Below are 144,179 nucleotides of genomic sequence, written 5' to 3'. Positions count from 1 at the left end.
GTGATCGTAACTCCCATACCTTAACACAGACTTACCACAGTCGTAACGCTAAGGTTGATTTGTACAACGGCACCCTGCACAATTTTGGTCCGGGTTAATATACTCTTTAAAAAAAGAAACGCAAAGCCAGATTTGTGTGAGGTAGGAAAACGCATTTATATGAGGAACCGTACAAGGTATTGAGCCTAAATGTGGTGGAGAGAACATTTAGTGATTGTAGTCATCTCAGTTATCGGTATGCAAGGAAAGTCCAACGTGAAGGTCGGTTACCATCAATAATGCGTATGTCCCCCCTTGGAATCGATAGCGGCCTGACATCTCCTGCCCATGGTAGAGACTAGTATGTGAATCACATCCTCAGGAATGGGAGCCCACTCGGCATGCAACGCAAGAGCCAACTGCTGCAACGTCTGGGGTTGTAGTTAAGCCGGCATAGCCGTCTATCCAATTCATCCCACAGGTGCTCTATCGGGTTAAAATCCGGGGATCTGGAATGCCAGGGGGAGAACATCAGTGTTGTTGTTGTGTAGACAGCCTCTTGTGATCCGTGCTGTATGCGGTCGAGCGTTGTCCTGCTGGAATACACCGTTGCCGTTGGCTGCGAGGACGTGTGGAAAGAGAATTTCGTTGATGTATCGTTGAGCCTTACGATTGCTCTGGATATGGACCAAACATGTCCTGCCATGATGGGAGATATCCGCCCACATCATAACGCTACCCTCACCAAACCTGTCCATTTCCTGTACGCAGATTCCGGCGTAACGTTCTCGACGGAGGAGAAATCTTGATTCGTCGCTGAACCAGACATCTCTCCATCGCACTTGAGGCCATACCCTGTGTTGACGACACCAATGCATTCGCTGTTGACGATGTTGTCGACTCAATATGACGCGTCGAACAGGACGTCTTGCTCGTAGACCTGCTGCTCTTAAACGGTTTCGCACGGTCTAGCCGGAGTTTCCGCGCAGTCTGGGTATTTGGGATGCGGTTGAGGTGGCTGTGGTCGTCCTTTCACGTAGATGGCGCAGTCGGATGTAGCGATCTTGGGCGTGGGTTGTTACTCTTGGTCGTCCCGACCTTGGCCGATCACGTGTTGACCCATGCTGTTGAAACCGATCCCATAGCCTTGTGATGTTGTTGGGTGCTACATGAAAACTCTGGCTAAAGCTGATCGAGATTCCCTTGCCTGCAAGCGGCCTATGACCTTGTTTCTTTGCACTTCTGTTAATCTTGGCATGTTGTTGAACTGTCACTGTTCGATTGACGCAGATGCCAGGCAAACTGCACTTAAATACCGTTCACAGTGCTGCTGCACATGCAGTTCGTGCAGCTCAATGGCCCTTTTGTTAATGCACTGGGTGTGTTTTTACGAATCGTACATTTATACCGACTAATGGTTTGCATGTCCTTGTGATCATTTTGATCCGGAAAATTTGTCATTGACACTACAACACATTAAACCTCTTCATTTTGCACCCCTTGGTCCGCTAATTTTGCCTTTATGGTCAAAACTATCCGTATTGCGTTTCTTTTTTAAGAGTATATAAGCTCTCTCTCTCTCTCTCTCTCTCTCTCTCTCTCTCTCTCTCTCTCTCTCTCTCTCTCTCTCTCCAAATTTTTCACTATCAAAATCCGTATGGGGTAAAATTGCGATAATTTTGAAAGCGACGTTAAACCCTTTTTTATTTGACCTCAACTCACCTCAGATCATTAGAATAACGCGGTGTTCATCCCCTTTACAGAACGCGATGTTCACCCCCTTTAATAACAGAACCTATCGTCTCACAAGACATCAGTTTATGGCCAATGACAACATGGCGACATCGTCCGCAACAGTGTTCTTAACTACAGAACATGGCGGTCCTCACAGTCTGCCTTGCACGGACTTCCTCCCTTGGAGTGAGTGAGTGAGTGAGTATGGTTTTACGCCGCTTTTAGCAATATTCCAGCAATATCACGGCGGGGGACACCAGAAATGGGCTTCACACATTGTACCAATGTCGGGAATCGAACCCGGGTCTTCGGCGTGACGAGCGAACGCTCTAACCACTAGGCTACCCGACCGCCCCCTTGGAGATAACATGTTCCAACAATAACACATGGTCGTGAAGTAGTAAGACAAGTTCTATGGATGAACAACTTCCTTACTACAATTAGTGCGACGTTTCGGTGTAGATCCTAACACCTTTATCATCACTTGTTTGATAAAAGGTGTTAGGATCTACACCGAAACGTCGAACTAATTGTAATAAATAAGTTCTTCATCCATAGAACTTGTCTTACTTCATCACACCAACTTCTAAATGCCACTTAAAGTAGAGTGAGTGAGTGAGTACGGTTTTACGCCGCTTTTAGCAATATTCCAGCAATATCACGGCGGGGGTCACCAGAAATGGGCTTCACATATTGTACCCATGTCGGGAATCGAACCCGGGTCTTCGGCGTGACGATCGAACGCTTTAACCACTAGGCTACCCGACCGCCACTTAAAGAAGAAACACATGGTCGTGTTCAGTACGTCACCAAGTGAGTGAGAGGTGATTAAAACTGAACGTCACATCAGAATTTTTCAGCCATATCGTGACACGTAATATATTAATAATACAGATGATATTTTAGACTTCATAAAACCTGCAACTAGAGGTAGATCACCATGGGGACAGTATTTTTGCTACCTACGCGGACCCCATCAGGATTTACATCATCCCTTCGGGTGTTGGCGATTATTGACAAATTTAGCTAAAATGTAATAGGGAACGTCAACAAGTACTCGAACATCATTCAGAATCAAAAGTGTTGTGTTTCTACTTAATAATCATAATTACCACATTTTCACGACACGGGCGTTAAATATAGCATGGTCGTGTATCAAGGACTACACCTAACACGAAAATCTATTAACGAGCTCCACGTGACGCAACAAATGAAACCAAGTCTAATGATAATTTGCCCACTAATAATATTCATTATAACGCAACTACGCCTTTAACACAGCCATGGGCATAGCTGCGGAACAGGCTGTGGGGTAGAATGAAATACTGGGAAAATATCTGAAGGACCTAGAATATACGGAAGCCTTTTAAGGCCACCTATTATTGTTCTTTTTTTCTTGAAATTTCAAGATAGTAAGTTGAGATTTCAAGAAACATACGTTGAAATTTCAAGCTAAGAATCAACTTATTATCTTGATATTTCAAATTCATTACCTTGACATTTCAACTTAGTATGTATCTTGAAGTTTCAACTAAGTATCTTAAAATTTCGACTTGGTATCTTGAAATTTCAACAAAGCATCTTGAAATTTCAACTTAGTATTTATTTCAACTTAGCATCTTGACATTTGAAGATAATAAGTTGAAATTTCAAGTTATAATCTCAAATTTTCAACTTAGTATATATCTTGAAATTTTAACTAAGTATTTTGCAATTTCTAGATCATTATCTTGTAATTTCAACTTAGTATGTCCCTAAAACGATTCCATAGATATATGTTCCTTCTGTGACACTGCGGTAAACAGGAAGACAGGAACCCAATCAAACATAGGGTTGAAGCTGGGGAAAATTAAAATGTAAGCAAACTGGTTGCTGCAAACGTTGATTGATCAAAGTTACAACATTCAAGACCCCAGCAAAGCTTTCAAATAGTTTAATGGTGGAGGACATTCCCAAATTTGAAGTATCAGTGACAAAAATTATGTCTGGTGCAATTTCTTTTTTAACTTGTACCATATTTTACCGTGTTTTTAGGTGAATAATTGACATGCCTTTGCATGTGTTTGCAGTGGTGCAGGATACGCTCACCTTTTGGCGAGCACCTGGTATCATCACTATTTGATAGTGATTCATAAACATATGCTCATGATATAGTCGGAATGGCACAGTTAACCTACCTGTCCATAGATATTTCTTATGATTATGGAAAGAGCTTTCATGGCTTTTTGTGTCTTAAAGGGGAAGCGTACACGCACCTGCCGAGCAAAACCATCCCCATTTGAAAGTGAAACAATAGATCATTTCATTGATGTGTTTAAGTGTTTGAACCAGTTACTACAGTAGGCCTATATCTGTTAATAGATAATTGGTTTTGGTTTGTTCTGATGACCATTCACAGAAAATACATTGCAACTTTGCAGGCAAACTATTTATGATCCATTATGAGGCAAGATGTTTCTAAAAAATGTTTACAAACTAAAACAAATATTAAAGGTTTAATATATAATTAATTATTTAAAACAGTGGGTTGTTTAATTGAGTGGACCAGATATGTGTATAATGTTTACAAAAAGCTCATTTACTGTCACTATCAATATATATAAATTATTTAAGAAACTATAATTAAAACTTGTTCAAAAATAATAAAAAATATTTGAAATTGTAAATTTTTGTTTGGGAATTTAGACATCCTGACCTGACGTTTGGGGCAAATCATTTGTAACAACCACCCCCTCAAACTTTGTCCTAACTGACTGGAAATAATCGCAAGCAGATCAACCCCATAACCTTTGTTCAGTGTATTATAAATGTTAACATACTTTATATCATGTGGTAAAAATCCAATTTCATAACAAAATACAGTATGTAGGCCTAATGCAATGAGTTGTTTACGTATGAAAATATGCCCTGAAACCTTTGATAATATTCTTTGCTTTATGAATGTAATTCTGTGACTCTAAAGAAAGGTTGAAACAAATGTATGTGTACCAAAGGAATGACCTTAGAACCCCACAATCAAGGAATGGGTAAATCATAATAATAATTATTCAGTGTTGTTCCCTTCAGCAATCATCTGGAACAGAACAGTTCGTTATAACGTGAAATATCTTATGTGATTAATGGTTATTTATTTTTAAAATAACAAAAACAATACGGTTTATTTCTCTATTTCATCAGTATTTTTACATGAATTAGTTAACTGTTTCCTTTGCTGTTTTATTAGTCGTGAAAACGCCCTGTAAAGAATGTACCGGAGTAGCTCACCTGGTCCCGTTATATCGATGCGGTTTCTCGCTTCGGTTACCGTTTTCCTGCAACTGAATCTCGTACTTTGGGAAGCCGAAATTCTCAGATATATCTCCACATATCACACACCTTCCTCCCCCACAAATTTAGTCTCGGTCACCAACTTTCGGAGATGGAAACATCATCACTACGGTAATGTTTTGACAGATGGGTATTTCCTGTACTAGACGACCACAGGAATCCCCGATCCGAAAATAGTGCCGTCAATTATTTTTAGCCAGACAATCAAAACGCGATGACACAGCTCTCCACTCTCAGACAGCCAATCAGTTTGGGTGAATAAAATTAAACCACTGCGAATAAACCACTGCTGGCGAATGAAGATCAAGCCCTGTTATGAGAGTAAAGAACAATAACACAGGACTAGGTATCCATGTAGACCAGGCTAAACCAATAACCCCTAATTATCATGATAAAAATAATACTAATACTAATACTGCTGAACTATTAGCCATACTTACAGCCCTCCATCTAGTAAAAAACCCTAAACAAAGCAACTTTCTAATTATTTCAGACTCTCTTGGCTCATTAAAACAAATTCAAAACAAATATTCCAAAACCCGACCCGACTTAGTAAACAACATCATCCATTTCATTTTAGAATTAAAATCAGAAAATATATCAGTAAGTCTACTAAGGGTACCTGGCCAATCCAAACACACCTGGTAACAACATTGCAGACATAGCAGCTAAAATAGCCATAACTCATCCATCCCCATCCATTGATTATCACAATTCCAAAGCCCAGCTGACATCTAAAATAAAACAAACCATCAAAATTCAAAATTTCTGCTGGATTAACCTGGATTAAAATTATATTTCATAAACCTATCTATTAATGCCACAATTATAACAAATCGACCTATATTCATTCTATACCCTCTCTTGTAATATACACAACAACAAAAGTTCCTGTGACACCAATATTTTAGTGTATTTTTCAAACAAGTAAAGTTTGGTTTTCAATATTGTAGTACATGTATGGAATCAAGTCACAAAAACGCAACTGCTACAGAAAAGCATGCATTCCATGCAAAAGTTGACTTTTATGGAAGCCCCATGCATTTCATTACCCAAGAATGGTAATGTGCGTTAACGGAATTCCATATGCATTGTGTAGCATCGTGCTGACAACAACCACCCAGAAAAACAACAAAATTACGCAATTATTCAACATTACGAAATGCCACGCCTGTCCGAAAATGAGCGTCTGCGAGCCATTGGTATGCTTGAAGCAGGATCGAGTCAACGTGATATTGCAAGACAATATATCGTCCACAGAAACACCATTTGGTGTTTATGGCAACGTTGGCAACAGACGAATGCAGTCAGAGACCATCCTCGGAGTGGCAGGCCACGAGTTTCGTTTTCACCTCAGCCACAGCGATGGACGGATTCGAGTGTACCGACGTCGAGGTGAACGTTACGTCAATCAATGTGTCATGGAAGAAGATCGGTTATGGTATGGGGTGGGATTACAGCAAGACAGAGGACCCGTTTGAAAGTGGTAGAGGGAAATCTCAATGGACAGCGCTACCGCGACGAGATCATCGGCCCTGTTGTTCTACCGTTTTTGCGTCGTCATGGCCCAGGCATTACCTTTCAACATGACAAGGTATATTGCTCGACTTGTTCAGGAATCTCTTCAACAAAACAACGTGAAAGTCATCTCCTGGCCGGCTCGCTCCCCTGATCTCTCACCAATCGAGCACATGTGGGATGAGATGGATCGGCGCCTTCGACGTCAACCACGCGTTCCAAAGACACTCCAGGAACTTCGAAACATGCTCCAGCAGATATGGACAGATATCCCACAGGACTTTGTGCGACGCCTGGTCCATTCCATGAGACGAAGATGTGTTGCTTGCATCGCAACCAGAGGTAGACACACACGCTATTGATTTGTAAATTGACATTTTGGCATGTTCATGATTTTTGTTTTTTAATGAAATCAGGCATTTTCTGAAGTCAGTATGGCAAATTAAACCATTTGAACACTTACAGGAGTCTTTTATCTGTTGCAAACCGAAATTGTTTCAGATTTGGTAAAAAACAAAACTTTGCATTAAATCTTATTCAATGTCACAGGAAATACATTAACTGTGAAGTAGACGCTAAACCCCCAAAAGTTGGTCTCCAATGTTTCAGCTCCGGTTGTGACGCACCACTTCATATATTGAGTTGGTCTGCAATGTTTCAGCTCCGGTTGTGACGCACCACGTCATATTATGAGTTGGTCTCCAATGTTTCAGCTGCAGTTGTGACGCACCACTTCATATATTGAGTTGGTCTGCAATGTTTCAGCTCCGGTTGTGACGCACCACGTCATATTATGAGTTGGTCTCCAATGTTTCAGCTGCAGTTGTGACGCACCACTTCATATAATGAGTTGGTCTCCAATGTTTCAGCTCCGGTTGTGACGCACCACGTCATATTATGAGTTGGTCTCCAATGTTTCAGCTGCAGTTGTGACGCGCCACTTCATAAAATGAGTTGGTCTCCAATGTTTCAGCTCCGGTTGTGACGCACCACTTCATATAATGAGTTGGTCTCCAATGTTTCAGCTCCGGTTGTGACGCACCACGTCATATTATGAGTTGGTCTCCAATGTTTCAGCTGCAGTTGTGACGCACCACTTCATATAATGAGTTGGTCTCCAATGTTTCAGCTCCGGTTGTGACGCACCACTTCATATGAAAAAATTGAGTTGGTCTCTACTGATGCAGCTGCAGTTGTGACGAACTACTTCATATTATGAGTTGGTCTCCACCTTTTTCAGCTCAAGTTGTCACGCGCCACTTCCTACCAGTATGAGCTGATTTTTTATTATTCATATCCAGTTGAGACGCATCACATTGACGAAACAGATAAGCTTTCAAGACAGAATAATTTTTTCAATATGATGGTTTAAACTCGTCGCTATTTTAACTCCAAATGGTTTCTATAGTCACAGTGAATTTTACTGAATTTAAACATGTCCTTCTACAATTGAAGGTTATACCTAGACGACCAAGGTGCCTGGACATGGGTTGCACATTGCAACTGTCCGTGGTCATGTGGGCTCCATTCTGAGAAAGCCATGCTATGCTGGACTTTCTCTGTGAAGAATGTGGTCAGTAGATATAGGGGTGTATTTTGCTGGTCCGAATGTTCCGAGTAGTGGAGAAAGTATAACCTTCCGCATTCATGGTGAAAAGTAAGAATGAGTTGCGGGTGCTGTCCACACCCAATGATACCCCAGTTACCGTAGAAAGGCAGTTGTAGTGTCAGCTGAGGTCGTCTAGAAGTCTGATCTCTAGAGTACATATACTGATAGATATTAAAAACTGTCAGCTTCAGGTTCTAATGAACAGATACATTGACTCCTTTTGGCCATTAATTTAGCACAATAGTCAGTGCAAAGATTTGTAGTTATGGACCTCTGTGGTGTGTACCCGTTCTGGCAAGTAACTTTTCTAGAGGATTATAACGATTTGCGTATCACTACCAAAGGATCATTGTGAAAACAAAATCAAGATTCTATAGTCTATATTGAAATGTACACCTCAAGTAACGATGATTTCAGCTCCAGGTGTGATGCTCCACTTCATATGAGTTGGTCTCTTATGTTTCAGCTCCAGGTGTGATGCTCCACTTCATATGAGTTGGTCTCTTATGTTTCAGCTCCAGGTGTGATGCTCCACTTCATATGAGTTGGTCTCTTATGTTTCAGCTCCAGGTGTGATGCTCCACTTCAAATGAGTTGGTCTCTTATGTTTCAGCTCCAGGTGTGATGCTCCACTTCAAATGAGTTGGTCTCTTATGTTTCAGCTCCAGGTGTGATGCTCCACTTCATATGAGTTGGTCTCTTATGTTTCAGCTCCAGGTGTGATGCGCCGCTTCATGTAATGAGATGGTTTCTTATGTTTCAGCTCCGTTTGTTACCCGCCACTTCATATGATGAGTCTGTCTCTAGTGTTGTAGCTCCAACTGTGATCTGCCACTTCATGTATTGAGTTGTTCTCATATGTTTCATCTCCAGTTGCGATGCACCAATTCATATAATGAGTTAGTGTCTGTGTTTCAGCTGCAGTAGTGATGTACCATTTCATTTAATGAGTTGGTCTCTAATGTTTCAGCTCCGTTTGCGATGCACCACTTCATATAATGATTTGGTCTCGTTTGTTTCATCTCCAGATGTGACGCACCACTTTATAACACCCGCGAAGATCCGGGGTAGAAAACGTCTTCAGCAACCCATGCTTGCCGTAAAAGGTGACTAACGGGATCGGGTGGTCAGACTCACTGACTTGGTTGATGCATGTCATCGTATCCCTATAGCATGGATCGATGCTCATAATGTCAATCATTGGATTGTCTGGTCCAGACTCGATTATTTTACAGACCGCCGTTATATAAGGACGATAGTTGGAATATTGCTAAGTGTGGCGTTAAACAACAAACAAACAAAACAAAACAAAAAATAACCACCCAAAGGTCAAGCTTATGATCATATGAATCATATCATAGTAGCGTCAAGCGAAATGATTTCTTCCTCAGTTGGGTCATAAGATTATTTGATCAGAAACAATTGCATTACAATACCATAGCACACCGATATATATCTATACTATCTGTATATCATATACGTTTATATAATGATATTTGATGATTGATGACAAGCAATAATTGAATACACTTAAGAAATTCAATTCCGATAATGAGTTGAAATCGTTTGAAATTGATGCATGTATTAGCCAATTAGACTTAGAGCGTTTTTAATGACAGATTATTGACAGTAGCGGGTGACCACGCCTAGGTGAACACTACCAAGCTGACTGTCGTTCATTTCCCGATCAATGTCAGTATGTCACGTGATTACTCAGGGATGTCACTCCAAATGAAATGGTTGGAGGGATGACGTCACGACGTCACGAATCTCCGCGTTGATATAGTTCGCTTTAAATAATTAAAGTTTGATGTTTAATGGATTGTTTTGTTTTGATTTATGTATCTGTCAATATAAGGAATAAAGTTGTATTTATTACCACACACCTGTACCTACACCACCTGAAACGTGTCTAATAAAGTCTTATGACGTCATTCCTTTATCAATTGGCACCAGTGACGTCATACTGCAAAGGGCATAAGCCATGGTCTGTTTTTTTTACGGAAATAGAACTCTCGGTAAATGTGAAAAATATGAACCGATTTAATGAATAAAATAAATGAGATAGTAGTACTTCTGAGATTTTTATTGTTTTTCCTCTGAAACTACTAAGTAAATACTTGTACTCATGATTAAAAAGTACAAGAAAAATAGGTTTATTTTCGTTCGCCCTTTAAACATTTATCACAAACAAAACTTTATCAAGATGTTTGTTTGTTTGTTTGTTTTTAACGCCGCACTCACCAATATTCCTGCTATTTGACGGCGGTCTGTAAATAATCGAGTCTGGACCAGACAATCCAGTGATTGACATCATGAGCATCGATCCATGCCATAAGGATACGATAACATGCATCAAACAAGTCAGCGAGCCTGACCACCCGATCCCGTTAGTCGCCTCGTACGGCAAGTTGGGTAGAACAGTCCAGCTATCCTCAGACTATAACTCGGAGTGCATGGGTGCGCACCTATCTTTTGAGGCATACTGATCATGTTGACGTATAAAAACAAAACTTAGCGACAAAGATTACTTTTAATTGACTTATTTGTGGCTGACAAACGCAACCTTTTTACCAAGTTATTGCCATTCATGTTTGTATGTTAGGAGTACCCCTCGTTATAGAATTTTTTTTTTTTTTTTTTTTTTTTTTTTTTATTTATTATTATTATTTATTTTTTGGGGGGTTTTTTTGGGGGTTTTTTGGGTGGGGGTGTTTTTTTGTTGTTGTTGTTTTGTTTTGTTGTTTGTTTGTTGTTGTTGTTGTTTTTTTTGGGGGGGGGGTCTTTCCAAAAAGAGGCTTCCGCTCTTGAAATAAATCTTCCTCTCTGTGAGTCATCAATAAGGAGTTTGTTTGACCTTAAGAGTACCCCAAAGTGTAGGTGTCAGGCATGACATGATAAACACCTAATACTAATCTGCGCGCTAAATGCACGACAGCTGCGCCATTCCTGGGAACAGGGCCATCTGCATGTGTCATCGGGGAACGTGCCCAGTCATTGAATGTGTAACTCCCAGATAGCAGGACAACAGTTGTAAACAATTAGGTAACGATCATGCAGATACAATCATTGTTTCTTTAAAGATCTGTGTAAAACACGTGTTCTTGTACACCAATGATCAATACAGCTACCTATGATGTAGGAATTGTCGGTGTGTGTGTGTGTGGGGGGGGTGGGGGGGGGGGGGGGGGTGGGGGTGCGAAGATATTGAAATTGAATTAATTGAGACTTAATCTTTAACAGCTCAAAATTAGGTAGATTGATATGAATAAATAACTGCTTTCCCGAAAAGTGATCATATCAAGGTCGCGTCAAGGTGCGTGCGTGCTTGTACTAGTCCGGACTGATGCAGATTTATAGTGCTAGCCCACTGAGATACCATGCCGCAGTTTAACATGAATACCCAACTCAGACACAGTATACTGGCTCCGAGCCGACCAGTCCTTGCTTTAGCCCCTTAATGTCTTTTGGTATGACGAGGTCGGGGATCGAAGCCCGGATCTTCGGAGATCGTATCAAAAGATCATGTGCAAAGTTACCATGTATCATTCAGAAAGTGGCATGTCACAGTGATAGATCCGTGTGGTGCGACTGGTCCCAGTGCCAGTTGTAAACCGGATATCGTGAGTAAATCCGATAAAGAGTTTCGTTAACGTTTCCTTTTCTTCATCATGCATCGAGTACATATGTGTAGTTGGTAGAATAGGCCTTTTCAACCCATGCTTGCCGTAAAAGTCTTGTATATTAGAGGCGACTAACTGCCCGCTGACTTGACTGATGCATCCCAATTTTGTAGATCGATGCTCATGATGTCAACCACAGGATTTTCTAGACTCGATTATTTACAGATCGCCGCCATATAGCTGAAATATTGCTGATTCCGTTTTAAACAACAAACAAACAAACAATCTTGATAATCTTGACAAACATCTTGATAAGGTCAACTAGAATCGTACTAGTAGCCTGCTTCCTATGGCACTTCCTCTACTGTGAGATACGTAATTTCCTCTGTCCTCAACAATATCTATGGAGACATATTTCACGCCTAATTGGTTAAGTTGCCAAAAACACATAGTTTATCTGTCTCATGTAAATACATGTCTTCCCGCGAACGGAAACACTGGAGACGATGTAATTATTAATTACGAGGGCTGATGTCAAACGGACTGACCAAGGACTAGGCGTGTCCAACCTCTCATTTCTGGTGGCAGAACTCACATATCACATACCGGAGACGGAAGTCAATACTACATATCATTTGTATCATCCATATAATTCTTCAGAACATTATTAGCATTAATCTTCAACATTAGACATCGCATTTCTCACATCGTCAATCTGGGGCGGATATGTCAATACTTAACGGGTTTGAAGCCAATCGAGTTCCAGCAAATATAAGACGAATGAGCGCTCAGGTTACGTAGGTAAGGTGAGGTGAGGTGAAATGGGGTTTAACATCGCGTTCAAGGCTATTGCTCTTATACGGCGGTGTGCATGCATGTGCGTGCATGCGTGTGTCTGTGTGTGTGCGTGTGTGTGTGCCTGCGTGCGTGCGTGTGTCTGTGTGTGTGTGTGTGTGTGCGTGCGTGCGTGTTTGCGTGCGTGCGTGTGGTTGCTTGTCCTAGTCCGGAAATTAACATCGCGTTCAAGACTATTGCTCGTATACAGCAGTGTGCATGCATGTGCGTGCGTTCGTGTGTCTGTGTGTGTGCGTGCGTGTGTGTGTGCGTGCGTGCGTGCGTGCGTGTGTCTGTGCATGCATGTGCGTGCGTGCGTGCGTGTGTGTGTGCGTGCGTCTGTGTGCGTGCGTGTGTGTCTGTCTGTCTGTGTGTGCGTGCGTGCGTGCGTGTGGTTGCTTGTCCTAGTCCGGACCTATGGCGGTTTTGTAGTGCTGGCCCACTGAGAACCATGCCTACCAGTTCTTGCTTTAGTCCCTCAATGCCGAGCGCCAGGCAGGATGATAACAAGTACCATCTCTTAACGTATTTTGGAATGGTTGGTTCGTTGGTTGTTTTACGCCGCACTTAGCAATATTCCAGCTATATGACGGCGGTCTGTCAATAATCGAGTCTGGACCAGACAATCCAGTGGTTGATATCATGAGCATCGATCCACACAATTGGAAATCAACCAAGTCAGCGAGCCTGACCGCCCAATCCCGTAAGTCGCCTCTTACGACAAGCATAGGCGCCTTTTACGGCAAGCATGGGTTGCTGAAGACCTACTCTATCCCGGATCTTCACGGGTCAGCGTGACCTACAGAACAACGTCCGGGACACGGGTGGCCCAGTCGTTAAAGGAGTCGTTAGAGTTGCGTCCCTAAGGCGTGTCAGAAACCTATGATCGAGGGTTCTAATCCCGATTCGGCAGAATTATGTTTCTAGGTTTGTCAATAACACTTCTTCAACGGGTGCACGGGGGAGGGGGCAGTCGTCTAAGGCGCCGCAATTCGCCGTGAAGAGTTGCGTCCTTAGGCGTGCCAGAAACCTATGATTATAGGTTCGAATCCCGGTTCCCCCCGATTATGTTTCTAGGTTTGTCAGCACTATACCTGTGCTCGTGGGTTTCACCGAAGTAGTAAACGTCTGAGACCTGCATCACTTCAGGTTTTCCTCCCACATTACTGGGCGGTCGGGTAGCCTAGTGGTCAAAGCGTTCGCTCGTCACGCCGAAGATCCAGGTTCGATTCACGACATGGGTACAATGTGTGAAGCCCATTTCTGGTGTCCCCCGCCGTGAAATTGCTGGAATATTGCTAAAAGCGGCGTAAAACCAAACTCACTCACTCACTCACTCCCACATTAAGCTGACACGCCGTGATATAACTGGAACACTGCTCAAAGCGTCGTTGAAGCAAACTCACTCAAACACGTTGTCCATGCACTGAAATATATCTTAAATACTGATTAATACGACGTTAACACCAACTCTGTAAATCACAATTAATTGTACCCGTACATTCATTTATACTCATCCCTAGTGATGTAAATATACTCTTCTAAACAAGAAACGCAAAACGGATATTTTTGTCCATAAAAGCGAAATTAGAAAACCAAGAGATGAAAAATGAAGATATTTAATGTGTTGTAGTGTCAGTGACAAATTTCCCGGATTAAAATGATCACAAGGACATGCAAATCATTAGTCGGAAAACACGGATGATTCGTAAAAATGCACCCAGTGCATAAACAAAAGGGGCTTGGAGCTGCACGCACTGATGTGAAACAGCACTATAAACGGTATTAAAGTGCAGGATTTTGATTGCCTGGCATCTGCGTGACAGTTCAGCAACATGCCAAGATTAACAGAAGTGCAAAGAAACAACGCCATAGGCCGCTTGCAGGCAGGGGAATCCCGATCAGCTGTATCCAGGGTTTTCAATGTAACCCACAGCACCATCACAGGGCTATGGGATCGGTTTCAATAGCATGGATCAACACGTGATCGGCCAAGGTCGGGACGACCAAAAGTAACCACCCCCGCCCAAGATCGCTACATCAGACTGAGCCACCTGTGTGAAAAGACGACCACAGCCACCTCAACCACATTCCTAAATACCCGGACTGCGCAGAATCTCCGACCAGGCCGTGCGAAACCGTTTAAGAGCAGCAGGTCTACGAGCAAGACGTCCTGTTCGACGCGTCATAATGAGTCGACAACATCGTCAACAGCGAATGCATTGGTGTCGTCAACACAGGGTATGGCCTCAACTGCGATGGAGAGATGTCTGGTTCAGCGACGAATCAAGATTTCTCCTCCGTCGAAGGGATGGAAGAGCACGGGTCTACAGACGTCGGGGAGAACGTTACACCGGAAACCGCGAACAGGAAGTGGACAGGTTTGGTGTGGGTAGCGTTATGATGTGGGCGCATATCTCCCATCATGGCAGGACAGTTTTGGTCCATATCCAGGGCAATCTTAAGGCTCAACGATACATCAACGAAATTCTCTTTCCACTCGTCCTCGCAGCCAACGGCAACGGTGTATTCCAGCAGGACAACGCTCGACCGCATACAACACGGATCACAAGAGCCTGTCTCTTGCGTTGCGGCTATCACTCATCATGGCAGGACAGGTTTGGTCCATATCCAGGGCAATCTAAGGCTCAACGATACATCAAGGAAATTCTCCTACAACACGTCCTTCTAATTCCAATCCCCAGGCCGCTATCGATTCCAACGGGGGACATGCGCGTTATTGATGGTAACTGACCTTCATCTTGGACTTTTCCTATGTACCGATAACTGAGATGACTACAATCACCAAGTGTTCTCTCCACAACATTTTAGCTCAATACCGGTTCCTCGTATAAATGTACTCTCTTCAAAAAAAGAAACGCATATTAAAATATAAGGATATTTATTAAGCGAATGTAAAAGTATCTACACAGAATATGCGTGAACACAATCAAATGAAATTAGACACAGTGATCGACAAAAGCCTTGTCGTCATAGTCAGCATTAATTCAGTTCAGTCATTGCACATGTGTAGCCACAAGGTGGCGTCATGGTCAGTACCTGGTCACACCACTTCTTTCAGCCGTCACTGCTCGACACCCCCTTGGCACAGATTGCACAAGTTTTCGGATTTTTTCGTGGGGAATTCTTCGCCATTCCTCCTGTAAGGCGTTGGCGAGTTGTGCCAGTGTGTTGGGACGCTGGTGACGTTGACGGACGCGTTGATCAAGTTCGTCCCACAAATGTTCAATCGGGTTGAGATCAGGCGATTTGGACGGCCATGGAAGGACATTGATGTTCTCATTAACAAGGAAATTAACTGTTGCACGTGCTGTGTGGGGCCGAGCGTTGTCATGTTGGAACAGCTCCCTCTGGCGGTCCAAAGTTGGGAGGAGGTGAGGACGCAGAATTTGGCCTATGTGTCGGTTTGCTGTAAAATTGCCCTGGACAACCACTAACTGTGAACTACCCGTGTAGGATATGGATCTCCACACCATGACACTCCCTCCACCAAATCGGCCCACCTGTCGAACGCAGTTCGGCGCAAAACGTTCATGTCGACGTCGGTGTACCATTGCGTCGTTGAAGAAGAAAACGTGACTCATCGGTGAACCAAACGCGTCGCCAGTTACTGAGATCCCATGCCTGTACTCTGTTGCACCACCGGACATGTCGTAGACGGTGTAGACGTCGGAAGACAGGTCCAACTTTTGGTCGTCTCGCTCGAATTCCCACTTCCCTCAGAAATTCTTCGCATACCAGGCACTTGTCCTGCGGTGTCCGTTGCTGTAGCAAATCGATTCCGAAGGTGATGCAACCGGATGTACCGATCCTGAGCAGGGATGGTCACTCTTGGTCTTCCACTTCTGGGATGATCTTGAGTCGAATTAGTGCGGCTATATCGATCCCATAGTCGAGATATGGTGCTTTGTGAACGTTGAAGTGTCTTGCAACGGCAGACTGGGACTCCCCTGCTTCCAAACGTTCAATGGCGATATTTCGGTCAGCTGCAGTTAATCTTGGCATTTTTCGATCTTCGTTCACGTCAGAAAATTCGAAATAAACTGATGAATTTTGTATGGTCTTTAATATTCAGTGTCTTTACTCTTGTTTCAACATTATGCCCGTGCATTGTGCTGAAAACTTTTTCTGAAAGCAATTTCCGTGCATCCTTTGCATTTTTGTTAATAAACGTTGACAAAAAAACATTTGAGATGTGTTTGCGCGCAATGCACAACAAACATGACATGATTAACGGGAATCAAACATAAGAATTGTTTTTATGACGATTGCTGGGGGAAAAAATCTAATTGGAATTCTCAAAACACCTATGCCTTTCCTTTTTAGAAGAGTATAGATACTGAATTATCACTAGAAAGGATGCTTTTGACAGAGACCACGCTGCAAGAGCGCAAATTCGAATCTCTAGAAATGACATCATGATAGAACAATATTTTATCGTGAAATAAACCACGCTTCGTTCTCCATTGTGCTTTGCGATTTATTGCGTAGCTATCTTATATAATATCAAAAGTGTCTGATTGTATTCCTTTTTTGCTATCAATAACCCGTCTCTGTTGATATATAGTCTGGGGTGCAATAGTACACTCATACACTTTCATGGATTGAATCAGATATATGTTGTAATTTCCAATTTATTATTTTCAGTGAGTGAGTATGGTTTTACGCCGCTTTTGACAATATTCCATCAATATCACGGTGGGGGGACACTATAAATGGGCTTCATACATTGTACCCATGTGGGGAATCGAACCCTGGTCTTCGGCGTGACGAGCGAACACTTTAACCACAAGGCTATCCCCCCGCCCTGATTATTTTCAGACCGTCGTGACAAAACTGTAATATTGCAGACAGCGATTTAAAACAAAACTTAAACATCATCATTTCATTTTTTTTCCTCTTGCCGGCCATATTTACAAGAAATCCTTGTAAGCAAAATATATTTTTCGGATATTGCCTACGAGCCTACCGTCATTTCACTGAACACCCTAGCAGTGTCATGCTGTTTGTCTTGTCTTGATACCGTACCGTGTGTTTTCCCGCCCCATGGCTAATGATAAGGATGCAGTCAATAAGACACCGTCATTGATCATAAGTACATCGATAAGTGGGGTCACGTTGTACGTTATTCAAACGGAAGAGTGAAGATCCGGGGCAGAATAGATCTTCAGCAACCCATGCTTGCCGTAAAAGGCGACTATGCTAGTCGTAGGAGGCGACTAACGGGATCGGGTGGTCAGCCTCGCAGACGTGGTTTGATGCAGGCCGGCTTGTCAGAATGAACAATGGCTAAGTACAATGTAGCCATGACGTGTATGTATCTCCATCACGTAATTGCCATACATTGTTTATCCTTATTGCATTGCTATGCTTGTCGTAAGAGACGACTAACGGGATCAAGTGGTCAGGCTCGCTGACTTGGTTGATACATGTCACCGTATCCCAATAGCGTGGATCGATGCTCATGACAGGATTGTCTGGTCCAGACTCGATTATTTAAAGGCCGCCGTCATATAGCTGGAATATTGCTGAGTGTGGCGTTAAACATCAAACCAACAAGCTTTTCAATTCCAGTCAGGAAGATCTTTTCTGAAGCCACCCTGAAAAAACCCATTCACGGCAGCTTTGAGGTCATCGTTGTTGTCATAGCGTTTTCCACGAAGGTGTTCTTTAAGTTTAGGTAACAGGTGTAAATCCTTGGTGCCAGATCTGGCGAGTAAGGGGTGTGTGGAAGCTCTTCGAACCGACATGGTCGCACAGCAGCCTTTGCCATTCCAGAGGTGTGGGAAGAGGCATTGTCATGAAATAGTAGAACTCCAGCATTCAGCAGTCATCGCCGCTTTTCTTTGATATGATCTCTCAGGTGATGAAGCAAATCAGCATATTAGGCACCCGTAATCGTTTGACTTTGAAAGTAATCAACAACGATCACACCCTTTGCATCACAGAAAACAGTGGCCTTAACCGTCTTCGCTGATCTTGAATTTCTTTGGTGCCGGAGAAGTGAAATGGTGCCATTCCATGAATTGACGTTTTGACTCGGAATCATAGTGGTAGACCTATGTTTCATCACCCTTACTTATATCTTTTTGACATTGACGAAATCATCCTCAGTAAGCTCTAAGTGTTCTCTGTCACTGTCAGTTCTTCTTTCCTTTAGATCAGAATTTAGAAACTTTGGTACCCAACGAGCAGATATCTTATTCATCTGTAACTGGCTCAGACCTGTGTCTTCCTCAAGTATAGGTTTTTCTATTCTTTATATACTTTAACACCTATACTGTTAGTCAGCTTGGTATTCAGAGTGCTGGTGTAGGGACGTCCTCGAGAAGGATGTGTGAGACGATGTCACCTCATGCATGTCTCAGTTGGAGCTCCGCTCACCTCATGTATGTCTTAGCTGAAGCTCCGCTCACCTCATGTATGTCTCAGCTCCGCTCAAATCATTGATGTCTCAGCTCCGCTCACCTCATGTATGTCTCAGCTCCACTCACCTCATGTATGTCTCAGCTCCGCTCACCTCATGTATGTCTCAGCTCCGCTCACCTCATGTATGTCTTAGCTGAAGCTACACTCACCTCATGTATGTCTCAGCTCCACTCACCTCATGTATGTCTCAGCTCCGCTCACCTCATGTATGTCTCAGCTGAAGCTCCGCTCAAATCATGTATGTCTCAGCTCCGCTCACCTCATTTATGTCTCAGCTCCGCTCACCTCATGTATGTCTCAGCTCCGCTCACCTCATGTATGTCTCAGCTGAAGTTCCGCTCACCTCATGTATGTCTCAGCTCCGCTCACCTCATGTATGTCTCAGCTCCACTCACCTCATGTATGTCTCAGCTCCGCTCACCTCATTTATGTCTCAGCTCCACTCACCTCATGTATGTCTCAGCTCCGCTCACCTCATGTATGTCTCAGCTCCGCTCACCTCATGTATGTCTCAGCTGAAGCTCCGCTCAAATCATGTATGTCTCAGCTCCACTCACCTCATGTATGTCTCAGCTCCGCTCACCTCATGTATGTCTCAGCTCCGCTCACCTCATGTATGTCTCAGCTTCACTCACCTCATGTATGTCTCAGCTCCACTCACCTCATGTATGTCTCAGCTCCGCTCACCTCATGTATGTCTCAGCTGAAGCTCCGCTCAAATCATGTATGTCTCAGCTCCGCTCCCCTCATGTATGTCTCAGCTCCACTCACCTCCTGTATGTCTCAGCTGAAGCTCCGCTCAAATCATGTATGTCTCAGCTCCACTCACCTCATGTATGTCTCAGCTCCGCTCACCTCATGTATGTCTCAGCTCCGCTCACCTCATGTATGTCTCAGCTCCGCTCACCTCATGTATGTCTCAGCTCCACTAACCTCATGCATGTCTCAGCTCCGCTCACCTCATGTATGTCTCAGCTCCGCTCACCTCATGTATGTCTCAGCTCCGCTCACCTCATGTATGTCTCAGCTGAAGCTCCGCTCAAATCATGTATGTCTCAGCTCCGCTCACCTCATGTATGTCTCAGCTAGAGCTCCGCTCAAATCATGTATGTCTCAGCTCCACTCACCTCATGTATGTCTCAGCTCCGCTCACCTCATGTATGTCTCAGCTCCGCTCACCTCATGTATGTCTCAGCTCCGCTCACCTCATGTATGTCTCAGCTCCACTCACCTCATGTATGTCTCAGCTCCGCTCACCTCATGTATGTCTCAGCTGAAGCTCCACTCACCTCATGTATGTCTCAGCTCCGCTCACCTCATGTATGTCTCAGCTCCGCTCACCTCATGTATGTCTCAGCTTCACTCACCTCATGTATGTCTCAGCTCCACTCACCTCATGTATGTCTCAGCTCCGCTCACCTCATGTATGTCTCAGCTGAAGCTCCGCTCAAATCATGTATGTCTCAGCTCCGCTCCCCTCATGTATGTCTCAGCTCCGCTCACCTCATGTATGTCTCAGCTCCGCTCACCTCATGTATGTCTCAGCTCCGCTCACCTCATATGTGTCTCAGCTCCGCTCACCTCATGCATGTCTCAGCTCCACTCACCTCATGCATGTCTCAGCTCCACTCACCTCATGTATGTCTTAGCTGAAGCTACACTCACCTCATGTATGTCTCAGCTCCGCTCACCTCATGTATGTATCAGCTCCACTCACCTCATGCATGTCTCAGCTGAAGTTCCGCTCACCTCATGTATGTCTCAGTTCCGCTCACCTCATGTATGTCTCAGCTCCGCTCACCTCATGTATGTCTCAGCTGAAGTTCCGCTCACCTCATGTATGTCTCAGCTCCGCTCACCTCATGTATGTCTCAGCTCCACTCACCTCATGTATGTCTCAGCTCCGCTCACCTCATGTATGTCTCAGCTCCGCTCACCTCATGTATGTCTCAGCTCCGCTCACCTCATGTATGTCTCAGCTCCGCTCACCTCATGTATGTCTCAGCTCCGCTCACCTCATGTATGTCTCAGCTTCACTCACCTCATGTATGTCTCAGCTCCGCTCACCTCATGTATGTCTCAGCTCCGCTCACCTCATGTATGTCTCAGCTCCGCTCACCTCATGTATGTCTCAGCTCCGCTCACCTCATGTATGTCTCAGCTCCGCTCACCTCATGTATGTCTCAGCTCCGCTCACCTCATGTATGTCTCAGCTCCGCTCACCTCATGTATGTCTCAGCTCCGTTCGCCTCATGTATGTCTCAGCTCCGCTCACCTCATGTATGTCTCAGCTCCACTCACCTCATGTATGTCTCAGCTCCACTCACCTCATGTATGTCTCAGCTGGAGCTCCACTCATCTCATGCATGTTTCAGCTCCACTCACCTCATGTATGTCTCAGCTCCGCTCACCTCATGTATGTCTCAGCTGGAGCTCCACTCATCTCATGCATGTCTCAGCTCCGCTCACCTCATGCATGTCTTAGCTCCACTCACCTCATGTATGTCTCAGCTCCGCTCACCTCATGTATGTCTCAGCTGAAGTTCCGGTTACCTCATGTATGTCTCAGCTCCGCTCACCTCATGTATGTCTCAGCTCCGCTCACCTCATGTATGTACTCAGCTCCGCTTACCTCATGTATGTCTCAGCTCCGCTCACCTCATGTATGTCTCAGCTCCACTCACCTCATGTATGTACTCAGCTCCGCTCACCTCATGTATGTCTCAGCTCCGTTCGCCTCATGTATGTCTCAGCTCCGCTCACCTCATGTATGTCTCAGCTCCACTCACCTCATGTATGTCTCAGCTCCAGTCACCTCATGTATGTCTCAGCTGGAGCTCCACTCATCTCATGCATGTTTCAGCTCCACTCACCTCATGTATGTCTCAGCTCCGCTCACCTCATGTATGTCTCAGCTGGAGCTCCACTCATCTCATGCATGTCTCAGCTCCGCTCACCTAATGCATGTCTTAGCTCCACTCACCTCATGTATGTCTCAGCTCCGCTCACCTCATGTATGTCTCAGCTGAAGTTCCGGTTACCTCATGTATGTCTCAGCTCCGCTCACCTCATGTATGTCTCAGCTCCGCTCACCTCATGTATGTACTCAGCTCCGCTCACCTCATGTATGTCTCAGCTCCGCTCACCTCATGTATGTCTCAGCTCCACTCACCTCATGTATGTACTCAGCTCCGCTCACCTCATGTATGTCTCAGCTCCACTCACCTCATGTATGTCTCAGCTCCGCTCACCTCATGTATGTACTCAGCTCCGCTCACCTCATGTATGTCTCAGCTCCGCTCACCTCATGTATGTCTCAGCTCCGCTCACCTCATGTATGATTCAGCTCCACTCACCTCATGCATGTCTCAGCTCCGCTCACCTCATGTATGTCTCAGCTCCGCTCACCTCATGTATGTCTCAGCTGGAGCTCCACTCATCTCATGCATGTCTCAGCTCCGCTCACCTCATGCATGTCTCAGCTCCACTCACCTCATGCATGTCTCAGCTCCACTCACCTCATGTATGTCAGTAAAATAAACAAGATGGTGTTCATACAATGTATCTGCTTCTGATTTTTGTCAGGATTCTATCCAGTGACCACATGTTTTAAAAAGTGATGGCTTGAGTAGATCAATATTGATTTGTTTCGTTGTGGACATGACATGATGTTATGGAGGTATATCTACAAGCAAAACCTTAGTCACTTTGGCAAATCGTCTCAAGTCATTATAAAAAGCAGGGGCTGGCCTTTGAAAACTGGACAAGCTGGAGGAAGGTACTGTGATGAAGTTCTTGAAGGTCTTAACACCAAAAGCCAGTGGAAGCATTTGACATTACCGCCACCAAAGAAGGCAAAGACTGTGCCATCAGATGGAAAGGTTTTGACCTCCGTGTTCTGGGATGCCGAGGGTGTCATCATAGTGGACTATTGTCGTACGGTTGAAAGGTACGCCAAAAACGCATTCGTCGTGATGACAGTCATCGCTTGTTTTCATCTCCGTGAAGATCCGGAAGTGGGTGAATGGACGGATGGCTGAACGAAGGTGACGAGTGAGTCCACCAGAAGCATAGGACATGTTAATTTATAAACTATTTTTTCTCCTCCTCCTCCTCCTCCTCCTCCTTCTTCTTCTTCTTCTTCTTCTTCTTCTTCTTCTTCTTCGTCTTCTTCTTCTTCTTTTCTTCCCCTTCTCCTTCATTTTATTCCCCTCTTCCTCTTCTTCTACTCAGCCTTCTTCTTCTCCTCCTCATTCTCCTTCTTCTCCTCCCCCTTCTTCTATTCCCCTTCTTCTTCTCCTCTTTCTTCTCTTCCTCCTTCTCCTTCTTGTTCTTCTTCTCCTTCTTATTCTCTCCTTTTTTCCTTCTTCTTTTATTCCTCCTCCATCTCCTCTTCTTTTTCCTCCTTCTCCCCTCCTCCTACTCCTCCTCCTTCTTCCTTCTTTTTCTTCTCCTTCATCTTCCCCTACTTCTCCCCTTTTTTTCCCTCCTTCTTTCTTTTCTTCCCATTTTTCTTTCTCTCACACCTTGTACCCATGTGGAGAATCGAACACGGGTCTTCGGCGTGACGAGCGGACGCTTTAACCACTAGGCTACCCCGCCGCCTCTTTCCCATAAATATCTGCTGAAACCTGACGAGGATGAGCCTTTGAGGTGAAAGATTCACTGCTGCACTGCGTGATTTGATATGGCAAGAGATTAGTACACTGAACCGCAAAAGAAACGTCATCCCAAGTAACATTGCATGAAAATATTTGGGTAATTTTTGTCCAAGTTTCTCAAATTTTATATTACCTTTTCCGGAAAAATGATATTTGATGATAAAAACACAAAGCAGATGACAATAAAACCGATCGCCCAAACACATCACGGCAACGGCCATGTTAACCCGATGCACGTGAGTTCCGTGCAAATTGAAATGCACATTCGTTCCCCCATTTCTTGCCCTATAAAATCCACCCAGATCGGATCACATTCATTCGTTATTGAATTGCTACCACATGCGAAGATTGACAAGAAATCAGCTACCCTAAGCCCTTGGACGATTGCAAGCTGGACAAACCGCCCGGCAATTAGCCAATACATTTCAAGTCCACGTAAGGACCATATACAGGCTCCAGCAACGGTACCAGTCAACCAACACTGCAGTTGGCCGACCACGTAGTGGAAAACCAAGGGTCAACACCCGACGTCAGGATCGTCAGATTGTGCGACAGCATCTTCAAGATCGCTTTGTTACTGCTGCGGAAACTGCTCGACAGACCATGGGGACACACCAGCGACACATTAGTGCGGACACCGTGCGTCGACGATTGACGAGCAGACACCTCCACTGTCACAGGCCACACCGAGGACCCATTCTGACACCACGTCATCGCCGGGACCGTCTTCAGTGGGCAATACAGCACCAGCATTGGCGCCACCAGCCTCTACCTCAGACGAGAGCCGTTGCTGTATCTCAGCAGCAGATGACAGAGAGAGATAGTCTGGCGACGCCGTAGGTAACATTATTCGGATGCTTATGTTGTTGAGAGAGACTCGTGGGGTGGTCCGAGCATCATGGTGTGGGGTGGATTTGGTTTTGCACCAAGGGTCGGCCCTGTGGTCTTCCAGGACATCGGTCCAGGGAGTTTCAGCATGATAACTCCCGTGCCCACACTGCGAGAGACTTCCTCCAGCAGAATGGCATCAGAACCGTGCAGTGGCCTGCCCTCAGTCCCGATTTAAATCCCATTGAGCACCTGTGGGACGCGATTCAAAGACGGCTGAATGACGTCCGACCAAGGCCGACAACTGCAGCTGAACTGCTTCAGGCGTTCCTCAGAATGTGGGCTCAAGTGCCTATGGCCTTCATCAACCGCCTCATCCATTCGATGTATTGACGTTGCACGGCAGTATTCAATGTACACGAGATACTGACTTGTGATGCCATTTTCTCAGAGACTAGTGTTGTGTTTCACTTTAAGAACATTTGACACTTTAATTTCAACCTTGATGATCAGTTTTGCCAAGTTTCATCTTTTTAATATGTCTCAAAGTATGTTGACAGTGTTGGGACAAATAAGGTTTCTCATACATGTATATCTATACATGGTGACGTTTCTTTTGCGGTTCAGTATATTATTCAGCATGTTTATCCGTGTTAACGGGCACGCCAGAAACCTATGATTGTAGGTTCGAATCCCGGTTCGCCCCAATTATGTTTCTAGGTTTGTCAGCACCATACCCGTGTTCGTGGGTTTCACCGAAGTGGTGAACGTCTGAGACCTGCATCACTTGGGCTTACCTCCCACATCAAGCTGACAGGCCGTGATATAACTGGAATATTGTTAAAAAGCGGCGTTAAACCCAACTCACTCACTCACTCACTGTAATGAATGTATAGTCTGCACTCACTGAAACCACTGAAACTGATTTGCCAAAACCGCTGCCAGTTTTTGTTTTGAGTGAGTGAGTGAATATTCCAGCAAAATCACGGCGGGGGACACTAGAAATGGGCTTCACACATTGTACCCATGTGGCGAATCGAACCCGGGTCTTCGGCGTGATGAGCGAACGCTTTAACCACTAGGCTACCCGACCGTCCCCGATTATCAATGACCATCACTATTTACGATTCTAGTGTCAGCTATGAGTGAGTGAGTATAGTTTGACGCCGCTTTTAGCAATATTCCAGCCATATCACGGCGGTGGACACCAGAAATGGGCTTCACACATTGTACCCATGTGGGGAATCGAACCCGGGTCTTTGGCGTGACGAGAGAACGCTTTGACCACTAGGCCACCCACGGCCCTATTTTGAAAGAAAACAACGAAAGTCCATAAATAATGCAGACATGTTTTAATATTCAAGGTATCTGCATTTTGTACACAGGTCTATGAAACACAACATACAGCTCATAAACAGTTTGATTTAGTGAGCTATAGCATTACATGACATATGGCACTGTGGACACACCGAGTAGATCATCCTCGATTATGCAGGGTATTACTTCCCCTTTTTATTATCATAAATACCCTGGGCCCATATATATATATATTTTCGAAATACGCTACGCTAAAACCAGCTGTCCAATCAAATTACACCATTGACATCATGACGTCACTTCCTGAACGAAGATTTGTTATAGGGAAAGGGTCCAGGATATTATAACAGAATGGGGATATAATACCCTAGATAAAGGGGGATACGAGTAGATACCAACACACAATACAGTGGTATACTGTTTGTTAGTTGAAGACAATGTTACAGTTAAAGATACACGCCAGAAAGGCGAGCTTAAAAGCTGGGATTGGATGAATACAATGTCTGCTGAGTGATACAGATAGCAAAACGTCGCGTCTGTCCAGGCAAACCAGTGATTGAAAGCATGAACAACGATCCTCGCCATCGGGGCATTATGGCACTCAAATAGCTACGCCACAGAGCCTGACCATCCCGGTCCCTTTAAGTGGACTCCTCCAAGCATGAAGTACTCGGGGGGTTACTGTCTAGCCCTGTCTCCACACGGAGGTGATGGAGAGTATTTAGAGGGTTCGTGGGTTCGAATCTATAAATAGATCCGATTACGAGCCTTGAGGTTTCAGCACCACACCTTTCTCGCAGTTTCGCCAAGTTGGTGCCCGTGAAGATCCGGGGTAGAGTAGAATATGTCTTCAGGAACCCATGCTTGTCGCAAGAGGCGACTAACGGGATCGGTCAAGCTCGCAGGCTTGGTTCATGTCTCCTAATAGCGTGGGTCGATGCTCGTGATGCCAATCACTGGGTTGTCGGGTCCAGACTCAATTATTTACAGACCGCTCATATAGCTGGAATATTGCTGAGCGCGGCGTTAAACAACAAACAAACAAACAAACAAACAAAACATGTTATCCTGCTTATAGCAGTGTTCGAAATACCTGCTTGCCCGACGGTCCGAGACGGGTTGATTTCAACTTGGGCTGCCAGATTTTCAAATCCCCCTCCCCGACGGTCAGGTTATATTTCATATGTGAAAATATTCTAAATATTTCCCAATGATAAGCATTAATTCACATGTAAAAAAGGTGAATGATAAAATGTAACCAAAAAGAAACCCCGTTAGCTTATCCTGAGAAACATATGATTATAGTGGGCAGGCAGGTTTTGGTCAGGGCTGGCAAGTATTTCAGCTAGCCAGTCCTGTGGTCTGGCTGAAATTTTGGGGAGTTTCATACCCTGAACTTATACTGCCAGAGATATCTGAGTCTGTCACAAACATGGCAGGTTTGCAGAAAGTTGTCTTTGTTACATCGGTACGCCCCGGGTACGCGTTCAACATCCCCTCTACAGCAAAAGGATTGTGTGATTCTACCCAAAGTGGCAGTATTGACACGTGCTATCATCACAAATTTGAGTTAAATAATTCAACAAACAAACAAACAAACAAAAAGCATGTATATAACAAGGGTCAGTTTCAGCTGTTATAAAAGAAAACGATCCAAATCAAATTACTGGTATGGCATCGGTTTAACCAAGAAAATATTTTTAAAGATAAAAGACGCCTTCATATCCTTCCTTGAAACTTGGAAAATGAATAATTATCAATTGTTGCAGCCCAATTGTGGTTTAAGGGAAAACTGATGGCAGGTTTATGATATTCGACTATAGACAAATCATCGTGTCTTCATCCTTTGATACAACTACTAACAGTTGTGATTTCAATTGGGAGAATATATTTAGTTCACATAACGTGTTTGTCAGTGCAAACATATCGTAATATTATACGTATCTGAGTAAATATATGCAAGTGATAAACACTATATTGATAAGGCTTTTATCTCTGATATCTTTGTTGTCCTTCAGCGATTTTCTAATCAGAAACATACGTGATTTATTTACACAATAAACTGCCTTGAAGAATTTGGCTTGCAATTCTCGGTGGGAAATACCAGCTCCGTCATAGCCAAATACAAAGGAAAGTAAAACTACAATCTGAAGCAGATCCTTCAAATTCTATCAGTTGATGAGATATTAACATCTGTCAAGAGAAAAAATTCAATCCTCCCGTAATCGAAAACACATATTGTTTTCAAGAAATAAAAACAAGCCATAGACTATTGTGGTAGTTTTGGTGCTATTATAAAAGCTGTTCATAAAAAAATGCCCTTGGATCTATTACGCCCACAAACATACGTCGCGCGATCAATATTCCCAAGGTAGATACAAGTACCGTTATATGTAGTCAACACTGAAAGAGAACATTGAAAAATGCAGAATACGTAATGACCCGGGTTGTAACGGAGTAATGACGTATGACGTCAGCTTCATCCGGGCGGTGACAAAGCAAAAGAAGGGGAGCGGGAATGAAAAAATAACATTTCATTTTTAATTCAAATATGATTATCGGCAGAGATGTTACATAAAATGTGTGTGTGTGTGTGGGATGTTACATGAAATAGGGGCATAGGGATGTTACAGGAAATGGGGGATACGGATGTTACAGGAAATGAGGGGATAGGGATGTTACAGGAAATGGGGGATAGGGATGTTACAGGAAATGGGGGATAGGGATGTTACGGGAAATGGGGGGATACGGATGTTACATGAAATGGGGGGATACGGATGTTACATGAAATGGGGGGATACGGATGTTACAGGAAATGGGGGATAGGGATGTTACAGGAAATGGGGGATAGGGATGTTACAGGAAATGGGGGGATAGGGATGTTATAGGAAATGGGGGGATAGGGATGTTACGGGAAATGGGGGGATAGGGATGTTACAGGAAAAGGGGGATAGGGATGTTACAGGAAATGGGGGCATAGGGATGTTACAGGAAATGGGGGATACGGATGTTACAGGAAATGGGGGGATATGGATGTTACTGGAAATGGGGGGATAGGGATGTTATATGAAATGGGGGATAGGGATGTTACAGGAAATGGGAGATAGGGATGTTACAGGAAATGGGGGATAGGGATGTTACAGGAAATGGGGGGATAGGGATGTTACAGGAAATGGGGGATAGGGATGTTACAGGAAATGGGGGATAGGGATGTTACAGGAAATGGGGGATAGGGATGTTACAGGAAATGGGGGGATAGGGATGTTATAGGAAATGGGGGGATAGGGATGTTACATGAAATGGGGGATAGGGATGTTACATGAAATGGGGGGATAGGGATGTTACATGAAATGGGGGATAGGGATGTTACATGAAATGGGGGGATAGGGATGTTACATGAAATGGTGGATAGGGATGTTACAGGAAATGGGGGATAGGGATGTTACAGGAAATGGGGGGATAGGGATGTTATAGGAAATGGGGGGATAGGGATGTTACAGGAAATGGGGGATAGGGATGTTACATGAAATGGGGGGATAGGGATGTTACAGGAAATGGGGGATAGGGATGTTACAGGAAATGGGGGGATAGGGATGTTACATGAAATGGGGGGATAGGGATGTTACATGAAATGGGGGATAGGGATGTTACATGAAATGGGGGGATAGGGATGTTACATGAAATGGTGGATAGGGATGTTACAGGAAATGGGGGATAGGGATGTTACAGGAAATGGTGGATAGGGATGTTACATGAAATGGGGGATAGGGATGTTACATGAAATGGGGGGATAGGGATGTTACAGGAAATGGGGGGATATGGATGTTACAGGAAATGGGGGGATAGGGATATTACAGGAAATGGGGGGATAGGGATGTTACATGAAATGGGGGGATAGGGATGTTACATGAAATGGGGGATAGTGATGTTACAGGAAATGGGGGAATAGGGATATTACAGGAAATGGGGGGATATGGATGTTACATGAAATGGGTCTTCCCTACCGCCAAGATTTTATGAAATGGTCACGTGATCCACACTAATTCTATTAAGGCTCCCTCCCAGTGTTAGTTGGGATAATCTACAGGGCTGAGACGAGCCGAATGATCAACTGATTTGTACTCCCGTCATTTTTACACGCTGATTTCTACCAAGTCAACCAAGTGATCTTTACAAGGTTAGGTACAAAAACATATGTTGGCGTAGCGCTACGCCAACCGATTGTATATACATGGGTTGATATCACATGTCACTTATGGAATCACTCAAAATACTGCTTTATGAACCTATTTCACATGAGGAAACATTTATTTTCAACTCAACGAATACATTCAACGTTACAAACACACCATCAAAATCTGTTCGTCAAAAGGTTCGGAGGCAAGGGAAGTAACTCCGGTGAAATATTTACAAAACGGGTGAGCCCGGATTGAAGGGAGTTTCCGAGAACAATATACACCTGTGTTCCAAACATTCCTGAGAACTTCTCCTTTCGGTAATTATCTAGGCACCGTGGCTGTGAGCTGCTTTGATGTGTTTTGGAAAATTATGATTTTTTTAACATATAGTTTTTAGAAGACTATGATTGTCAGTATTCAGTTTGGACAGCTGCAAAACATGAAATGAAAATACAATTATTAATCACAGCCACAAATATAAATTAATCACTGTCTATTGATCTGCTATCTGTGACACACGTACATTCATATTTTTTTCTTTCAAATGGAATACAAGAGGTAACACGAAACATGATTTTATTCAAATAAAAAGATCAAAATTATTTTTTTTGTTTATTTTTTTTCAAATAAAAAGATAATTATTCTGACAGTGAAGTTTCCACTTTTTCCAAATGCAAATGTTAATACAAATATATACAAATAATCCCCTAGCTCTATTTTGTCCTGTACTGTTTATGATGACGTGATGTCATGGCCCCCAGCGAATCCATATCGATACTCATGTCTAATATCAACACGCCGCTTGTCTCGAACTTCGGAAAACTCGACACATATACTGAACAAAACAAGCTAGGGATCATGAATATTTTGGAGACATTACACATGAAATTTTGTGCTCAGTTTTCACGACAAAAATATCCCCCAAAATGATCATGATCCAAAAGCTTTTTGTTCAGTTTTTTTATCCAAAAGACTTCGAGTTAAAGAGGTCTGAGACTGACCATTTGATATTCGTCATGTGGAGCATAGGATAAAAACAAAGTAAATACTGTCAAAATATAACTTGGCTTAACTCTAACAAACTGTTGGATGTGCTAAAGAAGGTGATGTTTAAAAACAAATGTGACTGTCTTGAAGCAATTGCCATAGTAATTGTCTTGAAGCAATTCTCCATATAATGCCAGCAGTCAGGTCCATTAATGACATAGCTTATTTACACATTACAGCGATGAGCTCTGGTGGTTATCCCTACATTACAACGCTGACCAACTACAGTTAAGTTGAGATTTGGTTGTGATGAAGGTCGTGTTTCGGACGTTGGAGTTCCAAAGGCGTTGACATAGCAACAGATTAGATAGCACTTTGGCTAGCATCGAACCTCAGGTGTGTGGTTGTCACTCGTCTGGCCATGTTCACACATCAATATAAAATGAACCATCCTACACGTGATGGCAATAGGTCATGAGGAACGATAATGTACCGCCCGCCGCTCAAATGCGTCTGTTTTGGAGCTTGTCATTCACAGGTGAAAAGCCCGATGTTTTCCGAGCGCTCCGCAATAATACAACCTCGGTACTATCATCTGGGGTTTCAAATAGCGATAATGCCCGCTATATATACGCGTTAGTGAGTATTACGTATCAGGTCTTGTCAGAAACTCGGCTCACGGCGCTGGTAAGGAAATCAATGTAATGATAACCTAGAAAATGTGTTTCTCTTGTAAATCACAATATTTGTCAATCACAACTTCGTCCTGACGTTTGATGTTAGGTCTCGACTCAGTGCTGCGACGTCGACAATGACAGCGGCGTTCCTGGTGACGTCAGGGAGGGGGGCGACGCAGGGCCCCCTGGGGACGTGATGAGACGTTCCCGTCACCCAGAATGTCTCCATTTCTCCTTTACCCTGAAAACAAGGAACTGGATTATTACGGGCCGGCCAGTTCATTTAATGGGATTTTTGTAGACTTTCTCGATCACTACCTCCAGGGATGCAATTTCGATCTCCAACAAATGTTGATATTCTAAATTGAACTTAAATAAGTGAGTGAGTATGGTTTTACGCCGCTTTTAGCAATATTCTAGCAATATCACGGCGGGGGACACCAGAAATTGGCTTCACACATTGTACCCATGTCGGGAATCGAACCCGGGTCTTTGTCATGACGAACGAACGCTTGAACCACTGGGCACCGACCGCCCCTAACTTAAATAAAATTGAATTGAATTGGATTTTAAATTGAAGCGTAGTTACAAAAAAAATCAAACTGACCTTGACCTCGATGGATCCACGTGGCTCAATAAAGAAACCACCGATGCCAGTTAGGAGATCCTTCGTGGTCTTACTGATGTGGATCCTCTGGGCTGTAACACAAACACGTGGCATTATACACAACTGAGTGAGTGAGTGAGTGAGTTTTACTGTCATATCAAGTCATATCCGGCTTGACGGAGAAAGCCGACCTTGAAGCAAATCGCAGATATTAACCACTTGGCATGGGTCTGGTCCTGATAAACCGAGGTTAATAAGTTGGACGAACCTGGGCCTGATTCGACCCCAAGATGTTTGGATCCTGTCACTTATTAAGGGGCGCAACTCAAGTTGTGTGGCCTAAGACGACTGTTATAACATGTTATTTCATAGAATCAGGGGACCCGAGTGAGTGAGTGAGTGAGTTTGGTTTAACGCCGCTTTTAACAGTATTCCAGTTATATCGCGGCGTGTCAGCTTAATGTGGGAGGAAAGCCCGAAGTGATGCAGGTCTCAGACGTTTACCACTTCGGTGAAACCCACGAGCACGGGTATGGTGCTGACAAACCTAGAAACATAATCGGGGCGAACCGGGATTCGAACCCACAATCATAGGTTTCTGGCGTGGCAAAAGGACGCAACTCTGCACAGCGAATTGCGGCGCCTTAGACGACTGGGCCACCCGTGCCCCCAGGGGACCCGAGAAGATCCGGGGTAGATTAGGTCTTTAACAAACCATGCTTGCCGTAAAAGGCGTCTATGCTTGTCGTAAGTGGCGACTAACTCCCTGACATGGTTAATACCCAGTGGCGTGGATCGATGCTCATGATATCAACCACTGGATTGTCTGGTCCAGACTCGATTATTTACAGAGCGCCGTCATATACCTGGAGGATTGCTGAGTGCGGCGTTAAACAACAAACAACAAACAAAATCACAGAATCAGGCAGTTGAGTGCCTTGTTCGTATTACGTTTGTTTTTTAACACTGCACTCGGCAATATTCCAGCTATGACGGCGGTACTAACATGGTATCACACTGACATGGCGAGTAATTGACATGACATGACATTGCCATGACACGTACTTCAACCACAACTTTATAGACACCACTGAGTTTTGTTCAGTATTGTTCAGTATTATTCAGTATTGTTCAGTATTGTTCAGTATTGTTCATTATTGTTCAGTATTGTTCAGTATTATTCAGTATTGTTCAGTATTGTTCAGTATTATTCAGTATTATTCAGTATTGTTCAGTATTATTCAGTATTATTCAGTATTGTTCATTATTGTTCAGTATTGTTCAGTATTATTCATTATTGTTCATTATTGTTCAGTATTATTCAGTATTGTTCAGTATTGTTCAGTATTGTCAATACACTAACAGGAATGCCCAGCTCAACCTTCAGCAAGCGGAACAGGATAATACTCACGTGCGCCGCTTGACTCCATCCTCGAGGCGGTGTTGACGGTGTCACCAAACAGACAATACCGCGGCATCTTCGTCCCGACTACACCGGCAACCACTGACCCTGGAACACAATATAGAGACGTCATTTTTTAAGAAACGCTAACAATCTGACCTCTTTTGTCAAATAATCCAAATCATGTACGAAATTATGTAATTTTGGATCGTACTTGAAACATGATTTCCGTCAGCTATTTAATGATTATTTCAAGACTTTTGAAGAATCCAGGAAACTGTAGATGGTTCTCAGGCGGACATTAAAAGCATTGGCACCCATTGGTGCAGTCTGGTCGGCATGCAGACGTCCTAAAGCCTGGTTTCTCTGATTCTTCGTATGTCTTGACATGGTGCTAGAATGGTTTGGTTTGTTGTTTTACGCCGCACTCAGCAATATTCCAGCTATATGACGGCGGTCTGTAAATAATCGAGTCTGGACCAGACAATCCAGTGATTGACATCATGAGCATTGACCCACGCAATTGGGATACAATGACATGCATCAACCACGTCAGCGAGCCTGACCACCCGATCCCGTTGGTCGCCTCCTACGACAAGTATAGTCACCTTTTACGGCAAGTATGGGTTGCTGAAGACCTATTCTACACCGGATCTTCACGGGTCGGTGCTAGTATCGACATAAGAATGTTGGATCCACGTATTGGGGTGCCGTTTATCAGAAAAGGCACTTGAAAAAGCAAGTGAATTTTGAGTTTTACAGAAAGCATTCGGGACTGTGTACATGGTCGTTTGTTAAGCCGCGTTTTGGCGACCCATTATATCCACATTTGTGTCACATTTTGGTCGTTAACATTAAATTTGGATACAGACTAATGTCCAAAACGAGATACCTCCAAGAATGCATTGATATTTCATTGGGAAACATTCATGAATTATTTTCACGAAGTGAGGTTTCAGTGTACAAATATTGTATGACGTGCATAGAATATTCAGAGATGATGTTAAACAATCAAGGAAAGACATGATCGAACGGGTTTTTCATGATCACTGCTTCAGTCTTCTTCACATTTTATCAATAAAGTCTCTAACGTCAACATCGCAACGTGGTCAACACGCCGATTTCCTGGGTTCGATTCCTCGCATGGGTACAGTTGGGTACAGAGGCTCGGCTGAAACGGTGTTTTGTTTGTCGTAAAAGGCGACTATGCTTGTCGTAAGAGGCGACATACGGTATCGGGTGGCCAGGCTCGCTGACGTGGTTGATGCATGTCATCGTATCCCAATGGCGTAGATCGATGCTCATGATGTCAATCACTGGATTGTCTAGTCCAGACTCGATTATTTATAGACCGCCGTCATATAGCTGGACTGTTGCTGAGTGCGCCGGAAAAGGGACAAACGGACAAACAAATAAGAAACTTTACGACCTGACACTTGAACCCGCGTAACCTGTGCAGTTGATAACAACTGCAGGTTGGAAAGTTTGTTCGTGGGCCAATAAGGGAGCAGCACCGAGGCCCAGTGGTCTGAGGCGCCGCGATTCGCTGTTCAGAGTTGCGTCCCTTGGGAACGCCAGTATCCTATGATTATGAGCCCGAATCTGGGTTCGCCCCGATTATATTTCTGGGTTTGTCAGCCCTATACTGTGAGTTTCACCAAAGTGAAAGACCCGCTTCACTTCGTGGTTCCTTTCACATTTAGCTGAAACACCGTAATATAACTGGAATGCTGTTTAAAGCGGCGTTAAAGCAAACTCGCTCACTCGAGGGCCAATTCCCTCACGTGAATCATCTGTCCTCCTTTTTATTACTTCCGAAGACGATGTCTGTGCGACAAACAAATCAACGATTACTGCCTCAGCAGCCGAAGACGGCTAATCCTTCCTAATCAATTCACTGTCAACAGCAACAGTCCACGCAGTCGATGTGCTGCACGCGGAACGCCTACTTTCACAAAATACGGATTGACATAACTTCCGAAAAGAAGTTTTTGATATATACATTTTGGAATTCATCAGAATATGATGGATATATAATATTTGTTTGTTTGTTTTTTAACGCCGCACTCAGCAATATTCAAGCATTATGACGGCGGTCTGTAAATAATCGAGGCTGGACTAGACAATCCAGTGATTGACATCATGAGCATTGATCTACACAATTGGGATCGATGACATACATCAACCAAGTCAGCGAGCCTGACCACCCGATCCCGTTAGTCGCCTCTTACGACAAGCATAGTAGCCTATTACGGCAAACATGGGTTGCTGAAGACCTATTCTACCCCGGATCTTCACGGATGGGGGATATAATACACTTGATAATATACTAATAAAACAATGTGGTCTTATCTGTGGCTAGCTTTTATACATTCAGTGCATGCTGAAAGCTCTAACAATATTACCCTCAATTGATCAGGGTGTACTCAGTTATTGATCTCAGCTCTGCTCAGAATATACAACCCAAGCTGTCTTGCGAGGAGCTAGAAAGTTCAGAATCATTATATCATCTCATTCTACCGGGTACCCATTTAATGCTGAACAGAGCCATATTTTGAACAAAGTCACTTGCCAAAGGAGGCACCAAACGTGCCTCAGTGTGGGTCAGGGCCACAGCCCAAGAAACTCTCAGGAATCAGGACAATCGAGGACGCTGAACACTCAGATGATCCCATTTACTTTTTGAATTTGTCTTAAGGCTGGTCATTTTTGAAAATATCAAAAATAGAAAAAAATAGTTGATGTTTTAATTGGAATTTCAAGTATGCATTACATTCATAAAATGTTGAACAAATGTAATATGACAGTCTTATCGCTGCACCAAGTGACCTTATGATGACTCAGGTGAGATATGCTTGGAACGCCACACGTGCACACCTGAAGTGATTAGCATGTTACCAGGACAGCGGCGGCGCCTTTGATGTATCACCTGACAGGTAAAGACGCTCTCAAGTATTTCTTCCGACAGACGCTAATGAAGGGCGACTTAGAGAGTTCGTTATATCAGAAATTAGACTTGGAGTGTGAGAAACAAAAAGCAACAGAAGCTATGTAAATGTTAGAGAAAGGACGCACGGCGTCCTTGTTTGTTCAAATGTAAGATGGTGTTGTTTCTTGGCCAACACCTGGTCTGTTATCAAAGAATTCTCATTTTATCATGATAACGTTACTGTAATGTAACGGGGGCACGGCTGGCCCAGTCGTCTAAGGCGCCGCGATTCGCTGTGCAGAGTTGCGTCCCTTGGGCACCCAAGATTGTGGGTTCGAATCCCGGTTCGCTCCGATTATGTTTCTAGGTTTGTCAGCACCATACCCGTGCTCGTGGGTTTCACCGAAGTGGTAAACGTCTGAGACCTGCATCACTTCGGGCTTTCCTCCCACATTAAGCTGACACGCCGCGATATAATTGGAAAGTGGCGTTAACGTTTAACGCCACTATAAAGTGGCGTTAAACCCAACTCACTCACTCATAAATGTAACAAATTACACTTCGCGGAGTATTAAATAGTCGCGGAACGAGATTAAATTACTCCCTAAATCTACAAGGGATGTTAATTATCGTAATTCTGTCAAATAATACGAAATGAACTGAAACCAACAATGTAAGCTACGATTGCAAAAATTGACAATAATTCGTGTTTACCCGGTGTTTTTCGGGGAAATACGGTTTCCTAATGTGCAGGGCGTGGTACGTGGGGCAGTGACACGTGGTACATGAATCACAGTCGTCCATGATCCGTGTACCAGTCGTACGTGAAGCTCACTGCTTCATTTGCGTGAGTTGGTTTTAATGACGCTTTTAATACATTTCAGTGATAGCACTGCATGTCAACTTGATGCTTGTTTGTTTGTTTGTTGTTTAACGCCGCACTCAGCAATATTCCAGCTACATGACGGCGGTCTGTAAATAATCGAGTCTGGACCGGAAAATCCAGTGATTAACATCATGAGCATCGATCCACGCAATTTGGATACGATGACATGCATCAACCAAGTCAGCGAGCCTGACCACCCGATCCCAATAGTTGCCTCTTACGACAAGCACAGTCGCCTCCCACGGTAAGCGTGGGTTGCTGAAGACCTATTCTACCTCGGATCTTCACGGGTTCAACTTGATGTAAGAGGATAGCCCAAAGTTATGCACCTTGTCTTCTCAGACGTTTAATACTTTGTATCAAGCGGGGTTTGAAACTGACGCACCAATAAAAATCAGGGCAAATTAATTGTTACCCGAACTGCGATATTGCTGAAATATACCCCAATCGGCGTAAAACACACGGGGTGTCTCCTTGGGCAAGTGACTGGTTGTTAACCTTCTAGCGCCTAACCGGCAGCTTGGGTTGTGCACTCCCCAGGGAGTTGAGAATGATTCTTGCGTGCACACTGATCCAGTGACCGGGGAAATAATAGCGCTTTGAGCATGCCCCTGAGTGGTGTGGAAATACGCGCGACATGAATGGCCTATTATTATCATCATCATTATCATTATCATTAATATTATTATTATTATTATTATTATTATTATTATTATTATTATTATTATTATTATTATTATTTACAGATTAAAATAAAAAATGCAGCAAAGAGAGTTTGGGTGATCCTGGCACAGTCAGGCTGGTTAGGCTCATCATCAGCTCAGGGCCCTTGCCCCCTCTACACGCAGCCCAGACAGTGAATGGGACTTCTCCCAGGAAGCGCTGCCTAGTCACACCCACCAAGAACTTTTCGGAGAATGTGAAGACTCCCCAACACTGCAGCCTTCTGCATTACCCAGATTTTCAGAAGGGCTGTATTCCATGTAGCAAACCCGGGTACTCTCCCAATGTCAGTCAACAGATTGGGAGGTACCAAACCTAAGGCAAACTACTCAAGTATTAACTACTTTTTAAAAGGCATATTGTACACCGAATTTAAGACTGGAATATGTAGTTCAGTAGTTTCATTAATTTCATATCTCTATGTGTGTTTCATGGAATAAAAAGAACACCTGGGACCATTTATATTCCTAATAATTTGGTCAGCAGTGAGTGAGTGAGTGAGTGAGTGAGTGAGTGAGGTTTTACGCCGCTTTTAGCAATATTCCAGCAATATCACGGCGGGGGACACCAGAAATGGGCTTCACACATTGTACCCATGGTCAGCAGTGACACGTGTTGTGGTATAGGTCGTTCGGCCATCACATGTCTCAATCCCCAGACCACGAATACCGAACGACTTCCGGCAGTTCCAAGTCATCACAAATATTACTTGGTTGTGTGTGATCTCCCGATTGCCGACTAACAATGGCACGACGAGCTTCCGGCTAAATCGGAAGTAATCTTGTGTGAAGGAGCTCACTTTACAGATTAACTACTCTGAAGTGTAAGACCGAAAAGTTAACATATGTTCCGAAATACCTCATAGACTCGCATATTTGGGTGAGGATGTGGTATCGATTATTATTTGTATCGATATGAGTATGTTTGGTCTTATTTCTAAGCGAGTTGGGGTGAGTGGCGCCTGTAACAGTACTTTGGTCACACATACACACACACACACACACACACACCTTCACCTTCGAAAACTCGAAACTGAGAAATCGCTTATAGTTAAATATGGGGCCATTGTTTGTTTGTATATTTGTTGTATAACGCCGCACTCAGCAATATTACAGCTATATGACGGCGGTCTGTAAATAATCGAGTCTGGACCAGACAATCCAGTGATGGATCGATCTACTCAATTGGGATACATACGACCATATCATCATGCATCAACCAAGTGAGCGATCCTTGCCACCCGATCCTGTTAGTCGCCTCTTTGATACCGAGAATTAATACAGTGTTTGAGTGAACCGTCCGATGTATCATATAGTGTCAAATGATTTCCAGCTGTGTTTGTCTACAGAATCACCCACACCTCGGAAAACCCATACAGTAAACTACGGTTATAACGAACACGTTTATAACGAACTGGCGGATATAACGAACTGGTTTTTAGGTCCCTGCCATTTGCTGTATATAAGCTGTATATATGGTTATAACGAATTACGGTTATAACGAACTAGAATTTGTGGTCCCTTTGAGTTCGCTATAACCGTAGTTTACTGTATCTGAATATATTGAGAACGTCATAGTTTTGACGTTGAATCGATGTACGGAGATAACAAGTAGTTCTGCTACGTAAGCTCATTTACATATTTATCGTATCGTGATACCATCGATCCATTGTGTGATGAATGAGATTCACACATTGTACCTACGTTGGGAATTGAACCCGGACCTTTGTTGTGACAAGCGAACACTTTAATCTCTATGTTACCCCAACGTCGTTGCTCCACCAGCTATCAACTTTAAACCATTGTCGCACAGTTCATGCTTTTTGACCCGTGAAGATCCCGGTTGGAAAATGTCTTCAGCAAACCATGCTGGCCATAAAAGGCGGCTATGCTTGTCGTAAGAGACGACTAACAGGATCGGGTGGTCAGGCTCGCTGACTTGGTTGATGCATGTCATCGTATCCCAGTTACGTGAATCGATGCTCATGATGTCAACCACTGGATTGTCAGGTCCAGACTCGATTATTTACAGACTGTCGTCACATAACAAAAAAAAGAAAGAAAAAAAGATCATGTTTAGTCTCACAAGGTAGCTGCGGTGAATTTCACCCGAGATACTTTGCTTTCGTTTCAAGTTTCTGAACAAACAACCAAATTGTTTCCGATGCAGAAGTTCTGTAGCCTACACACATCACTCTGCTTAGAAGCAGCAAGCGTAAGAGTAATTACCGGTGACGAGTTTGGATAATGTAGTGTAACATTACCTAACATGTAATTGAACTGATCCATTTACTGATCGATAAGCATATTTCTCATTCAGATAATTTTCCAGCAAGCCAACCCACTCCATTCTATAATAATAAAAGCAATTTCGATCACTTGTCGTTCTTGGACCTGTGTTTGCAATTAGGTAACATAACCATTACTGCGGCTCCGCTCACAAGCAACAAAACCGGATAAAGAGCATCCACGGTCTTAATGACCGTCTTTCTAAACAGACTCGCGTGGTGATGAACGTACACGACCACGTCGACATTCATGTCCCAAACGGGAAAGCGGTCGTTGTACAAAGGTATATGATCACAGTGGAGCGTTGTTATTAAAACAGGATATTATCGTATAGATTATTTTGCTTTCAATAGGTCTCTAATGAACTGTACGTGTATGTCAAAGAAACTGGCTACCTGTGCAAGGCGAGATCTTCCCTGATATGGCGAGTCATGCCCCAAGGGGCGATCGTTACGAAACCATATTCACGTGCTCATCAAAGTGCAGGAGGGTTAGATTTGCAATTTCGTGATTGAGGTTTTGTGTTATTTCGTTGGCAATATAACGTAAATACACAATATATTTTATGTAACAATGTTTTTGATGTTATTCAGGTCCCCGGTTCGATTCTAAACTAAGGTACAACGTGTGAAGCTCTTTCATCATATAATGGATCGTGTATATCTCCAAACATCGATACGTCGGGGGCGAGTACTGATGTACAGAGAATAATCGAATTGTTCCCATGTTCCGGCGTGAAATTGCAGAAATATTGTTTGTTTGTTGTTTAATGCCGCATTCATTATTTCAGCTGTATGTAAATAATCGAGTCTGGACCAGACAATCCAGTGACTGACATCATGAGCATCGATCTTCGTAATTGGGATACGATGATATGCGTCAACTAAGTCAGAGAGTCTGACCACCCATTTGCTTCTTACGACAAGCATAGACGCCTTTTACGGCAAGCATGGGTTGCTGAAGACCTATTCTAACCGGGATGTTCACGGGTTAAGCGACGTTGGTATTGCGACACGCACGCATGCACCGAGCACATATTTCATAGAGCTCTCGCGCCTCAGATCCCCCAATATACAATAAAGACCGCAGGTCATTCATTCATCAGTGACCCCGACTCTGGACGATGTATACAATCACACCAACTACTTTACCGAGATAATATGTCTTATGCCAACCTTCAGTATTCAATATCTTTCAACTTACCGCTAAGTCCATTAACGACACAAGCGGAGTATCTAGACAATATCCCACTTAAATGAAGACCTTTCCCATTGTTCAGATGAATAAACTGATAATTACGTCTGCAAACGTAAATGCTTTGTCGTCCTCGTGATAGAGTGACTGGTAATGTGGCTGTTAAACTCACGAGCAGCATAGGTTGTATGCTCCCCAGGGAGCTGAGAAAGAAAAGTGCAAACTAAACCATTGACCAGGGTCATTAAGGCGTTAGCGCTTTTTTGAATGCTTCAACGGATGGTCTATATAGCTTATTACAAATAGCCATTTATTTTTATCATTGTTATCATTATTGAGTGACAGCTTATGAAGCCCCACAGTGGCTAGTGAATGAGTGAATATTGTTTTACGACACGTTTAGCACTATTACAGCAATATTGGCTTGTGAGTGAGGGAATATTGTTTCACGACAAGTTGAGCACTATTACAGCAATATTGGCTTGTGAGTGAGTGAATATTGTTTTACGACACGCTAAGCAATATTACAGCAATATTGGCTAGTGGGTGAGTGAATATTGTTTTACGACACGCTAAGCAATATTACAGCAATATTGGCTAGTGAGTGAGTGAATATTGTTTTACGTCACGTTTAGCAATATAACAGCAATAATTACGAGAAATAGGCTTCGAACGGTGTACTGCAGGTGTACCCGAACCCGGGTCTTCGCTTTAGCCACTGGGCTGCTACAGGAGATGTTTCGTTCTACATTTATTTTGTCTGCATGTGCAGACATTTTGTACCTGTCTTAATGTGTGATGGTATGTTTCGCACAATGGGTAATATTCCTGCAATATGACGGTGGGGAAGGGGACAGAAATGGGCTTCCGACATTGTACTATGTCGAAACTGGACGGCGGGATGAGCGAACTCTTAAACCACAAGGCTACCCAACTTCTGCATCAATCTGATGAAATAACTTTTTTTTCTATCAGAGGCCTTTTGAAGTCGAGTACTAAGAGTACTAAGTAAGGATAAGACATAGGGATGAACAACTTCTTTTTTACAATTAGGAGCGACATTTCTTTGAAGGTTCTAACACCGTTATCAAGTGATAGAACATACACCGAAACGCCGCTCCTGTTTGTATACTGAACAACAAAAGTTCCTGTGGCATTGAATAAGATTTAATGCAAAGTTATGTTTTTCACCAAATCTAGACAATTTTGGTTTGCAACAGATAATAGACTCCTGTAAGTGTTGCTTGCCGTAAAAGGCGACTATGCTTGTCGTAAGAGGCGACTAACGGGGTCGGGTGGTCAGGCTCGCTGATTTGGTTGATGCATGTCATCGTATCCCAATTGCATGGATCGATGCTCATGATGTCAATCACTGGATTGTCTGATCCAGACTTGATTATTTACAGATCGCCGTCATATAGCTTGGATATTGCTGAGTGCGGCGTTAAACAACAAATAAACAAACAATAAACTCACACCCACACACTCACTCAATCAGCTTCGTTTCTCACCTGTGTGGACGCCGATCCTTAGATTCAGATCCTGTTCTGGCATATGCGGAATACGGAAGTCCTTTACCCCGACGAGAAGTTCAACCGCCATCAAGGTCACCTCGGTCACGTGACGTGATGCGTTCCTCTGCGGCAGACCACTGACCACCATGTATGCGTCGCCGATTGTCTCAACCTTATACACGTCATAGCGGTCAAGACAATTGTCAAAAAAGTGATACAACTTGTTGAGGAACGCCACAACCTGAAGCGGCGTGCTCTGAGCTGAGATGGTCGTGAAACCGACGATGTCACTGAAGTAGACGGTGACGCTGTCGAAATATTCCGCGTTCACTGCTTTGTTCATCTTAAGCTGTTGAGCAACAGACTTGGGCATCATCTGGTACAACAGATTGTCAGATCTCTGCTTCTCAATGTTAAGCTGGCGTGACTTCATTGACGCGTCTAGAGCGTATTCTTGTATGGACGTGGTCAGCCTGTGCATCAACCAGACCAGTAAAGGGGTCAGCACGATGACCACCACAAACGCAAGAATGGCAACAGCTAGGAACAGTTCAGACGCATCAATTTCTTCTTTCATTCTAAGGTTGATATCACTTTTTATCTTCAAACTGAGGTCCCTAAGAATGTCTAAATACTCAAAGGTAGTGTCCCGGAAAGTAGCACTTATCTCTTTGGAGTAGTCAGAGAAGTTATTTGAGATCCACATGGAACTGAAATTGGCAATGCTGGTAAATACACCAGAGTTTGACATGTTATATTCATCATATATATCGCTGGCGTGTTTGGAATACCTTATGAATGTATCTATATGATCCTCAGCTAAAGCGTTGTTCTGTCGGAGCGAGATGTAGTCCTCATTATTCAAAGAACCGTTCTCAAAGAACACGATCCCAAACGCGACAACGATGCCAATGTTCTCTTTGGCTCTGATGACCATCTTGTATGCTATCAGATCCTGCCAGATCGACCCATGGGTCATGTCTCTGGAGGATTCGAGAAGACGGAAGATGAAACACTGGTTGATTTCGTTGTAAAACACGACTTCTTTGTGGCTGGTGTTATTGTCGTCTTTCAAATGGGAACGGTGTTTCTGCATGGTTTCTGTGAATCCCTTGGCGTTGCTATGGCCACACATTGGCCAGAGATCCTGCTCCATGGCCATCTTGTCTGTTCTGTTGTAGACGTCGTTTATGATGCTGTAGTTGCCTGTCCTCATGGCGAGCACAACATCGGCTCGCTCCATCTGTACAGTGTGGACGAGATTGCCTATTGCTTGGGCCTTGGCCAGTTGCTTTTGGATGACGTGGAGATCATTTGTCGACTGGATAGCACCAATCTGTAAAGGTCACATAACATGGTCAGTGTTACACTGGTCTAATTAGTCGCACCAATACGGTTGGTTGGTTGATTTGTTGTTAAACGCCGCACTCAGCAATATTCCAGCTATATGACGGAGGTCTGTAAATAATCGAGTCTGGACCAGACAATCCAGTGATTAATATCATGAGCATCGATCCACCCAATTGGGATCGATGACATGCATCAAGTCAGCGAGCCTGACCACCCGATCCCGTTAGTCACCTTTTACGGCAAGCATGGTTTTTTTTGGGTGGTTTTCTTTTGGGGGGGTTGTATTGTTACAGTTACTTCTAAAACAACTTTTTGGGGGCAAAACAATTCAAATCAGCAAGTTCACACAGGTCACATGCTCGATCGGTCCTCGTTCTATTTCAGCCAACCCGCACAGAATGGTTGGACACTTACCATGAGATTGGCAGCAAATCCCATCACCCCAGCCAGGGGGATGAAGATAAGGGTGAGTACCCGGATCATCTGCAGCGTCTTGCCCCGCGAGGAGATGGGGTCGGCGTAACAGAACTGCGACTTGACGTTGATCTCCAACACGCCGGCAAACGACTGCTCACTTCTGTCGCACTGCGCCATCTTTGTTACCTGAGGCCTGGAGTTTAAAACACTCAGTTACTGTTCAATGTGTTCATGTACGGAGTGAATTTTGCGTTAGTTTTAAATCAACGCCTTAATGGAAGATGGAGGTAGGGTAGACTAGTGGTTGAAGCGTTCGCTCGTCACGGCGAAGACCCGGGTTCGATTCCCGACATGGGTACAATGTTTGAAGCCCATTTGTGGTGTCCCCCGCCGTGATATTGCTGGAATATTGCTAAAAGCGGCGTAAAACCATACTCATTCACTCACTCATTAAAGGAAGCAGCTCGCGAAGATCTGGGGTAGAATATGTTTTTAGCAACCCATGCTTATCGTAAGAGGCGACTATGCTTGTCCAAGGAGGCGACTAAAGGGACTGGGTGGTCAGGCTCGCTAACTTGGTTGATGCATGTCATCGTATCTCAACGATGCTCATGATGTTAATCACTGGACTTGTACAGACTCGATTATCTACAGACAGCCGTCATATAGCTGGAATATTGCTGAATGCGGCGTTAAACAACAAATAGATTAACAAACAACAAGGGATGCCAATCACTGGATTGCCTGGTCCAGACTCGATTATTTACACACCGCCGTCATAAAGCTTGAATATTGCTGAGTGCTGCGTTAAACAACAAACAAACAACAAAGGAAGCCATCGAGTGATTCCCAAAGGCTGGAAAACTTAAAGGAACACGTGACCTTAATACGTCACAGTGAAATCCCCTTTCTGCACACGACGCCTTAACTACCAGTTATGTGTATAAAAACCCAGTTACGCAAAAGAAGGACGATAATGAAAGCATATCATTTCGAAAATCGCTCAATGTTTACCTAGAATTTATACACATGCTTGCTTGTGTGTGCGTACGTGCGCTTTCTCCGTCCGTCACACTTACCACCGTTTTTACAAAGTCAGTTCTAAGGCTATATTCCTCATATATTCCATTTGTAAATAATCGAGTCTGGACCAGACATTCCAGTGATTGATATCATGAGCATCGATCCACTAAGAGAACCTTTCATTTACACCCATTACCATCCAAGCTGTACGATACATGGCTGGCTTACCCACGCAATGTCTTTACTGCTGATGCAGGCTCTCAAAGTTGTCCAAGATCTACGACAGTCTTAGCTACGATTGTTTACAGAACGTGACTTAAAGATAGTCATCGAGTCAAACTAAAAGGCTTGAAAATCAAAGTAACACGTGACCTTAATAGGTGAGGTGAGGTGAGGTGAAATTGGGTTAAACGTCGCGTCCAAGATTATTGCACTTATATAGCGACGTGCATGCACGGGTGTGTGTGTGTATGGCTGCTTGTAGTAGTCCGGACTGATGCCGATTTATAGTGCTAGCCCACTGAGATACAATGCAACAGTTTAACATGAATACCCCACTCAGACACAGTATACTGACTCCGAGCCGACCAGTCATTGCTTTAACCCCTTAATGCCGAGCGCCAGACAGGGTAACAACAAGTACCATCTTTTAACGTCTTTTGGTATGACGCGGCCTGGGATTGAACCCCGGACCTTCCGCTCTCCGGGAGGACGCACTACCACTAGACCACGGAGGCGGTCCGTGACCTTAATACATTACAATGGAACTGCCTTTCTTCAAACGTCACAGTACATCATCTGGAGATCAAACGTATTTTGCAAAACAAAGTGAGTTAGTATGGTCTTGCGCCGCGTTTAGCAAATATTCCAGCAATATCACGGCGGGGGACACCAGAAATGGGTTTCACACATTGTACCCATGTTGGGACTCGAACACGGGTCTTCGGCGTGACGAGCGAACGCTTTAACCACTAGGCTACCCCACTGCCCCAGAACCGCCTCCGTGGTCTAGAGGTAGAGCGTCCGCCCGGAGAGGGGAAGGTCTGGGGTTCGATCCCAGGCCGCGTCATACCAAAAGACGTTAAAATATGGTACTTCTTGTTACCCTGTCTGGCGCTCGGCATTAAGGGGCTAAAACAAGGACTGGTCGGCTCGGAGTCAGTATACTGTGTCTGAGGGGAGTATTCATGTTAAACTGCGGCATGGTATCTCAGTGTGCTAGCACTATAGATCGGCATTAGTCCGGACTAGTACAAGCAGCCACAAACACACACACACAATTGCATGCACGTCGCTATATAAGTGTAATAATCTTTGACGCGACGTCAAACCCCATTTCACCTCACCTCGCCTCACCCACTACCCCAGCAAAACAAAGAATTAATCAAGTAAACATGTTATAGGACCCCGGGTTTTTTTCAAAGCGTGCACCCAAGCCGTTTGTAAAATCACTATTAGATAACTAATTTGAACGGTTAGGCGATGTCATTTATAACTCCTGGTATTCTTTGTATCGATAAAACGCGAATAACAGCCCCTTTTACTGGCTGATTTTGAAAGCAAAGTCAATATACTACTTTGTTGTGGCGAGTAAAACGTTTTATCAATGGCTCGTAGATTGCTACTTAAATGGTCGGCAAGAGTTACCGCTTATCAATGGATTAAACCGACAAACACACAACTAATTGATGCGTCTCGTTTATGGACAGTTTCAGAGTGGCTTGAGATAACACGCACATCAGAGGTGAGGTGAAATTGGGTTTAACGTCGCGTCCAAGATTATTGCACGTATATAGCGACGTGCATGCACGTGTATATGTGTGTGTGGCTGCTTGTACTAGTCCGGACTGATGCCGATTTATAGTGCTAGCTCACTGAGATACCATCCCGCAGATTAACATGAATACCCCACTCAGACACAGTATACTGACTCCGAGCCGACCAGTCCTTGTTTTAGCCCCTTAATGCCGAGCGCCAGACAGGGTAACAACAAGTACAATCTTTTAACGTCTTTTTGTATGACGCGGCCCGGGATCGAACCCTGGACCTTCCGCTCTCCAGGCGGACGCTCTACCACAAGAACACGGAGGCGGTCTCGCACATCAGAAAGCCGGTAACAACTGTCACACTGGTTAAAATAACTTTTTGTTTGTTTGTTTGTTCGTTTGTTTGTTTGTTGTTTAACGCCGCACTCAGCAATATTCCAGCTACGTGACGGCGGTCTGTCAATAATAATAATTGGCTTGGTTGATGGATGTCATTGTATCCCAAGCGCTTGGATCGATGCTCAGATTCTCGTACTTTTTGGGGTTGAGTCCCGTCCGGGATTCGAACCCACACTTGCCAGAGTGAGGCACCTAATCGCCAGCACACAAAGTCAGCGAGCTAACCTACTCAGCCACCAAGACTTCCACAAAAATGAAAGTCCGACAACTGGTAGTCTAGATCACGTACTTTGTGTACCCCTCTGACAAGTGTAATTTGGCATGGCTCCCATGGCCGAAAGTTATGAATACACAATGCCAATTAGAAAGTGGTCAAATGTAACACATGTTATATTTGGGATAACACTTTCTTCGTAAAGTACAGATTCTCGCACTTCTTTGGGTTGAGTCCCGTCCGGGATTCGAACCCACACTTAAAGTGGCTGTACAAAAAGTTGATATCTCATATAAGACATAAACGATGAGTTGGAGTTGTTATCGTACAATAAAACACTGCAGGGAGAATAAACCATGAAGGTGAGCAGATTTATAAATCTGAGAATAAAGGCAAACATTTCACTTACCGAAAATCAGGCGAAAGCGTGTTGATCTGCGACATTACGGCGTATCACGGGCAGATAACTCTAATCTCGATTCCTGAAAGACAAATGAAACATGAGACGTTTGCTGTGACTGTTGCCGCCTTGTACGACCTCACCAGATTCGGGATATAACTTGCAGTCGCAGCATCAAACAGCGATATCATAAGATCTACGAGGCTATTCTGAATATTATCAGAATAGTCAAATATTGTACAAGTGGCATATTAGCTCATAAATAACGGTGTGTTCTTTAACAACCCAAGCGTTACCTTGTAATAACGGTGTAGTGGCTGGCGTGTGATCACGCCGAAGACCCGGGTTCGATTCCCGACATGGGTACAATGTGTGAAGCCTATTTCGGGCGACCCCCGCCGTGATATTGCTGGAATATTGCTAAAAGCGGCGTTAAACCATACTCACCCACTCATCCTTTCACAAGTGCTATTATAATGGGTTCGTTTTTGCTGACATATGTTTTGTTTCCATTTCACTTCGGTTTTCTCTGAGAAAAAAAATGCAACAGCAATTCTCTCGAGGACAAATACATAAGAGAAAAACTGTAAAAAAGAAAACGAGTTTTGGCTCTCTGACGTCAACCGTACGGCCATAATCAATTATTTATTTACAGGGTTGGCACGTGTTTAAGCTTGTTGAAACCTGGTCTTATTTTTATTTTCACATAATATTCGAAAGTGTTTTTATTGTCACGTGTTCGTGGGCGGTGCATCTAACGGGGGTAACCGAATCTCCGAGCTCACGATATCATGTGATGCATTGGAAAGAGCTGTTTTTAGTGAAAATCACACTGAGAATCGCTGAAGTAATATCTTTTTCTCTGCTTAAGGGGCGGTCGGGTAGCCTAGTGGTTAAAGCGTTCGCTCGTCACGCCGAAGACCCGGGTTCGATTCCCGACATGGGTACAATGTGTGAAGCCCATTTCTGGTGTCCCCCGCCGCGATATTGCTGGAATATTTGCTAAACGCGCTGCAAGACCATACATACTAACTCATTTTGTTTTGCAAAGCGGCGTAAAACCATACTCACTCACTCACTCTCTGCTTGAATATCTAACAAGCCCTCCATAGAAGGCCGTCAGAGATCGACGACTATTTTTATTGCTAAAATTATTGATGCTGTTCTCTTTAATTATTGATGCGTGGGAAAGTAATTCATCGCCAATCGTGAGTGAGTGAGTAAGTTGGGTTCATTGGCGATATGAATCATATTGGACAAACTGCTAAACTTGGCGTGAAACCCTTCTTTATGGAACTTCTATCCAAACGATAGCAAAATATACAGACCGACAATTGGAGTGAGTTGGGTCGAACGCCGCTTTGAACAGTATTTCAGTTATATCTCGGCGTGTCAGTTTACGGTGCAAGAAAAGTCCCATATTCTCTAAGTCGAGGTCGTCTTTCATTTTTGACAAAACCACGTTAACGTGTTGGTGATGACAAACCAAGAGTCATAAGCAGCGCGATATGGGATTCGAACCCAAGATTCTAGCACGACAAAAACGGTGGATCGTGATCACAGCGAATCGCGCGCTTACCACTGAGCCATCCTGTCTCTCTACACCTTACTCAGCAATATACCATGTACACCACGTCGACCTGTGAATAACTGACCATCCCCGTGGTCTAGCGGGTGGAGTGTCTGTCAGGAGAACAGAAAATCGGTGGTTCGATCCCCGGCCGTATCAAACCAAGAGACGTAAAAACGCGGTACTTGTTATTACCCTGTCTGGCGCTCGGCATTAAGGGGATAAAACCTTAAAAGGTATCTATCAGAGTGGGCTAGCACTGTAAAAAACTATATTAGTCCGAACGAGTACACACACACACACACACACACACACACACACGTACAAGCACCTCGCATATTAAAGTACAATAACGCGATGTTAATACCCATTTCACCTCACCTCACGAATGATCGAATCTTTGTCAAGCGGTATTTTACACAATCGTGGATAAAAAAAAGTCACTCACATTGACGCTCAAGGCCTTGTCTCCTGTTTGACGTGACCATATATTTACATCGATTGCGCTCCTTGCTTGGAAAACACATGCGAAATCTTTCAGCGATGGAAGTTAAATTGTGTAACCCATACTACCTCTAATACACGCTGGCCGTTTTTAATAGAGCCGGGCCATGCGCAGCTGTGATTTTCAAATGCGCTGGGCCTATAATAATAATTATCTCCGGATTTCCAGTGTGTTCGATTTGACTGACTATTCTCCGGCATTAATACAAGAGAAAAATCATAATAGTCTATACAGCACGACTAAGCTTGAAATAATCAGTACCAACATCTATCCTCTATTAGAGGAAAAACGGTATCAGTAATCTATCGTGAGACAACACAGCTTCTCAAATTGCGTGGCCGACGCAAATACCTCAGCTGTTGAATAGACGATGCAACGCATTGACGGCTCCCTTGTTGCGTCAATACAGTGCACGTGCAAGTCATGCGTTTTGGTTTGACCGCCCTGATGCACGTTTCACACCAATAGGACTTCACATCTTGTCCACAACAGAATATCAAAATTAATACCGAACCATTTTATAATGACTCACAGTTACCACTGGCTGACAAATACCCCTTTTACGTTTAAAATAAGATGTGAAATTCTCTTTAAAATCAGGGAAAACGTGTTCTTTTTGTAGCTACATATATTTAAAAGGGCGAAAGACGCTATGCTAGGGAATAGTAGAGTAAGTGTGTGGGACTTAACACTACTTTCAGCAATTTTCCAGCCATGTCACTGTGGGGAACAACAATTAGAGGCTTCATGCATCATACCCAAATGAGAATGGAACCCGGGCCTGACGAACGAACACTTGATCCACTGTGCTACTACACCCGTAAGTCTAGTAGCCGGGGTGATAGCTAAAGTGGCATCATTCAGTAGGGAATGAAACCTATGTCTCCATCATGACGAGCGAACACTCGAACACTGGGCCACCCGGTCTCTAGATGATAAGTGTGTTAGTCGTGGTGACCAATATAGTCACCTCACACGACAAGGGGGGCACGGGTGCCCAGTCGTCTAAGGCGCCGCAATTCGCTGTGCAGAAACCTGTGATTATGGGTTCGAATCCCGGTTCGCCCCGATTACGTTTCTAGGTTTGTCCGCACCATGCCCGTGCTCGCGGGTTTCACCGAAGTGGTAAACGTCTGAGACCTGCATCACTTCGGGGTTTCCTCCCACATTAAGCTGACACGCCGTGATATAACTGGAATACTGTTAAAAGCGGCGTTAAACACAACTCACTCACTCATACGACAAGCATAATAGCCACTGGTGATAAATATAAAGGAAGCATTACATAGCGAGCGAACAAATGGTTTTAATCTACATCAAATATTTACAAGATCAAGTACCGTTCGTGATAAATCGGGACAAAGTTCCTGCTTACATTGACCGACGACCATCAACACTATTGTTCCCTGCTTATAATGATCAATACAGTGGCAATGTATGCCTATATGAAGCATCGCGTCCGAGTAGGAATCGCGCCAAACATAATTTGCTGCACTGGCGGGATTCTGTCACTGGAACTCGTTATTGATCAGTGAATATAAATCTATACCTCCTTTATGGAAAATTCTACTTATATGTAGGGGATATATATTTTTATTTATAGACCAATAACGAGTTCCTGAGGAATCAGTATTGCTGTAGTTCATACAAGTCAGGGGGCGGTCGGGTAGCCTAGTGGTTAAAGCGTTGGAAGACCCGGGTTCGATTCCCGACATGGTTACTATGTGTGAAGCCCATTTAAGGTGTCCCCCGCCGTGATATTGCTGGAATATTGCTAAAAGCGGCGTTAAACCATACTCACTCACTCACTCACTCATACAAGTCAAAGAGGGGGAAGGACTGGGATTTCGAATGGAGACTAGATATTGTTGCAGCTGCAAAACTAGATATTTAATCAATGAAAACATTTATTTATTTATTTATTTATTTATTTATTTATTTATTTATTTATTGGGGGGATCTATTTAATGATTATCCCCCCTCCCTTTCCCCCATTGAAAGCAAAAATATATTACTAACATATTGATATATTTGATATCAAAACACACAAGGGTGAGATTCTATTTATCATCAAACATCATTCTTCCAACTTTTTTTCAGTTTGTAGACAGTTATAAGCAGTGTCTTCTGTGTAAAAAGTACTGCCTCAGTATCAGAGACATTAGTGATGTCATTTGATTGTGACGTCATGATAACAATGACGTCACAATGGTTTGCAAAGCATTGTGATGCAATTTCATTGCAGCGATATCTACAATGTAGATATCGCTTGATCTCAACCAAGCGATATCTCCTGTTGGGGCCAGTTTTGGATGATAAATGAAAGAATCGGATGTTCTCTAACTTCTTTTGAGTAGTATATCTACCCCGTATAGGTAAGACTTGATATAAGATCTCATCTTTTACTCTGGTACGATTCCTCTCTTTCGGAGAAAAAGGTCGGTGTTTAATGAGACGACACACTGGATGTTGTTCGTGACTTAAATGCGTCGCTAGTTATTTTGCATCTGTTACCAAGGTAACATACCCTCTAGTTATTAAATGTAGCTCAAGTTAGCTCATTAAAACGTGTAAATGGTCTGTGATATAAAATGTGAAACGTCATCCATCCATCAATCAATCTAATAGACTTCCGGGGAGGGTGCGAATTAAAAACATTTAATTTCACCTGTAAGTTTAATTGCCTTCTAATAAGAAAAGAAAATTACGACTTATTAGATTTCATTATCCTGCATGTGCTGCGTTGAAGCTATTTACAAAATCCAACTAATAATCTTCAAGAGCGTCCACTAGCCTTTTTATCAAAGTCTTGTTTCCCTCCTTGCCACACCTAACCCACTTTCCTGTGCTTAAATATGATTGGACTATCGCATATATCGATAGTCCAATCAGAGAACGTTTCACAAAATCAACATCCACGACTGGTACACCTTTGTATGAAAGTGATTTACTGCTGACTTTGTTGACGCGAATATGTCTTTTTCATCTTCTAAACCCCCAAACGATTGCCTGTGTTTTTGTGTCAGTGATGAAATCGCGAATGTTTTCGTTATCTGATAGACTGGGTCGTCGCCTATGGTAGTCGCCATCTTTGTGATGCTATACGAGATAACAGCGATCTGATTGGATATCGCGTTTTCATTACAAGGGGCACAACTCGTGATCTACGGGAGGTGGCTCCAGGGTCGAGCCAAGAAAAGTGGCCTTGATGTTTCAAGGGTAGAAACTAGGCTTTGATATAGGCAAGTGGACACGTTTGCCTCGGGAAGTTGATTTCAGGCTAGTTGAGCCCTCAATACGTAACGTTTGTCGCCAGTCAAGTACCAGATACCCTTCCTTGGTCACGAGAGAGGCGGTGGGTTAGCCTAGTTGTTACAGATCCGAGTTCGAATCCCCCCGTGGGTACAAGGTGTGAAACCCATATCTGGTGTCCCCCGCCGTGATATTGCTGTAATGTTGCTAAAAGCGGCGTAAAACCATACTCACTCACTCACTCTCTATAAAAGTTGCCATGACTACCGTGCTGACACAGAGACTATGTCTGATTCCACAAAGGGACTTTGTACAATGTCTAGACTAAGATTTGTTTGTTTGTTTATTGTTTAACGCCGCACTCAGCAATATTCCAGCTATATAACGGCGGTCTGTAAATAATCGAGTCTGGACCAGACAATCCAGTGATGGCATCATGAGCATCGATCCACGCAATTGGAATACGATGACATGCATCAACCAAGTCAGCGAGCCTGGCCACCCAATCCCGTTAGTCGCCTCTTACGACAAACATAATCGCCTTTTACTGCAAGCATGGGTTGCTGAAGACCTATTCTACCCCGGATCTTCACGGGTCTCTAACAAACAAACAATGCATTAGGACCTGCATGTGTAAAGACAATCTGTTGCACTCCATTAGTGAATGTTTGATAAGAAATACATGACATGGGCTAGATGCTTACATATGTGTATGCCCTAAACCAGAATCCCTTCTTTTGTGATAAACGAAATAGTGATCTGATATCATGAAATCGATATCTGGGTGATTCTCAAAGTACGACAAATTGGTACATAGGTAATCTGTTTCTACCACTCGTTACCTGACCAACTTTTCAATTAGGTGTAATTGCCTCGTCGCGTGCAACGTTAGTGACACGGTTGTGTAGTTCATTCCATTCCACACGTCGGTGATGTTCATGAATATATAGAGGATATTTAATGTGTTTTCTCAAATACCACTTTTATCTCATCGAGTGAAGTGGGGAGAGTCTAATATTTTCACGAGTGACGCAGTCACGAGTGAAAATATAAGACTCTCCCCAATTCACGAGATGACATAAAAGTGGTATTTGAGAAAACACATTTAATTTTCTATTTATTATATACATGTTTTATTTTTATTACTTGCAATTTATATATTTTTTCGAAATCAGTGTCTGATAAATTACTGAGTTCTCCCTGTCGCCCCTTTACCACCGCCATATAAAGGGTTTTGCGAAAAGAATATAGTTCGTGAATAAAACTAGCCCTGTTAATATATGTTATGCGAAATATATTATTTCATATCGAGTATTAAGTTCCGTGGACATTTTTGTTTGTCATAATTAAACATTCCTGTTTAAAATGGATAACTCTTTAATGTTTTGATTAAGTAGTTCCGGCACCTTGTTTATATCAGTCACTAGTGACTGATAACTTGATCTATCGTCACTGATAAATTCCAGTATTTCATTCATATGTATATAATATAAAACGGTTTTTTAGACGTTCTCTATCTCACTTTAGATTCACAAAGTCGACGTCCGGTTGTTGTTTATACAAAAAAATATATCTGATCAATTCCAGACTTTAAAAATGACAAGTTGACCAGGCTATTTAGCCCTATTTAAACCACATGTTTGTGTGCGTGCTCTTGTTATCAAACAGCGAATGAAAATAGACAGACTGAGACTCTATATAGGAGTATTTAATAACAAGGAAACATTAATGTAACTGAATGCAGCATTTTAGGAATGTGTGAGTGAGTGAGTGAGTGTGTCGGGTTTAACGCCGCTTTGAACAATACATCAGTTATATTACGGCGTGTCAGCTTGATAAGGGGAAGGCCCGAAGTGATGCAGGTCTCAGATGATGCTGACAAACCTACTCTCTCACGTGTCGTTGTTCCCTGATGACGCATGGTCATCCGCGATAATGCGTAAATTTTCTTGCAATATATATATATCTTTAATAAGGAGCCCAAGAAATCTGTGCTTTTCAAACAAACTGAAGCAGTCTAGATTTGCAAGAGTATTGTTGGCATGCTTGTGAATCACTCCCTGTCTCCAACCTCCACACACTCGCACCCTACCCCCTCCCCTGACCTCCACACACTCGCACCCTACCCCCTCCACCCCCTTCCCCCAACATCCACACACTCGCACCCTACCCCCCTCCCCCAACCTCCACACACTTGCACCTTACCCTCTCCACCCCCTTCCTCCAACCTCCACATAGTCGCACCCTACCCTCTCCACCCCCTTCCCCCAACCTCCACACACTTGCATCCTAACACCACCACCACCCTCCAAACTCGACACACTTGCACCCTAACCCCTAGACCCCCTTCCTCCAACCTCCACACCCTTCCTCCAATCTGTACCCTCTCGCACCCTACCCCTCCACCCCCTTCCTCCAACATCCACACACTCGCACCCTACCCCCTCCACCCCCTTCCTCCAAACTCCACACACTTGCACCCTACCCTCTCCACACCCTTCCTCCAACCTCCACACCCTTCCTCCAATCTCTACACTCTCGCACCCTACCCCTCCACACCCTTCCTCCAATCTCTACACTCTCGCACCCTACCCCTCCACACCCTTCCTCCAATCTCTACACTCTCGCACCCTACCCCTCCACACCCTTCCTCCAATCTCTACACTCTCGCACCCTACCCCTCCACACCCTTCCTCCAATCTCTACCCTCTTGCACCCTACCCCTCCACACCCTTCCTCCAACATCCACACACTCGCACCCTACCCCCTCCACCCCCTTCCCCCAACCTCCACACACTTGCACCCTACCCTCTCCACCCCCTTCCTCCAACCTCCACACCCTTCCTCCAATCTCTACACTCTCGCACCCTACCCCTCCACACCCTTCCTCCAATCTCTACACTCTCGCACCCTACCCCTCCACACCCTTCCTCCAATCTCTACACTCTCGCACCCTACCCCTCCACACCCTTCCTCCAATCTCTACACTCTCACACCCTACCCCTCCACACCCTTCCTCCAATCTCTACACTCTCGCACCCTACCCCTCCACACCCTTCCTCCAATCTCTACACTCTCGCACCCTACCCCTCCACACCCTTCCTCCAATCTCTACACTCTCGCACCTCCCCTACCCCTCCACACCCTTCCTCCAATCTCTACACTCTCGCACCTCCCCTACCCCTACCCCTACCCATGTATTGTCCCTCCCCCTCACCTCCGGGACCTAGTACCTGAACAGCTAGGTCCCCTGTTTCGTGATGAAGCAAACAATAACGAAATTATGAACTAAAAGTTATTGTTTGTCCTTTTGGAGGGGGCGTGTACAGATGACTGTCTCACATCCGTGATATCTGTCACACGCGTATGTTCAGTTTGCTATTAAACACATGACTAAATTCAGTATCTGTTGCAATGAACAAGTACTGTACATACAACCTCCCACGATGAGTTTTCTTTGTTTATTTGAACGCCGCAATCCGCAATATTGATTTTGCCTCGGTTTGTAGTGAGTGAGTGATTATTATTTGACGTCGCTTTTAGCAATATTCCAGCAATAGCATGGCGGGGGACACCAGAAATGGGCTTCACCTATTGTTCCCATGTGGGGAAATGAACCCGGACCTTAAGCGTGACGAGCGAACGCTTTAACCACTAGGCTATCGAACCGCCCCACCTTGGTATGCAAGGCCGTAGTTAACTTTTTTGACAGGGGGGGGGCAAATATTTGTACAAGTATCACTTGTCCCCAAAGTGTATTTTCATGATTCAAATAAAACTGTTTTCTATACCACCACCACCACCCCACCCCACCCCACCCCACCCCACCCCCGAATATTAAGCAACATATAAAAGAACCGTTATCCGTATCAAATCAATACAACGCACCCCAAAAACCGATAGAAGTTTGAAGCAACACTAATAAAACAGGACTTAATGATGGAGATGAATTATGAATCAAGTGTTCAAACAAAATATCTCTGGTTACAGAAAACACAAAGATGTATGTTTAAACACGTGTTTGTGTTACTCGGATGAATAAACAGTATTATTGGAGATAAGTTCACACATAATACACGGTCCAACACAACTATGCCATACACCATGGATTAAGGGTCACCATGCACGCTATTCTGTCTAGGATGGGAGGCATGGATCCGCAGCTTACGTGTCAATATGCATCAAAGTTGGTGCCAATATCCGAAAATAGCTAATTCAGCAAATTAGTGGAACCACAACGACGAACAAATAAGGTTAGTCACGACAAGTAACTAAGAGCATTTTATATATTTTTTATATAATAAAATATGTTTTGACCTAAGCATGTTGAACATCATAAAATTAGATCCTGAGAATAACTTTGGTTTGTTGTTTGTGTGTTTGTTGTTTAACGCCGCACACAGCAATATTCCAGCTATCGTCCTTATATTACGGCGGTCTGTAAATAATCGAGTCTAAACCAGACAATCCAGTGACTGACATCATCAGCATCGTTCTACGCAATTGGGATACGATGGCATGCGTCATGCGTCAACCATGCGTCAACCTGATCCCGTTAGTCGCCTCCTACGACAAGCATAGTCGCCTCTTACGACAAGCATGGGTTGCCGAAGATCTTCACGGTGCGGATTATTTAAATTAGCATGAAACGTGGTACTATTTTATAAACACAATTCAACCACAATGGAATATAAATGAAACATCGTTGTAAGTATATATTGATTGTTAACACAGACGCTAGTTTTAAATGTAATTATAGATTCTTGATTTGTATATTTCACAACATACACAGATTTCAACTATGAAACATATTACATGTATATGATATGAAAATATGTCATAATGCTATTCATATATATGTCAATTCTTACACTGCTTAGTGAGTGAGTGAGTATGGTTTTACGGCGCTTTTAGCAATATTCCAGCAATATCACGGCGGGGGACACCAGAAATGGCCTTCAGACATTGTACCCATGTTGGGAATCGAACCCGGGTCTTCGGCGTGACGAGCGAACGCTTTAACAACTAAGCTACCCGACCGCCCCTACACTGCTTAGTAACAACAGCAGATTTAAGTTAAAAATGAAAGCGTTTTTATTTGTATCAAACACGCAATTGAAAAAAAAACATTTATCAACTAATTCATATCTAAACATTTCAGGAACACGTTGTATTCGAAAATGTTTTTGACTACAACATCTGGTTCGTGTTGTATGACATGGAGTTATACATTCGTATCTGATTAAAAGGTGTTCAGTGTCAATTCCATGTTCCAGTCACCTTTAATCGGAATACATTTCATACGTATGCTGTTTCTCACACCAAGTTAAATGTAATTAACATTTAGCGTCGAGATCGGCATGTGTAGTAAGTGATTTGTGACGGGTAACATGACCCGGGGCTAAATAGCCGAGTATGATCGAAAGCAAATACCACATATTACTTAGGCGTTAAACTATTTATGTTGCTAAATGAAAAAGAAAAACATGCGTAACTTCCGTGTTTGCTGCTGAGAAATAAGAAATACACTGCGTAGAAAAGTTTAGTTTGGGGCTATTATATGATATTAACCATACAACAAAACTGAACGATAAGATATGAAATATTAAAATATTAAACATTGGCAGCTCAATGCCCGTGTTAAATGGAATATACACGTTGCAAAATTAATGATAATCATTCTCAAACAACAATGATATTACTTGTAATTAAAATATTGGTAAAATTTGATAATTTGCTTTAATATCAACCATTCCCTACACCCATTAACGTATAAATCAAGTGAATACGCCTAAAGTTCAATGATATTATAGGTAGGTTTCTGTACAAAGGAATATGTTGTTTAACTTTGGATTAAATAAAGTCTACATTTAAGATTCATAGATTTACCTACCCGATATCTGTGTCACGTTGTTGTTCGTCTTTTAATGCTTGGCCCGCTTGATAAACGCCTCTGATTAATAAAAACTTCCAGATGAAAATTGGTATGGACAAACCGGCAAATACTGCATCTTTGTGAGAACGTCAGCACGACTGGGGATTTGTACGGGGGAATTCAGCCAGCCTCGATGCGCGTTTATAGATATTTGATGATTTAATGTTTAAAGGACCAGTCGATTTGAGACCAACTCGTCGTAACTGACATTCCTCGTACTGATGTTAGAAGGTGCAGAGTTGAGGAGACAGGTCACGTGGTTTTCCACACCGACCAATCAGAGAGCGTGGATGTTTTTCGCTATCGATTATGGTCTCGCGGCCAGGTAAAAGCTTTGAGCATCTTGTCGTAAATTAGCTAGAATATAGGAAACGGGATTTGATAGGCTAGCTTTCGGGAAGTCCCAGTGAGAAGAGAGTTTGTGTGCGGACAGGGCTTGCTGTGAACGTGCGTGCTGGTTGACTGTGTAAATTTGCATACATGAGTTTCACACACAAATTCGGCTCTTTAAAGCGACGTGCTAGTTTGGCTGGTGAGGGAATGGAAACAGGCGGGGGTGAATCTAGTGCACAGACTTCATATTTAGAAACTTCCTCGCTATGGGGTCTTAAAATGTAATGTCTGTATGCACTATCATTACACATTTGATGTGGAGAACTGCAAAGCGAGACTGAAAGCCTTGCCACGATGCTCTTGCGGGGGCTGACGCTATTTTAGGAATAACCTAAAAAATATTTTTTTCGTCGAAAATTAAAAGAAAAGGTTTTTCGTCGGCAAGAATGGCCCAGAATACTTCCGATTGTTTACCAATTTCTCTAATTTCGGTGTTGTTTGCAAATGACGCTTGTATGAACACGTATTTTCAGAAGAAAACAATTGAACACCATTCACAACACGAATCTAAAGCAGACATATTAGGGACACAGCACAGCTAATAAAACAAGAAAGGAATGGGACTCTTTTGAAATATTTAACACCCACAGCAGTCTACTCAGAAAGAAGGTTTACAATACTTCGCGAATCAGAATCTTAACGTTATTGCATGCTTTGTGAACTTGTACTCATCTTTCACTGTTCAATTAACACTGTTTATTTTTTATGCTGATATAAAATTCAAATTAGGGCCGGTTGGATAGCCCCAGGGGTTAATGCGTTTGCCATGGCGAAGACCCGGGTTCGATTCCCACCATGTGTTTGTCACTCAGTAAGGGAGGTTTGTATGACAAAATAGATCATACTTCATCGTCACATACATGTAGTTCCGACAACACTTAAAGACAACAGCGGGCGATAATTCCCAGTTAATTCTGATGCGTGACTGTGTGACCTGACTCGTGAAGATCCGGGGTAGAATAGGTCTTCAGGAACCCATGCTTGTCCACGTGAAGATCCGGGGTAGAATAGGTCTTTAGCAACCCATGCTTGTCCCCGTGAAGATCCGGGGTAGAATAGGTCTTCAGGAACCCATGCTTGTCCACGTGAAGATCCGGGGTAGAATAGGTCTTTAGCAACCCATGCTTGTCCACGTGAAGATCCGGGGTAGAATAGGTCTTCAGCAACCCATGCTTGTCCACGTGAAGATCCGGGGTAGAATAGGTCTTCAGCAACCCATGCTTGTCCACGTGAAGATCCGGGGTAGAATAGGTCTTCAGCAACCCATGCTTGTCCACGTGAAGATCCGGGGTAGAATAGGTCTTCAGCAACCCATGCTTGTCAACGTGAAGATCCGGGGTAGAATAGGTCTTCAGCAACCCATGCTTGTCCACGTGAAGATCTGGGGTAGAATAGGTCTTCAGCAACCCATGCTTGCCCTGAAAGGCGACTATGCTTGTCGTAAGAGGCGACTAACGGGATCGGGTGGTCAGGCTCCTGACATGGTTCATACAAGTTTGTATCAGGTCGCGCAAAATAATTTGCATAATATTTGACTCTGACATTAAAACTCACTGACTCACTTGACGTACGACCCGTGAAGATGCGGGTGAGAATTAGTCTTCATCAACCTACGCTTGTCGTTAGAGGTGACTAACGGGATCGGGTGGTCAGGCTCTCATGTCATCATATCCTAACTGCGTGAATCGTTGCTCATGATGTCAATCACTGAATTTTCTGGTTCATACTCGATTATTTCAAGACCGCCGTCATAATGCTTGGATATTGCCGACTGTGGCGTCAAACAAACAAACAAACAAACAAACACTGGGCGTACGTGGGCGGGGTCGAGGGAGGGTGCGTGTGAGTGAGTGATTAGGGTTTTACGCTGCTTTTATCAATGTTCCAGCAATACGAGGGACGCTACCTTATACCCATGTGAAGGAATCGAACCCGGGTCGTTAATGATACGAGCGAACACATGAAACGCTTGGCTACCCCATAATCCCGTCAGTCGACCATATGTTCTCCAAAATAACGAAGTGTATCGATCTGGGTACCATTGAGTTACAGGTAATGTTTGATTTATTGAGGAATCGATACCATACGATAATGTACGAACAAGTATCAAACTCACATCGTATTACCATTAACGGCGCATATCGTATATTCACTGCATCCTTGCTACAATGCAAATATTTTACAATACATGCCTGACAATACGAAGGTCAATTCATTCATTAGGGATAATATAGGAACTTAAGAATATTCGCTTTGCTCAAACATCGGCGTCAGCTTACATTTATTCATGATCTGATCTAATTCTTGAACATGTATCGTTCGTTGTTTACACATCGCTGTATACATTTCTAAATGTATTTGAAACGCATTAGAGATTCAGCTCTAAATGACTTGTACACACGCCCAATCGGGAGGTTGACTTAGTCTAAGCGTGTTTCGACTTCTTGTCATCATCATTCCTAAATAATTTCTTTCTGGTAATCCTAGGTATCATCCTCGCTTTTCCAGGGTATAATATCTCCATGTTAGTTAAATTAAAACTGTTCCCAAAATTCGTAACATTATAGTATAGTTACAATGGATAGAATTATCATTAAACCGCCCGCATGTTATCAGAAATTATAGCTAAAATGGATAGAATTATTATTAAACCGCCCGCACGTTATCAGAAATGAGCGGGCCACTGTAACTTGATAATGCCCTCATATTGCTTGACGACGGGCCATTATCAAGCCCGTTGTTAGGTGACGTCATAGGGTAGAGAAAATGACGTCACGTATTATAGTGACGTCATCTGGTTTGTTCTATGACGTTTCCATATTTGTAAAATGTGGTCAGTGACATTCGTGTTGATTGCAGTAAGTGTTTCAAAACCGATGTTGTTGTTTCTTTTTATTTGATAACAAATTCCATCCATTTTAGCTATAATAACGGTAACGCTCTTTTTCAGGGCATTATCATTTGCAGAAGCCCTCGGTCTTTTCAACTGCCCTCCTTCGTCGGGCAGTTAATAGAAAACCTCGGGCTTCTGCAAATGATAATGCCCTGAAAAATAGCGTTTCCGTTCTATGAGCGGGCCACTGTAACTTGATAATGCCCTCATATTGTTTGACGACGGGTCATTATCATGCCCGTTGTTAGGTGACGTCATAGGATAGGGATAGGTGACGTCACGTTCAATAGTGACGTCATCAGGTTTGTTCTATGACGTTTCCATATTTGTAAAAGTGGGTGGGTGACATTCGTGTTGATTGCAGTAAATGTTTCAAAACCGATATAGTTGTTTCTTTTTACTTGATAACAAATTCCATCCATTTTATCTATAATAACGGTAACGCTATTTTTCAGGGCATTATCATTTGCAGAAGCTCTCGGGCTTTTCAACTGCCCTCCTTCGTCGGGCCGTTAATGGAAGACCTCGGGCTTCTGCAAATAATAATACCCTGAAAAATAGCGTTACCCTTATAACAGTAAAACGACTGTCCAGTTTCTGTGACTTTCTCCATGAACCATATTAATTTGCTAAACACAAACACACATCTTTCAAATGGAACGATATAAAAATTCTTCAAAGTGTTATTTTTAGGTTAAATGCTGATTCCTGCAATTTATACCAGCAAGAATTATGTATGTTGAATGTTTTCATAATTTGAAAGACTTAGTAACAAATCATTAGCTCCTGGGCAACGTGACGTCATCTTACGACTTTGTTGTAATTATTTGTGATGGATTGTTTTCAAAACGCCTGCTCACGGCACCATCTGATATTAGAGAAAACAATATTTCATAGATCAGTATCGACTGTATTAATATCGTTATATTGTGTGTCACCCTTGCCTGCTGCGTGTGGTATTTGATCTCTGTTGCACGTGCAGGTGCGACAAGGTCTCACGTGCACGTGCGACAAGGTCGGTGGTAAATTGGTCTTCACAATGCATAGTGATACAGTTTCTTTACAGTTTCTTTACAGTTTCTTTACAGTCTCTTTACAGTTTCGTGGGGGCACGGGTGGCCCAGTCGTCTACGGCGCCGCGATTCGCTGTGCAGAGTTGCGTCATTGCACACGCCAGAAACCTATGATTGTGGGTTCGAATCACGGTTCGCCCCTATTATGTTTCTAGGTTTGTCAGCATCATACCCGTGCTCGTGGGTTTCACCGAACTGGTAAACGTCTGAGACCTGCATCACTTCGAGCTTTCCTCCCACATTAAGCTGACACGCCGCGATATAACTGGATTACTGTTAAAAGCGGCGTAAACCCAACTCACTCACTCACGCACTGCAGTTTCGTGAGGTCCTGGAAGAGTTTTTTATCAATCGCTTGCACGTTTTGAGAACACGTGAATAACATGATCCGTATGAAATTACGTTTATTTGTTTCTTACATTTTCACATCATTTACTAATTACTTTAACATGAACAGTTAATATAATGTAACACATCGTTATGCATATTATTTTCTAAGCAGACCGTCTCCGTGGTCTAGTGGTAGAGCGTCCGCAAGGAGAGCGGAAGGTTCGGGGTTCGATCCCCGACCGCGTCATACCTAAAAACGGGAAAAGATGGTACTTGTTGTTACCCTGTCTGGCGCTCGGCATTAAGGGGCTAAAACAAGGACTGGTCGGCTCGGAGTCAGTATACTGTGTCTGAGTGGGGTATTCATGTTAAACTGCGCCATGGTATCTCAGTGAGCTAGCACTACAAATCGGCATCAGTCCGGACTAGTACAAGCAGCCACACAAACACACACACGTACATGCACGTCGCTATATAAGTGCAATAATCTTGGACGCGACGTTAAACCCCATTTCACCTCACCCAGCCTCACCCACTACCCCAGCAAAACAAAGAATTAATCAAGTAAACATGTTATAGGACCCTGGTTTTGAGCCGTTGAGGATTATGAATTTTAAAAAAATATTTAATAGGTATTTTTACACGATGTGTCTGTAACTGAGGCCGACTGTTGCACGTCTTCATGCGTTGCGGTTCAAACCCCTCTGGCGAAACTTGTTTTCCGAGAAAATTTGAAATCATTCATCGGTGTCACAATTGAAAAAAGTAGCTCCATGAATCCCAAACGTACAAATCATTAACCGATATATGCCGGTTCAAAAATAATGTCAGTATGAATAATATATTGACAACCATTCGCAAAAAAAAACAATGTATCGATTTAAACAATAGAGCCACGTCACCGGAGTGTTTTCAATATAAGGAAGTACCACACTTGTAAAAAAAAAATTATTTGTTTTGATTTTAATTGCGGTTTATAAATTGTCACATAAAAACAAATGTTATCAGACTCTAAAACAGAGTACACGAGTTTAGATTTCCTGACATGTCGCATCAGATCAATTTCAAGAAAAGACATTCCAAAAAACAGCAGACAGTGTACGTACCCAATAGCAGAGAGTCAATGTCAATACGGAAATACAGAGGTAAAGCGTGCTTCCTATCTCTATATATAGTAAAGTCTGCGGCTGTAGCCCCGTTATAACGTTAAGAACTCTGCATCTCGCACTATACTGACAACTTGAACGTTAACACTTTAAGCCCTGTATAAACAACCCATCATTCTAATTTACCAACCACGGAGGGGGACAAACGGCATCGAGTGCAGAATACGAAATTATTGATCAAACTGTTTATTTAGATGTTCCAATTCGAGTGTAGCCAAGAACCTATCTCTATTTCCTCTGTGATTGTGTGTTCAGCTTTCATATTGTTTACACTAGGCGAAATGCATCGATGTGTGTTAAGAGGCCGGGCTTAGCCCAGTGCTACCTGTTGTGTGGGACAACCTAGGAACTTCACACCTGCCCGCAAACACGCCACAGATGGACACACTGCCAGCACTGAGGATGTAATTATCAATGGTTACCGTATAATTTTCTTCATGATAATGTAGATTCTATTTGTAATTCCAGGTGACTGGGAACATACTGGAATGGTGGTTGAAAGGTTTGCATGGCGCATTTCACCATTACGAAGCTACTTCTACATCTAGAAAGCTAGCTGGTTACAGGCTGAAGTTGCTCTGCGGTAATCTATTTATTTTTCTGTTGAGACAGAGCCTGGCTTGCATACCGTCGACGTAGACTCGTTGACCAATGAAAATCATTTTAGACATGCTCCTTTGCCGTTAGGTAGTAGTAGCAGTAAATGTTAGTCTCCAGAGACGTACGTAGAGACCGTCTTTGTACCTACTAGTAGCAGGTCATAGTTGCTAACAACTCTGTGCTAGTAGTAGGTAATATTTCCTGGATCGGGTGCACTGGGCGGGTTTCGGGGACACACTATTTGTCGTCATTTCAAGCATATGTTATTAATAATTTGTTTTAATTTTAGACTATAAGGTTTAAAATGAGGAAGTTATACACCAAGGGGCTCTCCGCCTCTCTTTGACCGGGGGGGGGGGGGGGGGGGGGTCGTTGCGGTTGCGCATGCTTTTAGCTGGAATGCTGCTGAGTCCAACAAACTAAGAAAGCTAACTGAGAAAGCAATAAAGATAGATTGCCTACTTGTTCACGTACATTCACGCAAATCCAAAATTATTATAAAAGACATGTGTACTTAATACCACCACGTCACGTTTTCCTATGGGACTCATAATAGTTCCATATAATATAATATAACGCGTCCAGATAATTGTCATATGCACAAAGTGAAAAAAACGTTTAGTCTTCATTTCCATTATCGGGAAAACCCTATAATCATAATTATGCTATTTCTAACCATCAATGAAAATCGATGACTGTACGGTGTGTAATTTGAAAAGAACATATTTTTTGTGTATACAGCCATAAAATAGTTTCAAAATCATGACATCAAAAATATATCAATCATATCAAAATCAGATGTTTTAGCTTTCTAAAACGAAAAGGGGCGGTCGGGTAGCCTTGCTGTTAAAGCGTTCGCTCGTCACGCCGAAGACCTGGGTTCGATTCCCGACATGGGTACGATGTGTGAAGGACATTTCTGGTGTCCCCCGCCGTGATACTGCTAGAATATTTCTAACAGCGGCGTAAAACCAAACTCACTCACTTATTCACTCTAAACCGATTCGCCTGCGATTATTAAATCGAAACCACACACAGAACATAAATATCCCTTCGATTTCACATCCTTTGGGATGTTGACGCCATAGCGCTCAGAAACGACAGTGTTTACATATACTATCCAAAACAAAATATTTGCAGCATAATTTATGTACATTCGGAACTTTTTGAAATACTGAAATCAGATATACAGGTCTAAATGCTTCGAGTCTTCGACAACCTCCGAGTTGTATTGAAGTAAGTGAATATGGTTTTACGCCGCTTTCAGCAATATTCCAGCAATATAATGGCCTCACACATTGTACCCATGTGGGGAATCGAACCCGGGTTTTCAGAGTGACAAGCGAACGCTTTAACCACAAGGCTACCCCACTGCTTGTAGTGAAGAGAGCGTCTACACAGAAAGCGGATGATCGGTGATTCGATCCCCGGCCGCGTTTTACAAAAAGACGCTGAAAAATGTTTCTTGTTATTACCGTGCCTGGTTACCCTGGTTCGGCCCGACTGGTCGGCCTGGAGTCAGTATACTGTGTCAGAGTAGGGTATCCATGTTAAACTGCGGCATGGTGTCCCAGTTGGGGGATACTATGTTATCAGCATCAGTCGTCACATCTTACACAGTCCATTCAAGATATTGCATATGTTTTCATCTGTTTCATTGTTGACTAGTCTATACATTTAAACAAACAAGTCACAGAACTTTCATTGAGAAAATATCCCAAAACGTGAAAAACTATTTCCATATGCATAGTACATTGGTTGTAAGGCTCCACGTGCTATCATCGAAGCCCTACGATGAGCTGGCGATCTAGAGAGCTCTGCCTGTCGAGAGGGGCGGGGACAGGCCTACAGCTATGCTATGCTGGAAACGTAGACCCAGTTTCCGTGTAGCGAGGATATCAGTACTTTTGAATAGCGTGACAGCGTCAGGGTACAGGAGTAATCATATAAGCATTAGGGTCGTAACTCTCGTGGTTTATAAAAAAATACGCACTCACAGCGTGGTTGGTTTGAGTTAAGCAATATCTGCATGTCTCCACTCATCTAGTTTATCATAAAATAACATAACAACAATTTATCATTTAACTTAAGCATTTATCCATGACATAAGCTAATGACATAAAAACATGTATGTCATACCCCAATGACATAAGTATGCAAATTAGATATGCAAATTAGATAACCGGAAGAGCGAGCGGTTTGATTTGAAACTATATATTATAAGTGAAGTTACACCAGAGATATAATCAGATTACACAGAATCGTTGTTGTTACCGTTATTAAAGTTTCAATTATTCTGCAAAAGTCTGTTCAAGTATTTTGTTTAAAATAATCCGAGGAACTTTTTTCTCAGCGAATTGTTTATTTTGGTTTACATGGCTATGGAAAACATGTATCACTACGCACGATCTATACGTAAGATTTCGACAAGTTGCTGATGTTAATGTTTAATGCAATTATTCCCTAATTTGGAAGCAAAAATGTGAAAATGATAAATAGAATTCATCACCTCGTCCCGTTAATCGGTATTTGCCTCGCCAAAGGCTCGGCAAATACCGATTAACTAAGACTCGGTTGATATTTACCATATTAAAAAACACTCGTGATGAATCCTCTATGTAACTACTACTTTGAAAAGATAAATTATGAAGAAATATTATTAACTTTACCACTGTAGATATATCAATGTCAACGGCATCATGAACACCACTATGGCTGTGTCACCTTTATACCACATATTCATTTGAAAACAATAACAGGAAGTCATTGTTGTGAAAACATATTTCTAGTTTTATTTTCATATTTATGTTTGTTTTCTACTTCTATATTATATACATATTTGAACTGAGATGTGCCATATTCTCATTCCTGGGACCGCCTCCGTGGTCTTGTGGTAGAGCGTCCGCCCGGAGAGCGGAAGGTCTGGGGTTCGATCCCGGGCCGCGTCATACAAAAAGACGTTAAAAGATTGTACTTGTTGTTACCCTGTCTGGCGCTCGGCATTAAGGGGCTAAAACAAGGACTGGTCGGCTCGGAGTCAGTATACTGTGTCTGAGTGGGGTATTCATGTTAAACTGCGGCATGGTATCTCAGTGAGCTAGCACTATAAATCGGCATCAGTCCGGACTAGTACAAGCAGCCACACATACACGTGCATGCACGTCGCTATATAAGTGCAATAATCTTGGACGCGACGTTAAACCCAATTTCACCTCACCTCACCTCATTCCTGGTGGTGAAGGTACCACATGCAAATTACAAATTGTTTTATCTTCTGGGTTAAACACTACGCTTTATGAAGTATAGGTTCTTGCGTCAATAGGTAGGTATGCTACAAAATTTCTCTGCGCAGAGTTGATCCCCTGGATCAAAGTTATTTTGTCAGTGTAAGATATCGTTGTTGAGATTTCGTAGGTAATATTAACCAAAAACCATTCAAACATCATCACCATCTCTATAACAGTAAAATGAATGTTTAGTTTAAGTGACATTGTCAATGAACCTGTCATATTAATTTGCAACACACAAACACACACCTTTCCAATGAAAAGATAAAAATTCTTCAAAAGTATTATTTTTTGTTATATGCTGGTTCCTGCACTTTATACCAGCAAGAATTAATGTTTGTATGTTTTCATGATTTGATAGATCCAATAACAAACCATTAGTTCCTTGGTTACATGACGTCAGTTTACGCAAAAACAACATTGTTCAAATGACTTCGTTGTAATTATTTATGATGCATCGTTTTCAAAAAGACATAAATTCAGCTAATGAAGTCGATAAGGAAGTAGATTGGGTAAGATTCCGTGGACATATACCTTTGTCATGCGTTAATCACATTAAGAAAACAAACTGAATTACCAATTACTGTTTCTATGATAAAAGCATGATTTTAAAACAAATTCTCTAAAAACTTGGAAAATCACGTGGAGTGATGAAGTAATGTGTTCAAGAAATTTGTGAAAAAATAATGAATTAAATTTTGGCACGGGCTTTACATAATAATATAAATAATTTTCCTCCCCGATTGTATGCCTATATTTAGGTTTCTCTTGGAGATGGTTGACATGTATAACAGATGCGTACCTTCTTGACCCAGTCATATGTGATTTGAATTCTGTCATCATTTGATGGCCACGATGAAATATATATTTTTTCCTGTTTACAAGCATATGCATATATAAAATGTTTTGCAGCAGGAGCTGCATCATCATCACCATCATCATCATCATCATCATCATCATCATCATCGCAACGACGACGACGACGACGATGATGATGATGATAGTCCTGCTTGAAGTCCTGAAAAAATTGCTCGGATCCTCCTTTGACAGAAATACAACGGCAGAAAATGTATCCTTCTCTAATAAAAAACCCTTCCATTTCCCTCATTCACCCACCCACACAGATTATTAAATAGCCGTTCCAAAGAGGCTGCTGCCATGGCAACATCAAATATCTCTTCTTTGGAAGCTCACTGATTGTCGAACGCGAACATGGAACGAAGAAGTTTCACATAACATGTAGCATGTATTGATGGCTCGATATCATTAGTTTTTAGATTACAAAATGTGTTTCGGATTTCGTTGTGTAGGCTTAAGAACGAGATAGGGGTAAAGATGGACGTGAACCATTAGTATATTGAGTAATAGAATTAATCTTGAAATACTTGGCCCATGTTTTATTGCCCAGGGGCTTGTAAAGCAAAATTTAGCAGCAGGATATAAACGGTCACTAACGGGGTGATAGTACAATATAAAAGGGTCCTTTTATATAGTACTATCATATATTATGACCCCGTTAGTGTACCCCTCTGACAATTGTAAATTGGCACGGCTCCCATGGCCGAAAGCTATGAACACACAATGTCATTTAGAAAGTGGTCAAATATTACATTTGGGATAACACTTTCTTAGTAAAGTACAGATTCTCGTACTTTTGGGGGGTTGAGTCCCGTCCGGGATTCGAACCCACGCCGCCAGAGTGAGGCACCTAATCGCCTGTATGAGAATCTGTACTTTACTAAGAAAGTGTTATCCAAATATAATATTTGATACATTTGACCACTTTCTAAATGACATTGTGCGCATATATATCGCTGCTGTTTCTCCGCCTTTCAGATTTCAAATAGGCGTATTGATACGCAAGGGGGGAAAAGACTGATCCAGAACAATTATTAGTGGTATGTGAGCTCTCGTCCAGAGTGACCGGCCCTTTCGGGAACCTGCGAGTGTAGACGAGATTTTGAAAACTGTTGTAGCAACGAGGAACGGTGAGCAGCACATTTTGTGCATTTTGCTTATTTTAGAGAGCGATTGAAACACAATTTGTAAGTTGTACTGGTCGATCTCTTGCCTGTGCTTATTGCGTCTTATTTTTAAGTGGAAATAATGAGATTGTCGTTTGTTTCTTTGTAAGAAAGTATGTTTAGAAGTAGCAGACGATTTTCCAGAAGTCAAAATCCGACTTCAGACAAACTTCAGTTCACCTATTGAATAACTTTCACCAAAGGAACTCAGCAGATAACTAATCTTATGAACCAAATTATTTTTAAGATGGATGTTTAGCTGTCAGTGTCCCAATGCCACAATTTTCGTTGTAATTGTCTGAATACTCGAGAATGACACAGTAAAAAATTAATTCAAAGCCAGTTTCCAACAAATTAGGCTACAATCACAAAGCGGTAGCGAGCTCTTAAAAACTGTAAATTTCTACTAGTCCTTATGATACCTTAACTATTTGGCAATTTGGCAAGGACTATCTAATAGTACTGATGTCAATTTCTAACGGTGATTTGGAGCATGTAGATCTAATCTGAAATAACAGTATTTCTTTTTTTTTGCCTGATCATTATCATGTGAACCAACCAGTTAATACTAGGTCTGGGACAGGTAACTCAGGTACCCGGGTCGGGTGGGTCCTGAGTAGGATCCGGGTACCCACAGGACTACCCGGACCCGTAGTTGGTCACGTGATATATATTGTTTGATGACAAAAATTATCTAAAACTCTATGATTACACTATAAGTCTCTAATATCCCATTTCTTCTGACTTTTATATGTTTGAACAAAGATAAAACTTCATGCATTAAACTTCAGTGTATGCATGGGCGGATCGTCTTACACGTGTATCTAAATACATTTTGCCAGGGCAACGGTCAAACTTTTCCAAATTGGACAGTTTGTACCTATCTAAAAATCTACAGCAGGTACCCGGGTAGGGTCGGGTTACAGGGTGGTGGGTACCGGGTAGTAAATTTTGACCCGTCCCAGCCCTAGTTAAAACAGGACAACTTTCCCTCATTCATTTACTGCTTTATTTCAGCTGACGTGATCATGTCTGACATCCACACAACAGCCTTTAGGTATGACTCCACGTGCAGCGAGATGGACATCAAACCTCATCCATACATCAACAAAATGTTTGAAAAAGAAAAGGAGGAGACGGTCATGTAAGACATGATAAGAAGCAGTTGTATCAATTGAATGACATAAGACTGACAGGGATATTTAACAGATTTGATTATTGATGAAAATGATAAAAACTTGATTCTTTCAAGAAGCTGGAACTGAATAATTTAATCCAAACCTTTAACAATTAACCAATCCCATAACTCGGAGCTCCAGATAACCTTTTGAGCATTTGAGTTTTTACTCTAGGTTTTCTATTTTAATTGGGTTATTACATTTTTCATTGGGTAACGAATATTTTTTCATTCATCTATTCATCACTCTATTGGGTATTTCCCAAAATTAGTGAACATCTTAAGATTTGAAAAAAAGATGAATTGTTTTAGATGTATATAACTGTTCTAAATATATAGGTTTGACTCGGAAAGTAAATAAGCTCGTAATTGTGTTTCGGAAATTTGCCCCTTTTGTATGCATGCTGAAAAAGCTTCATTGGGTATTTACGCTAGCTGTTTTTATACATTTGAGTTTTTCCTGCATGCGTTTCTGTACGCAATTTAATTGAAAGTAATTGGGTTTGACTATTTTTAGGGGGTATTTTACGCAAATACGCTGCTTATCTGTAGCTCTGCATAACTGAAGTTGTTTGCTTTAGTTATATTGGCTTGGCAAATTGTCAATCTTAGCATTCATTTAGTCTTAGCAAGTTTAATACAAGTCATATAAAACCAACTTAGTTTGCTAACTGATTTTTTATCATGTGAGTCAATCTATCAGTTACTGATTACATTAATTACAAATGAGACAACATCTCCATGACACCTGGCACTAATTACTGGGGTTTCAGATCATTTTCAAGGATACTAAAGATTTTTTTTAAATTTGGTGAATATACACAGGTATGTCCTGTGAAGAAAATGATAAAAAATGAAAATGTCCTGCTGCCATTTGTTTCAAGCAGAATCACGAAATAAGAATCTAAGCCATAGCCATGAGTGCATCTGTATGATGTGAGCTGGTCTGTATTAAAAGTGCTGTATTTAACTTTATAAGATATTATTTTTTTAAATCTAACTGATTAGTCAGAATGAAAGGGAAGGATGTCGCTGTATATGTTATTGTACTAGGTGCACTTGTTAACTTCCATACAAAATTCACCCTTTATTACAGACACATGTAGGGTTTGGTTTGTTGTTTAACGCAGCACTCAGCAATATTCCAGCTATATGACAGCGGTCTGTAAATAATCGAGTCTGGACCAGACAATCCAGTGATTGATACCATGAGCATCGATCCACGCAATTGGGATCGATGACATGCTTCAACCAAGTCAGCTAGCCTGACCACCCAATCCCGTTAGTCGTCTCTTACGACAAGCATACTCGCCTTTTATGGCAAGCATGGGTTCACGGGTCGACACATGTAGGGGAAAAGGGTTGTCAATAATATCTAACCACATATGGATAATAGTAGAAGTAGCTTTTTGCTGTTTAATGCCGCACTCAGCAATATTCCAGCTGTATGACAGAGGTCTGTAAATAATCAAGTCTGGACCACACAATACAGTGATGACATCATGAGCATTGATCTAAACAATTGGGATAGTCGTAAGGGGCGACTAACGGGATCGGGTGGTCAGGCTCACTGACTTGGTTGATGCATGTCATCGAACCCAATTGCGTGGATCAATGCTAATGACATCAATCACTGGATTGTCTGTTCCAGACTCGATTATTTACAGACCGGCACTATATAGCTCGAATATCGCTGAGTGTAGCGTTAAACAACAAACAACAATAAACAAACTTAGAAAGTCCACATTTATCCTAAATATTTTAAGGTGTTGCCTGAAAATAATTATTTTATTATTTCAGCTTATATTTGTCTGTGCACATATTGTGATTTAGGCCTGTATAGTCTATATTTATTTACAATCTTTTTATAATTAAGTATTATATTTATTTGCATATTTGTGAATATATTTCTATAGCTGGGCTAACCGCGGGTGAGTACTTGTGTTGGGTTGTGTCTGGTTTGTGTTGGCCCTGGATTAACACTGCATGTTGAACATATTTCACATTCTACAAATGTTTATAATTGTTTGCGGATTAAAGGTCTATGTTGCATGCTGTGTGTATTGTCCTGATATATATGTTTGATATGCTGTTGTTTTATATGTACCGTATTCGACGCAATAAGCGCCCAGGGCACTCTCAAAATTAGAAATAGGGGGCTCTTATTAGCATATTATTTTGGTGACAAAAACAGAGTTCAAAGATCGTAAATTTCGTGGTTTATGCTGACAGCCTGAAATTATTATACACAACAGATATGTTTTTCCAGAATTTAATTGCCCATAATTAAGGGTGCATATAACACACAAGTGTGTATAAAACACGAATAAATAAGACGTGTACATTGATCAATCGGAAGGGGTGCTAATTGGGATTGTTCACTAGCCAATATATTAGCAAATATCGCCGTGGGCGCTTATTAGAGCGGGGCGCTTATTACGTCGAATACGGTAATATATATACTCATCATCGTTATTTGCAACTTTAATGTTTAACAAAACTAAAATCATTAAGAAACAAACAATTGTACCTTATTCTGTTTTCTTCTACCAGACTTTGGTGAATTCATTTAATTTGAAGTGTTCAAATCTGAATGCAAGTCAAGGGGATCTTGCCAGTGCCCTTATGCCCAATCTCATTAAAATCAGATCTAAGTTCTCGCTGTCGCTAAACAAAGATCTGAGGACATCCCATTACAGGTCACGTCAGACCGACCTTTCGCGAACTCTGACCGACCAATGGAATTACTGACAAGAAGTCGACATTAGTCAACCAGAAGGCAGCTTTCTCATTCTTTATGGCACTAATTTCAAATTGGCGACTATGCTTCGAAACATATTTTGACAAATTCTCGCTTAAAAATTTGAACCTGAACAAAAAAACACTCTCGAATGGCTAATATAGGTCTAGATTGTATAGATTTAGTTGTTAAGCCCGTAACTATCCTTCAGAATACCCCGCTTTAAAGTTATCGAGGTTGCATGATTAGAAATCACATTCCGAATGTCACTTTCCTGATCTGGTAAGCGACGCTCTGATTGGTCGGATGAAAAGTCGTTCTGACGTGACGTGACGCAAGCTAAGGACCCCAGAAACCCCTTTAATTTTGAGTTCTGCAATTGGTAATTTTCAGAGCAATAACACTAGTAGGCGATTTGATTGGAATAATTGTATTTTACTTTTTATAATCAGTGTCAATATTAATAAAATGATTATTGAATTTATAGAGGACAGGTGGTCAATCCCATTTAATCCCATTTAATCCCATTATGTCTTGAAATGATCTGACATACTCATGTACATAAGTGCTGAACTGTTGAATTTTATTTCAATCTCATTAAAATCACATCTTAGTTCTCACTACCGCAAAACAAAGATCTGAGAACATCCCATCAAGGGTTACGTCAGAACAACCTTTCATCCGACCAATCAGAGCGTCGCTTTCAAGATCATGAAAGTGACAGTCGGAATGTGATTTCTAATCATGCAACCTGGAAAACTTTAACATGGGGTATTCCGAACGATAGTTACGGGCTTAATGACTGAATCGATACAATCTAGACCATCTATTAGCCTTTCTAGAATGTTATTTCGTTCAGGTTTCAAATTCTTCAAGAATTTGTCAAAATATGTTTCGAAGCATAGTCGCCAATTTGAAATTAAAGCACGAGAAAGCTGACTTCTGATTGGCAATTGTCAAATTCTTGTCAGTCATTCCATTGGTCGGTCAAAGTTTGCACAAGGTCAGTCTGACGTGACCTGTGATAGGGTGTTCTCAGACCTTTGTTTAGCAGTAGCAAGAACTAAGATCTGATTTTAATGAGATTGAATTTTCTTTGTGCATATGTTGGTATGTATTTTTCAGTCAATATTCACATGATTCTCAGATAGGCTTTCTGCTTATCATGAAAATGTATTGAATATACCATTTCCTATCAGACGATCGAGTGACAGGGCGAGCCGTTTCTATTCACTAAATACTTAGTGCAATGCAAAAGTTTAAATCAGGAGTTACAAGCCTTAACTACGCCAGGATCCGCTGATTGCTCATTATTTTCAGCACCATGCTATAAGGCTTGTTTTTGTGCCAAAGTGATAAAAGCCTGTGATCTTCTCATCACCTTATGCTTTTCCGCTACCTGTCACCGATGATACAGATTCAGAGACAACAGTATTTGAATCTCAGGGTTATAGGCGCTGACCGTTTTGGTGCCTTGAATTTTGTCTGGAGATTAAATATTTTTTCAATCTCATTAAAATCACATCTTAGGAATCGCTACGCCAAACAAAGATTTGAGGACATCCCATTACAGGTCATGTCAGAACGACCTTTCATCCGACCAATCAGAGCGTCGCTTACCAGATCAGGAAAGTGACAGTCGGAATTTGTTTTCTAATCATGCAACCTCAAAGTGGTATTATGAACGACAGTTACGTTCTTTAGGTCCGAATCCATACAATCTAGTCCATCTATTAGCCATTCCAAGTTTCAATTTTTTAATTGAGAATTGTCAAAATATATTTCGAAGTGTAGTCGCCAGTTTGAAACTAGTGCCATAAAGCATGAGAAAGCTGCCATCTGATTGGCTAATGTCCACTGCTTGTCAGTCAATCCATCAGTCAAAGTTCATGAAAGGTCGTTCTGAAGTGACTTGTAATCGGATGTCCTCAGATCTTTGTTTAGTGGTTGCGAGAACTAAGACCTGATTTTAATGAGATTGATATTTTTTCAGCTACACCTGCAAAACCAGATATCTTTAAAAATATAACTATGAGTCTGAATTTTTAAGGAAAAACACCTTGCATCAATGTAATTTTTGTGGCAGGCAATTGATTTTCAACAGTAGCATAATCATTGTTGTCAAGACTTTTCTGTGGCAATGTATTTTTTCAATACAACCCCCCCTCCCCCCCCCCATATCAATTAGCAGTGCCTTTGACAACTGCATTGGTTGTTGCTCACATATATTTGATATGATAACAAGATACGCAGGAGAGGACAGGAAGACCTGATTACCGGTTTCTAGTTTCCTCCTGTATAATAGATGAAGCACAAAGTTCTCATAATGGTTGTTGTAACACAACTAATGAGCTTCAGGGATAGTCTTGTTTTATTGATCTTTGGATATACCATGATAATGTAAGGAATATGTCTTTAGAGAGTGAGTGAGTGAGTTGGGTTTAACACCGCTTTTAACGGCATTCCATTATATCGCGGCGTGTCAGCTTAGTGTGGGAGGAAAGCCCGAAAGTGCAGGTCTCAGACGTTTTTCCACTTCTGTGAAACCGGGTATGGTGCTGACAAACACCTAGAAACATAATCGGGGGAACCGGGATTCGAACCAACAATCATAGGTATCTGGCATGCCCAAGGTACGCAACTCTGCAGAGCGAATTGCGGCGCCTTGGACGACTGCATGGGCCCCTTCAGAGAGACATTGGTCTTGGAACTGTGTTTTGCTGATCCTCTCCAGCCCCCCCCCCCCCAAATTATATGTACCATTTCATGACACCCACCTCCCCACCCCACCCCACAACCCCCCAATACATTTCATAATACAAATAACAAATAACATTTTTTCATGACCCCCTCCCCGGACCCTCCCTTTAATAAATCATCAGTCCCTAAATAATGTTCAAATTTACAACTCTATTATTTGAAAAAATAGAACTGTGTCATTTTTTTTAATGTCCTCCTCCCCATGTAGGTGTCCTAAATTTGGGCTAGCCCCACTCTTTTGGCAGACAACGACATCCTCCTGTGCTTCTTCTTCCAACACCTTCCCAAACCCCATCCCCAAATCTTCCCTGGCATCATCCAACAGTTCTCATTCCGGACTCGACTGCTTCTGCTACTTTGAATATGCCATGTACCAGATAAACATTTGCCTCATATTCTCGACTGCCTCCGTTGTCCAGTGGTAGAGCATCTGCCCGGGGAGCGGAAGGTCATGGATTCGATCCTCGGCCCTGTCATACCAAAAGACGTTAAAAGATGGTACTTAGTGTTACCTGCCTGGCGCTCGGCATTGAGGGGCTAAAACAAGGACTGGTTGGCTCGGAGTCTGTATACTGTGTCTGCTTGGGGTATTCATGTTAAACTGCGGCATGGTATCTCAGTGAGCTAGCTCTATGAAAATCGACATTAGTCCGGACTAGTACAAGCAGCCACACACACATACTCATGCTCATGCAAGTCGTAATAAAAGTGCAACAATCTTGAAGTTGAACGCGATGGTAAAACCCCATTTCACCTCACCATATCACCTAATGTTCTGAATGAATAAGCGCACTCTGTTGTCTCGAAGAAATAAACGTTTAAGAGCTAACGCTTCACATGCTATTGTGAAAAATGTGCAGTTTACAAAATAAGACAGACAGATAGTTTATTTAAGTCTCACCTCATCTTTTTATACAAACAATGAATAAACAAGATAAAACACATTAGAATATTGAGCCGTCCCCTACGGAACTACGAGAGACTTTTTTACATAAAATACAAGGAAAGTAAAATAAACTTAAAATAGAATAATCGAACTATGCTGTAGTTGGTGAATATTGGGCAAGTATATATATATACCAATTGACAGTACGATGTTTTAAGATATTTAAGCAGGTTTGGGCAGATAAAAATGTGATTTCAGGATGCAACAAAATAAAATTAACTTTCTCGACATCATTAGAAGACATGACACCATATACTACTTGTGTGCATTTGTTAAAAAGGCGGTTTCTTTAATCAGAGTATAAAGGAGGGCTGTCATGTGGTGGGTTCAATTCCCCTTGTGGGTACATATTTGAAACCCATCTCTCTCACTCACTCACTCACTCACTCACTCACTCACTCACACTCTCTCTCTCTCTCTCTCTCTCTCTCTCACTCACTCACTCACTCACTCACTCACTCACTACTTCTGGTTTCATATTTTCTTCTCGTGAACCGAGTAACCTATCCAACCTAACCTGGTCAAAATAATCATATATGTTGTCATAGCAACCGATTCAGGACAACCATTGTCCTGATGAACATTTGATTGCATAGGCTAATTACCATCTAGCCATGACATGTATGTGTCTTGAATCACTAAATTGTCATTTGTTATAGATGCTAATCCCCATCATTAACCCTCATATCCATTGTATTGTCCATTGACTGTCAGTCAGCGTGAACGAGCTGTTCTACGATGTTGCTTCTCAGTAATTAACTGTTACTCATCTTTATGGCTTAATCCATGTCAGCTGACCTTGGCTATATAACTATTGGTCCAAAATTCAAATTGTCAAATTAGGAAAATTCTAAAAAAGCCCCTAACCAAACCAAAAGTATTACACCCATCCAAAAAAATCGACAGAATCTTAACTAAGCTACAGACAGGCCATACCAAACTAAACAATCAACTAAAATTAGCTAAACAGGAAAATGCCCACACTGCACCCAACAAGAAACCCCAGAACACACTCTCCTACACTGCACTGCACACACTACCAGACACACAGATCAACACTACAAAACCACTCTAAACTTAAACGGGGCGGTCGGGTAGCCTAGTGGTTAAAGCGTTCGCACGTCACGCCGAAGACCCGGGTTCGATTCCCGACATGGGTACAATGTGTGAAGCCCATTTCTGGTGTCCCCCGCCGCGATATTGCTGGAATATTGCTAAAAGCGGTTTAAAACCATACTCACTCACTCACTCACTCATTTATTGTAGGTCTAGATAGGACATTGCCATGTGTACACCTATATAAGATAGCTACGCGATAAATCACAAAGTACAACAAAGAATGGTTTATTTCATGACAAAACATTGTTTTATCATGACATCACTTTTTGGGGATTTCGAACATGCGCTCGCAAGTTGACGACGTCGCATATTGGGCAACATTATTATTTTTGAGAAGGAAGTTACCAGTGAGTTGTTCCCCATAGATGGAGCAATGCAATGTAGGCCTAAACTAGACTCTAAACTTAAACAAGGGACTCACTCTAGAATAAATCCTAAACCCAAAAAAATAACTCACAAAACTTCAAAGCCCTGGGCTTATGCCTCAATAAAACAGGTCCAATGAATCGTATCTAAAACCACACAATACACCTATAACACCAAAACTACGTAAACCAGCAATCACACACCAGACACGGCTCCCTTAGTCCCCTCCCCACCTTGGCACCTATTCCAAATCTCAGAAATTTCAAAATAACAATATAAGCAACCTCTAAAACCTCCTTCCCGGGTTGCACCCTCCTTTAATTCTCCCATTTCGGAACTACACTAAATGGTCTGGCGGGCCCGCGTGCGACATATGCTTACAGTCGGAAAGCGCATGTTAAATCTCTAACTTAAGTAAGTAAGACGAAGAGGGATGGTCTCACCCTAAGTCTAGCTGGGTGAGATGCTCAAGGGCACTAAAACCCTACAACCACTTCCACTAGTGTCTGTCTGTCTGTCTGTCAAGCAAACTTGTATATTCCCAAGCAACATTGACTCATTGTTGTCACTTCGGACCAAGAATAATACGCCAATCCCCCACATATAGTAATATGCAAAATAATCCTAATCAACGTCACAAGCATGTCTGACACAGGGTTAATTTCCCCTGCTGTGTTCTATTGTACGATAAACAAAGACCACGAGTTGTTTATTTCTTGCTTGAGATCTCAACATTATGTACAAGCTTTAAAAATATTTACCCGTATTTTGATAATGATGACTCCCTCAATAGAATCTGACTGAGGCAATGTGGGACAAGTCGATTTTATGAACAGGTTGGTATTTCCCGCATATTGTCACAATCCTCACGTCGATTACCTGTACCTTTTCTCCCAATACCGATTGTCATATCTCTCCCGCTTCTGGATGCGATCGTTCGGCCATCCCGTTTATCTGCATTGGCCTACATTGCATTGCTCCATCTATGGGGAACAACTCACTGGTAACTTCCTTCTCAAAAATAATAACGTTGCCCAATATGCGACGTCGTCAACTTGCGAGCGCATGTTCGAAATCCCCAAAAAGTGATGTCATGATAAAACAATGTTTTGTTATGAAATAAACCATTCTTTGTTGTACTTTGTGATTTATCGCGTAGCTATCTTATATAGGTGTACACATGGCAATGTCCTATCTAGACCTACAATAAATGAGTGAGAGAGTGAGTTTGGTTTTACGCCGCTTTTAGCAATATTCCAGCAATATCACGGCGGGGGACACCAGAAATGGGCTTCACACATTGTACCCATGTCGGGAATCGAACCCGGCGTGACGAGCCAACGCTTTAACCACTAGGCTACCCGACCGCCACCCTACGATAATTGAACTTAATGCTTAATATGAACTGGGCTGATATATTGAATGTTTCAAAGTTTCTGCTTTCTTATGCCCCATCTTAACCTGGATATCTTAACATGTAAACATTTCTGTGGCAGTCAGTTATTAATTTAGTATCAATATTGATACATTTGTATTGATATTAAAAAGTCCGATTTCAATGTAGAGATGTCAGCATTTATCGTGATATATTTTTTATTATTAGCACAAATTTATCAAAAACACGATAAACAATGACATGCCTACATTAAATTCAAATCTTTTACTGTGATACAATACCTCTCTGCATGAAGGTGTGACAACTCCCCTCTAGGAGGTTGCGTCAGTTATACTTTCTAATCAGCTAATCCGTATCAAGGCTTCTTAATTCACGGTGTGAGTGAACGAAGTATAAAAACCAGAATATCTGAATTTTGTATAAATTGTTTAGAAGTTGATGGATGGCAAGGTAGACACAATTTTATGGATAACAACTTCTTTAATACTGTAAAAAGCGATGTTTCGGTATAGATCCTTATACCGTTGTCAAGCAAGACTGAATGAGGGACTTAGTACAGAATATATATAGTAGGTGGAGGATTAACAGTAGAGGATTAACAGTAACAACAATTGCATCTATGAGTGGGATAACATAGGTAAGGTGTTGACAAGGGGACAATACCGTCACAACACGATGGACAGAGAACACATAGGTGGAAGCCAATGGGACATGAGGCCAATTAAACAGGATAAGTGATTATTGTTTGATGAGTTCATGGTAGGCGGATGGGATGAAATAGCCTTGATCTCTGTTGATTGATGGCTTGTGGCGGCGAATGTGGACTGCTGCTGTTAGTTTTCTTTTAGTGAAATCATGGAGGTTGTTGGAGAGGATTTGGATGTTGTCCCAGTTGATGTTGTGATCAGGACAGTTGCTGATATGGTCAAAGATGGTGGATTTATTGTCGGATTTAATGGTGGAGGTTTTGTGCTCTTTCATTCTTGTGTTGAATTTTGTATCCTGAAGACAATCTAAAAACACCAAGTTCAGAAAGCAGCACTATCATTTTGATGTGGATATTATACACATCCTGTTGTTACTGATCACAAGAGCATTGACAGCTAAAAGGTGTACTATCAAGAGTATATGTGTTTTCTGTGGCATTATTTTTCTTCCAAGATCAAAATTTTTGAATAAATGTGGCAAAGAAATGAAGCTGAACCATTTTAGAAAGCTGACATCTGATTGGCTCAAGAACACACTCATCATTCATTTGATTGGCCGGTCAAAGTTCACAGACCTCCCATGAATGTGTCCTTGATCTTGACCCATAACTGATCATAACTGAATAATTGATCTGATTTGAATGAGATTGTGAAAAAACAAGATTTCTTTGGGGCTTGATTCATAAAAAAAACCTCTTGCAATAAAAGCTGATCCAAAAATATGACCATAATGTCCTGACGTAAGACGATGTCAGCCTACCCATCATTTCTCAACAGGTGCTATTTACACAGTTTCACAGTAACCTGGCCTGATTATAAACTACTTTAACACCTATAAATATTAATATACGAAATCTGATTGCATAATAGTGAGTGAAACACAAACTGGTTAATAACAACGACTTCTTGTTAGCCCGGCCCAAAAAATAGCACAAAATATTTAGTATCCCGATTGAATCGTGAAAGCAGCATAACATGATGCTGACTGGAAGATGAGTTACAGAAAAGGTACCGAAAAAAGGGTACCGATTTACTTATGGCATTTATGACATTTTTTTGCCATATGACTCTTGATCAAAAGTTCTTTGTCAAGGTTACAGAATTCAAGGCCTCAGTAAAGCTTTCAATAGGTTTATGATAGACATGTGGGGACATTTCCAAATTTGATGCATCACTGACAAAAATGATGTCCAATGCAATTCCCTATTTTGACTTGTACCATATGTTCCCGTGTGTTATCAGGTGAACAGTTGACTTGCCTTTGCATGTGTTTGTGATGGTTACTACCAATAAACACCTGGTATCATCACTATTTGATAGTGATTCCTAAACACACATACGCTCATGATACAGTACCATTTCACAACTGCTGATGGGTATCGTAGAGATGTTATCCTTGAAAATCGATAAATTTGCTTTTTTCTGCATCTTTTCAACATTTCGAACATGGTTGGGGTCAAATGGTTGCAAATTCATTTCTTATCCCACTCTTCATAACCCAGCCACAGATGACGGTTTACAAATCTTACAGGAATAAGTGACAAATTTAACAGCTCTTTCAATTTTCCATGTCATAAAAAAGCGAGGGGCGGTCGGGTAGCCTCTTGGTCAAAGCGTTCGCCCGTCACGTCGAAGACCCGGGTTCGAATCCCGACATGGGTACAATGTGTGAAGCCCATTTCTGGTGTCCCCCGTCGTGATATTGCTGGAATACTGCTAAAAGCGGCGTAAAACCATACTCACTCACTCATAAAAAAGCGAACTTTCTTTTGCCCCACATGGAGAAAATATTATACAATCTCCAACTGTTGTCAGTAATGCGACAGTGTGCCATTATCGGAACTGAGGGATGAGACTCTTGAGAGGAAGATGAAGAATGCTGTTATTTGGCAGAGCTAATCTTCTTTGTATTATAATCATTAATGCAGTTCTGTTTTAATTGCAGTACATTTTTTTCTCAAAAGTGTTTTCTAAGAGTTACATGCATGTCAAAAAGTGATTGTGTGGTTGCTGAAGATAACTGTCATTCTGTTTTGATTTGTCAGCATTCTTAAGGCAGTCATAATCAAGTCGTCAGGCCACCGTATACGACATAATAAGCGCCCAGGGCCCTCTCAAAATTAAAAATGGGGGGCTCTCATTAGAATATTATTTTCGAAAAATGTTTTCGTTGTCGAATTTAATTATAAGCATTGACTGTATTTTGTTTCGGTTCATTGAGGTATGAATCGAAAAACGGATGTGCAAACTTTTGTAAGAATCCGCTACGCGGACATCACATGAGCAATATTTCAGTCATATCGTGACAAGACATAAAGATGTGGCGTGGTTCCTTGCTGTATAGAGTGAGTGAGTGAGTGAGTATGGTTTTACGCCGCTTTTAGCAATATTCCAGCAATATCACGGCGGGGGACACCAGAAATGGGCTTCACACATTGTACCCATGTCGGGAATCGAACCCGGGTCTTCGGCGTGACGAGCGAACGCTTTAACCACTAGGCTACCCGACCGCCCCCTCTCTGTATAGAAGATGGCTGATATGAGAATGCAGATCTCACCTTCTGTTTTGTTTTAATTGTAAAAATGGGGCAGAAGATGAAGCACTTGTCGTACTGTCATGCCCATTATATACTAGAATACTGAAAACTCTAATGAATGTATGTTTGAAAAAAATGGTCAAGTTTTAATTTGATAAATGATGCTGAAAACATGTCCCTGAAATTATGACTACTACAGACACAGTACAGATTAGAGAACCAAAATTAGTATCAAATCCAGAGCTGAATTGACATTGTGAAAGCGTATCATTTCAACTCATTTGTATTACCAAGACAATTTCACCAGTTTGAACCCACATTCATAGAATCCTGGCATGTCAAAGGGATGTAACTCTGTCCACCCATAGAATAATGCAGTACATCAACTAATTTGTCAGTTTAGCAGGGTATGGTAATGGTTTGTGTGACAAATGTGAGGAAACCAGACCTGTGATTTCACCAAAGAAAAAGAAATAGCTCTGGAAGTCTTTTTGTTTAGCTAAAGGGACTATTTGTTGAAATAATCAAGATCAGATTCCACTATGTTCCAATCTAAGGGCCTTTTGCAGGCAAAATGGGAAAAAATCATTATTTTGTTCAATATTGGGATAGTTCATATTTTCTTAATTCAGAAGTAAACAGCTAGGCAAGGGAAAGAATACACCCATGTCAGGGGTAGAAACTCACATATTTAGTCCACTAGTCCTTATAATGATAACATATAGCAAAACCCTTAAAAATGACAAATTTCTACTAGTCCCTAGGATACCTTAACTATTGGGCAGTTTGGCAAGGACTACAGGACTAGTGCCAAATTCTAACGCTGCATGTTTGTTTGGCATAAACTAAAACAAGGGGGCACATGGAATAATGTTACATGTATTTGGGGGGTCGTGAAAAAATGTTACCACCCCACCCAACCCCCACCCCCACCCCCAACCCCAACCCCAACCCCAACCCCACCCCACACCCTCCACCCCTACCTCCACCCCAAACCCCACCCCACACCCTCCACCCCTAATAAATGACCAGACCCTAACTATATAAATATGAATTGAGATTAATTCCAGTATGGGAATTTTTACTGATATTTACTGCAGACTTGGGTCTGATAATCGGCCTTTGAGCAGGTCCTGGTGAATCCATGTAATAATGTGTGTGTACCATATTTAATTTAGTGACTTCAAAGAGAATATGCACCTGTATCTGGCCGGCAACAACAAGCTTCTCACTGACCGCCGGCTAGCTGACCCGGACTGTTTGGCCCTCTACAAGACCCTAGAAAACAACCTTTATGTTGTTTCCCTCGACCTCCGCTACAACAACATCACTGATGAAGGAGCTCAACATCTCGCCAAACTCATTGAGGTTTGAAATGTTCTGTTTGTTTTGATCGTCAGTACTTCTCAGGTTTATGTACACTATGCTCTTCAATCGCCTGTGAATAAATCGTCAGTATGTATACACTATATACACTTATATACACTACACTCCTCAATCATCCGTGAATACATTGTCAGTACTTGACGGGTTTGTATACACTATGCTCCTCAATCACTGTGAATACATTGTCAGTACTTGACGGGTTTATATACACTATGCTCCTCAATCACCTGTGAATAAATCGTCAGTATGTATACACTATATACACTTATATACACTACACTCCTCAATCACCTGTGAATAAATTGTCAGTACTTCACAGGTTTGTATACACTATGCTCCTCAATCACCGTGAATACATTGTCAGTACTTGACGGGTTTGTATACATTACACTCCTCAATCATCTGTGAATACATTGTCAGTACTTGACGGGTTTATATACACTATGCTCCTCAATCATCCGTGAATACATTGTCAGTACATCTCGGGTTTATATACACCACGCTCCTCAATCATCCGTGAATACAACGTCAGTACATCTCGGGTTTATATACACTATGCTCCTAAATCATCCGTGAATACAACGTCAGTACATCTCGGGTTTATATACACTATGCTCCTAAATCATCCGTGAATACAACGTCAGTACTTGACGGGTTTATATACACTACACTCCTCAATCATCTGTGAATACATCGTCAGTACATCTCGGGTTTATATACACTATGTTCCTCAATCATCCGTGAATATATTGTCAGTACTTCTCGGGTTTATATACACTATGCTCCTCAATCATCCGTGAATACATTGTCAGTACTTCTCGGGTTTATATACACTATGCTCCTCAATCATTTGTGAATACAATGTCAGTACACCTCGGGTTTATATACACCACGCTCCTCAATCATCCGTGAATACATTGTCAGTCCTTCTCGGTTTATATACACTATGCTCCTCAATCATCTGTGAATACATTGTCAGTACTTGACGGGTTTATATGCACTATGCTCCTCAATCATCCGTGAATACATTGTCAGTACATCTCGGGTTTATAAACACCACGCTCCTCAATCATCCGTGAATACATCGTCAGTACATCTCGGGTTTATATACACCACGCTCCTCAATCATCCGTGAATATATTGTCAGTGCTTCTCGGGTTTATATACACTATGCTTCTCAATCATCCGTGAATACAACATCAGTACTTCTCGGGTTTATATACACCACACTCCTCAATCATCCGTGAATACAACGTCAGTACTTCTCGGGTTTATATACACTATGCTCCTCAATCATCTGTGAATACATTGTCAGTACTTGACGGGTTTATATGCACTATGCTCCTCAATCATCCGTGAATACATTGTCAGTACATCTCGGGTTTATAAACACCACACTCCTCAATCATCCGTGAATACATCGTCAGTACATCTCAGGTTTATATACACTACGCTCCTCAATCATCTGTGAATACATCATCAGTACTTCACAGGTTTATATACACTACGCTCCTCAATCATCCATGAATACATTGTCAGTACTTCACGGGTTTATATACACTACCCTCCTTATTCACCGTGAATACATCATCAGTACTTCACAGGTTTATATACACCACACTCCTCAATCACCGTGAATACATTGTCAGTACTTCACGGGTTTATATACACTACCCTCCTTATTCACCGTGAATACATCATCAGTACTTCACAGGTTTATATACACCACACTCCTCAATCACCGTGAATACAACATCAGTACTTCTCGGGTTTATATACACCACACTCCTCAATCACCGTGAATACATTGTCAGTACTTCACGGGTTTATATACACCATGCTCCTCAATCACCGTGAATACATTGTCAGTACTTCACGGGTTTATATACACCATGCTCCTCAATCACCGTGAATACATTGTCAGTACTTCACGGGTTTATATACACCACACTCCTCAATCACCGTGAATACATTGTCAGTACTTCACAGGTTTATATACACTACCCTCCTTATTCACCGTGAATACATCATCAGTACTTCACAGGTTTATATACACTACGCTCCTCAATCATCCATGAATACATAGTCGCTATTTTTCACCAATGAGTGAGTGAGTGAGTTGGGTTTAACACCACTCACCACCATGAAGCCCGAAGTGATGCCGGTATTAGACTATTACCACTTTGGTGAAACCAACGAGCACGGGTATGGCGCAGACAGACATAGACATATAATTTGACCAATGAACCAACCAGTGTCTGGTGCCAGTCAGAACGAAATAAGCGAGCTATCGGATTACCAGATTACACGACACAAACAGCAATGTTTCCCGTGCAAATTGTTGTTTAATGCTTCAGCTGTCTGCTCACTACATTGATTGAATATCATAGTAGTAATTGGTCATGTCTGTGAGTAATTAACAGCCTTATTAGCATACTGAAAATAGACTCGCATCACTACTAAAACACATAGTGTGTTCCTCTGTGATGGTGGCACATAGTACATGCAAACCTGTGAAATGCTGATAATGTTTTATGCGCTTTTTATCCCGTAATTAAGGGTGCATATAACACTCCAGTGCGTATTATACGCGAATAAAAAAGTCTTGTGTACATTGATCAATTGGAAGGGGTGCTAATTGGGAACGTTCACTAGCCAATATATTAGCAAATATTGCCGTGGGCGCTTATTAGAGCGGGGCGCTTATTACGTCGAATACGGTATGTGTTATTTAAACTGAGAAATATAACAGTGTTTATAGCTAAAATGGATAGAATTATCATTAAACCGCCCGCACGTTATCAGAAACGAGCGGGCCACTGTAACTTGATAATGCCCTCATATTGCTTGACGACGGGCCATTATCAAGCCCGTTGTTAGGTGACGTCATAGGGTAGAGAAAATGACGTCACGTATTATAGTGACGTCATCTGGTTTGTTCTATGACGTTTCAATATTTGTAAAATGTGGTCAGTGACATTCGTGTTGATTGCAGTAAGTGTTTCAAAACCGATGTTGTCGTTTCTTTTTATTTGATAACAAATTCCATCCATTTTAGCTATAATAACGGTAACGCTCTTTTTCAGGGCATTATCATTTGCAGAAGCCCTCGGTCTTTTCAACTGCCCTCCTTCGTCGGGCAGTTAATAGAAAACCTCGAGCTTCTGCAAATGATAATGCCCTGAAAAATAGCGTTACGCTTCTAGTATGACTTACGTTTTGAAACTGTTTCTATGAATGTCGTATGTTGTTGTCCAGGGGACGCCGGGGCTCCAGGAGCTTGACCTCATGGGCAACGACATCGGTCCGGATGGAGCTGAACACATAGCTAAAGCCTTGCAGGTTCGTGAGAAGGACATTGAGGCACAGATTCCCCAACACTGGGGCTAGTGGTTGTAAGAAAAAACATACAATTTAACAAAAATTGTTTCTTTATGTAATCAAACAAAACACTTGTCTGATGAAATAAGAGAGAAAGGAAAAAGTGTACAAAAAAAGTGTAACCTTCTGATTTTGAACTTTGATGATTTTGTTTATTCCTAAAAAGTAGAAAAGAATTGTGAAGTTTTGAGTCGACATATCTGTAAACTAATTAATAAACAAGAAACACTTGACTATATACAGTGTATTTGTAGGGCTCTGAAGGGTACGCAAGCATGAGTGGGGTTTAGCTGTGTCCTGTGTCAAGGACTTGAATACACAACCAGGGGAGATAACTCTCATCTTCACTTCTCTCACATGTTGCTGACATGGAAGAGAATACTGCATTGTCTGCCATCTTACCATTTAAATTAGCCTGTCGAGTCCAGGTGATATTTTTGAGTAGCTGGTACTAATACTTCAGTCCATTTTCTTTCTTACCCTAAAGCACTTTTGTGTTGCTACCGTCTCTGTGTGCAGTCCTAAACTGGGGCGGTTGGGTAGCCTACTGGTTAAAGCGTTCGCTCGTCACGCCGAAGACCCGGGTTCGAATCCCGACATGGGTACAATGTGTGAATCCCATTTCTGGTGTCCCCCGCCGTGATATTGCTGGAATATTGCTAAAAGCGGCGTAAAACCATACTCACTCACTCAGTTCTAAACTATATGAGGTGTGTCAGGTTCAAGGTATAGCTGATGCTGTGGACACCTAGCAGTATATATTCTCAGCAGGATAGTTTTAGCATGCAGGTCTTCTCCCTTCTCGGGAAAACCTTGACATCGGAAACATGCAGATCACTGTTCCAGGCTTGGGTAGGCCTGGCACTCTCCTACCCAGAGTTCCATGCGGCCGGCAGCCAGCCAGCATAGTACCTTCATCACATCTTTCACAGTCCATTCAAGATGTTGCATATGCTTTTCATCCGTTTCATGTTTGACAAGTCTACACATTTTCATAAACAAATGTCAAAGAATGGTTAACTTTCATTGAGAAAATATGCAAATATGTAAAAATCTACTTGTTTTTGCGTAGTTATCCTATGTTTACATTGGCTCCACGTGCTGTCATCGAAGCCCAACGGAGAGCTAGCGACACAGTCACTTTGATGCATAAATATATATTGTCATGCAACTCACTGTCGCAGTTGTAGTAGCATATCTATATAGTTATGCAAAACAATATGTAAAGCACCCCCAAATACTTGCATTAGTCCGTTCTATACTGATTTCTGAAAAAGCGCGTTTGTTTACAAACAAGAGAAAAGTCCGGTCACGTGATATGCAAATTAGCCTGTGGCAGTGGTGTTATGCTGAGTCACCACTGCGACGGAGTGTGTAGGCCTGGGTGGCTCACTATGCAGAGTTGCCTCCCTTAGTGAAGATGTGATTTGCTGATCGAGGGTTTAAATGTCAGACTCACCTGGAGTAGAATCCTTGGTCTGACAACATACCCATGCTTATGGGTTTCAGAAAAGTTTGAAAACCATTACCAAATTATTGCACTCCTCCCACATGAAGCCAATATTCTATAACTGATTTTCTGTTAAAAGCCTCATTGAACAAACTCACTCACCCACTTGGGGGAATGATTGTTTGGTTTGGTTTTTTTTAGTGTTTGTTATGCAATAGTTAAGACAGTGTAAAAAGTTCTAAGCAATATTTTAAATTTAATATATTCTTTTGCCAGACTAATGAGACACTTCGGACGTTGAGGATGACTGGGAATAAAATCGGCAACAAAGGAGGGATGTGTTTCGCTCAAGCCCTGCAGGTCAACTTGACCTTAGAGGCCCTGGACGTTGGAGATACTGACATGGTAAGGATTTAGCCCAGTCGTCTTCTTCCCGAGGCAAGTGAGTTAACTGACTATAAAAGTCCAGTTTCCACCCTTGCCGAACTAGGCTGGTATTATGGAATTACATTTTGGCTGGACTAAAGAGTCTATGCATAGTCCAATCAAAATCGTGCACCGATATCGAAATCCGGTTCGTTAACTGTCGTGCAGATTTCGGTAGATTGCAGGATTTGCAAAACATGTGCACCGCCAACTCGTTGTCAGCAGATATTTTCCAAATCTTTTCATGTTTTTAATCAAGGTGCTCTCATGATTTGATGTATTTCGCGATGTAAGACCTGTTTTATCACAATATAGATCTTGATTAATGATCAGATCGTCCTGACTGGGCACCACCATTTTCGGTGAAACAAACGCAAGTGATACGAGAGCTGGAATCTCATTGGACCATATGAGAGGCTTAGAGGGGACATAACTGGTAATAGCCACTGGTGGCGCTATGATCGAGCCCAGTAATTCTAGCCTAGTTCGGCAAGGGTGGAAACTGGACTTTTAAAGTCAGTTTACTCTTTTGCTTCGGGAAGATGCCCAGTTGTCTACAATGCCGCAAATAACTGTGAAGAATTGTGTGCCAGAGTTGCATGCCAGAAATTAGGGCTGGGATGGGTAACTCGGGTACCCGGGTCGGGTGGGTCCTGAGTAGGACCCGGTACCCACAGGACTACCCGGACCCATGGTTAGTCACGTGACATATTGTAATAACAATAATGTATATTAATGACAAAAACTCACCATAGCTCAGTGGTTAGACTACAAGTCGCTAATGTTCGCATTTCTTTCTGACGATGCACACATTCCTTTTGACTTGTATATGTTTGAGTAAGGATGAAGCTTCAGTACACTTCAGTGAACGCATAGTTTTAGCCAGGGCTGCAGTAAAACATTTACCAATCAGACATTTTGTTCCCAGCTCTTGAAACTTGCAGTGGGTACCCGGGTAGGGTTGGGTAATAGGGGGTCGGGTACCCGGGTAGTAGATTTGGACTCATCCAAGCCCTACCAGAAACCTGTGATCACGGCTTTGAATCCTGATTCATCCTGACGATGTTTCTAGGTTTGAAAGCACCATATCGTGTGCACGTGGGTAAATGTCCAAGACCTGCATCTCTCTGGCTTTCCTCCCACATCAAAGTGAAATGCCATGATATAACTGAAATACTGTTCAAAGCAGCATTCAACCAAACTCACTCATTGTTTCTGACTTCCAAAAATGGATGACGTACACAAATCTGTTTCTTCGTGATACACATATTTTCTAGGTCGGTACGATGCATGATTCAAAATTGATGTCTTGTCAGGTTTGATTTCAGGTTAAATTCCCGATTTCATGATTTAAGTAAAACAACATTATTAACAAAAAATTCTTCTTAATGGTTAAAGCATATGTTTTGACTCTTTGAAAAAATATTGGGGATGCTACTCTGTAATGCAAACATGATGTCTTTGGCTTTAAAAAAAAAAAAAATTGTTCTCAGGCAATGGCTTTTGAAAATATAGTGCAGGTGGGCAGTGTTTTTTGGGGGGGATGTTCACGGTAATATGCGACATGGGTACAATGTGTGAAGTCCATTTCTGGTGTCCCCCGCCGTGATATTGCTGGAATATTGCTAAAAGCGGCGTAAAACCATACTCACTCACTCACTCACTCACTCACGGTAATATGTAACCAAATTTTGTTTACAATAATTTCAGCGATATCATGTTCCTCTTAAGTATTGTAGCATTTTATACAAGTGTTCGTATTATAATTTTGTTTTTTATTATTTTGAAAAGAGATATAAAAACGAAACGTGCAGCAGCCTTTATGATGATGCAGGCAGAACAAAGACTAGTATTTTTTTAAGCCTTGATTGTAAGAGTATATTGTAAATTATGCAAACTTTTTCAAATATGTTCTTTTTGTACTTTTAAGATCAAGTTAGGTTATTTTTGTAAATATGCCAGGTCTGTGTTTTGCAGAAAGCGGGAATAAAATAGGAGAAATATGTGCTTTATTTAAGATGTTTTCATTTTTTAAAAATACTTCTCTGAGAAATTTCTTTGAGAAATTGTGAAATCTGCAGGAAATCGAAATTGTTTTTTCAGACAATTGAGAGTGTCATAGCCATGGCAACTGTGCTGAACCAGAACAAGACCCTGAAAGCACTGAACGTGAACAGACCCATCCTGTTCACACACCAAGAGGAGACCACGGTCCACTTCTCCAAAATGCTTAAAGTAAGACGTCAGTCAAGCTCCCCTCCTGTCATAGTAATTATTGTGACCTCTTCTGTCATGGTGATGATTGTGTAAGCTGTCACACATAATGACAGTAGGCATGGCTCAATTAATGATATACCAGCATAGGACTCCAAATAAAGTGCCAGTTGGACAGACTGCACAAAAGTCTTTATTTTGGTCAAAATTCAGATTTTTTAAGTTCATATTTTCTGAAATTCAAAGGTATTTAAACATTGTAGTTTAACAATGCAATCAATGCAATAATGTGCATTAGAGCCTCTTCCTCCTAATAGGTCCTGTAATTAGTGAAATACATGTCACTTGTACAAAACTGAAACAGTTTCTAACTATGTTAACATGGAATTAGTATTTGAGTGGACCACTCCATGCATAGACGGATCCAGAGGTGGGGTCCAGGGTCCCCTACCCCCACCTTTTGGAAGCCAAATGTAGTATGTTGTAGACACACACACACACCTCCCCCCCCACCCCCCAACACATACACCTCCCCCCCACCCCCCCCCCCCCACCCCCAAACACACACACACACACACACACACACACGCACACACACACACTACCACCCCACACACACACACACACACACACACACACACACACTACCACCCCCCAACACACACACACACACACACACACACACACACACACACACACACACACACACACACACACACACACTACCTCCCCCCACCCCCCTACCCCCAATACACACACACACTCTCAACCCCCTAGTTTATTAGTTTATTGAGACAGTAGGCAATGCATCAATGTATGGAACTTAAAAGTAGTTCCTGCAAGGTGACCTTATTTGCATATCTATCGGATCGTGATACCAAGTTTGTCAGATAGGTTTATTGAATTGATAATATTAAAATGTTGGCCATTATCCCTGCATCCCCTTCTTCATCACCTCTCCCCCTACCTTAATGCTTTAGAGCCTAAATGTAAGAAAATAAAAACCAATTATGAACAACTAACAATTTTTATCCCAGTTTGGAGTTAAGAGTTTGTAATCCCAGTTAAATCCTTTTAAATCTACGGATAACCTTGGACAGTGAAAACACAGCATGAATGTCTACTAAGTATTCAGCGGCATCATTATTGTATTACTTTAGTAACACCACACAACAACTATAAGAATGTCATCTTCTGCATGTACTGGTTCTTTTCGGGACAGTTTTCGCAAGAATAATTTTTCCTAGAGGGGATAGTTTTCTAGTTGACAGTTAACTCGATGCCCTGGTTTTGTTGCACAGGTAAACCGGAGTCTGGAAGAATTACATCTGCAGAAGTACGATATGCGAGACTTCGGAGCAACTCGTCTGGCGGAATGCCTCATGGAAAACTACACCCTGACATATCTCGACCTCAGCTGGTATAGCACTTGCTTTAAAATCACAGTCACTGGGTTACAATAGGTCTCTAGCACCCTATTGCTTGTCGGGGACATGGATGTGGCCAAGACGTCTAAGGCGCCTAAATTTGCTGTGCAGAGTTGCGTCCCTTGGTCATGCCAGGAACCTATGATTGCGGGTTCGAATCCTGGTTCTCCCCAATTATGTTTCTAGGTTCTCAGCACCATGCCATGGGGCGGTGAGGTAGCCCAGTGGTTAAAGCGTCTGCTCATCACGCAGAAGGCCTGGGGTCGATTCCCCACATGGGTACAATGTATGAAGCCCATTTCAGGTCACTCACTCACTCACTCACTCCCTCACTCACTCACTCACTCACTCACTCACTCACTCACTCACTCACTCACTCGTTGGTTTCACGTACGCAAAAAGTAATAATCAAGTGACTGTATTTCCTCTCTCAGTCCTCTCTAAAATATTTCGCCAGCTGAGGGGAGCTTTAATTCAGAAGTGGGACTACCAAAGTGAAATAGCCTACCGGTATTCGTTTTGCATCAAAATTCGAAAACATTATTATATAAATTGATTTTCTATATTTCAACATAAAACATTTAGTTGCATACGTTAAAAAACCAAGACATAACAAGCGCCAGGTCGCTACAACTCTCTAATATGTTTTACAACCAGGATTACTGTCACGATTAAGTAATTGACACCTCGATACAAACCACAGTGGCCATAAAACGAATAAATATATCATAAGAAGACAAAGTAGTTGCTGGATTGATGATTGCAAGTCAATAGCTTGTTTTCGTAATTTTTTCATATTCATAATTGTTGATTGGTCAACCTAAAATAACAAGATAACATTTTATTCCTTGTAAAATACCAACGTCAGAATTTGTTTCTCCCAACTGTTATGTTCAGAATAATATTGAATTATTATATAGAGTATGTTGAACTGATCGAGCAGGAGGTAACACATGTACAAGGTTGTTAGTACGTGAAAATCACAGACAATGGTAGTGATCGCCTCGTATAAAAAGAGTCCAGCATAATGGGATTTGTTTTGTTTTGTGAAATCTTTGGGTCCAGTGTGTTTATCATAATAGAATAAGGGGGCACGGGTGGCCCAGTCGTCTAAGGCGCCGCGATTCACTGTGCAGAGTTGCTTCCCTTGGGCACGCCAGAAACCTATGATTGTGGGTTCGAATCCCAGTTCGCCCCAATTATGTTTCTAGGTTTGTCAGCACCATACCATGTTCGTGGGTTTCACGGAAGTGGTAAACGTCTAAGACCTGCATCACTTCGGGCTTTCCTCCCACATTAAGCTGACACGCCGTGATAATACTGGAATACCTTTAAAAGCGGCGTTAAACCCAACTCACTCACTCACTATAATAGAATAATAGAATAGATGTCCATGAAAAGAAACATGACACTCCTCATCTGAGTGATATTTGTGTTCTTTTCCACAGGAAATAAGTGACGCAGTAGGTAACTGCTATTGCTGTGAGTCGTTAGTCGTATATTCTCAGTCAGATATTTAGTTCAGATTAATCATGGCCTCTGTTGACAGCCATCCTATAACTCACTGAGAGAGCTGTCGTACCACTGGTCTGATGTAACTGTGACGTAGGTGGCTAGAATCTATCAAAATATCCTGGACTACTTACCCATCAAGTCAAGACACATACCCTAATTAGGAGGATCTGGACCACACCTCGCATTCTCAGCAATAATCATTTACAACTTTCACATATTTCTCTACAACAAGTTGTCAGTCATTTCATCCAATTTTAAGATTTCACAGAAATATTGCAAAGGCTTCCCCAACGATAATACTGTAAATCTTGAAATTAACGCGAGCGTGAATTAAATGCGAAAAATGCGTGTGGTCTTTGCTTATATCAACAATAAGACATTTTGGATAGCAAAAATACCAACTTAGACACACACTGATGTATTCCACACCACTGTTTATTGAGCAGCACTTGTATTTAAAGTATATAAACAATGTCATTCAAACACTAATTACGTCCTGTAAATTGTCACTGCTGGGGTCAAGACAAGTGTTCTTCTCACTTATGTCATCACTGATCACACCTGCAAGTCCAGACAGACGCCACCCTTTGTTCTTTGCGACTGCGTCAAAGTCCGACACGAGCCAGCAGGCATGTATTGTTTTTGCGGAAGTACTTTACTCAGCGCTAATAAGCGGTGCTATTTGGTGTGTGATTGGATTAATGTAAGGTTGGATTAAGGTGAGGATTCTAAACCTGTCTGAGGACGTCTCTCGATAGAAATCAACTGAGGCTTGAGAGGAGGGGGTGTCGCATTCATATTGAGTCGCATTTTTGTCTAGGGTCCAGTGGTCGCATTCTTTTGGATACGCATTAATTTCACGATTTGCAGTATTTGTCAATTTTAGTGGCAAGTGGCCATGACTGTTCCCTGCTTGTTCTGGGAGATGCTTCCTTAGCTGTAATACCGGGAGTCGTATGTTTTTCGAAGAGGGGCATTTTAACAAGATACTTATTGATGTTAGTTTTCGTAACAAAATTTAATTTCTATTTTAAAACATACTGAAAGAAGACTCAAGTCGCCGGTAAACTCAAACGATGTTTACTTGTTCAGATCAAAACAATAACCGACAACACAACTTCCTGATTAATATGACATCATCACAAAACTCACACAACCATTCCAAACTGTGAAACTCTTAGCAAATTCGTTCTATTTATAGAAATACTTCCGGGTTTAGAGTTACCTCCCTTACATCAATATTATCTTGTTTCTCTAATCAAGCTGTTTAAATCATGTAAAGTATCTATTTACTCTCTGCACAGTTGGTAATCTAATTACTTTTGTGTTATTTGTTATGTCCAATATTTGTTATAACATATTTGAAGATAACTGATTGATATAGACTAATAAGGGTACTGCTATATAATACTCTATACATGATGTGGCGTAACGTATTCGTGACAGTGACTGACAGGAAATACAATCTCCACTAGGCAACTATTGAGACTTTATTCTGATTGGCTGCAACCGAGAGCTTGCCTGAAGGCTTGTTCTTTTTGAGACATTAGGTTTTCCAACATTAGACAAAGTTAATATCAGTTATATTTGATTGTCAAGGGATACCATATTCGACGTAATAAGCGCCCTCGGCGCTCTCAAAATTAGAAACAGGGGGCTCTTATTAGAATATTATTTTGGTGGAAAAAACAGAGTTGAAAGATAAATTTCATGGTTATGCTAACAGCCTGAAATGTTTATGTATGACAGATATATTTTTCCAGAATTTAATTGCCGATAGTTAAGGGTGTATATAACACAGGAGTGTGTATTTTATGCGAATAAATAAGTCTTGTGTACATTGATCAATCGGAAGGGGTGCTGATTGGGATTGTTCACTTGCCAATATATTAGCAAATATTGCCATGGGCGCTTATTAGAGCGGGGCGCTTATTATGTCGAATACGTTATGTCTATTTTGAATTTTAATGGTCAGACAGTATAGTGCAATTAATGGATTTTGACATATCTGTATCATGACTGACGCAATGGAGAAATAATATTGTGTATTTTCTCATTAGATTGTGTTGAATCCACTGGTTTTCTGTGTCAGGGAAACCCTGCCATGTTTCTAGGTTCGAAGTGGTAAACATCTACTCACTCACTCACTCACTCACTCTATTTCACTCACTCACTCACTCACTCTCTCACTCTCTCACTCACTCACTCACTCACTCAACTAGTGTTGGTAGGGAGTCTGAATATAGCCCTTGACATGTTCCAGCTTGTGAAACCCAAGTGCAAATGGCGCTGACAAACCAAGGATCATTCATTATCAAGGCAAATCAGGAATTCAAGGCTATCGCAAATGTAAAATGAGAAATATTGCACCAACTGGTCAGAGACTTAGAACACTTATTGGTTTCCCTTTTGCTAGACCCAGTCATTTGATGTGTTGTGTGAATATAGTGACAACACTGCCAATGGCTGTGGTACAGGTGATGGAGGAACGTAGCGTAACCAAACATGTGGAGCACTCCCGATGACTACGAAAGCATAGTAGGGCCATGGTGAATTTTTTTTGTCTAAGTATCTCCTACTTAGGACATAGTATCTCCTACGGAGGACTTACTATCTCCTACGTAGGACCTACTATCTCCTACTTAGGACTTAGTATCTCCTACGGAGGACTTACTATCTCCTACGTAGGACCTACTATCTCCTACTTAGGACTTAGTATCTCCTACGGAGGACTTACTATCTCCTACGTAGGACTTATCACTTACGTAGGACTTAGTATGGCCTAGAATCACTATCTACTACGTAGGACTTACTATCTCTTACGTAGGACTTAGTATTGCCTAGAATCACTATCTCCTATGTAAGACTTAGTATCTCCTACATAGGAGATACTAAGTCCTACGTAGGAGATAATAAGTTCTACGTAGGAGATCCCAGAACCTCAGTATCGGGTGGGCTTGCCGCCTGTATATGATGTTGATTGGTCGGTTTGTGTTTCAGCAACAGAATCACGCGAGATGGCACGAAAGAGTTGGCCAAAGTTTTGAAGAAAGACACAGCACTGAAGACACTTGATCTTGGATTCAACAGACTTGAAGATGACGGTGCTCTGCATCTTGCCGACGCCCTGGCAACCTGCAACATGACACTTAATACGTATGTGTTTGAAATACACGCAGACTCGTTAGTGTTCGAAGTTAAATCCAGGTGTCTTTGTATCCCTAATGAAAATATAGATTTACATCAGTCGACGGGTCCGTAATCTGAAAAGTATAAAACACCTGGCCTTATAGAGTTGGAGGAATCGTAACAAATTTTAGGAGAAAAATTATGAACAAAAATTTCAGATTGGGACCATAGATAAAACACTTATCAGTCAGGGTGCCCCTCCTTTGCCCTCCTCCCATCTGTGTTCAATGTGTTAATTTAACTTCAACATCTTCAAATTAGATTTAGGGGCGGTTGGGTAGCCTAGTGGTTAAAGCGTTCGCTCGTCACGCCGAAGACCCGGGTTCGATTCCCGACATGGGTACAATGTGTGAAGCCCATTTCTGGTGTCCCCCGCTGTGATATTGCTGGAATATTGCTAAAAGCGGCGTAAAAACCATACTCACTCACTCACTCACTCACTCAAATTAGATTTCTTTTGCTTATTGAGATTGAAGGAGAATGAAAACAAATGTCACAATTCATGGAATCTATAGATGACAGTATGTGTGTAATTGTTTCACAACCACTAGCAGGGTCTTGACAAACTAAAGATCATGATTAGGTCAAAGCGATAGGATCCTGACTTGACTAAGGGATACAACTCTGCACAGTGACTTGCAGCACCTAAGACAGCTGAACCGCCCATACCCCCTGACAGTAGTAGTGAGCTAGCAAAGTCATCATATGCCTGTTTGTTTGTTTGGGTAGGGGATTTCTCTTCCAAAGCTATAGGGTTAATAAACAAATAAAGATACAAGGGACATTTTTCTAAACATGTTTTTCTTAAGGTGGTCATGTCAAAGTATTGTTAGGAAAAACAAACACCTTTGAGGAACAAAAAGAAATATGGTTATACCCCTGTCCATTCAGCCCCTCTGTCATTGACCCCAATTGCGTGGATCGATGCTCATGATATTAATCACTGGATTGTCTGGTCCAGACTCAATTATTTACAGACCGTCGTCGTATAGCTGGAATATTGCTGAGTGCGGCGTTAAACAACAAACCAACCAACCAACCAACCTCTGTGATGCTTTGTAACAACTGAACTCGCTGATCACTGATATGTTTGGCAGAAAGACAAAACAACTTCTCGAAAGTTTCATTTTGAAGATTTGTAAAATCTGTGGTTGGCAGATCCATTTACAAATTAGAAGAAACTCCTAAAGGACTTACCTTTATTACCGTATTCGACGTAATAAGCGCCCAGGGCGCTCTCAAAATTAGAAATAGGGGGCTCTTATTAGAATATAATTTTGGTGAGATTAAAAACGAGGTTGAAAGATTGTAAATTTTGTGCTTTATGCTGACAGCCTGAAATAATATAAAAAAAGAATCTGTGTGTATTATACACGATAGATATATTATTGAGAATATAATTGCCCATAATTAAGGGTGCATATAACAAACGAGTGTGTATTATACATGAATAAATAAGTCTTGTGTACATTGATCAATCGGAAAGGGTGCTAACTGGGATTGTTCACTAGCAAATATATTAGCAAATAACGCCGTGGGCGCTTATTAGAGCGGGGCGCTTATTACGTCGAATGCGGTACATATTCAGTTACAATCACTATTCTGTGTCTCTTGTTTTTGAAATGACACTGAATGGAGATTTTACGACTGCTTCTTCTGCTCTTGTTGTTGTAACTCCAGCATTGACTCATATTCCCGAGGCAAGAGAGTTAACTGACTATAAAAGTCCAGTTTCCACCCTTGCCGAACTAGGCTGGAATTCCTGGGTTCGATCGTCGCCCCACCAGTGGCTATTAAGAGTTATGTCCCTTCTATGTCCCCCCTATTGACCAATCAGATTCCACCCCTAGTATCACTTGCATTTGCTTCAAACAAAATGGCAGCACCCAGTCAAGACGATCAGATTGATCATCAAGATCTATAGTGTGATAAAACGGATCTTATGTGAAGTGCATCAAATCACGTGAGCACCTTGATTGAAAACAAAAAAATCCAAAATAATTGGAAAATATCTGTTGACACCAAGTTGGCAGTGCACATGCTTTGCAAATCCTGCAATTGACCGAAATCTGCATGACAGTTTATAAACCTGATTTTGATTTCATTGCGCGATTTTGATTGGACTATGCATAGACTCGTTAGTCCAACCAAAATGTCATTCCGGCCTAGTTCAGCAAAGGTGGAAACTGGACATTAATAGTCAATTAACTCCCTTGCCTCGGGAAGATGTCTAGCCCGAAGGTGAGAGTTTTCGGTTAGATGGCTCAGTGTTAGATTGCTCATTCTTTCAGTCACTGGTTTGTCTGGCACGGACTCCATTGTTTTCAGGCTGTCGCGATGTAGCTGGAATGTTGCTGAGAACGAATGAAAGAAACTTTGTAGTAATTATTTTCCCCCTTGTAGGCTTGTGATCGTGAGCAACAACATCGCCAGCAAGGGCCTGTGTGCGATCGCAGACAGTATGAAGACCAACACCTCTCTGTCTAAAGTGTTCATCTGGGGCAACAAGCTCGAGGAACCTGCCTGTATTGTAAGTATAGCATGTCGAGAGTGATTCAACAAGAAATGATTATTCTGTAACAGGCTAAGAAAGGAAATTCATACAGTAAACCAAAACAAAAGTTCTACAAAGCGATCTCTCAACTATACATTGTAACTCCAAAAAATAATTAGCAAATCTTTTTTTATTCTGGGTTGAAAATTGAAACCAATCAGTCAATGAAACTAATTGGGACATGATTCCAGACAACACTATGTGATAAGCTAAAGTGTTACTTATGTAATTACAGCCAATAGCAGAGGAAACAAGAAGAGATATGTTGTGTTATCAGTAGATAGGCCACATTTTATGTGAAAATGCCGGTCGAAAAAAAACAGTAATAAAAGAAATTTCAGATTATTCTTTTTGTTTTTCAAAAGGTTACCTATAAGGCTAACAAAAACAATAGTCTTGGTTCTCAGGCACCGCCCGCATCATCATAAAGTTCACTGCACATTTCCATTTTTAACAAAATTACAAAATCCTTAAATATTCCAAGTCTAAGGTAGTCAAATACTGTATTCCAGTATTTTAATCATCAAGGAATACATTTGTATAGGGAGGCCCTTTCTCATGTTGTTTGTACACAACTGTTTATTTGGCTACATACTTGTTTGAACAACAACAAAAAACAAAATAAAACACACAAAAAAAACGAACACCCGCACACCGGCCTGCACTATATTTTCTAACGCCATTGCCTCAGAACCCATGCTTTTATCTTTTTAAGCCTAAATGTTTCTACTATCTGACTGATAGTTTAGCTTATGTCATAATTCAAACTCTGTAACCTGTTGTCTTACAGTTTGACCAGGGGCGGTCGGGTAGCCTAGTGGTTTAAGCATTCGCTCGTCACGCCAAAGACCCGGGTTCAATTCCCGACACGGGTACAATGTGTGAAGCCCATTTCTGGTGTCCCCCGCCGTGATATTGCTGGAATATTGCTATAACCCTGGATTAAGCCATACTCACTCACTACAGTTTGACCTATAGTATGCTCCATGTTTGTGTAGCAAACACCAAATAGCTTCATTTAACTTCATTAAAAAATTGATTTGATTTCCCCCCGATTTGTTTAGGTGTTAGCAGAATTAAGATTAATGGGTTTTTTCAAAAGTTTTGCCTTATGGTGTTTCTAAAAATTACCATAACCAAGGGACATCACATACATGGGGATTCCGGGTTAGAACAGGTCCCCAGCAACCTATCCTTGTTGTAAGTGAGTGAGTTTGGTTTTACGCCGCTTTTAGCAATATTCCAGCAATATCACGGCGGGGGACACCAGAAATGGGCTTCACACATTGTACCCATGTCAGGAATTGAACCCGGGTCTTCGGCGTGACGAGCAAACGCTTTAACCACTAGGCTACCCGACCGCTCCTCCTTGTTGTTAAAGGCGACTATGTGGGTCGAGGGGTCAGGCTCGGTAACTTGCATGATGGCCTGTCATCGTACCCCAACACCATGGATAGTTGCTACAAGTATCAATCAAACGGTTATCAGGTCCCGTCTTGATTATTTACAGACTGAGATCCTATAGCTGGAATATTGCTGAGTGCCGAGTTAAACAACAAACAAACAATATAAAATCAACAAACATGATTTTAGTGTAACGTTTTGGTTTGTTTGTTGTTTAACGCCGCACCCAGCATTATTCCAACTATATGATGGCGGTCTGTAAATAATCAAGTCTGGACCAGACAATCCAATGATTGACATCATGAGCATCGATCCACGCTATTTGGATCGATGACATGCATCAACCAAGCCAGCGAGCCTGACGTTATATGTATGTTTCAGGCATTTGCAAATCTTGTTGAAACTGGACGCCTGGATCTGACAGACACAGATGTTAAGCCTTATGTTGTCGACGGTGTCACCAGTTTATGTGAACAGAATCATCACATACGCAGACACTACTACTATGCGCCAAGCTACGGCGATGACGTGCCGTCATGGCAACCACCAGGTGTGCACGAACCAAGGTCAAAAGAAATTACATTCAAGGTGTGAAGAGATGTCAGCTGTGATACAAGTATTCCTGGCGATGCTCGGACTGTTTCAGCGAGGGACGTGAAGTGGGAGGTCATGTGATCATAAGGAAGTTGATTGGGGGAAATGATTCATTGATGCAGTGGTGCATCCAGTGTTTCCAATTAACAAAGTTCACCAGTCTGAGAACAGTAAATTTCCAGAAGGACGGGTGACATTTTTTACTATTAGCTAGATGGAAACTCTGTGGCACATCATTTTTGTAAACTCATGAAAATAAAAAATAATTTCTTTTCCTGCAAGGATTCCTTTTAAACATCACATATGGAACGCAATGAACAAAAAATAATTCCCTTTTATTATATACTACTCAAAACAAGTTAAGGACCACCCAGCTCTTTCATTTTACAATAGTTCCTCTGTCATGGCTAATGCGAAAGAATTGGGTGTGTTTTGGTTTTTTTCGTAGTACAGATATAGTGAAATTCTCAAGTATCAAAATTTTCCACCATCCCTGTTTGTTTGTCTGACTTAAACACACTCCACACTAGGGCTGTTACGATTCATTTGTGTATTCGGTGAATCGAACCATATCCCTTCATGAATTGAATTCGTTATTCGTTATTCGTGGACGCAAGAATCGAATATTTACGAAAAAAAATAAAATGAGTGTTTTTTAACTAAAAATATCAATAAGAATTAATTATATCCACACATAGATTTCTTCAAAGATATTTATATTTAATTTGACAATAATGTGGTCACTGGTCATTGTCGCATTTTAGCAGATATTGGTACCTGGATAAGTTAGTACATAGCATGTATAATAAACAAAAAATCATTAACACTGTCAACATGGTCAAACCATGGCCAAAAAATTATTTTGTTATTGTTTCACTGAATATAATAATGATATTAATCACTGGATTGTCTGGTCCAGACTCGATTATTTACAGACCGCTGTCATATAGCTGGAATATTGCTGAGTGAGGCGTAAAACAACAAACCAACCAACCATTCCCATTGTAAATAACATAAACGAGTGATTCCAGGAAGACTATTAGTTGTAACTCTGTACATTACCGTAACATGTATATTTTGTAAATAAAATCTATGTTGATGTGAACATATTGTTATATATGACTATTGTCCTGACAACTGGGGATGTGAACATTATTTTGTGAGAGTGAGTTGTATTTTGATTGCATCAGAGCATGTGGTTAATCTGGGATTCAAACCCATTATCCGCAGATCCAGGTAATTTAGCAGTGCCCAAGGCTACTAGGCCATCTTTGTCCCGTGAGTGAGTGAGTTTAGCACTAATCAAGCACGATGATATCAGGGACATCTTCTAATGTGGTCGGGAGCACGGGTGGCCCAGTCGTCTAAGGCGCCGCGATTCGCTGTACAGAGTTGTGTCCCTTGGACACGCCAGAAACCTATGATTGTGGGTTCGAAATCCGGGTTGCCCCGATTATGTTTCTAGGTTTGTCAGCACCATACCCGTGCTCGTGGGTTTCACCAAAGTGGTAAACGTCTGAGACCTGCATCACCTCGGGCTTTCCTCCCACATCAAGCTGACACGCCATGATATAACTGGAACAATGTTAAAAGCGGCGTTAAACCCAACTCACTCACTCACTCTAATGTTGTCCCAATGTTGGAATCGAAACCCTATGGCAAACCAAGGCTACCGCACAATATCCCATGTTGTGAAGGAACCTGGTCACAGGAGGATGGTAGCTGTAGGTTTAGATGCAAGCTCCTGACACTGATATCCGGTTAGCAGAGCTCTCTATATTATTGCTGTCACCAGTCAAAGCTCCCCACAGTGAAAGGTGGCTACAACCATGCTTGGAGTTGAACTCGCAGCCGACGGACTGTTATGTTTACAAACAAGTGATGACTGCTGTGACGCCAAATACTCTTACCCCTGCAAAGCTATTTCCTTTGTTCGTCAATTTGAATTTCTGTTTCTTTACCACTATCATGCAATTGATATAGTAAGAATGTAAGGGGTAAGTTAGTTGATTTTCCGTTTGTCTGCAATCTCAAACCAATCTGATCAAACAAACAAATAGTTAAATTCATCTTGGAAATATGGTCGGTCGTAAACCTTTTCAAAATTCACTATGATGGCATTCCCAAAGACATAAACAAAAGTATAAACATTACTAGATTTGGGGTTAGAGGGCAAAATTCTAGATTCTTGTAATGGCCGCGCCTACACTGGTGGCAGCGATGTTACGAGAGTGTTTCGAAGGTGTCATACGCTGGAGAGAAGCTTGGGTTTAGATGCAGCAAAGGGACACAACTCTGCACAGTAAGTTTCAAAACTCCACAACACTGCATACAGGATTGTGAACCCCCTTTTTGAAGCAATCTCATTAAAATCAAATTTTTTACACTGATACAATACCTCTTAGATGAACTTTCTATCAACCAATCAGCATCGAGTCTTAACAATTCTCGGTTATCAAAAACTTCAAACCAGCATATCTGATTTATGTATCTTAAAACCAAATGACCAGCTCCAAAAGTAAATAATAAAGGTGAGGTGAGGTGAGGTGGGGTGGGGTGGGTGAAATGGGGTTTAACGTCGCATCCAAGATTATTGCACTTATATAGCGACGTGCATGCACGTGTGTGTGTGTGGCTGCTTGTACTAGTCCAGACTGATGCCGATTTATAGTGCTAGCCCACTGAGATACCATACCGCAGTTTAACATGGATACCCCACTCAGACACAGTATACTGACTCCGAGCTGACCAGTCCTTGCTTTAGCCCCTTAATGCCGAGCGCCAGACAGGGTAACAACAAGTACCATCTTTTAACGATTTTGGTATGACGTGGCCGGGGATCGAACCCCGAACCTTCCGCTTTACCACTAGTCCACAGAGGCGGTTTCTGTATTAATGTATCGGGGTGGCAAGATCAAATATTAAAGGGCAAGTTCACACAGAAATGAACCTAATTTTCTTGTACTTTTTCCACAATAAAAGTGTTAACCTAGAAGTGTCATAGACAAAAATATAAAAATATCACAATTAATCAACATATGTTTTGCATTAAAACGATTTATATTTTTCACATTTACCAAGTGTTCTATTTCCATAACAAAAACACCATGGCTTATGCCCCTTGCAATATGACGTCATTGGTGCCGATTGATAAACATTATGACGTCATCATGCTTTGTTAGAGCCGCTTCACGTGGTGTAGGTACAGGTGTGTGATTCTAGCGTCTCAGATGCCAGCCAGCATAGTGTTATGCTGAGTCACCACTGCACCGGAGTGTGTCGTAGGCCATGTTGTTTTACCGAAAACTTGTACTTGATATCTTTTGCGTTCAGAATAGACAGGGACCCAGTTGAATTGGCACCAATTACGTCATAATCTAAGGGAGATAACTCAGGCCTGTTTAGCTCGAAAAACGAAGGCCTCATAACGGCATATCATTTTCACACTATTGTGAGCTTCCTACTTTCACTGTGAAAAAAATGAGTGTATATTTTCAAACACAGATACTAACTAATTCTAAAATTGCGTTTGGTTTAGAAAAAGAAAGAAAGTAATTTTTGCGTGTACACTTCCCCTTTAAGTAAGAATGTATGTGCTGAGCTTTACCTTGACTTACAAAATTGGGTGTCCAGGAGGCCCAAATAATATATTTTAAAGGTCCTTGTAAAGTGGGTCATGTAAAGTGATCGCTAACGGGATCGGGTGGTCATTCTCGCTGACTTGGTTGATGCATGTCACCGATCTCAATTGCGTGGATCGATGCTCATGATATCAATCACTGGACTGTCTGGTCCAGACTCGATTATTTACAGACCGCCGTCATATAGCTGGAATATTGCTGAGTGCGGCATTAAACAACAAACCAGCCAGCAGATCAAACGGTCTAGTGTACCGTACGTTTACATAATTACTTCAGAGCCTGGAATGAATCAATGATAATGTGGACAGTGATGATTGATGGATACAATTAGACATCGATTTGATGCGCTGTAGGTACAATGATTATTGTGCATTCTCAGGATTCAATATATTCTTTTTCTGTGTCCAATCACATTTGTGCGAACTGGATGCACATTTGTGTGTCACGTAAAACCCAGTATGTATCAGTTTGGCAAAGACGGCCAATTGGCACAAACCTTGTTTCCCTTAATGTCTTATACTGGGGAGACAAAAACAATAAACAAAATATGTGATTTTTAGATATTTATTTAAAAAATAACATATCATACACATTGAAATCATTCAATTTTTTACATTTGAAACTAAAAAATTATTAATGCACATGAGTCCAGAATGGAAGCCTTTTAGGGCCATTTGTTTTTTATTTTTTTCTGAAAATTTCAAGATACTAAGTTGAAATTTCAAAGATACTAAGTTGAAATTTCAAAGATACTTATTTGAAATTTCAAGTTATAATCTTAAAAGATCTTGAAAGATCATTACCTTGAAAATTCAACTTAGAATGTATCTTAAATTTTCAACTTAGTACCTTGAAATTTCAAGGAAAAAACAAAAAAACAAATGGCCCTAAAAGGCTTCCATAGTTACTTATTTCATGTTCCTATACTTTCACCGTCTAGTTCAACCTTTTCATCCACCTTTCCTTTTCCTGTAAAGTTAAAGCGAAACTGGTTATCCGATGTCTCAAATTTGAAGGCAGCTGATTGGCTATCTAAATTCTCTGATCTCTTGTCACTGCCGTTAGCTGATTGGTCCTTGGAGTCTGTCAGTGAGAGGTCTGTGAGTTTCTCATCTACAGAACCAGAACCGTCCCCCATCTTCTGTTGTTGCTGGGAAGAGCTCAGTTTCAAGCACTTAGAGAGTTTTGTTTGAGATTCATCAGCGGGCTTCAGCACTATCTTCTTGGCAGCTGAAATAAATGAGTGAGAGAGTGAGTGAGTGAGTGAGTGAGTAAGTGAGTGGGTGAAGTGAGGTGAGGTGAGGTGAGGTGAGGTGAGGTGAGGTGAGGTGAGGTGAGGTGAAATGGGGTTTAACGTCGCGTCCAAGATTATTTCACTTATATAGCAACGTGCATGCACGTGTATGTGTGTGTGTGGCTGCTTGTACTAGTCCAGACTGATGCCGATTTATAGTGCTAGCTCACTGAGATACCATGCTGCAGTTTAACTCCGAGCCGACCAGTCCTTGTTTTAGCCCCTTAATGCCGAGCACCAGACAGGGTAACTACAAGTACCATCTTTTAATGTCTTTTGGTATGACGCAGCCGGGGATCGAACCCCAGACCTTCTGCTGACGGACGGGCTACCACTAGACCACGTTTGCAGTCTGAGTGAGTGAGTGAGTGAGTGAGTGAGTGAGTGAGTGAGTGAGTGAGTGAGTGAGTGAGTGAGTGAGTGAGTGAGTGAGTGAGTGAGTGAGTGAGTGAGTGAGCCCCAGGACCAGCAAATCTGGCAAAGCAATTTATTCACCTTATACCATGTTTGTTTGTTGTTTAACGCCGCACTCAGCAATATTCCAGCCATATGACAGCAGTCTGACCAACCAAGTCAGAGAGCATGACCACCTGATCCCATTAGTCGCCTCTTACGACAAGCACAGTCGCCATTAAAGGCAAGCATGGGTCGCTGAAGACCTATCCTAGCCAGGATCTGGGCCATGAGTGCTCATTGTTAATGGTTAGAAAAACCAGTAGGTCCAAAAATGTTTTTTAACTAGACTACAATAACCATGGCAACCAATGAGCTTCCTGCTTCTATCAAGGAAAGAGGCATCAAATCTAAACAAACGTGAGACCATAACAACCCATCCATAATAAGGTTTGATCCCCTGCCGCGTCATACCAAAAGACGTTAAAAGATGGTACTTGTTGTTACCCTGTCTGGCGCTCGGCATTAAGGGGCTAAAACAAGGACTGGTCGGCTCGGAGTCAGTACACTTTGTCTGAGTGGGGTATTCATGTTAAACTGCGGCATGGTATCTCAGTGGGCTAGCACTATAAATCGGCATCAGTCTGGACTAGTACAAGCAGCCACACACACGTGCATGCACGTCGCTATATAAGTGCAATAATCTTGGACGCGACGTTAAACCCCATTTACCCCCTCACCTCACCCATCCATAAGTAGTCGGCTATAATGACAAACATTAGGTACTAGGGAGCTATTCTGCCTGGAATCCCCACAGAAGCTGACTGATCCCAGTACTAAACCACTCTCAGCTGGCACATTAACCACCCAATCCTCATTTAGAGTGAGTGAGTGAGTGAGTGAGTGAGTGTATGGTTTTACGCCGCTTTTAGCTATATTCCAGCAATATCACGGCGGGGGACACTAGAAATGGGCTTCACACATTGTACCCATGTCGGGAATCGAACCCGGGTCTTCAGCGTGACAAGCGAAAGCTTTAACCACTAGGCTACCCTCATGTAGAGTGAGTGAGTATGGTTTGACAACACTTTTAGCAACATTCCGGAAATATCACAGCGGGGGACATCAGAAATGGGCTTCCAGGCCTCAAAGTTGCGACTAAAACGGTCGCCAATGCGACCTAAATTTGAGTTTGTCTACTGACTTAAATCCAGAGGAAGCCAAATGACTACCTTGAAAAATTTCTTGTGGCGACTAAATTCTATTGCTACACATATGTAGACACAAAAATAAATAACAGCTGATCTTGGAAAACATGTCTGCTTATAATTGTACGCACAAATAATTCCTCCTAAAGTTGACAATGAACCAAAATACATAAATATTAATGTAATTAGTACTTTATTTTAGTTGACAATGCTCAATGGATAAGCAAGGATATACCTATATAATCTAGTAACATAAAATGTATCATTTTTCGAGTCACAAGTAACAAAAATCAAGTACAGTTTCCACTAATATACAATTCCAAGACTAGTGCTATAACTTGTACATATTATAATAGTTATTTGATAAAAGATAATTTCAAATGCTTTTGGCTACCTTCAATATTTGCTTGACTTCTTGATTTTAACACTGGCTACCTGGAAAAAATACTTGTAGCCATATCATATCACTTGGTAAAAATTTAAACGTTGAACCCTCGCTTCCAATGTTGGGAATTGAACCCGGGCCTTTGGTGTGATGGGCGAACGCTTTAACCACTAGGCTACCCCAATCCTCCTTATGACAAGCATGAGATAATCAGGGCCTGCTCCAGCACAATAGGTGTACATAGTAACCATGGTTACCAACCTGCTGCTCGCTTCTTCTCATCCTCTTTCATCTTCTTCCTGTAGTCTCCGAGAGTCGTCCTCATCGCCTGCCGCTTCTTTATCATTGGTGCCTTGTCACTGTCCAAGATCTTCATGGCTCTAGCCAAGTCAAAACCTGCAACCAACGGAATGAATACATCCTGCATTACTCCTTGATGCATTTACTGCACACTTATGACAGAAACAAAGCTGTGTGGGGCCAGCTGAAGAGATAAAAAGACGCTACACTCAGGAATATTCCAGCACCCTGACGGCAATCTGTAAATAATCGAGCCTGGACCAGAGAATCCAGTGATTGATATCATGAGCATCGTTTGTTTGTCTGTTTGTTGTTTTACGCCGCGCTCAGCAATATTCCAGTTACATGACAGCGGTCTGTAAATAATCGAGTCTGGACCAGACAATCCAGTGATTGACATCATGATGATGACATTGGAATCGATGACATGCATCAACCAAGTCAGCGAGCCTGACCACCCGATCACATTAGTTGCCTTTTATGACAAGCATAGTCGCCTATTACGGCAAGCATAGGTTGCTGAAGACCTAATCTACCCCAGGTCTTCACAGGTCTCATGAGCATCGATCCAGTGATTGATATCATGAGCATCTATCCAGTGATTGATATTATGAGCATCAATCCACGCAACTGGGATACGATGACATGCATAAACCAAGTCAGCTAAGCCTGACCACCCAATCCCATTAGTCGACAAGCATGGGTTGCTGAAGACCTGTTCTCCCACGGATCTTCACGGGTTCAAATATATATAAGGCATTTTTACCACTACAATTAAAAACTGTATAATTACTAAAAACATTTTCTCATCGGTTTAAAAATACTCAATAGATGAAACCAAAGGTTGTAAAAATGTAATGAATATCCCCCCAAAATGAAATAACCAATGAGAATGATTAAAATATCACCACAGTAGCCTCGTCCTGTATAGTTTTTGCTATGTGGCTGAAATATTAACTCCCTCACTCACCCTGCTTCGAGTCCAGCTTGACCTGGTGAAGCTTGAGGAAGAGCTGTTCCTTGCACCAGGCGACCTCACGCTCAAACCGAACCTCCAGTGGCTGAAGTTTTACAAAGCAACTAGAATGTATTTTTACTCAAAAACATATATCGTGACCCTCCTTTTTTCATACATTAGTTCAAGTTGTTGCTGCAAATGAGTTTTCAGGTCCGAAAAGCAATACTAGCAAATTATAGCCAAGACAGATAATGGTTTCATGTAGAAATATTCATCTTACATATTGAGATGTTAATGGCAATATCAGCGAGTTATTATGTTCTTATGCCAGATTTAGCACTATTCCAGTAATATCACCAGAAATAGGCTCATGATGATTTACGTTATCATCATTGACAAATTTGCTTTCAATCTCATTAAAATCAGATCTTAGTTCTCGCTATCCCATTGCGGGTCATGTCAGAACAACCTTTCATCCAACCAATCAAAGCGTCGCTTACCAGATCATGAAAGTGATGGTCGGTATGTGTATTCTAATCATGCAACCTTGAAAACGTTTACATGGGGTTTTCTGAACAACTGATTCCGTCAAAATCATCGTCTACCTGTCGCTTCAGTGGGATAAACATTTCAACGGAAGAGGCATTGCACAGTACGTGGGAAGCACTGCCATACAATCTCAACCATACATTAGACATTCCATAATGTTTGTACAGTTTTCAAAAATCTAATCGAGAACTGTGTCAACATATTTTTCAAATGTATTCTGAAATGCAAGTCGCCAGGTTGAAACGGGTGTTGTAAAGCTCAAGAAAGCTGCTTTCTAATTGGCTGATGTCGACTTCTTGTTAGTCGTTTCAGCATGTTCAGTGGTTGGTCAAAGTTTGTGAAAGGTCATTCTGACGTGACCCGTAATGGGATGTTCTCAGATCTTTCTTTAGCAGCAGCGAGAACTTAGATCTGATGTTAATGAGATTGGTTTGCTTTTAGCTTATTCAAACTGTGACAATAACAAGATTGTATTACTTCAAAAACACACACCTCATCATCATCTTCCTCCTCTTCTGGTTCTGGGGTCTGAAAACAAAATATGTATTATGAACAGTTCGCAGATAATTGAAACACCTGCAGCAAATGTCAGTAAACTTTACAAGCTGGAATTAAGACAGTTATATCTTACGGCCAACAGAACCAATACAGGGAAAGAGTCTTAAAGCTTAGTTTAACATCATTGGTTTGAATGCAATGTTAATAAAATACCTCTGAATTTAACAACTAAGAAATTACTATTTTGACACTTTTGAACAAAATAATGATTAATTGTTCCCAATTTGCCTGGCAACAGGATATTCCATATGAATACATGAATACCATCATCATGTTCTCTGCCAAGCCACCTTTAGCATGTTTATAATTCAAAATTGATATTATCAGAACATAGTATGACCATGATGACAGATATGAACTAGAACTGCCTGGAGGTAAATCCAAAGTTGCTTCAAATCTGAAAGACCCATGAAGGTCCTGGGTAGAATAGATCTCCAGCAACCCCGTAAAAGGCGACTATACTTGTCTTAAGAGGCGACTATACTTGTCTTAAGAGGCGACTAAAGGGATCAGGTGGTCAGGCTCGCTAACTTGGTTGATGCATGTCATCGTATCCCAATGGCTTAGATCGATGCTCATGATGTCAGTCACTGGATTGTCTGGTTCAGACTTGATTATTTACAGACAGCCGTCATATAGATGGAATATTGCTGAGTGTGGCGTTAAATAACAAACAAACAGAACAAACAATCAAATCTCAAAAGATGCAACTTCCTGGGGCAAGGGTTAAATGGGAACTAATATACATATATCATTTTTTGGGTTCATTAATTTTCATTATAATGCACAAGAATGTTTTTTTAGGTATATAATACTGATGCTGAACACATCCAAATGTCACCGGTGTTAGGGTAGGTTACCCCAAACTCTATCCTTAGCCCTTGGATCCCCTTTACGATCATTAGTGTTAGGTACCTGTTTAGAGACTATTATAGAGTCTATAGCGCCTCCTAATATTCTTCACACAAAAACGTCGAGTGAAAAGGATGAAATGGTTTAGTGTCATATTTTCGGCTACTGGGAACTGTCCTGGAACATTCACACATGCCACTTTCACCCGCTACTTTTATTCAGTACTGATTCAAAATGGAACTCACCGTTGCCATGCTCATGCTTCCCCCACTATTCCTTACTATTATCCACATTATCCTTACAGTGTTCCCTACCACACTTTTCTGTCAGAAAAATGACCCGATGAATTATTAAATACCATGTCATTCACGCATATCCGCGAGTTAGAGATCTGATGTCTGATGCCTTGAGCCGTTTTCAGTTCGCGCCATATCGGCTCATCCCTCACCACTCGGTATCTTGTAGATTATGGAATGGGACGAGTGTGCCAAATGGCATCAGGATCACACCGAGCCTACCCATTATCTTCGTAAGTGTCTGTGACCTATTCGACCCTTTTCGTTCAGTTCCGTAACATTGTAGGCATGACTAGGTAAATTTGCACATAGTTTAACAGTGTGGACGTAGCTCAGCCGGTAAGTTGTCGCGAGCTCACGTCCGATGGATTCTCACAAAATCTTGTTGCTCGTCTTTAGGGTAGTGCACTTTACCGGGCGCACTTTTTCAGATCCAATTAGCGATGTGGGGGCTCGAACACACTTCGCCGGCTCTACCACTGGACCACGAGCGCTATCACATGTAATCAGTGCCTGTTAAACGGGTCACACAAGCATGCGTAATTCAGAAAACAATGAATTGCGCATGCGTGTGACGTCACTGTCCGCTCTCCCATTCATCTTTTCTTGAAACCACACCCGCCATTGTTTTTGTCAACATGACCTCCCAATCGGAATTAACTGGATTAACGCTTGAAAGGGAAGAAATTATGGCTAACCCTTGCCCAAAGCATGCATACCCTAAGGACCATTATGTTGGATCATAAAGACGTGTAAGTTTCCCTAAGACCGAAAAGGGATGTTGGATCGTAAAGACGTGTAAGTTTCCCTAAGACCGAAAACAGGTGTTGGATCGTAAAGACGTGTAAGTTTCCCTAAGACCGAAAACAGGTGTTGGATCGTAAAGACGTGTAAGTTTCCCTAAGACCGAAAACAGGTGTTGGATCGTAAAGACGTGTAAGTTTCCCTAAAAAGACCGAAAACAGGTGTTGGATCGTAAAGACGTGTAAGTTTCCCTAAAAAGACCGAAAACGGGTGTTGGATCGAAAAGCAGAGTCACCGGAGCGTGAGGCACGGTAACGGTATAGCGAGACAGCAGTAGCACTATGGCGCGGTAATTGACTGGATGATAGAACTCAGGCTGCGCCCGGTAAACTGCATTGTTGCCGTCTTTAGTTGTGGTACCCTGAAGGTGCTCCAAAAATATATACTAAAGTGATAGCAACACATCTCTATTCATTTTATTAAATTTACTGAGAGTTGAGAAAATTTCATTTTGTCGAGGTGAAATTCTCGGCCTTGTTTTATCCGACCCCGTTATTTTATAACCGGAGCGCGCGAATTCTGAGCACCTTGTTGGTCTTGCGATTTTCGTATGCATATTGTCACAGTTGTTTGGGTACATGGACAAATCAAATATATAGGTATTTATAGAAGAGTATATCTATACGCGAATGATCACCTTATCGGGAGCTGGTTTTGGGGCTTTGTTTTTCTTGCTTTTTGGCTTGGCTTGCTTCTTTTGATCCATCGTGATTTCGTCAACAAAACAGAGTAGTGTCCCTTTTTGGCGCCAGAAATGGAGAAATCATTGCTGATGGAGGCTATTAAACGTTACATTGTGATTATTAAGTATATTATCATGATGTAACATTTTTCCTATGATATCAATAATAGTTATAACAGTAATTATATGTACAGGTATATATGAATGTGAATAATAACCGCTGTCAGCGATTAAATGTATATAACATTATGAAACACTGATTTGTCCCTTAAGTCCGAGTTACTTCCTGTCGAAAAGGGGAGTTCCAGGAATAATGTTGTAGACTGGTTGAATTGCTGTATTGTTTTGAATTATCGCGCAACCAACATGAGCGAAGGTTTAGCAAGAATCTTATCCAAGCCGGATTTCAATCCTGAAAATTGTAAGACTATACGAATATATTGCAATGTATTAATCATATTTCATTTTCAGTCAGGCCTTTGACTTGAGTATGACACAGCTGTCATTCTGATCTTGGACATTCATTGTAGTGTCTGACTTGAGAAAAGTCAAGTAAATATTCTTGTCATGTGGTATCGATAACTTTCGACCGGACTTCCCTACATTTTGGTTGTAAAACAAGGACTGAAATCCACAAATATGAATAACAAATGTTTGATCAATTCCCCCCACACTTTAGCACTATAAGTTCTGTCAGTTAAAACCCTCCCACCCCCACCCCTGGGGTTCCAGTGCATGGTATCCTTGCAGTGCCAAGGCATGCTTAACCTGTGTGAAAACCCATCCTTTTGAGGTATCATTGATGCACTGATCTACTTTCATCTGGCTACACAGGATATTTTAAGAAAAACGTCCATTGACTGGCGGATTGTAAACATGTCACTTTTGAGCTCAAATCACATAGCCAGGACATTTGTTTACCCCACATTCGAAGACAATTCATTATTTTATTTAAATCCATGTTTAAACCTGACTTACAAATTATGCTCAGTAAGCTTGTTTGTCTGTTTTACGCCACACTCAGCAATATTCCAGCTACATGTTGACGGTCTTTGAGTAACGTGAATGACGTCATGAGCATCGATCCAAGCAATTGGGACACAATGACATGCATCAACCAAGTGACTAAGGCTGACCATCACCTCTTATGACAAATACCTGCAATCCTTACCTGCAATCACAACAGGTCACACATTATAATCATATCAGTGTCTGTATATCCATGGCCAATGCATGTTGTAACTTATCAGCTTATGTAAGAATCAGCTAATTTGATTATGTTTCCAGGTTTGTCAGCACTGAAGTGGTAAACGTCTGAGACCTGCATCACTTCGGGCTTTCCTCCCACATTAAGCTGACACGCCATGATATAACTGGAATACTGTTAAAAGCAGCGTTAAACCTAACTCACTCACTCACTCACTCTTATGACATGAAGTAGTGCTCATGCTATCAACCCTGGTTTACCTGGTCCAGACTAGATTTTTATTTATTGGTTCTGTGATAAAGCTTGAATCTTAATTTCTCAGAATAATTTGGCATTTGAGAAAGGTGGGATAACACAAATACAAAGCCAGTGAACATGATAAACAGAAATACAGTTTGTATATCTTACGTTTACAGTTGTGGCCAAGCTCACATTCCATGGAGATCAGAATGAATTACTTGACATGAAACAGAAGGTGCAGATTCTCAATGATGAGACTGCACAAGCTCTCAAGAAGAATGTCTACAAGAACTACACGCAGTTCATCGAGACGGCCAGGGAGATATCAAGTAATTTGTTTTACTTCTTCTTGTCATCATTTATTTTATATTTATTATAAGTAACCATGGTAATTTCAGCAGCAGTAGAAACTAACAGTTTAAGTCCACTAGTCCTTATAATGATAACATACAACAAAACTCTTTAAAATGTCAGAATTTGTTTCCTTAAATTGTTTTTATTTCCAACGTTTCATGCAAACATGCAAACTATCTAAGAGTGTTTTGGTTTTATTAATTAATTTATTAATTTAATCATATGTTAATTGTGTTACCATGGTTACAGTTCTGGAGGGAGAGATGTACCAGCTGAGTCACATGCTGACAGAACAGAAGGGGTTGATGTCCTCCATGATGGAGATGTCTCTCGTTAGTGATAAAGGTAGGTGACCATGGCAACAAGACACAAGGCCACACTTGTTTGTGATAAAGGTAGGTGACCATGGCGACAAGACACTATGCCACACTTCTTAGTGATAAGGGTAGGTGACCATTGCGACAAGAGAGTAGGCCACACTTGATAGTGATAAAGGTAGGTGACCATGGCAACAAGACACATGCAACATGGCAAAAGATTTTTGTCTGGTGGCCATGCATTCGTCTTGGCAAACCTATAACCAGCAGCAACAATCGGATGTTGGGATATCCAGACACAGTATTTCCCGAAGGCCTTGTTAAAAAAAGCCTCGGTATTTGTGCTCTAAGCATCATGACCATAGCATGATAGACTTAAAACATGCATGCAGTCTCTTAGCCCAAAACCAATTTGGTTTTGAAACATCACATCATAGCTGCATAAGATCAGGTGGTTATCTCCCTTTGTTGGTCATGGATCTTGAATCTCAGATTTGGTCAGTGTTTGAATATGAACCATTGACTATCAGCACCATACACATGTTTGTGAGGTTCTCTAAAGTTACTTTGGGTTTTTCTCCCACATTAAGCAGACATGCCTTGACATAACACATGAAACTCTCACGTAACCATGGTAACTACTCACTGCTGTGAACACTTTAGAATCAGTGATTATTTACTTTCTGTAGCGGTTGTTGAGGGTCCAAAGGAAGAAGAAGAACAGGAGAGCCCAGAGGAAGAAACTCGGAAAAACCTGGCCTTTCTATTGGAGAAAGTTGATGGCTGCTCCGTAAGTATATTGGTCATATGCTTTGTTTGTTGTTTAAGGTTACACACAACCAAATGTTTTCCCATAGACTTCTATAGTCACGTTATATTTTTTTTTAAATAACTAAGCATTCAACAGCTGTACGTGTGTGCACAGTTTGGCCTTAGAGCAGCAATGTAAACATAAAAAATGACTAGCTTAGCCAGCTCCTTTTCCAAGTACAGGAAGCTAAACACACCACCCCAAGTTTCGCACCAAATGTCACCTACTTGAAAATAGCTGTGGTCACATTCAGCATAAGTCATCATGTTGAAAAAGACAGTACTAAATATAGAAAAACATGGTCAGTTTTAATAACTGGATGGATGTACATTTGAAAGACATAAAAATCTTACAGAATATCCTCCAATCACAGTCTGCAGATATCTCTCGATCTGCATTGAAGGCTCCCTACGAAAACCGCACTGTCCAAACTGGTTCTGATTTGGTGTAGTAGAACCTTAATGCAGCACTCAGCAATATTCCAGCTATATGACGGCGGTCTGTAAATAATCAAGTCTGGACCACACAGTCCAGTGATTGACATCATGAGCATCGTTCAAAACAATTGGGATACGATGACATGCATCAACCAAGTCAGCGAGCCTGACCACCCTATCCCGTTAGTCGCCTCTTATGACCAGCATGGGTTGCTGAAGACCTATTCTACCCCGGATCTTCACAGGTCTACAGGTCATATATAACCTTGTGGGGATTGTTTCAGATGGTTGTGATAGACCAAATAAACCACAAACACGTTTGATGGTCTAAACTTCACTTACTCCAAACTTTACAGTCAGGGTAGGATGACACGCAATCACCCAAGTCACTGACCACCTGATCCACACAGTCACCTACTGACAAGTATATGTTGCTGGGGATCTGTTCTAACCCATCTTCCTGAGGCAAGGGCATAAACTGACTAAAAGTCCGCCCTTGCCAAACTAGGCTGGAATTTCCAGACTCGATCATAGCACCACCAGTGGCTATTACGAGTTATATCCTTTCTTTATCCCTCCTATTGACCAATCAGATTATATCTGTCATATCACTTGCATTTGCTTCAAACAAAATGGCAGTGCCTAGTCAAGACAATTGGATCGATAATCAAGATCTATATTGTTATAAAACGTGTCTCACCCCACGAAGTGTATGAAATCACTTGAGCACCTTGGTTAAAACCATGAAAAGATTTGCAAAATATCTGTCGACTGTAAATTCTGCAGTCGACCAAAGTCTGCATGTTGAAATCCATGTTGTTTACAAACTGGATGTCTAGTTCGCTACGCGATTGTGATTGGGCTCGTTAGTTCAGCCTTAATCTCAGCCTAGTTTGGCAAGGGTGGAAATTTGACTTTTATAGTCAGTTAATTCCTTTGCCTCGGGAAGATGGTTCTAATCTGGACTCCCTACCAATGTTTTGGTACCAGTCCACATTGGAATTGAAACTTGGCCACTGTCTTGAAATATATGCCAATTTGGAGCTAAATTACCTATGTCTTGTCGACCGCCTTTGTGGTTCGATCCCCGGCCGCGCCTACCAAAAGACATTAAAAGATGGTACTTGTTGTTACCCTGCCTGGCGCTTGGCATTGAGGGGCTAAAACAAGGACTGGTGGGCTCGGAGTCAGGATACTGTGTCTGAGTGGGGTATTCATGTTAAACTGCGGCATGGTATCTCAGTGGGCTACCACTATAAATCAGCATTAGTCTGGGCTTGTACAAGCAGCCACACACACGCACGCACACACTCTATATAAGTGCAATAATCTTGGACGCGACGTTAAACCCCATTTCACCACACCTCACGACATTTGTTTTGTCAGAGTGTAACCGAGGTACCAGGCAGGCAGTTGATCCACGACGGAGACCTGATGGAGCTGGACACGGAGACATTTACCTCGATACAGCGTGTCCACGCCTTCCTCCTCAACGACAGCCTCATGATCGCCACCTGGATTCCAAACAGGTGAGTCGACAGTCCCCAGCTGAACAGTAGGGACTAGCCTGCCCATACAATTGGAGTCATGGGTGGCCCAGTCATCTGAGGCAGAGTTGCCTCCCTTATGTGTGCCAGTAACCTATGATCGTATATTCGAATCCCGGATTCACTGAGATTATTTTTTTAGGTCTGTCGGCTAGGTCTGTAATGATTCACCGATACCTACAATATCATCGATACTTAGGTACACACAATACTTGAATCGTCAGTTGGTGAGATTGTGATACACTATAAATAGAACAGGAACTAATAGAGTTACCTCCCGTAATGGCAGAAGTAGCATCGCGCCACCTGTAAGCATGGCAGAACACAAGGATGTGGTAGCCGATTAACTGTTACATTTAACAACCATCCCTTTCATTTAAAACTGTTTTGTTCTTGTTTTTTTTTTTGTTAAAGTTTTTTAGATAACAATAAATAAAAGAATTTTTTTAAACTCTATTTCATTGATTTCATCATTTCTTACTATTTGATGTGATGTGTCGTTATACCAGTGGTATCGTCAGTCCGTATTGTGATATGAATCGTATTGCAAGATACCTGGTGATTCTCAGCTCTACTGCAATAAACTCTGTGCCCGTGTCCACCGGTTTCACTAAAGTTGTGAACGTGCATGGCTTTCCTCCACCATCAAGTTGCCACCCCATGAGGGGGGCACGGGTGGCCCAGTCGTCTAAGGCGCCGCGATTCGCTGTGCAGAGTTGCGTCCCTTGGGCACGCCAGAAACCTATGATTGTGGGTTCGAATCCCGGTTCGCCCTGATTATGTTTCTCGGTTTGTCAGCACCATACCCGTGCTCGTGGGTTTCACCGTAGTGGTAAACGTCTGAGACCTGCATCACTTCGGGCTTTCCTCCCACATTAAGCTGACACGCCGCGATATAACTGGAATACTGTTAAAAGCGGCGTTAAACCCAACTCACTCACTCACTGACACCCCATGATATGACTGAAATACTGTACAAAGCGTTGTTATGCAAGTCTCCGTGGTCTAGTGGTAGAGCGTCCGCCCGGAGAGCGGAAGGTCCGAGGTTCGATCCCAGACCGCGTCATACCAAAAGACGTTAAAAGATGGTACTTGTTGTTACCCTGTCTAGCGCTCGACATTAAGGGGCTAAAACAATGACTGGTCTGCTCGGAGTCAGTATACTGTGTCTGAGTAGGGTATTCATGTTAAACTGCGGCATGGTATCTCAGTGAGCTAGCACTATAAATCGGCATCAGTCCGGACTAGTACAAGCAGCAAAACAAACACACACACATGCATGCACGTCGCTATATAAGTGCAATAATCTTGGACACGACCTTAAACCCCATTTCACCTCACCTCACCTCACCTCACCTCACCTCACCTCACCTCACCTCACTGTCAGTCATTCGATCAAATTCCCCAAAGTGGGAGCAGTCATGTAGTTTTTGTTTGTCCAGCTAAGTTACAAGTGTTGAGCCAGTCCTTGTGAAGCGACTATGGTGGAAAGTATACTACTCAAAAGAAGTTAAGGATCAGTTGATTCTTTCCTATTCCTCAAGGTAATCTCTCATGGCATGGCAGATTAACCATAGTAATACGAAAGAATCGGATATTCCTTAACTTCTTTTGAGTAGTATAGTTACTGTGTTTGTCAGAGCTGGGATCAGAGACCCAAATGAAAGTCAGTGGCATTGACAACAAAACAAGTTGCCTCTTACATGGCTGTCAAGTTTAGTATTATTTGTGTTTTGTGTGGTCAAGTAAACATGTTCGTTTGTTCCTTTGTTTAGGCGAGGAAACGTAAGGTATCGTTTTCAAGGGCTGTATGAGCTGGACAGTTTAGCCATAGTCAACGTCAAGGATGTTGGGCCAGTGAAGAACGCCTTCAAGATGCTCATGTTCCCGGAGACCAGGATTTACCAGGCAGATAGCACTAAGGCCAAGGTAAGCAGCAGACCAGGCCTGATATTGCTCCGTACTCATAGCTTGTGATGGAATATTCTTCTTCTTCTTCTCCTCACGCCGGGGCCCCCAGTTTAATTCCATTGCTCGTGTCCCCTGTCGTAATATTGCTGGAATGTTCCTCACTCACTCACTCACTCACACTCGACCGCCTCCATGGTCTAGTGGTAGAGCGTCTGCCTGGACAGTAGAAGGTCCAGAGTATGAACCCCGGCCTCGTCATACCAAAAGATATTTAAAGATGGTACTTGTTGCTACCTTGTCTGGCGCTCGGTATTAAGGGGCTAAAACAAGGACTGGTCGGCTCGGAGTCAGTATACTGTGTCTGAGAGGGGTATTCATGTTAAACTGCATCAGTCCGAACTAGTACAAGCAGTGCAATAATCTTGGACGCGACGTTAAAACCAATTTCACCTCACTCACTCACGCACGCACACACGCACGCACTCACTCACTCACTCACTCACTCACTCACTCACTCACTCACTCACTCACTCACTCACTGCCACCGGCATCTGTAGCCACATCAAATGTTTATAGAATAGCCTCATCTCTCAAAACACCATGTTAGATATTTGCTTGATGACATGTAACCATGGTAACACAGAGGCAGTGGCTGGACATCCTGGAGGACACAAAGAAGAAAAAGGTGGCAAAGGACAAACAAAGGAAAGAAGCTGCTCTACGATTGGCCGAACAGCAGGCAGTGGCAGCCGAGGTTGCGACATCTCCGTCAGCAGAGGCAGCTACTTGTGAGTCCAGAGTCATAAGTTTCGTTGATGTTACACTGAGGAAAATTGAAGTGTTAAGGGCTGACCTCGAGCGTCATGGGGCGGTTGGGTAGCCTAGTGGTTAAAGCGTTCGCTCGTCACGCCGAAGACCCGGGTTCGATTCCCGACATGGGTACAATGTGTGAAGCCCATTTCTGGTGTCCCCCGCCGTGATATTGCTGGAATAATGCTAAAAGCGGTGTAAAATCAAACTCACTCACTCACTCACTCACTCGAGCGTCATGGAAAACAACTTTGTTTACTTTATTGACTGTTATCAGTTATCTCTCTTCGGCTTGTCCTCACACAATCTCATTAAACTCAGATCTTAGTTCACCTCACTCTTAAACAATGATCTAAGACATTGCATTATGGGTCACTGAGAAAGTTTTTCAGCCGACCAATTAGAGCGTTCCTTACCAGATCAAGAAAATGACAGCAGAAATGTGTTTTCTAGTAATGGTTAACACAGGCATTCCGAACGACACTTATGGGCTGTACGACTGATCTCTCGCTTCAATGGGATGAACACTGAAAATGGAATAGCTCGTGGGAAGTACTGCCATACAATCTCAGCCATCTGTAAGACAGTCCCGAATTTTCGTTTGTTCAGTTTTCAAATTTTGAATTGATACTTTTCAAGGCATATTCTTGAATGGAAGCTGCCAGTTTGAAACTTTTGCTGTAAAGTTCAAGAAAGCTTCTTTCTGATTGGCTAATGTCGTCTTCTTGTTAGTCATTTCATTGGTCGGTCAAAGTTTGTGAAAGGCCGTTCTGACGTGACATGTAATGGGATGTCCTCAGATCTTTGTTTAGCAGTAGTGAGAACAAAGTTCTGATTTTGATGAGATTGGTCCTGACACACTGTCTTGGAGTGCTGGACCTGTATAGCACTGAGACCAATGTTTGCATGGGTACAATGTGTGAAGCCCATTTCTAGTGTCCCCCGCCGTGATATTGCTGGAATATTGCTAGAGGTGGAATATTACGGGAGGGTCGCGATACGATACGTATCGCGATACAGGGGTCGCGATACGATACGTATCACGATACAGTGTTTATTGGTACAAGCTAAGCCAAGTTGATGTCTTTCTGCTATCTAAAAGATGTGACAAGTACAGTTGAAGAAGATATAAGGTGTTTATTTACTGGCTTTGAAACTGTTAAACGTATTTCATGGGCGCGACCCCCCCCCCCCCCCTTTTTTTATTTCGAAAAAAATCTTTATTTCTGTATAAATTACCACCAAATACAATAAATAGATCTTAATTGTGCGACGGTGACTGGTCAGACTGGTTGCATGTAAAAAATAATACCCGGCAATAGCGATCAGCTACTTCGCTTAGGGTTATTATTATTTTAAATATGTTTAGTAAAAGCTGCATCTAAATTAACAATATATTGGAATATATTATTCCTGATAAAAAATATAGTTTCAGATACAACTTTTGCCGATCCTTGCATTAAAATCCTGTAAAGTTATATCATTGGGTGTGTCTTGACCGAATCACCTGTTGATTCGAAGAAAACGTGTGTACAGCTGATTGCTGTGTCCGGCTTAGTTTACGAGAAAATACACAAGGTAATCTTAATCCCTGGATATAAAACAATGCCTAGCTGAACAAAAAATACAATTTAAACGGTAAATCAACATGTCTGGTGATTTTTTATCTCAAATTTCGAATTTGTACTGACGAAGTTTCTCATCACCCGTTCGTTTGCCGGACTTCGCTGAAGGGGTACGGTGTAATTTTTTTCTGCGCATAATATTCAAATTTATTTTTTCCCCAAAATATTGAACCCGCTAAAGGGGGGGTGCGCATTATACATTGGTGCGCACTATACTCAAGAAAATACATGAAATACGTTTAACAGTTTCAAAGCCAGTTTGTTGTTTCAGTAAAACATACTGTATTGCTAACAATTTGCTATAACAGTAAATAAACACATTAAATCTTCTTCAACTGTACTTGTCACATCTGTTAGAGAGCAGAAAGACATCAACTTGGCTTAGCTTGTACCAATAAACACTGTATCGCGATACGTATCGTATCGCGACCCTCCCGTATCGTTACACCTCTAGATAACATGCTCTCCTCACAAGTGAAACTTTACAGAATTTTAGCAAGTTTTCTACTATAGCTGGATCATAATCATTCATTTCATTAACAAAACATTTGGATGTGCATTTCCTTGAATATTTCTTTGGTACAAAAAGATTTCTCAAATCATTAAAACATGGCCATTTCATTATTATGTGGAATTCATCCTCTAACTCATTAAAATTACAATTCTGACATATTTGTTTACTTTTTTCAACATTTTTCCATCTTACATCTTTTGAAAGTATGGGTATATATAGGCATTGTCAATGTTAGGGGCAAAACAATACATCAAGGTCACGATATGAGATGAAGGTCATGATACGATACATACGTGATACGCATATTTACATTAATCGTGTACAAACCTTTTGACTAGAAATTACCTTGGAGTAGGTTCCAGAGAGAAAGCTAGCTGTAGACACATATTCGTAGTGTCTGTTTTTAGTAGTGGACTTAAAACGCTAATTACAATACATTTTGCGATAAAAACGTTGGGGGGTCACTAAACAGGTAGTAAGTAATTCTTAGCAGTGCATCGTCTTGTATCAATACAGTCAAAAATGTGTCATGTATCATATTGTCGCATGAAAACCTAATTAATATCAGCAGTTGATATTTTAGCTTGTCAATGACATATTGTCATCAGTCAATGAGCAACTGTAGTACATTTAGAATGTCATGAGGTATTACAGTATCTAGAATCTCTGGTTTCAGCATTTACACTAGAAGAGGAGGATATTGATTATCTAAGTGCTGATTGGCTACTGGAGCTCCCAGAAGACCTTGACATGTGCATCGCGCAGCGCGACTTTGAAGGAGCAGTGGATCTTGTTGAGAGAGGTGGGTCACTGAACCTCAGAGTCAAGTCTGGGACGGGTAACTCGGGTACCCAGGTCGGGTGGGGACTGATTAGGACCCGGGTACCCATAGGATTACCCGGACCCGTGGTTAGTCACGTGATATATTGTTTAATGACAAAAATATTCTAGAACTCTATGGTTCCACTACAATGTTCGCATTTCTTTCTGACTATGCACCCATTTCTTCTGATTTTTCATATGGTTGAATAAACATATAACTTAATTCAACTTCAGTGTATGAATGACCAGATTGTTTAATACATGTATCCAAATACGTCTATGCTAAAAATGTTCCCAATCGGACATTTTGAGACATCTCCTGAGACCTACAGTGGGTACCCGGGTAGGGTCGGGTAATAGGGGGTGGGTACCCCGGTAGTAAATTTGGACTCGTCCCAGCCCTAGTGGAGTCCTGCAGATTCTGCATTTAAGAAATAAACGTTGAGTGGGAGTTGTTTATCGTACAATAAAACACTGCAGGGAGAATAAACTGTGAGGTATCAACATTTTGTTCAGCCTTCTAAAGAATGTCAATAAAATGTACAATCTTTTGAAACATTTTTAAAACATTTACTCGCATTAAAGTTATAATGACTCCCTGAATACAATCCGACCTTGGCAATGTCGGACAAGTCCATTTTATGTACAGGGGGGTTAAGTTTGGTATTCTCACAATTTTAAAGTCGATTATCTGCACCTTTTCTTCCAATACCGATTGTCATATCTCTCTCACTTTTGGGTGTGATCGTTCAGTCATTGCATTTATATGTGTTCTCCTGCGACATCCATGGGGAACAACTCACACTAGACACTTCCCTTACAAAAATAACGTCATCATACTGTGAGCGCATGTTTGAAGTTTCCAGACATGAAGTCATGATAGAACAATGTTTTATCGTGAAATAAACCACGTCTTACCTTACCTGACGCTACACAGTCATATAGGTGTAGCGTCAGGTAAGTATAAAAACATTGCATTTAATCAGAAATGCTCATCCTTTGTTCTTCATTGTTTTTTGTGATTTATCTTGTAGCTATCTTATATATATACATAGGGTATATATATATAGGGTTGAGAATCTTCCGCTGATTCGCGAATTTTCGCAAATCTTAGCGACCACAAATTCGTTAAAATCTCATGGCTTCCCCCTAAACACCCCCAAATTATGGACCACGCTTCATTGCTAAGAAGTTTCAGCTGAAAAGGAAAAGATCCAATTCTCACCCTGTATATACTGATGCAATGATATGATGACAAATATAATTTGATAGTTGATCATGATGATCCTTTTTATAAGTTTGAGAAAGATGATGGTAAAGAGTAAACTGTATGATGACGTGAACACTGATCGGAGACAAGAGTTTGTGCTTTAGCCAATGACCATCTGAAGGACTGCCCCCGGACGCCATCGGTGAAGGAGTTCCGAGCCCGCATCGACCACCGCGTCAAGCAGCTCACCGAGGGCTTGTTGAGTGAGCTGCAGGTCTCCCCTGAACGCTCCCTCCGAGGGGGGCCACGAGCTGCCAGGCGAGCTGTCACTCAGCTCATTCGCCTCGGCAAGTCAGCACAGGTCAGTTTTCAACAACACGAAATTGTTAATTGAAATTACTATGAAGGAATAAATGGTTGTTTACAAACATGAAGTAATCAGGTGTATTCCATTTTAATTTGCTCATGTAGAGTGAAAAGAAAGATTCGGTACCACCAACAGACCAATCCAAGGGGAGGTTCATAGCTGAATTTGAAATAAAATTCAATATATGTATTTAAAGTTAAATATTTAATGCGTTCTTTAATTGGTGACATTTTTTCCTGATATATGAACATAGTTTCCACAGACATTCCAGAATTTCTGTTTGTTCAGTTTTCAAGTTTTTAATTATAGTCTTGAATGGAAATCGCCAATTTGAAACCTGTGACTTATGGCTTGAGAAAGCTGCTTTCTGATTGGCTAATGTCATTGGCTTAGTCATTTCATTGGTCGGTCAGAGTTTGTGAAAGGTCGTTCTGACATGACCTGTAATGGGATGTACTCAGATTTTAGTTTAAGTAGTAGTTCTACAAGTGTAGCATTATTTGCCCTCTACAAATAGCAGACAGACATCCCTTCCAGTCCATCCAGATAAGACATATACATGATATAGAAGTCCTTGTGATATATAATGTGACATACCGTATTCGACGTAATAAGCGCCCAGGGCGCTCTCAAAATTAGAAATAAGGGGCTCTTATTAGAATATTATTTTGGTGAAAAAAAACAGAGATGAAAGATAAATTTCGTGGTTTATGGTGACAGCCTGAAATGTTTATGTACGACATATATATTTCCCCAGAATTTAATTGCCGATAGTTAAGGGTGTATATAACACACGAGTGTGTATTATATGCGAATAAATAAGTCTTGCGTACATTGATCAATCGGAAGGGGTGCTAATTGGGATTGTTCACCAGCCAATATATCAGCAAATATCTCCGTGGGCGCTTATTAGAGCAGGGCGCTTATTACGTCGAATACGGTATATATGATGATAGACACGGTAGATGATAACTTTTGATTTCACCTGGCATTGCTCATTTTATTATCCTAATTGTGAAAAATTAATCCTGTATTGATTAAAGGCAAGTAGGCTATCAGTGACTGTGTTGTTGCCAGGCCTGCGAATTGTTCCTGAAGAACCGGTCGGCCATCATCAAGTACAACATCCGCCAGCTGAAGTTCGAGGGAGCGACGGCGCTCTACATCCGCTGTCTGTGTGGCGTCTTCTTCTCCAGCCTGTCGGAGACGGCCAGGGAGTTCCTGAAGGCCTTCCCAGACCATTACGGCTGCTTCTCAGGTAAACACACTCACTCGACACATTGTGTAGAGTTGCATCCCTTTGCTGTGCCAGGATCAGGGGTTCAAATCCCAGGTGATCCTTGGTCTTGCTGTAATGTAACTGAAAGTGGTGTTGAACCTATCACACTCAGGCTTGAGGTCAGGTGAAATGGGGTTTAACGTCGCGTCCAAGATTATTGCACTTATATAGCGACGTGCATGTATGTGTGTGTTTGTGTGGCTGCTTGTACTAGTCCGGACTGATGCCGATTTATAGTGCTAGCTCACTGAGATACCATGCCGCAGTTTAACATGAATACCCCACTCAGACACAGTATACTGACTCCGAGCCGACCAGTCCTTGTTTTAGCCCATTAATGGCGAGCGCCAGACAGGGTAACAACAAGTACCATCTTTTAACGTCTTTTGGTATGACGCGGCCGGGGATTGAACCCCTGACCTCCGCTCTACCACTAGACCAGGGAGGCGGTCTACACTCAGACTAGGGGGTGGTCGGGGGGGGTGGTGTCCATGTTAGAATAGGTCCCCAGCAATCCACATGCAGTGGACCGGATCAGGTGGTCAGGCTCAGTGACTAGGTTGGTTGAGTGTCTACGTACCCTGGCACTGCACGTGTGATCTGTTTGTGTTCCAGCCTTTGTGGTCTGGTCTAAGCAGGAACTGGAAGCATTTGTGGCAACCTTCTGCCGGCAGGTTTTCGAGAGCAAGTCCAGTCTGACCACCGTCACTGAGTGTGTGCAGATGTCCAAGGATCATTGCGAGGAGGTTTGTTTGTTTGTTTGTTTGTTTGTTTGTTTGTTTGTTTCACACCTCATTCAGCAATATTCCAGCTGTCTGTCAATAATCGAGTCTGGACCAGACAATCTAGTGATTGATATCATGGGCATCGATCCATGCAATTGGGATGCGATGACATGCATCAACCAAGTCAGCGACCCTGATACTCAATTCCATCAGTCACCTCTTACGACAAGCTCGCCTTTTATGGCAAGCATGGGTTGCTGAAGATCTATTCTATCCCGGCTCTTCACAGGTAGGTACATGGTTGAACTGAGTATCGCCTGATATCTTGCGATACAATACGTATCGTGATACACCAACAAATAGGAAAAAATGATGAAATTACTGAAATATAACTCTACAACCTCCGGATTCAAACATTTACTTATGATTATCTGAAAAACAAAACAAGAACAAAACAGTTTTAAATGAAAGGATGGTTACTGAATGTTAAAGTTTAATAGCTGGCGTGTCCTCTATCACCACGTCCTCGTGTTCCGCCATGTTTACAAGTTGTGCTATGCTACGTCTGGCTTTATATGGGAGGTAACTCTTTCAGTGTCTGTTCTATGTGTGGCGTGTCATGATCTCACAAACTGACAATTCAAGTATCGTCTGTACCTTAGTACCGATGATATCATAGTATCAGTGAATCGTTACAGCCCTAGTACGTGGTACACGTGGTTCAGATGACGTCTGAGTTATTCTTGGTTTTCTTGTGCTGCTGCACTGATGTAGCTCACCTGGATCAAAGTTCTGTCCGTCATAAACGTTGACATTATTTGACTATTCCAGTTATGGTATCTCTTAAAATTGTCTACAGAGTGAGTGAGTGAGTATGGTTTTACGCCGCTTTTAGCCATATTCCAGCAATATCACGGCAGGGGACACCAGAAATGGGCTTCACTCATTGTATGTGGGAATCGAACCCGGGTCTTTGGGTCAACGAGCGATTGCTGTAACCACTAGGCTACCCGACCCCCCCAAATTGTCTACTGAAACTGATCCAATGTTAGACACTCATTTTGCCAATTTTTGCAAGTATCATTATGAAATTTGACTATTGAATACTTTTACTGACTGACATACATCTCATAACAATATTTCAATCAAAATTTATGCTAGTACATTCTTATATCCACTGTTATTATGACAAATAATCAAGTTAAAATCAGGTTAAGGGCAGAATCGTGTGGCTCTAGCTATTGCGTTAAGAGCATTGCTTTCGTAGCCTCTCACTTTTATGTTTCTGTGTTTCAGTTGAGTACTATTGGCCTTGACCTTGGCTTCTCACTGGCGGGGATGTTGGACACGCCCCTGCGTCGTGTGATTGACGAGTCGCGAGACCAGCTGGTAGAGGGAGTCAAGTACAGAGCAGGGGTACGCACGCACTTAGGCTTGTCCTTGTACAGTAAAAACATGGTTGTCTGTTACTCCGGAAACCTTTCCCACAATGCAATGGTGATGTGGGAGGAAAGCCCGAAGTGATGCAGGTCACAGACTTCTGTGATACCCACGAGCATGGGTATGGTGCTGACAGACCTAGAAATATAATTGCAACAAAGTGGGATTCAAACCCACAATCATAGGTGTCCAACGTGCCCAAGGGACGCAACTCTGCACAGCGAATTGCGGCACCTTAGACAACCAGGCCACCCACACCCCTCTCAACTAACAAAGATTTATTTGTGTGGAAATTTGTTAATCAAGACAGTTGTGTTTAACTATATGTTTTATCAATCATCACATCTGTAACTCCCACATGCAGGACGTTGTTCATGCTATCAACCACTAGTTCATCGGGTGGTCCTTAACAGATTTACTATTGTAAGATGAAAGAATCGGTGGTCTGAGCTGTATGGTTGGTTCTTGGACAGGGGTATTTTTATGAGAAGGAGGGTCATAAGTTTGAGAAATTGTAACTGGTGCAATAATAGCGTGGCTTTGGACATTGGTGACATGGAAAAACCTACTTTACTTAATGATTTACAGATACATGGCAACCACATCATTTGAAAGCAAGAGAACTTTGTACTTTGCCTTTAGTAAAATAAAAAAATTGTTGGGCACTGAAAATATAAAATGGCTTCATAATGATAATTATGTATATTTAACGTTATGCATTACATCCCCCTTCTTTCAATCCTATGTGGGAAACATGCCTGAGAAAAGTTTCCAACTTCTAAAAACAAATCACCTGAACACGTCCCAGCATCACCATGTTCACCACCAAAACATTGAGTCTCGCACTCGTATCGTATCTTTGTTTTTAGGATGACAGATGGCGACCGATGAATCACTTGAACAAAACTGACTGTGACAAGTTTGTAAGCGACATGTCTGAGATAGGACTCGGGCTGATCAAGTCTATGGTGTATGGTAAGTAGTGCAAACAGGTTTTGTTTGGTTGATTTTGTCTCCTTGTAAAACTTTGTGAAAACCTATCACACAAGATCCTCAGAGATTTTGCAGCTTATTGAAACTGCAGTATTGATTCTTGTGCTTGTAGTGTGACCTAGCTGATAGTACAGCCGATCCAGACTTGATTAGTTACAGGCTGAAAGCTGTCATATTGCTGACTGTAACTTATAAAAAAGTATTGTTTGTTAGTAGTTTGACGCCGCTCTTGGCAATGTTCTCGCTATATGACGGCGGTCTGTAAATAATCGTGTCGGAACTAGACAATCCAGTGATTGACATCATGAGAATCAATCCACGCATTTGGGATACGATGACATCCATCAACCAAGTCATTCACTCACTCAATAACTCACACCTACTTACTCACTTATTCACTCACTCACCCCAGCATGCACACATTCTATCACCTTCTCGCTCACCTACTTGCCTACTCACTCACTCCACTGCCTACTCACTCACTCCACTGCCCTCACTCACTCACCTACCTACGTACCTGAATGCCTACTCACTCACTCTATCATCTACTCGTTCGCCCTACCGCCTACTCACTCACCTGCCTACTCACTCACCTGCCTACTCACTCACTCACCTATCTACTTGGGGTGGTGGGTTAGCCTAGTGGTTAAAGCGTTTGTTCATCATGCTGAAGACCTGGGTTCGATTCCCCACATGGGCACAATGATATTGCTGGACTATTGTTAAAAGCGGTGTAAAACCATACTCACTCACTCACTCACTCACTCACCTACTTGCCTACTTACTCACCTACCTACTTGCCTACTCACTCACTCACTCACCTACCTACCTTCTCGCCTACTCACTCACTCTTGACGTTTCACTTCTTGTAGACGAGTGTTTCATCAGTCTGACGATGAACACCATCAACTTCTCCAAGAGTCTGCTGCTGTTCTCGGAGGACCTGTTGAAGCTGTACGCCGTGGACCTGGAGGAATTCATCGCTGACGCCATCACCACTGTCTTCAGCAGCCAGATCGCCCACTTCGAGCGTTCCCTCAAGTCCCCCAACTACACTCAGGATGTAAGTGTTGGCGTCTGTAGACCCGAGTACCTCATTCAGATAATAATAATAATAATAATAATATGTACACATATACAACAGAGAGGGGACAGTAAGATAGTAAAAATATACACATTCAGTTGTAGCGTTCAAAAAGGTACGTTTTGAGTCCAGACTTAAGCACAGTGATACTAGGTGGCAGATGGATTCAGATGGTCACAATGTGTGACGTGTGTACCCCTTTCAGATACTTGGTGAGAGTAGATCTCACGTATGAGTTAGCCGCGACTATTGGGGCTAGTTTCACTATTGCGATAGTAGCCCACACTATTGCAATAGTATTGTGATAGTCATCAACTATTGCAATAGTATTGTGATAGTAGTAACCTTACTTTAAGGCTTGATAATTATTTTCGTCAATGTAAAAGAAATGAATAAAGTTTTGCTGACAAACTCAAAGTCGGCCATTTTCCTCAAACCAAAGGGAAGTCACTCTATTGTCAAGTTGTCATCATCAGGCAGGTTTGAAATGCGAAGATTTTATGTTTTATTTATAACTAATTGCAGCTATTTAAACTATTGATTGTTATGCATACCATTGACAATACTATTGGTATTTTTTAATAGAAATTGATAGAGTGCAATCGCAGGGCAAACAATTGCGATGGTTCGATTTATTGATAGACTCCTTGTAAGAGGCGACTGGAATTGATCAGGGGAACTTAGACCTACGTCTGTCGTAAGTCAGTGTTAAAGTAGGGTTACGAGCAATTGAGCACTCATGGGTGAGCACTTCGTGAAACAGCTCAGCTGGTCCCCCTGGTTTATGGGTCATAGAAGGCTAACAATATCAGTTATTATTAAGTCTATAATTTACAGCTGTAGTGATATCGCTGGAAAATTGTTGACTGTTACCAGCGTTAGAAATACCTGCCTGCCCGACCGTCCGAGACGGGTTGATTTCAACTCGGGCTGCCAGAATTTCAAATCCCCCTGCCCGACGGTCGGGTTATATTTCATAGGTGAAAATATTCTAAATATTTCCCGATGATAAGCATTAATATTCACATGTAAAGATGAATGATAAAATGTAACCAAAAAGAAACCCAGTTAGCTTTTAGACAACCTAACATTTAGCGATGCGCTTATGCTACAAGCAATCAGTTTTCATATTTTTAGTTAAATTATCCTGAGAAACATATGATTATAGTGGGCAGGCAGGTTTTGGTCAGGGCTGGCAAGTATTTCAGCTAGCCAGTCCTGTGGTCTGGCTGAAATGTTTGGGAGTTTAATACCCTGCTGTTACACAGCATTCATTCACTTGTACACAGGCAGCATGGACTGCTGGTTATCGTGTCATTGGCTGGTTTGCCTAGTCGGACTTGGTTACTCACAACGACTATTGAGACGTAGATGCAATGTACCAGTCTGAGACAGGAAGGAAACGGACACACGCTACGGTGGCAGCGCAAAGTTCAGAATCCCATTTTGTGAAGTGGTTGGTTGGTTTGATGTTTAACGCCGCACTCAGCTATATGACGGCGGTCTGTAAATAATCGAGGCTGGACCAGACAATCCAGTGATTAATATCATGAGCATCAATCCACGCAATTGATCAACCTAGTCAGCGAGCATGACCACCCGATCCCGTTAGTCGCCTTTTACGACAAGCATAGTCACCTTTTACGGCAAGCATGGGTTGCTGAAGATCTATTCTACCCCGGAATCTTTACGGGTCCATGGGGGAGCCTAGTGGTTGAAGCATTCGCTTATCGCCGAAGACCCAGGTTCGATTCCCGACCTGGGTACAATGTGTGATGCAAGTACAGCAGGACCGTTTGGAATGATTCCCACACAGAGATTTGATAGTTGCTGTCATATTTTCCCATTTAATGAAAGTGTCACAACTGTAGAGTTCGTCATGTCGATCCCATGACGGTAGTTGATTGGTGAGTGCCAGGGCCGCTGCTGCTTTGGACGAGAACGTCTTATGGTATTGGTAGAAGAGCGTACCTCCAAACCTGGCGTGCATCTCCACGATCAATCATTGATAACGGTCCACTGCGTCTTTACAGCCTGGCCACTCCTGTACCATTATGTTCCTGTACCGGGTGAATGCCACAATAAACTCTTGAATGGTCAAGATGTCTTGTAGCCTGTGGTCAGTGGAGGACTTCAGGTGGAGTTCATGGTTGCCCATCTCGATCACCCTTGGATGTGAAGATATGTCATCTGGCATCAATAGACATGCCAAGTTTACATCTTTCCCTTCAATTATTTGCTTCCGGAGGGAGGCTGACACAACCTCGACGTCCATCAAAGACAAATACAAACTGGTATTAGCTGAGTTACCTGTATATTTGCGAACATGTTCCGATGCGGATGGTCGACTTCCTCGTCCTGTTGTCGATGGTACAGTGATCAAGAGATGTTAGATTGGTTCGACACACGCACGAACATACTGATATGTTGTGTGAATCGACCCTGATGAGCGCATCGCATGTGACGTCAATGATCCCTGACACGAGATGCACCATTTGTCTCATGCAGGATTAGTGTCTAAAGTTTGGAAATCACGTGCAGCATATCGTGATAAGAATAAAGACACTGTGGTAACACTTGATTTAGTTTAAACATATTTTATTCTCATGAAAAGTATTGGGCACAAGTTATCACAACTAAGAACGCCCTCTCCCATAGATTTACATGTAGGCTTATGGTAATACATTGAATGACAGAAAGGAAAGAAAAGAAATAGAGAAAAGTATGTACATTCACATTGCTCCCTCAAACCTTTTTGTTTTCTTTATATATGTATGTAGGTTCCTAAAAATGCTTTCGTTCATTTTGATTGATTGTTAGTGTTGTCATTGACTGGTACACATTGGAAACATCTCGTCATAACGTACATACTTCTTTACATGTTTCTGTGGTTCACATTTCGTTGGGCAGTGAGTACGTTTTAATTTTGTATATTTCGACACACTAAAAAGGCAGATTTATTAAAGAGGTTTTCGGGAAGCAGTTTTTTATATTGTAACATGTCTTTGTTCCAAGCTGATTGTGTAAGGAAGTGACAACTAAGAACAGATATTAGTGATGTCATTTGATTGTGATGTCATGGTGACTGATGATGTCATGGGGACTTATGATGTCATGGGGACTTATGATGTCATGGGGATTGATGATGTCATGGTGACTGATGATGTCATGGTGACTGGTGATGTCATGGTGACTGATGATGTCATAATGACTGATGATGTCATGGTGACTGATGATGTCATGGTGACTGGTAATGTCATGGGGACTGATGATGTCATGGTGACTGATGGGGACTCATGATGTCATGATGACTCATGATGTCATGGTGACTAATGATGTCACAATGGTCTGTAAAGCATTGTGATGCAGTTCCATTGTAGCAAGTTGGCTTGGTGATATCACTTGATAACACACACGCCAGTTTGGATGATACACATATTTAAATACTCAGGTATTTTTTCCCTTGCAGCACAAGTTCATCCTGAAGAATGCTCAGTTTGTGTTGGAGAGTGTGATGAGTCTGATTGAGATGCAGTACAAGAAGCATGGCCTCCCCTTCCCCGCCCAGCTGCAGGAGGTGAATAACCACTACAGGAAACTCAAGACTCTCGCCAGCACATGATCTACGCTACTGCCGCAACACGTCGGAAGTGTGCCACATTGCTTGGTCAAAGACTTGGAAGCAGTGGTTTGAGAGAAGCTATCATTGATCAAAAACTAAAGTGTGAAGCCATGTGTCAGAAGACCTGTGAAGATCCGGGGTAGACTAGGTTTTCAGCAACCAATGCTTGTCGTAAGAGGCGACTAACGGGATCGGGTGGTCAGGCTCGCTGACTTGGTTGATGCTTGTCATTGTATTCCAATTGCGTGGATCGATGCTCATGATGTCAATCACTGGATTGTCTGGTTCAGACTCGAGTCTGACCGCCGTCATATAGCTGGAATATTGCCGAGTGTGACGTTAAACAACAAACAAACAAACAAACAAACAAACCTATGTCAAGCAGACATACTGTGATATAATTGAAATCGGATCAAAATGGTGTGTTGGTGTTATCCTAACATTAACTAACAGGGGGCAGCAATTTCACTGTGGCTAAAGAATTTAAAAAACCTACACTTGTGGGATTGAATTCCTGATAATCATGATAATGTTTCTAGGTTTGTCAGCACTCATTGGTTACACGTAAGTGGTACGTGGCAAGACCTGCATCACGTCAAGCTTTCCTCGCACATCAAGCTGACATGCTGTTATCTACGAATATGCTTTTCAAAGGGGCGTTAACCAACCCACTCGCTAGGTGCACGTTCAGCAGGACTTTATGGAGTGAATCACACACACAGATTTGATAGTTGCTGTCATATTTTCTCATTTAACGAAAGTGTGACCTTGACGTGACACTGTATGGTGACATGGTAACACTTGCTTCAACATTCAGGAGGATGTGTGCTCATGATGTCAACCACTAGTTGATGTATGTACAGGATGCAGTGATACAGCTGCAATATTGCAGTCAGTGATGTGAATGTAGTGACCAAAAGGCACGTGAGAATTTTTAGATTTAGCGGCAGTGACAAAAAAATGTTTCAGTACCGTTTATGACGAATATATGTCGAAAGATTTATTCTTTCATGTCAAATAAAATGTGAAGATTAGATTAGTACCGAGCAGTTTCGTTACTTGTTTTACAGATCAGGCAGACATTTTCAACAAATATGTTTTAAGACTCTGGAAATATTAGTGTCGGGTATCTTTTATCCAAAGTATTGGTAACATTGACCTTGTAACTAAATCTGTTCTTGCAACCTCAGGTCACCTGATATGAAAGGATAACATTTAGAAAAAACATAATGTATTTTACGTGAGGCATCGGAGGCAAGATACTATTACTTGCACAACTAGCCATGCCCATGAAGAGGACTTCTGTTGAAAATCGGAAGATGTTTTTGTCGGATGACAGATGAAATACAGGGTTTTTGGAATATAATGTAATAGAGGTTTTGTATTTATAGAAATTAGTTTTTGGGATAATTATTAGTCATTCATAAAAAAAATATATATTTGTTTTTGTTTTTACTTTTCACCCTCCTGCCTTCAAGTTTTTAAAACATCTGTAAAACAAGTAATTAAATAGATAGTATCTTAGATTTAAATTTTAATTTATTTTTCCCTCCTATTCAAATTAGTATGAACTTATAGTATTGGTGCTTTTTTAATGTGAGGTCACTGGTATTTATGTGATGTATCTTGTATGTATTGGGCTTGCCACCTGCAGAAATACTACATGATTTATATGTTGACCGGACTGTAATAAGTATGTTAGGTCTGCAATTTCTGTTTCATCTTCTCCCAAGAAAGAGATGTGCAATTTGTTCAGGAAATAAAGAAAAGAAATGTTTACAGTAGTGTTACGAAAATGAAGTATGTCCGTCAAAACCTACTTTCAGTCTTGGCAAACAATTCTATATAGAGCTGGCTATCGATACAGATCATAGAGGTTGATAATCGTTAACTAAATATCGATCAATTATCGATAAATAATTGAGAAGTATCTTTGAACAAATACGCAAAACAAATCCCTAAGAAATCAACATATTTCCTCCACTGGCGAGTGGTGGCACATTTATGCAGGGATTACTTTGTGGCCTTTTTAGATATAACAAAAACAGTCACTTCCCATGTTCAGCAATTAACATTTTTGATAATAACAAGTCTGTTTGATAAATCTAAACTTTTTTTCATCGCAATAGTCAATGTAGGGTATTATCGATTACACAATTTTCATATCGATAATCGTTAATATTTCTTCCCGTTGATGATAATTCTGATCATCGATCTTTTTTGTCAGCCCTACACATGTGTATTTTGCATGTACTATGAATGGGTACCCGGTAGGATGAGATGGCAATGTGATTGTTAACCTTCTGGTGCCTCCCAGGCAGTTTGGGTTGTGTATTGCAGACCTCAAGGCCCAAAGTATTGCTTATACAAAATATGTACAGTGCACTCATATCCCCCAAAACACAAATTTATGGACACATTTCATGTAATTACACTTTCCAAAAATTACATCGTAAATTTCTTTTAAGGTACAAGAGTCACTTTATACTGGCAAATAGTGCCCTTAGAAGGGGTTTGTTGATGGTAGAAGCTTATGTTTGGTCATTTATAAAAAATTCAATTTCACTGGTCATTGTATATACTCCTGTATTCCAGAGTAAATGATGTATTTCCGAATGTACTTGCTAATCATCTGTTGGGGTTGCGATGGAAGCGACATTTCCTGAGGCAAGTGAGTTAACTGACTAGAAAAGTCCAGTTTCCACCCTTGATGAACTAGGCTGGTATTATGGAGTTACCTTTTGGCTGGACTACAAATCTATGCATAGTCCAATCACAATCGGGCAATGAAATCGAAATCTGGTTCGTAAACTGGCATGCACATTTTGGTTCATTGCAGGATTTGAAAAGCATGTGCACAGCCAACTTGTTGTCAACAGATATTTTCTAAATCTTTTCATGTTTTTAATCAAGGTGCTCATGGATTTGATGCACTTTGTGATGTTAGACCCGTTTTATCACAATATAGATCTTGATTCTCGATCAGATCGTCTTGACTGGCGCCACCATTTTGTTGGAAGTAAATGCAAGTGATACGAGAGGTGGAATCTAATTGGTCAACAGGAGAGGCATAGAAGGGAAATAACTCATAATAGCCACTGGTGGCGCTACGATCGAGCCCAGGAATTCCAGCCTAGATCGGCAAGGGGGGAAACTGGACTTTTAAAGTCAGTTAAATCTCTTGCCTCGGGAAGATGTGGAAGCAAAGGTCCGATGTATGCACTGTTTCCAATGTTTGCACCCATGGCACCAGTAACACAAAGGCTTGTTATTGTGTATATTGATGTAAGTATTGATGTATATTATGGCAATGAAGCATTGTTGTGTATGACAAATATATAAATGTTATATGTACCAAATATTTTTTGTTTTTTTTATATACTGCCAAGTGACGACCAATGATAACAGAGGCTAACCCCTCTTTCCTTGAATCCCGGAACTCGTGAAGATCCAGGGTAGAATAGGTCCTCAGCAACCCATGCTTGCTGTAAAAGGCGACTATGCTTGTCGTAAGAGTGACTAACAAGATCGGGTGGACAGGCTTGCTGACTTAGTTGAAACATGTCATCTATCCCAAATCATGCATGGATGGATGCTCATGATATCAATCACGATTGCCTGGTCCAGACTCGATTATTTACAGACCGCCGTCATATGGCTGGAATATTGCTGAGTGCGGTGTAAAACAACCATCCAACCAACCTGAATCCCGGAGACCATCTAATTTTTCACACTGAGTCACATTGCTCACTGCCTGAATCCTGTATACTACTCAACACAAACCTCAAAAGCAGTGAGAAAAGGGTGCGATTTAAAGTAACCATAATTAAAAAATATCAAGTGTAATTTGACTAATGTTTCACCATTATTAATAGAGCACTAGCTGTATCATCAAATCTAGACAATTTATATTGGTGACAAAGACCATTTGTCATTTGATTCTAAAATGTATGAGGAATTCAAGGATGTAGGTGTCGCAGCTGATTTTGAAATATACGGACGGTATTGGCGTATCATTACCGGTGTATGTATAACGTGATTTTGTAAACACTATCCAGAATGGCTGACACAAAACGACTGAGCAACTAATAGATGAAAAGCACCAGTGGCAACAAACTGAAGGAATATCAAAACTTGAATAATAGGTGGCAGACTGTGGGAACGCTGAGTGGGGTGTGCCAGTTCATCGCCGATTAGACCAACGGTGAACAAAATGGTAGGCCGACGAAATCTATATCTTTCAAAGAGCTCTTCGTCGTTGTACATATCAAGTGGATTGAAGCGGTCTCGAATTGTCCGGTGAATTGGTATTTTTTCCTTTTTAGCCCCTAGGCGACACATAAGGCAAACAACATCCGCCATCTTTCTTGCAACAAATTTTGTCTTAAGTCTACTTGGGGGCAGTTTAAGGACTTAAGATCAAATTTTTTCTTAGACTAAAGATATTCTCATAGATTGAGCTTCGTGGTCCCCGATTTAATACAAAATTTGGTCTTAAGTTAGTTTCATGATCCCGGAGCCTGGCCATTTTATATTCATTATCCTACCCAGTATATTATTAAGTTTTATTTTTATTTCTACTACCAACTCGATGATTTTGAGAGAAAAAAACGAAACAAGGAAATAAATATATACATAAATGATGTGTGGTGATTTAAGCAATGTGTAGATGATGTGAGGTGATGTAAGCAATGTGTAGATGATGTGAGGTGATGTAAGCAATGTGTAGATGATGTGTGGTGATGTAAGCAATGTGTAGATGATGTGTGGTGATGTAAGCAATGTGTAGATGATGTGAGGTGATGTAAGCAATGTGTAGATGATGTGAGGTGATGTAAGCAATGTGTAGATGATGTGAGGTGATGTAAGCAATGTGTAGATGATGTGAGGTGATGTAGGCAATGTGTAGATGATGTGTGGTGATGTAAGCAATGTGTAGATGTGTGGTGATGTAAGCAATGTGTAGATGATGTGTGGTGATGTAAGCAATGTGTAGATGTGTGGTGATGTAAGCAATGTGTAGATGATGTGTGGTGATGTAAGCAATGTGTAGATGTGTGGTGATGTAAGCAATGTGTAGATGTGTGGTGATGTAAGCAATGTGTAGATGATGTGTGGTGATGTAAGCAATGTGTAGATGATGTGTGGTGATGTAAGCAATGTGTAGATGTGTGGTGATGTAAGCAATGTGTAGATGATGTGTGGTGATGTAAGCAATGTGTAGATGTGTGGTGATGTAAGCAATGTGTAGATGTGTGGTGATGTAAGCAATGTGTAGATGATGTGAGGTGATGTAAGCAATGTGTAGATGATGTGTGGTGATGTAAGCAATGTGTAGATGTGTGGTGATGTAAGCAATGTGTAGATGATGTGTGGTGATGTAAGCAATGTGTAGATGTGTGGTGATGTAAGCAATGTGTAGATGATGTGTGGTGATGTAAGCAATGTGTAGATGATGTGTGGTGATGTAAGCAATGTGTAGATGTGTGGTGATGTAAGCAATGTGTAGATGATGTGTGGTGATGTAAGCAATGTGTAGATGTGTGGTGATGTAAGCAATGTGTAGATGTGTGGTGATGTAAGCAATGTGTAGATGATGTGAGGTGATGTAAGCAATGTGTAGATGATGTGAGGTGATGTAGGCAATGTGTAGATGATGTGAGGTGATGTAAGCAATGTGTAGATGATGTGAGGTGATGTAAGCAATGTGTAGATGATGTGAGGTGATGTAAGCAATGTGTAGATGATGTGAGGTGATGTAAGCAATGTGTAGATGATGTGAGGTGATGTAAGC

At 41.8% G+C, this 144,179-nt stretch overlaps 5 protein-coding genes across 8 annotated transcripts; 3 read left to right on the top strand and 2 right to left on the bottom strand.

Moving 5' to 3' along the window:
• Positions 1-30,596: 30,596 nt before the first annotated feature.
• On the bottom strand, positions 30,597-60,274 carry LOC124137765 (adenylate cyclase, germination specific-like). 2 transcript variants are annotated; one of them, XM_048402757.1, is made up of 7 exons: positions 60,055-60,274; positions 48,844-48,916; positions 45,030-45,225; positions 43,263-44,601; positions 33,741-33,839; positions 32,330-32,421; positions 30,597-31,963 (listed from the first exon to the last, which is right to left on the bottom strand). In XM_048402757.1, exons 2-7 carry the CDS (start codon positions 48,876-48,878, stop codon positions 31,799-31,801), a joined length of 1,926 nt encoding a protein of 641 aa, XP_048258714.1. In that variant the 5' UTR covers positions 48,879-48,916; positions 60,055-60,274; the 3' UTR covers positions 30,597-31,798. The 2 variants fall into 2 exon arrangements, with proteins under 2 accessions (XP_048258714.1, XP_046360161.2); XM_046504205.2 differs by lacking the exon at positions 60,055-60,274 and adding an exon at positions 50,786-50,799.
• LOC124137740 (mucin-2-like) lies at positions 56,204-57,391 on the top strand. The gene has a single exon (XM_046504175.2). The coding sequence runs from the start codon at positions 56,204-56,206 to the stop codon at positions 57,389-57,391; it is 1,188 nt and encodes a 395-aa protein (XP_046360131.2).
• Positions 60,275-71,706: 11,432 nt separating the features above from the next.
• Positions 71,707-106,255, top strand: LOC124124553 (leucine-rich repeat-containing protein 34-like). Of its 3 annotated transcripts, none has more exons than XM_046487745.2 (11): positions 71,707-71,826; positions 72,880-73,006; positions 74,956-74,970; positions 86,789-86,978; positions 90,255-90,338; positions 92,104-92,232; positions 94,357-94,488; positions 95,769-95,887; positions 100,410-100,565; positions 103,002-103,128; positions 104,938-106,255. In XM_046487745.2, the coding sequence occupies exons 2-11, from the start codon at positions 72,891-72,893 to the stop codon at positions 105,148-105,150; spliced, it is 1,281 nt and encodes a 426-aa protein (XP_046343701.2). In that variant the 5' UTR covers positions 71,707-71,826; positions 72,880-72,890; the 3' UTR covers positions 105,151-106,255. The 3 variants fall into 3 exon arrangements, with proteins under 3 accessions (XP_046343701.2, XP_046343705.2, XP_046343702.2); XM_046487746.2 differs by having other exon boundaries at positions 71,797-71,883; XM_046487749.2 differs by lacking the exon at positions 74,956-74,970.
• Positions 106,256-109,387: 3,132 nt separating this feature from the next.
• LOC124137764 (UPF0488 protein CG14286-like) lies at positions 109,388-117,127 on the bottom strand. The gene is made up of 5 exons (XM_046504204.2): positions 117,026-117,127; positions 114,371-114,406; positions 113,342-113,432; positions 112,333-112,467; positions 109,388-110,021 (listed from the first exon to the last, which is right to left on the bottom strand). The coding sequence occupies exons 1-5, from the start codon at positions 117,092-117,094 to the stop codon at positions 109,705-109,707; spliced, it is 648 nt and encodes a 215-aa protein (XP_046360160.2). The 5' UTR covers positions 117,095-117,127; the 3' UTR covers positions 109,388-109,704.
• Positions 117,128-117,343: 216 nt separating this feature from the next.
• Positions 117,344-138,619, top strand: LOC124124548 (exocyst complex component 8-like). The gene is made up of 15 exons (XM_048402756.1): positions 117,344-117,491; positions 118,694-118,846; positions 119,121-119,216; positions 119,878-119,978; positions 121,823-121,965; positions 123,759-123,912; positions 124,538-124,682; positions 127,520-127,645; positions 129,040-129,236; positions 130,320-130,500; positions 131,137-131,267; positions 132,543-132,662; positions 133,556-133,661; positions 134,552-134,742; positions 138,233-138,619. Exons 1-15 carry the CDS (start codon positions 117,437-117,439, stop codon positions 138,383-138,385), a joined length of 2,052 nt encoding a protein of 683 aa, XP_048258713.1. The 5' UTR covers positions 117,344-117,436; the 3' UTR covers positions 138,386-138,619.
• Positions 138,620-144,179: the final 5,560 nt, after the last annotated feature.

The sequence above is a fragment of the Haliotis rufescens genome, unplaced genomic scaffold, assembly GCF_023055435.1.
Source record: "Haliotis rufescens isolate VD_foot unplaced genomic scaffold, xgHalRufe1.0.p SCAF_29, whole genome shotgun sequence".
Taxonomy (NCBI): domain Eukaryota; kingdom Metazoa; phylum Mollusca; class Gastropoda; order Lepetellida; family Haliotidae; genus Haliotis; species Haliotis rufescens.
Note: the sequence above shows the minus strand (reverse complement) of the source record. Positions and strands in the feature narration are given on the sequence as shown.

What these genes read in the sequence shown, in the direction of transcription:
- LOC124137740 (XM_046504175.2), top strand. Translation starts at nt 56,204, where the DNA reads ATGCTTGTGAATCACTCCCTGTCTCCAACCTCCACACACTCGCACCCT.
- LOC124124553 (XM_046487745.2), top strand. Translation starts at nt 72,891, where the DNA reads ATGTCTGACATCCACACAACAGCCTTTAGGTATGACTCCACGTGCAGC. An exon ending in TGCAACATGACACTTAATAC is followed by an intron (nt 100,566 to 103,001) that starts GTATGTGTTTGA and finishes TCCCCCTTGTAG; the next exon opens with GCTTGTGATCGTGAGCAACA. An exon ending in TCGAGGAACCTGCCTGTATT is followed by an intron (nt 103,129 to 104,937) that starts GTAAGTATAGCA and finishes TGTATGTTTCAG; the next exon opens with GCATTTGCAAATCTTGTTGA.
- LOC124124548 (XM_048402756.1), top strand. Translation starts at nt 117,437, where the DNA reads ATGAGCGAAGGTTTAGCAAGAATCTTATCCAAGCCGGATTTCAATCCT. An exon ending in CCATTACGGCTGCTTCTCAG is followed by an intron (nt 130,501 to 131,136) that starts GTAAACACACTC and finishes TTTGTGTTCCAG; the next exon opens with CCTTTGTGGTCTGGTCTAAG. An exon ending in CCAAGGATCATTGCGAGGAG is followed by an intron (nt 131,268 to 132,542) that starts GTTTGTTTGTTT and finishes TCTGTGTTTCAG; the next exon opens with TTGAGTACTATTGGCCTTGA.
- LOC124137765 (XM_048402757.1), bottom strand. Translation starts at nt 48,878, where the DNA reads ATGTCGCAGATCAACACGCTTTCGCCTGATTTTCG. An exon ending in ACGCTTTCGCCTGATTTTCG is followed by an intron (nt 45,226 to 48,843) that starts GTAAGTGAAATG and finishes TTTAAACTCCAG; the next exon opens with GCCTCAGGTAACAAAGATGG. An exon ending in AAGGATCGGCGTCCACACAG is followed by an intron (nt 33,840 to 43,262) that starts GTGAGAAACGAA and finishes ATTGTGTTCCAG; the next exon opens with GGTCAGTGGTTGCCGGTGTA.
- LOC124137764 (XM_046504204.2), bottom strand. Translation starts at nt 117,094, where the DNA reads ATGGATCAAAAGAAGCAAGCCAAGCCAAAAAGCAAGAAAAACAAAGCC. An exon ending in CAAGCTGGACTCGAAGCAGG is followed by an intron (nt 112,468 to 113,341) that starts GTGAGTGAGGGA and finishes CGTTGGTTGCAG; the next exon opens with GTTTTGACTTGGCTAGAGCC. An exon ending in TGAGAAGAAGCGAGCAGCAG is followed by an intron (nt 110,022 to 112,332) that starts GTTGGTAACCAT and finishes CATTTATTTCAG; the next exon opens with CTGCCAAGAAGATAGTGCTG.